At 37.0% G+C, this 130,412-nt stretch overlaps 28 protein-coding genes and 7 pseudogenes across 43 annotated transcripts; 22 read left to right on the forward strand and 13 right to left on the reverse strand.

Moving 5' to 3' along the window:
• The first annotated feature begins 2,191 nt into the window (after positions 1-2,191).
• On the forward strand, positions 2,192-6,180 carry LOC104756231 (isochorismate synthase 2, chloroplastic). Its single transcript, XM_010478787.3, has 15 exons — positions 2,192-2,423; positions 2,544-2,732; positions 3,355-3,590; positions 3,663-3,780; positions 3,867-3,983; positions 4,078-4,224; positions 4,307-4,381; positions 4,464-4,532; positions 4,670-4,788; positions 4,893-4,950; positions 5,047-5,157; positions 5,359-5,443; positions 5,620-5,717; positions 5,832-5,924; positions 6,009-6,180. The coding sequence occupies exons 1-15, from the start codon at positions 2,199-2,201 to the stop codon at positions 6,054-6,056; spliced, it is 1,788 nt and encodes a 595-aa protein (XP_010477089.2). The 5' UTR covers positions 2,192-2,198; the 3' UTR covers positions 6,057-6,180.
• Positions 6,181-6,770: 590 nt separating this feature from the next.
• LOC104756232 (protein NRT1/ PTR FAMILY 2.9) lies at positions 6,771-9,172 on the forward strand. Its single transcript, XM_010478788.3, has 4 exons — positions 6,771-7,120; positions 7,247-7,464; positions 7,576-8,129; positions 8,207-9,172. Exons 1-4 carry the CDS (start codon positions 7,030-7,032, stop codon positions 9,105-9,107), a joined length of 1,764 nt encoding a protein of 587 aa, XP_010477090.2. The 5' UTR covers positions 6,771-7,029; the 3' UTR covers positions 9,108-9,172.
• Positions 9,097-11,954, reverse strand: LOC104756233 (calcium-dependent protein kinase 10). The gene is made up of 7 exons (XM_010478789.3): positions 10,903-11,954; positions 10,662-10,805; positions 10,418-10,570; positions 10,200-10,315; positions 9,941-10,108; positions 9,609-9,839; positions 9,097-9,493 (listed from the first exon to the last, which is right to left on the reverse strand). Exons 1-7 carry the CDS (start codon positions 11,546-11,548, stop codon positions 9,320-9,322), a joined length of 1,632 nt encoding a protein of 543 aa, XP_010477091.1. The 5' UTR covers positions 11,549-11,954; the 3' UTR covers positions 9,097-9,319.
• Positions 11,955-18,012: 6,058 nt separating this feature from the next.
• On the forward strand, positions 18,013-21,718 carry LOC104756236 (pentatricopeptide repeat-containing protein At1g18900 pseudogene; annotated as a pseudogene). Of its 2 annotated transcripts, none has more exons than XR_015586136.1 (2): positions 18,013-18,239; positions 18,876-21,718. The product of XR_015586136.1 is annotated as a pentatricopeptide repeat-containing protein At1g18900 pseudogene, transcript variant X1 (transcript). The 2 variants fall into 2 exon arrangements; XR_015586137.1 differs by having other exon boundaries at positions 18,030-18,730.
• Positions 21,660-27,594, reverse strand: LOC104756235 (zinc finger protein BRUTUS-like At1g18910; annotated as a pseudogene). Its single transcript, XR_015586134.1, has 12 exons — positions 27,093-27,594; positions 26,503-26,724; positions 26,236-26,430; positions 25,806-26,161; positions 25,450-25,675; positions 23,628-25,321; positions 23,193-23,414; positions 22,961-23,095; positions 22,447-22,681; positions 22,298-22,357; positions 21,982-22,053; positions 21,660-21,901 (listed from the first exon to the last, which is right to left on the reverse strand). The product of XR_015586134.1 is annotated as a zinc finger protein BRUTUS-like At1g18910 (transcript).
• A 1,381-nt stretch (positions 27,595-28,975) lies between these two features.
• On the forward strand, positions 28,976-30,854 carry LOC104756237 (protein NUCLEAR FUSION DEFECTIVE 4-like; annotated as a pseudogene).
• An 899-nt stretch (positions 30,855-31,753) lies between these two features.
• LOC104756238 (DDT domain-containing protein DDR4) lies at positions 31,754-37,562 on the forward strand. Of its 6 annotated transcripts, none has more exons than XM_010478792.2 (12): positions 31,754-32,602; positions 32,705-32,815; positions 33,877-33,963; positions 34,055-34,092; positions 34,167-34,248; positions 34,408-34,514; positions 34,598-34,754; positions 35,401-35,493; positions 35,643-35,766; positions 35,884-35,926; positions 36,051-36,254; positions 36,336-37,562. In XM_010478792.2, exons 1-12 carry the CDS (start codon positions 32,135-32,137, stop codon positions 37,117-37,119), a joined length of 2,298 nt encoding a protein of 765 aa, XP_010477094.2. In that variant the 5' UTR covers positions 31,754-32,134; the 3' UTR covers positions 37,120-37,562. The 6 variants fall into 6 exon arrangements, with proteins under 6 accessions (XP_010477094.2, XP_010477095.2, XP_010477096.2 ...); XM_010478793.2 differs by having other exon boundaries at positions 31,774-32,602; positions 36,051-36,242; XM_010478794.2 differs by having other exon boundaries at positions 31,774-32,602; positions 36,051-36,242; positions 36,342-37,562.
• Positions 37,563-38,289: 727 nt separating this feature from the next.
• Positions 38,290-39,556, forward strand: LOC104756239 (uncharacterized). Its single transcript, XM_010478795.2, has 3 exons — positions 38,290-38,512; positions 38,607-38,730; positions 38,812-39,556. Exons 1-3 carry the CDS (start codon positions 38,395-38,397, stop codon positions 39,494-39,496), a joined length of 927 nt encoding a protein of 308 aa, XP_010477097.1. The 5' UTR covers positions 38,290-38,394; the 3' UTR covers positions 39,497-39,556.
• Positions 39,557-40,521: 965 nt separating this feature from the next.
• LOC104759290 (kelch repeat-containing protein At1g19460 pseudogene) lies at positions 40,522-42,092 on the reverse strand (annotated as a pseudogene).
• Positions 42,093-42,577: 485 nt separating this feature from the next.
• LOC104756240 (germin-like protein subfamily T member 1) lies at positions 42,578-43,577 on the reverse strand. Its single transcript, XM_010478798.3, has one exon. It carries the CDS (start codon positions 43,375-43,377, stop codon positions 42,709-42,711), a length of 669 nt encoding a protein of 222 aa, XP_010477100.1. The 5' UTR covers positions 43,378-43,577; the 3' UTR covers positions 42,578-42,708.
• A 2,315-nt stretch (positions 43,578-45,892) lies between these two features.
• LOC104756241 (germin-like protein subfamily T member 2) lies at positions 45,893-46,764 on the reverse strand. The gene has a single exon (XM_010478799.2). It carries the CDS (start codon positions 46,655-46,657, stop codon positions 46,010-46,012), a length of 648 nt encoding a protein of 215 aa, XP_010477101.1. The 5' UTR covers positions 46,658-46,764; the 3' UTR covers positions 45,893-46,009.
• A 506-nt stretch (positions 46,765-47,270) lies between these two features.
• Positions 47,271-49,352, reverse strand: LOC104756242 (putative myosin-binding protein 5). Its single transcript, XM_010478800.3, has 2 exons — positions 47,738-49,352; positions 47,271-47,649 (listed from the first exon to the last, which is right to left on the reverse strand). Exons 1-2 carry the CDS (start codon positions 49,128-49,130, stop codon positions 47,450-47,452), a joined length of 1,593 nt encoding a protein of 530 aa, XP_010477102.1. The 5' UTR covers positions 49,131-49,352; the 3' UTR covers positions 47,271-47,449.
• A 144-nt stretch (positions 49,353-49,496) lies between these two features.
• LOC104756243 (Homeodomain-like superfamily protein) lies at positions 49,497-51,608 on the reverse strand. Of its 2 annotated transcripts, XM_010478801.2 has the most exons (4): positions 51,013-51,567; positions 50,669-50,877; positions 50,010-50,361; positions 49,497-49,841 (listed from the first exon to the last, which is right to left on the reverse strand). In XM_010478801.2, exons 1-3 carry the CDS (start codon positions 51,320-51,322, stop codon positions 50,026-50,028), a joined length of 855 nt encoding a protein of 284 aa, XP_010477103.1. In that variant the 5' UTR covers positions 51,323-51,567; the 3' UTR covers positions 49,497-49,841; positions 50,010-50,025. The 2 variants fall into 2 exon arrangements, with proteins under 2 accessions (XP_010477103.1, XP_087350352.1); XM_087494226.1 differs by having other exon boundaries at positions 49,497-50,361; positions 51,013-51,608.
• A 2,623-nt stretch (positions 51,609-54,231) lies between these two features.
• Positions 54,232-57,776, forward strand: LOC104756244 (uncharacterized). Of its 2 annotated transcripts, none has more exons than XM_010478803.3 (4): positions 54,232-54,424; positions 54,679-54,855; positions 55,562-56,275; positions 56,455-57,776. In XM_010478803.3, exons 1-4 carry the CDS (start codon positions 54,410-54,412, stop codon positions 56,512-56,514), a joined length of 966 nt encoding a protein of 321 aa, XP_010477105.1. In that variant the 5' UTR covers positions 54,232-54,409; the 3' UTR covers positions 56,515-57,776. The 2 variants fall into 2 exon arrangements, with proteins under 2 accessions (XP_010477105.1, XP_010477104.1); XM_010478802.3 differs by having other exon boundaries at positions 54,257-54,424; positions 54,676-54,855.
• LOC109130094 (uncharacterized) lies at positions 57,368-57,776 on the forward strand. The gene has a single exon (XM_019239312.2). The coding sequence runs from the start codon at positions 57,368-57,370 to the stop codon at positions 57,620-57,622; it is 255 nt and encodes an 84-aa protein (XP_019094857.1). The 3' UTR covers positions 57,623-57,776.
• Positions 57,777-57,848: 72 nt separating this feature from the next.
• Positions 57,849-60,159, forward strand: LOC104756245 (uncharacterized; annotated as a pseudogene). Its single transcript, XR_015587148.1, has 4 exons — positions 57,849-58,247; positions 58,348-58,453; positions 58,547-58,767; positions 58,881-60,159. The product of XR_015587148.1 is annotated as an uncharacterized LOC104756245 (transcript).
• A 234-nt stretch (positions 60,160-60,393) lies between these two features.
• LOC104759291 (uncharacterized) lies at positions 60,394-61,085 on the forward strand. The gene has a single exon (XM_010482235.3). The coding sequence runs from the start codon at positions 60,394-60,396 to the stop codon at positions 61,012-61,014; it is 621 nt and encodes a 206-aa protein (XP_010480537.1). The 3' UTR covers positions 61,015-61,085.
• Positions 61,086-61,128: 43 nt separating this feature from the next.
• On the reverse strand, positions 61,129-62,794 carry ARR7 (response regulator 7). The gene is made up of 5 exons (XM_010478804.2): positions 62,261-62,794; positions 62,061-62,137; positions 61,760-61,837; positions 61,601-61,671; positions 61,129-61,514 (listed from the first exon to the last, which is right to left on the reverse strand). Exons 1-5 carry the CDS (start codon positions 62,406-62,408, stop codon positions 61,262-61,264), a joined length of 627 nt encoding a protein of 208 aa, XP_010477106.1. The 5' UTR covers positions 62,409-62,794; the 3' UTR covers positions 61,129-61,261.
• Positions 62,795-65,453: 2,659 nt separating this feature from the next.
• Positions 65,454-67,270, forward strand: LOC104756247 (uncharacterized). 2 transcript variants are annotated; one of them, XR_002036215.2, is made up of 4 exons: positions 65,454-65,701; positions 66,018-66,164; positions 66,257-66,533; positions 66,623-67,270. XR_002036215.2 is itself a non-coding variant. In XM_010478805.3 (3 exons), the coding sequence occupies exons 1-3, from the start codon at positions 65,569-65,571 to the stop codon at positions 66,259-66,261; spliced, it is 285 nt and encodes a 94-aa protein (XP_010477107.1). In that variant the 5' UTR covers positions 65,454-65,568; the 3' UTR covers positions 66,262-67,270. The 2 variants fall into 2 exon arrangements, 1 of the variants encoding a protein (XP_010477107.1); XM_010478805.3 differs by having other exon boundaries at positions 66,257-67,270.
• On the forward strand, positions 66,328-66,847 carry LOC147923410 (chaperonin 60 subunit alpha 1, chloroplastic pseudogene; annotated as a pseudogene).
• Positions 67,271-67,618: 348 nt separating the features above from the next.
• Positions 67,619-69,198, forward strand: LOC104759293 (transcription initiation factor IIF subunit alpha). The gene is made up of 5 exons (XM_010482236.3): positions 67,619-67,825; positions 67,927-68,213; positions 68,337-68,533; positions 68,622-68,719; positions 68,854-69,198. Exons 1-5 carry the CDS (start codon positions 67,667-67,669, stop codon positions 68,998-69,000), a joined length of 888 nt encoding a protein of 295 aa, XP_010480538.3. The 5' UTR covers positions 67,619-67,666; the 3' UTR covers positions 69,001-69,198.
• A 168-nt stretch (positions 69,199-69,366) lies between these two features.
• LOC104756249 (cysteine-rich receptor-like protein kinase 1) lies at positions 69,367-72,181 on the forward strand. The gene is made up of 6 exons (XM_010478807.3): positions 69,367-70,521; positions 70,621-70,767; positions 70,861-71,181; positions 71,268-71,502; positions 71,602-71,746; positions 71,841-72,181. Exons 1-6 carry the CDS (start codon positions 69,771-69,773, stop codon positions 72,093-72,095), a joined length of 1,854 nt encoding a protein of 617 aa, XP_010477109.2. The 5' UTR covers positions 69,367-69,770; the 3' UTR covers positions 72,096-72,181.
• A 508-nt stretch (positions 72,182-72,689) lies between these two features.
• LOC104756250 (protein MICRORCHIDIA 6) lies at positions 72,690-79,432 on the forward strand. 3 transcript variants are annotated; one of them, XM_087495822.1, is made up of 21 exons: positions 72,717-73,213; positions 73,471-73,792; positions 73,973-74,047; positions 74,139-74,173; positions 74,376-74,443; positions 74,534-74,612; positions 74,710-74,799; positions 74,936-75,011; positions 75,127-75,205; positions 75,283-75,411; positions 75,826-75,924; positions 76,022-76,108; positions 76,382-76,528; positions 76,622-76,714; positions 77,012-77,063; positions 77,175-77,286; positions 77,528-77,697; positions 78,130-78,239; positions 78,503-78,582; positions 78,670-78,712; positions 79,088-79,432. In XM_087495822.1, exons 7-21 carry the CDS (start codon positions 74,724-74,726, stop codon positions 79,202-79,204), a joined length of 1,470 nt encoding a protein of 489 aa, XP_087351948.1. In that variant the 5' UTR covers positions 72,717-73,213; positions 73,471-73,792; positions 73,973-74,047; positions 74,139-74,173; positions 74,376-74,443; positions 74,534-74,612; positions 74,710-74,723; the 3' UTR covers positions 79,205-79,432. The 3 variants fall into 3 exon arrangements, with proteins under 3 accessions (XP_087351947.1, XP_087351948.1, XP_087351949.1); XM_087495821.1 differs by lacking the exon at positions 74,376-74,443 and having other exon boundaries at positions 72,690-73,213; XM_087495823.1 differs by lacking the exon at positions 74,376-74,443 and having other exon boundaries at positions 74,565-74,612.
• A 768-nt stretch (positions 79,433-80,200) lies between these two features.
• On the forward strand, positions 80,201-84,089 carry LOC104756252 (uncharacterized). The gene is made up of 13 exons (XM_087495773.1): positions 80,201-80,834; positions 80,999-81,151; positions 81,246-81,461; positions 81,563-81,652; positions 81,786-81,902; positions 81,987-82,256; positions 82,356-82,512; positions 82,595-82,672; positions 82,778-82,878; positions 83,000-83,170; positions 83,267-83,341; positions 83,420-83,527; positions 83,622-84,089. The coding sequence occupies exons 1-13, from the start codon at positions 80,439-80,441 to the stop codon at positions 83,955-83,957; spliced, it is 2,268 nt and encodes a 755-aa protein (XP_087351899.1). The 5' UTR covers positions 80,201-80,438; the 3' UTR covers positions 83,958-84,089.
• A 187-nt stretch (positions 84,090-84,276) lies between these two features.
• Positions 84,277-86,055, forward strand: LOC104756254 (protein LAZY 3). The gene is made up of 6 exons (XM_010478814.3): positions 84,277-84,526; positions 84,624-84,684; positions 84,770-85,065; positions 85,151-85,295; positions 85,547-85,607; positions 85,756-86,055. Exons 1-5 carry the CDS (start codon positions 84,521-84,523, stop codon positions 85,564-85,566), a joined length of 528 nt encoding a protein of 175 aa, XP_010477116.2. The 5' UTR covers positions 84,277-84,520; the 3' UTR covers positions 85,567-85,607; positions 85,756-86,055.
• On the forward strand, positions 86,002-87,585 carry LOC104756256 (sm-like protein LSM1A). The gene is made up of 5 exons (XM_010478817.3): positions 86,002-86,558; positions 86,678-86,746; positions 86,844-86,959; positions 87,064-87,126; positions 87,286-87,585. The coding sequence occupies exons 1-5, from the start codon at positions 86,498-86,500 to the stop codon at positions 87,361-87,363; spliced, it is 387 nt and encodes a 128-aa protein (XP_010477119.1). The 5' UTR covers positions 86,002-86,497; the 3' UTR covers positions 87,364-87,585.
• Positions 87,522-88,977, reverse strand: LOC104756255 (uncharacterized). The gene is made up of 3 exons (XM_010478816.3): positions 88,613-88,977; positions 88,138-88,259; positions 87,522-88,045 (listed from the first exon to the last, which is right to left on the reverse strand). The coding sequence occupies exons 1-3, from the start codon at positions 88,734-88,736 to the stop codon at positions 87,725-87,727; spliced, it is 567 nt and encodes a 188-aa protein (XP_010477118.1). The 5' UTR covers positions 88,737-88,977; the 3' UTR covers positions 87,522-87,724.
• Positions 88,978-89,055: 78 nt separating this feature from the next.
• LOC104756257 (uncharacterized) lies at positions 89,056-90,802 on the reverse strand. The gene is made up of 6 exons (XM_010478818.3): positions 90,286-90,802; positions 90,090-90,197; positions 89,828-89,989; positions 89,581-89,752; positions 89,415-89,488; positions 89,056-89,311 (listed from the first exon to the last, which is right to left on the reverse strand). Exons 1-6 carry the CDS (start codon positions 90,604-90,606, stop codon positions 89,201-89,203), a joined length of 948 nt encoding a protein of 315 aa, XP_010477120.1. The 5' UTR covers positions 90,607-90,802; the 3' UTR covers positions 89,056-89,200.
• A 92-nt stretch (positions 90,803-90,894) lies between these two features.
• On the forward strand, positions 90,895-92,233 carry LOC104756258 (photosystem I chlorophyll a/b-binding protein 6, chloroplastic). Its single transcript, XM_010478819.3, has 4 exons — positions 90,895-91,241; positions 91,319-91,356; positions 91,426-91,943; positions 92,044-92,233. The coding sequence occupies exons 1-4, from the start codon at positions 91,006-91,008 to the stop codon at positions 92,059-92,061; spliced, it is 810 nt and encodes a 269-aa protein (XP_010477121.1). The 5' UTR covers positions 90,895-91,005; the 3' UTR covers positions 92,062-92,233.
• A 1,737-nt stretch (positions 92,234-93,970) lies between these two features.
• On the forward strand, positions 93,971-96,517 carry LOC104759294 (Pectin lyase-like superfamily protein). Its single transcript, XM_019238704.2, has 5 exons — positions 93,971-94,670; positions 95,057-95,177; positions 95,258-95,506; positions 95,602-95,755; positions 95,848-96,517. Exons 1-5 carry the CDS (start codon positions 94,197-94,199, stop codon positions 96,371-96,373), a joined length of 1,524 nt encoding a protein of 507 aa, XP_019094249.2. The 5' UTR covers positions 93,971-94,196; the 3' UTR covers positions 96,374-96,517.
• A 553-nt stretch (positions 96,518-97,070) lies between these two features.
• LOC104759295 (putative flavin-containing monooxygenase 1) lies at positions 97,071-99,736 on the forward strand. Its single transcript, XM_010482238.3, has 5 exons — positions 97,071-97,594; positions 97,969-98,209; positions 98,527-98,705; positions 98,800-99,149; positions 99,273-99,736. The coding sequence occupies exons 1-5, from the start codon at positions 97,142-97,144 to the stop codon at positions 99,634-99,636; spliced, it is 1,587 nt and encodes a 528-aa protein (XP_010480540.1). The 5' UTR covers positions 97,071-97,141; the 3' UTR covers positions 99,637-99,736.
• Positions 99,737-105,166: 5,430 nt separating this feature from the next.
• On the forward strand, positions 105,167-106,875 carry LOC104756259 (protein TIFY 10A). The gene is made up of 3 exons (XM_010478820.3): positions 105,167-105,565; positions 105,761-106,252; positions 106,364-106,875. The coding sequence occupies exons 1-3, from the start codon at positions 105,406-105,408 to the stop codon at positions 106,525-106,527; spliced, it is 816 nt and encodes a 271-aa protein (XP_010477122.1). The 5' UTR covers positions 105,167-105,405; the 3' UTR covers positions 106,528-106,875.
• Positions 106,876-107,602: 727 nt separating this feature from the next.
• LOC104756260 (FCS-Like Zinc finger 12-like) lies at positions 107,603-108,902 on the reverse strand. Its single transcript, XM_010478821.3, has 2 exons — positions 108,095-108,902; positions 107,603-107,882 (listed from the first exon to the last, which is right to left on the reverse strand). The coding sequence occupies exons 1-2, from the start codon at positions 108,595-108,597 to the stop codon at positions 107,744-107,746; spliced, it is 642 nt and encodes a 213-aa protein (XP_010477123.1). The 5' UTR covers positions 108,598-108,902; the 3' UTR covers positions 107,603-107,743.
• Positions 108,903-109,332: 430 nt separating this feature from the next.
• On the reverse strand, positions 109,333-110,302 carry LOC104756262 (ethylene-responsive transcription factor ERF017 pseudogene; annotated as a pseudogene). Its single transcript, XR_015587039.1, has one exon. The product of XR_015587039.1 is annotated as an ethylene-responsive transcription factor ERF017 pseudogene (transcript).
• A 402-nt stretch (positions 110,303-110,704) lies between these two features.
• LOC104756263 (auxin response factor 19) lies at positions 110,705-115,918 on the reverse strand. The gene is made up of 12 exons (XM_087495774.1): positions 115,507-115,918; positions 115,087-115,199; positions 114,899-114,994; positions 114,731-114,787; positions 114,476-114,631; positions 114,300-114,384; positions 114,119-114,209; positions 113,678-114,038; positions 113,452-113,590; positions 111,640-113,366; positions 111,352-111,542; positions 110,705-111,218 (listed from the first exon to the last, which is right to left on the reverse strand). The coding sequence occupies exons 1-12, from the start codon at positions 115,547-115,549 to the stop codon at positions 111,035-111,037; spliced, it is 3,243 nt and encodes a 1,080-aa protein (XP_087351900.1). The 5' UTR covers positions 115,550-115,918; the 3' UTR covers positions 110,705-111,034.
• Positions 115,919-130,412: the final 14,494 nt, after the last annotated feature.

The raw sequence follows: 130,412 nt of genomic DNA on the forward strand, positions 1-130,412 counted from the left end.
TCCAGAAGTTACATGTTTTATGTAAATTATCTGGATTTTTCTGACAATAGTACAAGACTCCAAATTGAAGAAACCAATAAAGAATAGACCCCAATCTTAACGAATTCACACCTAAAATTAGGTAAAGTATTATTATCTCTAATTATGTACGTTCTTTCGTTTGGTTTTATAATTCTCACCGTATCATTATTATTAATATTCATCTTCTTTATTTTAAAATTATGTAAACTATATTATTTTTAATAAGCTTTGGAATATACAACCATTATCATGTATTCTAAAACTTGCTAAAATAGTTTAAACTAACACAAACATTTACTCAGATTACAAAATGATACTAGAACATTTTGTGAACAAAATACACAATTATTTAAAAGCCTGTTTGCCTTTTAAAAAAATATAAAAGGTTGATTTCAAGAAAATATTATATGGTTAAATGATAAGTATGGGTCTGATTACCACAAAGTAGAAATTTAATTTAGTTTTCTGTTAATTCTCTGAACCCACCAGTAAAGAATTATTATTTATTTATTTTTGTTACCAAAGACAACAAATAGTAAAAGGAAACTTTTCTCTATTTTACTAAAATAGATTCCTCAAAAACGAACCTTGAATTTTTTATTTTATTTTTTATTTTTATTTTAAACTTAACGTCAATATGATTGCTTGGTTGTAAAATCATCGAACGTACGTAACATGGGCCTACTACCCATTATATTACCAATAACTCGATATACTCGTGTTTTGGTGTTAGTTGGTACTTGGTACAATATTCTAACATAATCTACTCGTGTTATGAAATTGATAAATGGTATTTAAATTTCATATGTTGCGCAAAAAATCATATACTCCTAATAACAAAATTAGTAAACTAAACCAACGTTCTAAATGATTTAAAAAATTAAAGATTTCAAGTCTCCAAACGTAGCAGCGTCTAGGCAGGCTCTATAATCTAATATGAAATGAAACATCTTACATCTCTATCATTATTATTAATTATTTAAAGAGGGTTCTCTCTATACATCGCTATTTAAGGAGATTTTACTCGGAAACTAAGTTATTAAAATGATAGAACATTGTTGACAAAAAAGTAAGAAAACAATATATTTGTCTCTGTTTAGAATATCGTTTTCACTGTGATAGTTATGATAACGTAAGTATGTAATTAAATAACGTCCAAATTAAACATGCTTACAACTAATTAATGAGGATAACCAAATAATTAAATAGTACTATACTGTAATTCTAGCTGGGTCTAAAAGAGCCCATACTAGGTTTCATAAAACTAATTAATTCGATGCGTATGTTAGAGATGTGTATGTAATATTGAAGATGGTCATATATGATATGAAAACAATGTTTAAATGTTAGGGTTTGAATGGATGATTTCTAGACTAATTCTTCTCACTCTATTTAGCGGTGAGAAGTTTCCCACCTAAGCTATTTCCATATTTTATGTTTTTTTAAAAAAAATCTGTCTGACATTTATGTCATGGCTGTATGAAATCTTTATATATTTATTATTAAAAAAAAGTTTCCCACCAAACAATGTTTTTTTTGCCCCACCAAATTTTTTCTCTGTCTTTCCCTTTTCTCATTCTACCATTCAGATCCGTTATTCTTCTACTATGATTACATGCCAAGTTGCCAACTGCCATGTTATGAAGTGGTGCGTTGTCTTATACTCTAATGGCGCAACTTTATAGGGGGGAAAAATGTCCTCTGAAAATCTAGTATAATCAGTACAACAAATTTGCCTTTTTTATAAAAAAAATACTGAAGTTTTAAGGAGACTGAACTATTCAATTTATATCTACTTTTTTTTTTTTCTTTTGTAACGTCTGCTTTCCATTAAAAATTAACCCGATGGTTGATGATTACAGAGTAAAGCATCAAAATGGTAAAAGGATGAACATAGTAATGAATAAAGGGGTTTTTGTTTTTTGGATAGTATTTGGTAAAGAAAATTCACACAAGTTACTTAATTAAAAAAAAAAAAGAGCAATCGTCATTGTAATTTTCCTAGAAATTTAATACAGAGAGAATGTAACCATCCAAACACTGAATGATCCTTAAGAAATTCAAACAAACATTTAATATTAGTGGCCCCATTTCACCATTACAACTTCTTTTTTTTTCTTACGACAGGATCACATCTCTATATATTCAGCCAAAGATACCAAACAACGTCAAGTCTCATGTGTGTCACATACTTCAAACAAAAAAAACAAAACAAAAAGAAAAAAAACAAAACAAAAAGAAAAAAAATATATAGTACCAACATCGCTTTAATCTGTTTGATGGCGTCGATTCAATTTGCATCTCATTTTCTGGGCAAAAACCCTAAAAAGTACAATCCTAGTCCAATCTTCCAAAGCTACTCTCTAACCTCATCCACCAAATTATCATCCTGTCGTCGCCAGGTTTGTTTTTTTTTTTTTTTTTTACATTTTTTACAACTACCAGTACCAGCCACTCTCCCTTTACTTATTCTTTGTCTTATTACGTGATAACAATTATAATAACCCTCTTTGCGAAAGCAGAGGTTCTTACTCTGTTCACTCTCTATGAACGGATGTGAGGCTGACCATAAAGTGCCACTCGGCACGGTAGAAACAAGAACTCTCCTGATGGTTCCGTCTCCCGCAGCCGCGACGGAGAGGCTGATAAAAGCCGTCTCTGACCTCAAATCTCAACCGCCGTCGTTCTCCTCCGGCATTGTCCGGTTACAGGTACGTCATGATTTCTTGATTTTATATTTGTGCCGATCCGAAAATTTCACAAACAAAGAGGTTAATAAGCTACGTGGAGCTCTTACATTGGTTTGTGTGATTTTGTTTCATTCTCTTGTTTGTCGGTTGCATAATCATTGATTAATAATCTTTTTTTGGTTTTGATCGAACTAATATACTTTTTAAAATATATATATTATTATTAAATATATATATTATTAGATTTATTAAAAATCAGTACCTATGATACGGAAAGGAGTCATGTTTTATTTATTTGCATCATCAGCCTTACATTTGTTTTTTATCTAGGCAAATAAATTATTGTTAGATTTAGAAAAATACCAAAGAAAATATAGTAAATTTGCTATCAATACATATTTATATTCATGGATTTACCTGTTCATAAAAATCATTTTGGCAAATTATCATGTAAGAAAGTAAATTTGGTTTATAAATCTTACATTTTAAACAAAAAACAGAACAAAAAATTTATTTATTTCAGGGGTTTATCTACAAGAATGATATTTGACTTTTAAAGATAAAGGAAAAAAATGACTCTCTCCCGCGCAAAAAAAGAAAAACCCTATTTTTGTTTTTATAGACCTTAATCTTGCGAGTGAAGGTACCAATTGAGGAGCAAATCGGAGCAATCGATTGGCTTCATGCGCAGAACGAGGGTCTTCCTCGCAGTTTCTTTTCCCGCCGTAGCGACGCTGGCCGTCCTGATCTACTTCAAGACTTCTCCAGTGACAATGGATCATCTGATTGTAACCCGGTTAGTGTTGCTGGAATCGGATCTGCTGTATATTTCCGCCATCTTGATCCCTTTACTCATGATGACTGGAGATCGATCCGAAGGTACCAACGCCGAACATTCATGATCTTGATCCCAAGTTTGATTCTTTCTGCTGATTTCCCCTGTTTTTGAAGGTTTTTGTCTTCGAAGTCACCTCTGATTCGTGCTTATGGAGGTCTTCGATTTGATCCCAACGGAAAGATTGCTGTAGAATGGGAACACTTTGGCTCGTTTTACTTTACAGTGCCTCAGGTACTATAGTTTGATTCCTTATAAGAGAAGTTTTGTAACCATGGACTAATAATTGACTTTGTTTGGTTGATGATATACACTAATAGGTCGAGTTTGATGAGTTTGGGGGAAGCTCAATGCTGGCTGCAACTGTTGCTTGGGACAATGAGCTCTCGTGTACGCTTGAAAATGCTATTGAAGCACTTCAAGAAACTATGCTTCAGGTTCACTATTGTTGAAATCTGCTCTGTACATATGATCTACTTGATATAATGAGCTAAATGTTTTTTTTTTTTTTTTTATATTTGGTGTTATCAGGTTTCTTCTATTATTATGAGATTACGGCGAGAATCTCTGGGAGTATCTGTTGTTAGCAAGAACCATGTTCCAAGTGAAGGAGCCTACGACCCTGCTGTTAGTAATGCTTTGGAGATTATAAAGGATAAAAATTCACCACTAAGCAAGGTACTCTAGGAACCATATCGTCCTTTCTTTTCTATACATTTTAGGGGTTTCATTGAGCTGATCTTTTTGGTCATGCGTTCAGGTTGTGCTTGCACGCAGCAGCAGAGTCATTACGGATACCGACATCGATCCTATCGCTTGGTTAGCACGGCTGCAGGTGTTTTTTCTTCCTCTCAAAATTTTAGTTTTAGAAATTCTTTTTAAGTGTTGAAATCTCAGTCTAATTGTTGATATGATAGTGTGAAGGACAAGACGCATACCAATTCTGTCTACAACCACCTGGTGCACCAGCATTCATAGGGAACACGGTAGGTTAACTGTTCTACTTGGTTATATTGCTAGCTAAAGTTGCTGGTACACTCTGTTGTTTAGCTGCTATGCCTATGATAATGTTGATGAGAAAATCAAGTGTTGGTTGGTTCTGACATACATATGAATGGAACAGCCTGAGAGACTCTTCCATAGAAAACATCTAGGTGTCTGCAGCGAGGCTTTGGCTGCCACCAGGCCTAGAGGAGACTCGATGGTTCGTGAAATGGAGATTGAGCGCGACTTACTAACCAGGTCACTTTTAGAAGGAAAAAAATTGCTTTGAATACTTACTGCAAGATGCATGTTTAGAAACTTGCATGTAAAAGTATTTATATTATTTGCAAATACTTTTGCAGTGCAAAAGACGATCTTGAGTTTTCTATTGTGCGAGAAAACATAAGAGAAAAGCTAAAAGTAAGTTCAATCTTATTAGCTTAGTCTTTAGTTTGTAATTGTTAGTGTCTATGATCTACAGAATGCTAAAACATATTCTTCTCTTATTTTTGGCAGACCATATGTGACAGAGTATTTGTTGAACCTCAGAAATCGGTGAGAAAACTTGCAAGAGTACAGCATCTGTATTCTCAACTTGCAGGAGAACTAAGAAAAGAAGATGATGAGGTTTGATGACAGTTTAACGTTGATTTAACATCTCATGATCATCTGAATCACTTGATTTGTTCTGCAAGTTTTTTTTACTTATAAAATTAGTTTCTTTTCACTCAAAAATCTGTTTATTCTCTTACAGTCATCTAGCTATTGGGTGACGAAAGCTACATTTGTTTATTCTCTTACCTCAAAATATTTTCTGTCTATATTCAGTTTGGCATCTTGGCTGCTTTGCATCCAACGCCAGCTGTTTGCGGATGTCCAGTAGAGGAAGCAAGGCTTTTGATTGAACGAATTGGTATACTATGCTTTGATTCTTGTGCCTTTTCAATTTCTTAACTCTAAAGTCTTACCGGAAAAAGAACTTTGTCTGCTGAAGAAGCCATCTCCTAATAAGTGCTTCTATTTGATAGGATTGATACTGAGGTTTCAGAGTTGATACATCTTATTCTTTTTTTTTTTTACGTTTTCTAGAGTCATTTGATAGAGGAATGTATGCTGGACCTATTGGCTTCTTTGGTGGTGGAGAGAGTGAATTTGCTGTAGGCATAAGATCTGCTTTAGTCGAAAAGGCGAGTTTTTTTTTTTTTTTTTTTACTTATAACATTCTTTTTTCCAGTGTAGCAAACTGGTCATTTACTGTTTAAGTCATTGCACCTATATGATCTTTTTTTGTGTGTTCCCAGGGTCTTGGAGCTTTGATCTATGCTGGAACAGGCATAGTTTCAGGAAGCAATCCATCCTCGGAGTGGAACGAGCTTGAGCTTAAAATCTCTCAGGTGAAAAAGTTTTTGTTGTTATAACACAACCGGTGAAAATTTTCCATATCTTTATGAAATCAGATTCTTATGTGTTTCTTGCAGTTCACCAAGTCACTTGAACATGAGCCAGCTTTGCATCCAATCAACTAGAGGAAAGGGAAGTTGAGATTATTTAGTAAACTATATCTCTAATTAAATTTGCTTTTGTGTATGTACGTTGTAAATAGAAGTAACACTAATGGTGCTGCATTAATTAAAATCTTCTTTCAGCTAAGAAGCAAACTTACGTACGTTATGATCCAAAGCTGACGTATATTTTCACCTTGGCACCTTGTTAGAATTATTATAACGACAAAAAAAAAAGATACTAACAATTAAGGCTCCAAAAACTAATCTTTAATTTGTTATTCAGCAACGAACGAACGTTATAAGGTTAATTACCGATAGTGCTAATTAATAAGTTTTCAGAAAAAGTTATTTAATTTTGGGCTAATTCAATCAAAAAGGAATTTGATTCTTATGGCTTTATCAACTAAGAAAAGGTATATATATTTGTGGTTCCCGTGATAATCAAAACTGTAATCGGGAAAGGCATTTTTCCCCACTTTTTCCTATACGAGAAGGTTTTGGGAAGTTGTTCTATTGACACGTGAAGCTTTTGTAACATTGTTTTCTATTTACAGACGAGTTACCGAGCACGACCCATGAACTAATAAATCTGAGCGACTTTTAAAATTTTTGCTCAGTTAATATAAACTAATAACAAAAATAAGTTCGTTTCTTTATAGTTCATATCGTTTTGAGAATGTTACATAACTCATTACTCACTGCAACAGATAATTAATCAGCTATCCGAACTCATATGTAGTGCGTTTGTTGACAAATCAAAATAGAAGGCACACAAATTAACTCTAGTCCTTATTTCGATAAAGTCGAGTCTTTATTGTCAAGTAATAGTATTATTCTAACCGAACACTTGTGTTTTGGTATAATGTCCAATTAACTTTTTTGTCCTCACCAGTGATGGAATCATTCTCATTGCCAACTAAAAATATATACACACATTCACACATACTTAGATCACATTTAGTGTGAGCAAAAGTAGAGCGAGAAAAACATAGCAATGGAGGCTGAGAAGATAGATAAGAACATTACAGAAGGTGATGAGTCTAAGATCATCTACAGAGGGTGGAAAGTCATGCCTTTCATCATTGGTATTACTTCAATTTTTATATACTTAAAATTTGAAACTTGTAACGAACAAGAAACTGATGGAAGAAACAGAGAAGATCATAAACAGAGTAGCTTAATGCTCTGTTTCTTGATTTTTTTTTTTTAAGGAAATGAGACATTTGAGAAGTTGGGGATAGTTGGGAGTTCATCGAATTTGGTTGTATACTTAACAACGGTTTTTAACATGGAGAACATCACGGCGGCGAAGGTCGTCAACATCTATGGCGGCACAAGCAACTTCGGCACCATCATCGCCGCCTTTATCTGTGACTCCTACTTCGGCCGCTACAAAACCCTATCTTTTGCCATGATCGCTTGCTTCCTCGTAACACCAAGACCAATTCATCAAAATTCTCAGTTTAAATATTCACTGACCTTGCTGTCTGTGTCTGAAAAGTAAAGGATCTTTTGTTTTTTTTTTTTTTTGTATTTAAAGGGTTCGGTGGCGATGGATCTAACGGCTGTGATTCATAAGCTGCATCCAGATAAATGCGCTAAGGAAACAGGAAGCGTGTGCAATGGGCCATCCATCGGACAAATCATGTTTCTCGCCGGAGCAATGGTTTTGCTGGTGATCGGAGCCGGTGGGATTAGGCCGTGCAATCTTCCGTTTGGTGCTGATCAGTTCGATCCGAAGACAAAAGAAGGGAAACAAGGGATTGATAGTTTCTTCAATTGGTATTTCTTCACCTTCACGTTTGCTCAAATGGTGTCGTTAACGCTCATCGTCTATGTTCAGTCAAATATGAGCTGGAACATTGGTTTAGCCATCCCAGCTATTCTAATGTTACTTGGTTGCATCATATTCTTCGCCGGTTCTAAGCTCTATGTCAAGGTTAAACCTAGTGGCAGTCCCATTCACAGCATAACGCGTGTCATTGTTGTTGCGTTCAAGAAGAGGCGTTTAAATACCGTTGGGACTAACGAGCTTTACAACTACATCGCAAAGGATTATAAGAACTCGACACTGAGCCATTCAGAGCAGTTCAGGTACTAATTCCCTACCCTTTTCTCTTAGTTCTTTGTGGAACAAATTAGAAACATTTTAGGGTTTTCTTAATTTGCAGGTTTCTTGACAAATCGGCAATCCAAACGCAAGACGACAAGCTAAACAGAGATGGGTCGCCAGCCAATACATGGAAACTATGCAGTATGCAGCAAGTGGAGGAAGTGAAATGTGTGATCCGGGTGCTTCCGGTTTGGCTCTCGGCCGCCTTATTTTACCTAGCTTACATTCAACAAACAACCTATACAGTCTTTCAGTCTCTTCAATCCGATAGACGCCTCGGTTCAGGAAGTTTTAAGATCCCAGGAGCGACTTATACCGTCTTCTTAATGCTTGGAATGACAATATTCATACCTATCTATGACCGTGTCCTTGTACCTTTCCTTAGAAAGTACACAGGCAGAGGCGGTGGTATCACACAACTGCAGAGAGTTGGAGCAGGAATTTTTATATGCATCATAAGTATGATGGTGTCTGCAACTGTAGAACACTACAGAAGAAAGGTAGCTCTCACAAGGCCGACACTAGGGTTTGTCCCGAGAAAAGGCGCAATCTCTTCCATGTCTGGTATGTGGCTGGTTCCTCAGCTAGTGCTAATGGGTATTGGGGACGCCCTTGCTGGAGTTGGACAAATGGAGTTCTACTACAAACAGTTTCCAGAGAACATGAGAAGTTTCGCTGGTTCTCTGTATTATTGTGGAATTGGACTGGCGAGTTACCTCAGCACCTTTTTGTTATCAGCGGTGCATGATACCACAGAAGGGTTTTCGAGAGGAAGTTGGCTTCCGGAAGATCTGAACAAAGGGAGATTAGAGTACTTCTACTTCTTGGTTGCTGGTATCATGACTCCAAACTTTGCCTATTTCTTGTTAGTCTCACATTGGTACCGTTACAAAGATGTTGTGATCAAGGACAAGGACATGGACAAGTCTTCTGATGAGTTTGATAAGGTTTCAGTGTAATAAAGATCTTTACTTTGACTCTTTGTTTAGGGCTTTGAGACAATAAATACACAACCTTTGAACAAGAACATTACATACAAATACAACCCAAAATGTTTATATATGTGAATGACCATAGCTTTGTAAAATCCCCATCCATAGAAGAACAAGCCCGGAAAATTCCCACTTCATAAAAGGGAAAAAACGGAGCATTAACTGATAAACGAATAAAATCAAACAGGAACAGTTTGTCCAGTGAGAGCGTCATGGAGGTGTAATGACCCATCTTTCATCAAGTTAATGCTTAAGCTTTTGAATCTCTCTCTTGAATATTGCCTCGACGCCTTTCTCCAATCAGTTCCAGCTTTCATCATCACCACAAACTCATCATAGTTTATACGCCCGTCCTGTAAAACAAACAACACCAACAGTCCAACTCAGAAACAGAGTGATTTTATCTGTTCACTTCAAAATCTAAACTGTTAGGCCTTAAGGAGGATTTGTTCAGAGATTTCAAAGAACCTTGTCAGTGTCAACTTCACGCATGATGTCGTTTAGAACACTGATGTCTGGTTCACCTAACTCGTCAGCTAAAGCTTCCCGTAGCTCATCAAGTTCAATGTATCCACTTCCATCTTTGTCAAAGAACATAAAAGCTAGTTTGAAAAGTTCATCATTTTCTATCTTCTGCAAGTGAATTATCACAGCTACGAACTCTCCATAATCCAGAACCCCATTCCCATCAACATCCGCCTGCGTCAAGTCAAAGCCATACAAATTTCAGCTATGTTTATCAGAGAAGATCACTGAATTAGTCTTTTATCAGGGAAGGATAATGCTTAAAAATATATTACCACTTCCATCAACATTTTGATCTCTGGTTCACCAAGTTGTGAACCGACCTTCTGAAGTCCAGCTTTGAGTTCCTCGTAAGTTATTTTACCATCCTTATCATCATCCATTAGTGAGAACATGTTCTTAATTACTTCAACCTCTTGAATAGACATGTGCTCCGCGATCACCTGGAAGTATCAAAAGGGACAAATGATGATCAAAACCAAATATAGACTCGAGCTGTCTACAAATTTTAGAAGGAAAAAGGAAAACACTTACGCGAAGTACTTTCTTTTTGAATCTATTCATCATAGAGAACTGCTTTAACCTCGATCTGACTATATCCCCTAATGGAACATTGGGAGCTTTCTTTGCATTCTGTATCCAAGGGTGAGCTGAAAAAGGTGAAGAAAACAAAAAATTCCAGTTAGTAAGGATGTTGAAGAATTAAGATAACTAACCTTAAAAAACAGTGACACAAAACGCAGGAGCTTTACCTAACACTTGCTGAGCAGTTAACCGTTTAGTCGGGTCAGGATCCAACATCTGCCTCACAAGGCTCTTAGCACTCTCTGATATCTGAGGCCAAGGATCTCTCTTAAAATCAAGAACTCCCCGCAAAATCGCAAGAGCAACACCTTGTTCAGTCTCTGTCAACAGAAACCACAATCCCACCACTTCAGTTAACCAACATAGATGACAATCACACAGCTGCTAGAAGAAATAAAAGAAGAAGCTAACCAGCCCAAAAAGGAGGAACACCACAGAGCAAGATGTAGATGATAACTCCCGCACTCCACACATCAACCCCAGGTCCATAATCTCTCTTCAACACTTCTGGAGCCATATAATATGGACTTCCTACAATCTCTGTAAACTTATCTCCTACAATAAAGGAGATAAAACAGGATATTCTAAAATTAGAATCCACCACTGAGTTATAAATACATATCAACGAAACCATTAAAAATTGGATCTTTACCAGGTTTGAAAAACACAGACAAGCCAAAATCAATAGCCTTTAAAGGAGAATTCTCCTTCTTGTTAGCAAACAAGAAATTCTCAGGCTTCAAATCTCGATGCATAACTCCATTAGAGTGACACATCATCACAACCTCAGCGATGGTTCTCGCCACAGCAGCAGCAGCACGCTCCGTGTAATGACCTCTAGCAACGATCCGATCAAAAAGCTCACCTCCTTCACAAAGCTCCATAACGAGATGCACGTTCTCGCTATCCTCATAACTCGCCTTAAGCTTCACCACGTTAGGGTGCTCAGGCAAAGTAGACATAATCGCTACCTCGCGACGAACGTCTTCGATATCAACGGCGGTTCGGAGCTTCCGTTTCGAAATCGATTTGCAAGCTAAAGCTTCGTGGGTTTCGCGATCAGTACAGAGGTAAGTGATTCCGAATTCGCCGCGACCTAATTCTCGACCTAAGATGTATTTGTCGGTGATCTGGTGGGTCATAGGGGTTACGTCTTTGAGAACACGGATTGGAGTTGGGGATCTGACGAAATCTCCGGCGAATGGGTTTAATTTCCGATCTCGGTTTGGTTTTTTGGGCTTTGGAGATGGTTTTGATTCATTTGAGTTAGGCCTTACACAGGCGTTACAGTTACCCATGGCTGAGTTGAAAGAGACTCAGCAACTTTGGGGAGGAAGAGGATTAAGGAAGAAGAAGAAGAAGAAGAAGTTAGATAGAAGAGGGGGAAAGGTTATCTCTTTGGGTTTGTATAGACGTCGGAGGAGACGGTGGAGGTGTTATATTCCGGCGAATTGGATGAGTTAATGTAGGGGGGAAGGAGAGAAAACGCGGGTTCAGGTGAAGAAAAGTCGGACCTTTCGAAATTTGGGATTTTGGTTTGTTTTGATTAAATAAATAAAATCAAAAAAAAAAAGGTATCTTTGATTTTTGTGTATTATAATAAAATGCATTTTAATACTGTATTAATTAGCGTATTACTTGAGGGATTGTTCCCATTATTCTAACCATTTCACCATCTTCTTTATAAACATTTTTTTTGTTTTATTTTTATATTTGTTCTAGATGGAGATTTTGGTCCAAGCTTGTGACTCACAGAAATTAAGAATTGACTATATATCTTCGTTGAGTGTTGAACTCATTGGATATTTTTTAATCTTGCATTTCAATGGCACAAGAAAAACAAGAGAAATAATTATGGGTAATCTATACTATGATCTTTCTCAAGTTAATAGTGACCATATCTATATTGCATATCCTGTGTTGTGATGATTAAAATCTATCAAAATGCAAATGGTAACCGACAACAATAATTTTTAGAAAATTTAAATTTTGGATTTACTACAAAATCAGAAAATCCAAAGCTTTGAATTGCCTCGTTTTAAAGGAGCATTTATTTTAAAAATGTGATAATTTCACATAGAAATAACAGTTTTAAGAAAATAAGTTTCATAATTAAGTCCATATTCCAAACAATGAACAATTTAACAATGAGGTATTATTACCGCATTAGCCGTTCGTTGGTGTGATTCATTGTAATAATGAATGAAGAGATAATACTGAAGTTCAAGGATAGAGTTTTTTTTTTTTTTTTTTGTGAAGTTGTTGACCAGCGTGATGGATACGGTAGTAAAACAACAATAAGTGCGATGTTGATCTCAAACTATTTTTTTATTCCTTTCTTGCTTCTTCTCTAGGCGAAATGATTTTTTTTTTTTTTTCTTTTGGTCCAACAAAAATAATGATAGAGAGAGAGAGAAGTTATATACTATTTTGAGACTTCGAATTCTAGAGCAAATTTTTTTTTTTTTATAGAAGTAAGAACCGTATTATTTCGAAGTCTGGATGTATCCCGCGTAATTATAATCTAGATTCTAGATAGGAAGAAATTGCCGACAACAAAAGAAAATTAGGTGTGTAGACTTCGTCAATTATGAGCAATAGTTATTGTGTTGTAGAAAATAAACTAAAACAGCTACAGAAAAATCGAAAAAGATAAGCAAAATAACAAAAAAGATTCCAATAATGGAAGTCAACAACTAGAAACAATAAAAATCAACGAAAATTATGTGGTTTTTTTTTTTGGCTTAGAAAGTAGAAACCACAAGTCTTGTTATCCTGACTTCGCTACAAGTTCAATTTGTCAATGTCATCATACTCGTTTCCTTTATCTTGGATTTACATTACCTTGTGATACCATTCAATACATATAATACCTAATTAGTATATATGTCTGTGTAGTTTCGACAAGATACCTAATTAGTATCATTACATATATTTTTTTTTTTTTAAATTTGTGAATTTTCATTGAAGAAAAGGATTGTAGGATACTACAATAATTGTTATACATATTAGGCCTTGCCAAAAAAATTTAGAAAAGCAAGGGCTACTTGAAGAAAAACACGAGAGCAAAAATTACTCGTTACAGGTGCTTCAACCATTGTCCCAGAAGATCCTTGAAGTTTTTCTGATGACCCTTTGCGAGAATGGCGTCTCTGACTTGTCTATCCAGAACCTTGAATTGTACATGTGCTGGTGTGGAGTCGTTATTATGCAGCCGGTTATTCCTTTCATTCCACAAGGTGTAAATAACAGCATGTGCAACTAGCCTCCTTAACGTTTGAGTAGAAATAGCATCTGAACAATCCAACCAAGCCGAAAAAAAGTTCCCACGTTTGAAACACAAAGGGTTTGTACCCTAGCCATTTTGTAACCTCAGCCCATAATACCTCACTATATTCACAGTGAAGGAATAGATGATCACTGGTTTCAGGATAGAGCCCGCATATGCAACAAGAAGTATCGATCTGCATTCCCTAGGTCGCCAATCTAGATCTCGTTGGGAGTCGGTCTAGATGAGTGATCCACAGAAGAAACGCATGTTTTGGGATAGCTCCTTTGTACCAGACTTGCTTTGACCAGGTTACGGACCCTTGTCTGTTTCGGAGAACCTCCCAGGTTTTCTGAATATTGAATTTGCTTGAACGTTCACCTTCAATTTGCCAGAGGAAAGAGTCCGATTCAGATGTCGAAGCTGGAAGCAGCACTGTTGTTAAGTGAATGTGAAGTTGCTCTGCTTGTGGCGATCGAGCTGGTCTTATCCTCCATGACCTCGGAGAGCATGCCATGGCGACAGAACAGTGTAAAGGGATCCCAGTTTGACTTGGTCCCGTTGGCCCCAGGAAGTTGATGAGCGGCCCAAACGGCGTCCACCAATCATGCCAAAAGCTTACATGTTTCCCATTTCCCACCTCAGATCGTAAGAACCGACTTGCCAGAGGACGCAGTTGCAGAAGTGTTTTCCACGTCCAGGATGTCTGTTTCTTATCATCTATCAGCCAAAAGACCCCATCTTTGATCTTATTATTTCTTAGCCATTTTGCTCAAAGCGAGTCTTCTGCAGAGAAAAGCCTCCAAATCAACTTGAGACAGAGGACTTTATTCCACAATGAGAAGCATCGAAGACCCAGACCTCCTTCCTCCTTAGGTAGACATATCAATTTCCAGGCTACTTTTGCGTGGGGTTTCTTTGTAATATCCCCAGACCAAAGAAATCTAACGCATAGGCTCTCCACTTGTCTGATGCAGGCTTTTGGTAAAATAAACGCAGAAGCCCAGAAATTTATCGTGCCATATATAACAGTTGAAATCAACTCCCTTCTCCCTGCATATGAGAGTGCTCTAGCGGACCAACTAGTAAATCTCGAAGTAATCTTGTCAATCAGAGGCTCATAGTCTGCTACACGCAGCTTCCTGTGCATAAGCGGCAAGCCTAGATATCTGATAGGTAGTGAACCGAAGCTGAATCCAAGGGAAGCAATCCTATTGGTTTCAGTTTGGTTCACTCCTGCAACGAACAGATCCGTCTTCGACTTATTCATAGAGAGTCCAGAGATATCAGCGAAACCTTGGAGAGCCCGTGTGATGTTATCCAAGGAGTCTTTTTGACCATCAAAGAAGATCATGATGTCATCCGCGAAGGCCAGGTGGGTTACTTGAGGGTTTTCAGCGTTAGGATGATGACCAATGAGACCTCTGTTGTATGAGCTGTTTAGGATTTGCGTGAAAACCTCCATAGCCAGAGTAAACAGGTAGGGAGATATGGCGTCACCTTGTCGAAGACCTTTTGCACCCCTAAAGAAGCCACATGATTCACCATTGATAGAGACTGAGAAACGAGGAGTCGTGATGCATTCAGTGATGAGTCTGACAAAATGTTCAGGGAAGTCCAGTGCCTTCAGCGTATTGATAATGAACTCCCAGTGTACAGAGTCGAAGGCCTTTTTGAGGTCCACTTTAAGCATTCCCCTTGAAGAGATATTTTTCTGATTATATCCTTGGACCAGTTCCGTAGCTAATAGCACATTTTCAACCAAGAGGCGACCCGGGATGAAGGCAGACTGGGTGTTGGCGATGAGCTCAGACAAAACCGTCTTTAGCCTGTTAGCCAGTAGCTTTGATACTACTTTGTATATCGTATTACAACAGGCAATTGGTCTAAAGTCTGTCATCCATGAAGCATTTTGCGATTTCGGGATGAGAGTGAGAATGGTAGAGTTCCATTGCTTGAGGATACATCCGGGGTTGAAGCATTCCAGAACTGCAGAGATTAGATCAGATCCAACAACTTCCCAGTGAGCCGTGAAGAATTCTACAGGGTAGCCATCTGGTCCAGGGGCCTTGTTTTTCGGAAGGGAAAAGACCACTGTTTTAATCTCCTCTGGCGATACGGAAGCAGATAGGACTTGTAAAGCTTGTACAGAGCATCTCTGAGGAAGAAGCTGCTGGAGCTCCTCAACAGAAAGGGGAGTTGCGTTTGATCCTGAACCTAGGGTATTCTGAAAGAACTCAACAGCTAAGTTCTGGATACCAACCTTCGTGTCGACGATACGGTCAGTTTCGTCAGTGAGAAAGAGGATTTGATTCTGAGCTTGTCTAGATAGCACCACCCTGTGAAAAAACTTTGAATTCTTGTCACCCTCTTCAAGCCAACAAATCCTTGATTTCTGTCTTAAATAAGTCTCCTCTGCTTTTGCCAATAGACACCAGGTTTGATGTGCTTGTTTTTCTCTTTGCATTGCTTGGTCCGATGGATCACTTAGCAAGATTTGCTGACAGGCAAGAAGATCCTCATAAGCTTGGAGCACTCTCTTTTCCAAGTCTGAGTAGTTATTTTTCCTGAATTCACTGATAACTGCTTTTAGTTCTTTCAGCTTCTTCGAGAATTTCAGCATTCTTGAGCACTCGAAGTTTAGAGCTGTCCACCATGTCTTGATAAGGGGTGCAAAATCCGGGTGTTGATTCAACATGGTCAGGAATTTGAAAGGCAAGTTGATCTTCGGCTTGTTGATATCTAGGAAGAGACAACAAGGGCTGTGGTCTGAGAAGCCTGGTTCCCCAAAAACTCCCAGAGATTGCGGAAAAGCAGACATCCAGTCGCCATTTACCAAGATTCTTACATTCTTACAAAGGATTAGAGCTATATTGAGCTATATTACCGTGATCAAAATTTAGATTTAACTTTCATTGTTTGTGAGTTCATACATAACAACTAAGAGCTTAAGTGCTTTTGTTATAACTTAATAAGGAACACGTGGTGGATTAAGTATAAAGTATGCATATACGTTGAAATATTTTAAAGCAAAGCCACACTGTTTTCATATTATTATGGATTTCTTATGTGATTTTTTTTTGTTGTTGTCAATGATTCGATCATATTAATATTTGGTAGGTCAGAACAAATCGGTTTCAATTAATTGTCCAACTAGACCTTTCAACCTCCTAATCTATCTATGATGAACCCTACTAAAAATACACCAACGTCGAGAACCCAACACATACTATTCATGCTATTTTTTTTTTCAAAACCTTATCGTGTTTAATTATGTTCATTAAAGTTTCATTATACATACAACAATGTCTCGAAATTTCGATTTTTTTAACTCGTTAATAAATCTTCCGAAGAATTAAGAAATGCTTTTATCGTCGGCAACTTTAAAGCTGGCATATCTTAAAGATTTAAAACAGGAAAAGTGACGAAAATATTGGGATAAAGTGTATATTTTTTTTTCTGTTGAAGAGAATGATTATGTTTGGGCATTGAGATCATGACGGGTTCCAACTATAATGCATGTGATTGCATGTGTAATTTATGTTGTTACGCCAACGTTTCGATTTACTTTAAGTTCAATCACTTTTTTTGCATACAACTTATTTATAGCCCCAAATTTATGGTTATGTAAACTAATTAGATGTATATTAGTTGACATAGTTTGTTATATACTATACAGAAAGTTCAATTATACCACAAATTGTTATAGTCAAATTTTTGTTCTTTTAATCGTGGTTTATGCTGCAACGGTCTTTTCAAGTTACCCTTTTTCTTGACTTTTTTGGGAAATAATAACTCAATACTTTATGCAGTTTTTTTAGTTACAGGTTAAGTGGGCTTCTAACATAACGGGCTTATATGGATATGGGGACTTTGCAGAATAGGATGGATTAGCAAAATCTACAAAATAATTTCACAATTGCTATCTCTATATAATTTTAATAGTTTTTTTTTCTTAATTATTTTTTCAACTTCCCCACCAAGAATCTCTCCCAAATCTTAAATAGTCAAATTACAGCTGAAAACAAAAATTTCTCTGACCGCTAAAGTAACAGGGGCAGTCACGGGCAAGACATGAAAAGCAAACGCCACGTGTTAAAACGAAGACATACGAAACTTGAGGAAGGCAAGGCTTCTACGTTGCAAATAAGAAATAGCCAAAGGGGGGAAGTGGTAAAAGATTATAATTACAAAAAGAAGCTCAACTTCTCCAGCCATTTTTAGCTAAACCCATAGATTCTTCTATAACTCTCATGTTTATATAATATTTTTTAAAGTAAAAGATTTGACACTAATATCTTCGAACAACAAAATGTTCACTGAATCATTGTATTTGGTTAACTTTGAAAAGGAAAATTAAAAAACTTATAAAAGAATGAAGGGGAGTTGTTATAAAAAATAAAAGTACAGTGTGCTATTTGAAAACAAATAGAAGAAGAGGGGTATATTTGAAACTTTAGGTAACAGAAATGTAAGTAAAAATATAAAAAGAGAGAGCAAAAAAAAAAAAAAAAAGTTGAGACCTTTAGAATTTGGCAGCAGCCTCCGTGTGGTGTGACCAATATGCTTGGAGAGTAGAAGAAAGCCTTCTTCTCTCAACTCCGACGGCAACGTGAGCAAGAAGACGAACTCGTTGGCGCCTCTATTTATTTTCAATTTCCACCTGACGAAATCTTGAAACCATAAAACCTAAACACAAGTCAACGCCACCGCTTGTTCAGGTGACTTTTGTATTCTGTTGATCTTGCTTACTTATGATTCAATTGGTTCAAAAAATCTCAGCTTCGACGGGATCTCTACTTAAAGATGATTTATGGGATTCGTTTGTTTTTGAGATTTCTCTCCGATGGGCGATGGGGTTTTCTGTTTTTGTTATGTTTACTGGGTTTAACGTGTTTGCTCGACATTTTTAGCTCAACTTTGAAAAATTGTAAAACTTTTGAGCGTTAGTGGGATTCTAATGTGAATCATATGTCGAAACGAGAGTCTTTTTGTGATGTAATTTGGGCATTTGGTTAGAATTGGATGTTCTCTAACTGGGGGATGCAGGGGAAGTATAGAGTTTTCTGTAATTTTTTCTTGGGAAGTTACTCATTTCGAAGTGTGTTATGGTTCACTTGTGAGTATACAATAAAGTTGGAGATCTTTAAGTTGTTGGGAAGAAGCTAGTTGTTGTAGTAATGTACAAAGTTTGGAGAAAGAGCTAAATTGGGTATGTTTCTAATGCGTTCTTCTACAATTCATGGATTTGTTGTATGCTTGGGAACCGTCTTTGTTGTAGTAATTCTTGATAATCAATCATGTCCTGTGAGTTGATCTGAATCTGTGGTTTTTATTTGCTTTTGTTTTCATTGCAGAGAAATGATACGCGCAAAGCACATTAGTAACCTTTCGAGTACAGCAAGATCCTTTTTTCTTAATGGATCGAGACCAGTAGCTGATGGGAATTCGTGTGCATACACGGACGATGAAACTTGTGTCTCGAGACGTCAGCAACTTAGGAACGATGCTGCACTTACTGAAAAACGACCACCTGGTATTCTCCCTAAGCCTTCAGTAGTGGGATGTATATTACCAGGAGGAGAGGTAACTAAACCGGTGGTTCCAAAGAAGGTTGATGTTTTGGGTCGGCCATCTCTGTTGCCTCAGCATGTTTCTTCTTCCCCTGCTTTGCCTCTTAAATCACATTCCGTTAGTTATGCATCAACCATCGTTGGAAAGGAGGAAGGTGAAGCTTCTTCAGAACCTATAGGGGATCAGATTTTCAAGGCTGGTGTTGTTGCGGTAAACTTTTTGTCAGATTTAGCGAATTGTAAGATTCCTTCCACTGATGGAGGAGGTGAAGTATTTGGTTTCTCGAAAAGCTGTATGGTTGATCCAACTCGGCCTCTTTCAAGTGTTAAGTCGTCGAATGTGAAAGCTATAAGAAGAGAGCACTTTGCCAAAGTTTACCCTAGATCAGCTGCTAAAGAGTCATCAGTGGGTAAAATTAGAAATTCTAGTAGCAACGTCCGAGGGGCTAAGGAAGCTGAAAGACCTGGATTTGTTAAAGGATTCAAACAAGTTTCAAATTCTGGGGCAGGGAAGTCGTTACCCACAACAAATAACACGTATGGCAAGAGAACAAGCGTGCTGCAGAGACCCAGTATTGATGCAAACAGGTTTGTCCCAAATGGTTTCAGTAATTCTTCAATGGAAATGGTGAAAGTGCCTCCAGGGACTGCTCTGACATCAAGGCAGTATTGTAACTCCGGGTACATTGTGGAAAATGTTTCCAGTGTTTTGAGAAGATTCAGGTGGGGTCCTGCTGCTGAAGAGGCCCTTCAAAATCTCGATATGAGGATAGATGCATACCAAGCAAACCAAGTTCTTAAGCAGATGAATGACTACGGAAATGCTCTTGGTTTCTTCTACTGGTTAAAAAGGCAACCTGGGTTTAAGCATGATGGGCATACTTATACCACTATGGTGGGTAATCTTGGTCGTGCTAAGCAATTTGGTGCCATAAACAAGCTCCTCGATGAGATGGTCAGAGATGGATGTCAGCCAAACACAGTTACATATAACCGACTTATCCACAGTTATGGCCGCGCCAATTACCTGAACGAAGCTATGAATGTGTTCAATCAAATGCAAGAGGCTGGATGCAAACCTGACCGGGTAACTTACTGTACGCTGATAGACATTCATGCTAAAGCTGGATTTCTCGACGTTGCCATGGATATGTACCAGAGAATGCAAGCAGGAGGTCTTTCTCCTGATACTTTCACTTACAGTGTCATAATCAATTGTCTTGGAAAAGCTGGACATTTACCCGCTGCACACAGGCTCTTTTGTGAGATGGTTGATCAGGGTTGTACCCCTAACTTGGTCACATATAACATCATGATAGACTTGCATGCCAAAGCGAGAAACTATCAGAGCGCGTTGAAACTTTACCGTGACATGCAAAATGCTGGATTTGAGCCTGACAAAGTGACTTATAGCATTGTGATGGAGGTGCTTGGACACTGTGGATATCTCGAGGAAGCAGAGGCTGTTTTCACCGAGATGCAGCAGAAGAACTGGATTCCGGATGAGCCAGTTTATGGTCTTTTGGTGGATTTGTGGGGAAAAGCTGGTAATGTGGAAAAGGCATGGCAATGGTATCAGGCAATGCTTCATGCTGGTCTGCTACCTAATGTTCCTACATGCAATTCCCTTCTTAGTACTTTCCTTAGGGTTAACAAGATAGCTGAAGCTTATGAGTTATTACAAAACATGCTGGGGCTTGGTCTACGCCCATCTTTGCAGACATACACGTTACTCTTGAGTTCTTGCACAGATGGTCGGTCAAAACTCGACATGGGTTTCTGTGGCCAGCTGATGGCAAACACGGGTCATCCGGCACACATGTTTCTCCTCAAAATGCCAGCTGCAGGTCCGGATGGCCAAAACGTGCGCAACCATGCGAACAACTTCCTGAATCTGATGCACAGCGAGGACAGAGAGAGCAAGCGAGGACTTGTGGACGCGGTGGTTGACTTTCTACACAAATCCGGGCAAAAAGAAGAGGCGGGATCTGTTTGGGAAGTTGCTGCACAAAAGAATGTGTTTCCTGATGCATTAAGAGAGAAAAGCTGCAGCTACTGGCTTATCAATCTCCATGTAATGTCAGAGGGAACTGCAGTCACTGCACTGTCTAGGACGCTTGCTTGGTTCCGTAAGCAGATCTTAGTCTCTGGAACTTGCCCTTCCCGGATTGATATAGTAACTGGTTGGGGAAGACGTAGTAGAGTCACCGGTACCTCGATGGTGAGACAAGCAGTTGAAGAGCTCCTCAACATCTTTGGTTCACCTTTTTTCACGGAGAGTGGAAACTCAGGTTGTTTCGTTGGGTGTGGAGAGTCTCTCAACAAATGGCTGCTTCAGTCTCATGTTGAGAGGATGCATTTGCTGTGAGTTTTTTGTATCACATTTAGGCTTTTTTTTTTTTTTTTTTTTTTTTCTTTTGGTCGATTGCATCTTATGAATTGTTTAGTTTGTAAGTCATAAGTTAAGGTTAGAGGCTTAGAGCTAGACATGGAGTTTCTCTCCATTCTTTTGTCCTCTGCTATTCAGTTGTATCTTCCTCGCAATAATCTGAGATGACTTGGAATCAATTGTGGTAAACAATCATCTAGATTTAATAATATGTCAGAATATTTTTTTCCATACAAAATCAAATGCTTTCAAAAAGAAGAGAAAATTGTTATAGACTTGTAGATTTACAAGAGAAAAAGAAGGAAAATTGAAGAAGGAACTAGAAAAGTCTGGTGTTGTAGGAGGCACAAGAAGAGCACTTGTGATAGAGCCAATGGTAAGGAGCATTTCCTTTTCTCCCACAATCGTTACATAGTATTACCTGCACCCAGTTTTCCATATGCTTAAGTTAAAAATGGAACTGATATTTTGCATATGTATGAGTGTGAGAGAGAGATGAACCTGTGTTTGGTTTAAGTATTCATCTGGCATCTTCTGTTCTGCGAGCAGTGCGTCTAACATTCTAAAGTAAACCTGTGTGTAATGATTCCTTGATTAGTGTGAATCGCCTTAATAATGCTGGGGAATTGTCATTTGTCACTATAAAAGGCTAGAGAAGAACTAAGAGCACACTATGGTGTCACTTTTCTTGTTGGTGGAGAAACACTATGTTTTGAGTTTTTTTCTTTTCAGGAGCATTTGATGCCATTGGCTATCTTTTATGCGACTATTTTTAGTAATTGTTCAACGAGAGAAACAGAATATTGGTGTATCTAACCTGCATATCCCCTAGTGATTTGCTGCAGATAGGGCATGTGTAATGCGAACATGTGTACTCCTACAACCAGAAACAACACACTTTCCTAAGTAATATGTTTCAGGTTTTTCATAATTGCCATATAACATATTGACAGATGAGTTAAGGACCTGAAAGCAGGTCGAATGCATCACGTGCCCGCATGGAAGAGCCTTTACGGGAGAATTTGAGGTAAATATGTATTCATGGCAAATCGGACAGTTATCTTCTAAGCACTTTTCTCTGCATACATGTTCTACTAAGGTTCGAGACATACAAGCATTGCATTTCATGCAATGGAAGTAGTCAATGCTTAGTCCTTTTCCTAGCCTGCAGAGATTGCAGTAGGGACAATGATAGATTTCCCTGCCAAGTAAACCTTTAATTCGTCAGAAACTATTAACCATGTTATCAAGTCTATCAGAAACAAATTGCATTTAGATATGATTTCTACTGAGGTTGGGACCTTTTGGAACCAGACAAGACTTTAGCAAGAAGGAGTTAACTGTCATTTATCAACACTAGTCCTCCAGATTCAGCATTTCATATTCGAAGCTATATATCTACAACATCCACATCCTATATAAAATCATCACAATGCAATTTTAACTTACACTGCACCAAATTAAGCAGTAGAAGCTTTACCTATCATCGTCAAACAGCTTGCAGATTTTGCAGTAATATTTCCCCATTGACGAATTACATGAAGTATTTGAGCAACTCGCACCTACTGGCTGAATTATCAGGCACTTCATGCACATCATCTTTGTAATTTGTTTCCTGCACAGTGCACACAAGTATATTTAAGAAAATTAAAGACAAATGAAGGTGCAACAAGATTACTGATGTTTGGTACATGGAAATAGAAGCAACATACCTATCCAATAAGTGATCAACCTCTTCATCATGGCATCGTATACAGGTGAGGAGCTGGTTGCAACAAGGAGCAAGAAGCTTGCAATTCCTTTTGTAGTGTTTGCAACCAAGAATCAGTTTGTGAGAATCTCGATAAGATGGATGCTGACCAGGAACTGCTTCCCTATTGCTTGCGAGAATGGATGGTTCAAGATTATAAATCCGCTGTGTGGCAATCCAACGACTGAAAAAGTACAGAACCTAGTGTAAGTCACAATAAAGAACATAGAAATGGGTTATTTAAAAATGATTGCATAATTTACTCAACCAAGAGTTATTATAGAGAGTTTTCTTCTTCTTTTTCTAAACACATACTCATACATATGTCTACTTTGGACATACTATAAGATACAAAAATATTTTCTCTTACAAAAAAATTTGGGATTGCAAAGCTTACCTCATTAACAAGTTCTGGATGATATATGATTTCTTCTGAGGATCCAAGGAAGAGTCACGAGATATTCTTCTAATTGTAGCCTCCACATCCTCTTGACTCATTGATAATAGGCACTCATATTTACTGTCTTGACCAGAAGATTTCTGAGACATTTGGAAAGCTTGAGCAGAGTTTCTGAACTCACAGTTGCTTTCAGTTTGTTCTCTGTACTTCGTTTGGTCAGCACCTAAACACACCTTTTTACTTTCTGAGATTTCTCTATGATTCTTCTCTTTGTTGCCAAATTCTACCTTGTTGATGGGAGCAACCTTTCCAAGTGGCTTATTCATGATACCCTTTGAATCTGTCTCTACAAATTCCCGAGGTTTGTTGCAAATGCTCCTATCCTCATCAGCCGCTCCTTCAAAGAGATAGTTCCAGACAACTTCTAGAGGATCTGAATCCTCAGATGGGCTCTTATTTATTACCCCAGTTTCTTCTCCTGTAACATTACAACTATACCATTCCGTTAGCCATTCACCAAACATAGTCTTCCTTGTTGCTTGACGCCACAAGGACATCACAGCATGTTGTTCATCAGGGATCAAAGATTCCATTAACCAGGGAATCATATCTTGCAATATTTCTCCACTTATTCTTCCAAGCATGCATGCTATGATCTTTTCTTGCTCTTCAATAGTGAAACAGCTTCTGAATAGACACCAAAGCTCAGTTTCTTCACGGTGGAGATGCTCAGACAATAGCTTATGAATGGACTTGCATATATCCTGGAGGCTCATACACAACTTCTCATACTTGACATTCCCACGTTCCAGTACAACCATTTTCAATTCTGCCATCTCATTCAAAAGGAATGATACTTTATTGAGGTGTTCAACTTCTAGTTCGTGATCAATACTGTATGACTGACTAATGTTTTGTAGTTTACCCTTGGCCTCCAAGGCTGGGAATGCAATCTCATCCTCTGCATCTGAATGTATCTGATACAAGAACTTTATAAGATGAAACCGCTGATGAAACTCCCCAAGGAAACTGCTGTCTGTTGCCAGTCGAGCTGAGCCACATACAAGATAGTCTAGATCCTTCTTCATTGCCTTGTGAAATAAGAAAATCAGATCGATAGGTTTCAAGTCCATCATAGTTAACTGCTCGCCAATATTCTTGTCGCCAAAAATGTCAGGAAGATGTTGAAGAGGCTTGAGCTTTCCTTGGATAAGTACTTGCTGATTCATTGCACTTGAGTAAGGTGTCTCATTCATGTAACCAGCAGGTGGATCCATTGACTGGAAACAGAATGAAGACTTGTTTTTAAGCAAATAAGGATCGGATCCTTTGCATAGTTGGTGCTGTGATTGCTGGCCGAAAGATCCAGAAGCTTCTTCATTGTGTTCCTCTTCAGATGAACATCTCGGTTTGAACATAAAGGATAACTCATTCCAGAAACTTTCAACTGGTGTTTTGCCTGAATAACCGAAACGAAACCATTGCAACAAGAGCTGCGCAAAAGGTTTATTGGGAAAAGGATCTTCAGAACTTAAGAAGTGAATGATTGACTGACAGTCATCTTCTGGCAACTGAGCAGAAAACCACATTATGACACATTTCAGCAATCCCAGAGGCAGGACGTGTAGGCTTCTGTATAGGAGCTGCCTCTGCATTTCAATGTTGCAGTTCTTGCTGATAATAGGGAATACCTGAGGAGCAATGAGTGAATACTTTGGATATCATATGGAGACAAACAAGGCAATAGGAAGCTAAAGCTAAACAAAGAGATTAATGATAACCAAATATCAAAGTTTGATAAAAATATGAAACAGTTAACCTCTGTTTCCTCTAAAGAGAACTGTTTAGCTACTGTCAATATAAGGGATTCCAGTTTCTCCTAAAGCGTTATCACAAAATTGTCACTCCCTTTTGTAGTTTCAAGGTTTAGAGACTTCTTGAAGTTTTCCACATGACCATCAATGGTGAATTGTTTGGAAGTGGAAGAGTGTTGTTGATCCACCATATCTTGAAACACTGGGTAAAAGAACTTCTTAAATGCATTGCTGCAATGAAGTGTGTCACCAGTTTCTCAGAGAAAAGAGCAGAAAAAAAGGAAACGAAACAAGGTCCAAGAAACTATACACACCATGTCATATAAAATAGAAAAAAACAAGTTCCCCAAATTATTATTACCCATAAAAGATAAGGACATCAGCAAGGAAGTTTAGCCGAACCACTAGCACATTGAGATCCAACGAAAGGCTTGGAAATTTCAAGTAGCTTAATCCTTTTTGAATGTCTACCAAATCTCTTCTAATTGCATTATGCCAAAGCTGAACACCATGAATCAGAGTGTTTCCTGTGTTTGGACTAGAAAAGGACATTTTACTCCACTGCCAGAAACGTTGAAACATCCCACTTGATGAACTTGTGTGAGCTAAGTTATTCATATTTTCAGACACTTCTACAGATTGCACTCCTTTCATGATCTTTGTAAGATCCACCAAAGAAGATTGACTATCATCATCAATCAGCCAAGAGTTTATAACCTTCAGAAATCGTTTAATTCTGTTAGTACAGTTGCAAAAATAGAGTCACACACATCTCAGTACAGAATATATACCAGTTGCAAGGAGACCTCCTTCGGGACAATTTCTTTCATGCAATTCACAACTTCAGATTTCTCCTTGGGAGAGAGTAAAGACGTCATCCATGGGAAAACTTCTTCCAGAACCATCACCGGAACACTACAAATGAATTGCCACACTAGTGATGCCTGTTCTTCAAAGGAGAAGTTCTCAATCAACAAAGGAAACACCTGCATTACAGAGTATGGCTGCTCAGGCACCACAATATGATATAGGTAACAGAGAAAGCTATTACGATATACCTGACGCTCTTCTTTAAGCATATGTTGGCATATGGATGATTGAATGGTGCCAATGCATAATACAACTTCGCGAAGCACATCGGAAGTACTGTCTCCTCTTTCTTCTTCAAGAACATTTAGCCAGTGAAAAATAGAAGTGAAAAGATCCTCTGTGGCATCATGTTCAAGCGAGTAATTAAAAACAATGTTCTTCACACGTGTGTCTAGTGCTGAAAAGATAACCTGCCAGAGAGTAAACAAAAATTACATAACTGTGATGAAATCGGAACCATTCAAGTCTTTGATCATGCAAAAACTCTCTGTTCACTCACTCGTTGACTTTTTAGCTGTAAGATGGTTTAAATTTTTTTTTTCGTTTTGCTAATAATTCTGACTTAAAAAGACAAAACAAGAATCTAGTAAAACCACTATTCCAAAACAGCAAAGGTGATAGCTTAGTGTGTCCTAATATGAATCATTAGTATAGTTTTGCTAAATTTCTCAAAAGATGAACTGTTTAATTTTATTATTCCCTAGAGCATCCAATGTTTTACTAAAACGTACGATTAGAACAAATAAATTGTGACTTTAGGGCTAAGACTAGATCTAACCTCATCTTCAGCTGCGGAGTGATACTTATAAACAAGCTTCAGAAACTCAAACTTAGAACGGAGCTCCACCGCCAGATCGGAACCGGACCGGACCGGACCACCGGCCAGACAATGGAGCTCCGCTAACTCTGCACGGAAAGCCTTGTGGAAGTAAACAAACAGAAGAATCGGAGCATCGGACAAACGAGCATTAATCACCGCCGAAGTGGACGCAATATCCGGCGGTATATCAACCTCCCGACGGTACTTGTCCGGCGGAAGTGGAAAAGGATCTCCGACTCCCATCCACCATGAACAGGTCGAGAGAAAAAAAAGAAGAAGGAGAAAAGAAGAAGGAAACGCGTTGACGAGAAGAGAATGTAATTTAAAGGGTCGATCATCGTCGTCGTCCTCCTCGTCAAGCTCTCTCTCTCTCTGCTGTGTAGATTGAGGATTTGTTAATTAGTTTTTTAGGGGTTTAGAGGTTTTTATTACTATATTACAAGTGATGATTGATTGAGACGTTCTAATACGTAACAACCAAGCAGGCTTTTATCATACATTGGCGGGACTATTTTATTTTTTTACTTGTCCCCATGTGATCCGCCAATTTCTCTTCCTTTTTTTTTTCCTTCACTTTTATTATTTTTTCATTTCTAAATTTTAGTATTAAATTATTTTTATTTGCCGACAAAGAATTTAATAGTTTTGTTCTTACTTCTTAAAACATTAATATTCCAATCTTAAATTTGTCTTCGACGGCATATACTGATACACATTAATTTATTTTTGATATATATATTTTCAATTTTAATCGGGAAAGATATTCAAATTCATTTGGTCAAACATCATATGTTTTGTTTTTGTTTAAATGTTATTTTATCTACCACCATTAGTTATTATATACACTTACAGATTCAGACATGAACTTGAAAGTTAAATAATTGGAGTTTATTTAAATCAACAGTTAAATAAAATAATTGACGTGACCAAAAAATAGAATAATACTTGGGTTCATCTCTAGGGGTGAACCTCTCCATTCACCCTCTTATAAAATAAGGAAATAAAATCTGTATACATTATTATAAAATTAAAAAATTAAACCGCTTTTTAATAAACCCAAACTGATATATATGAAATCTAAACCCTAACCATCTCATTTGTGAATCCAAACCGACATATAATTTCGTTCTACTTGTAAAATCTAAACCCTAACCATCTCATTTGTGAACCCAAACCGACATATAATTTCGTTCTAATTGTGAAATCTAAACCCTAACATCTCATTTGTGAACCCAAACCGACATATAATTTTGTTCTACTTGTAAAATCTAAACCCTAACCATCTCATTTATGAACCCAAACCGACATATAATTTCGTTCTAATTGTAAAATCTAAACCCTAACCACCTCATTTGTAAACCCAAACCGACATATAATTTCGTTTTAATTGTAAAATCTAAACCCTAACCACTTCATTTGTAAACCCAAACCGACATATAATTTTACTCTAGTTTAAAAATCTAAACCAAACCAAATATTTAACTTTCCTTAATTAAAAGTATACAGAATTTGTTTCCTTAATTTGGGTTGCTTTTTAATTTAATTTTTATTTATTTTTTAAATGAAATATTAGATGGAAGATTTTGATTGGCTGAGAGAAGAGGGGGTGAGTCAGCATCTTTTGGTTACTCCGTTAGTTAAAGACCGTTGATTTCCCCGTTCCGTCTTGCTTCTCCACACGTGCCGTCATGTGGCTGTAGCGTGCCTTAACTGTCTCTGTCACGCCCACTTAAATGGGCCTACTTAAAAAATAATTACCAAAGGCCCAATAATGGATTTTAAAAACAAAATAAAATCCTCAACTTCGTGTGCATGTCGTTTGCGCCAAGAGCCTGAAAAGTTTAAAAAAACTTTTATTAATCTTTATATATTCTCCGGTGGAAGATGTCGACGGAGATACTGAGAACGAAATGGATGGCGATGACGGCGAGTATATGGATCCAGTGCACCTTAGGAGGTTCATACACCTTCGGAATCTACTCCTCGACCTTAAAGTCAACTCAATCTTACGACCAGTCAACCCTTGATACGGTCTCTGTTTTCAAAGACATTGGTGGTAACGTCGGAGTTTTAGCAGGACTTGTATACACCGCAGCCACCTTAAATCGCCGTCGTAGTGAAGGCCGAGGAAGAGGAGGAGCGTGGGTGGTTATTTTGATCGGAGCGGTTTTGAACTTCACCGGTTATTTCTTAATGTGGGCTTCTGTTACCGGTTTGATTTTGCGGCCTCCGGTTCCGGTTATGTGTCTTTTTATGTTCATAGGTGCTCAGTCTTTGACGTTTCTTAACACGGCCAATGTTGTGAGCTCTTTAGAGAACTTCGCTGATTATGGTGGCACTGCCGTTGGCATCATGAAGGTAACAAGGCTCAACCTTTAATGCTCTAGTTCTTTGGTTCAAGATTGATATATTAGTTGTATTGAACCTCACAAAACAGGGGAGATATAGTTCGGTAGAAATTGGAAAGCTTATGCCTTGTCCTCGTACTTTGTAGGGTTTTGTTGGTCTAAGTGGAGCAATGTTAATTCAGTTGTATGAAACAATATGCCCTGGAGATCCAAAGACTTTCATTCTTCTACTTGCGATAGTACCTTCACTTCTCTCTGTCTTGGTGATGCCTCTTAGGATATATGACACAAGCACGGTCGATGAGAAGAAGCATTTAGATGGTTTATCAACTTTGTCACTTATCATTGCAGCTTACCTTATGATCTTATTATCCTGAAGAGCACTTTAAGTTTACCATCATGGGCTAATGCCGTCACGTTTGCAATTCTACTCGTTGTGCTTGCCTCGCCTCTACTAATCGCGATAAGAGCACACCAAGACAGTATTGAGAAACCATTATCACCTGTGTATTCTCCTCTGGTGGACAATCTGGAAGCAACGACGATCTCTGAGGAGGTCTTACTGCTAAATGAAGACAAAAGCTTGAATCTTTTGCAAGCTATGCGTAATGTAGACTTCTGGTTGTTGTTCCTTGCAATGGTATGTGGAATGGGATCGGGGATTTCGACGATAAACAACATCAGACAAATAGGTGAGTCTCTTAGGTACTCTAGCATCGAGATAAGCTCATTGTTGGCTTTATGGAGTATATGGAACTTTATTGGTCGGTTTGGAGGCGGTTATGTCTCGGATCTATTGCTACACAGAAAAGGATGGCCACGTCCGTTGCTAATGGCTACAACTCTTGGAACTATGACCATAGGTCACCTAATCATAGCCTCTGGTTTTCGAGGAAATCTTTACCCCGGTTCGATTATCGTAGGCATTTGTTATGGCTCACAATGGTCGTTAATGCCAACAATAACGTCAGAACTATTCGGGGTTAAGCACATGGGCACAATCTACAACACCATTTCGATTGCTAGTCCTATGGGTTCATATATCTTCTCTGTAAGATTGATTGGGTATATCTATGATCATACCATTACGGGAGAAGGTAACACGTGTTACGGTCCTCGTTGTTTCCGATTGTCATTCGTGATCATTGCGTCGGTGGCTTTCCTTGGATTTCTTGTCTCATGTGTGTTGGTTTTTCGCACAAAGACGATATATCAACAGATCTTCGAGAAGAAGTTCCATCGTCAATAAGAGGTGTGACTTGTGAATATTATACTATATACTGTATGGTGCACACACAAAATAAAAAAATACTGTATACTGTATACTATATAGGTTCATAAATGTTGGTTACATTTGTATTGTAAGTAAGCTACTTACCTATATATACGGTGTGTAAAAATACAAGTACGTATATATATATGTGTGAGTGTGAGGTTCTTTGTTTTATTGGAGAAGTTTGTATTGTAACTTGTAAGTAACATTAGTGTGTCTATATTCTTTTCATATGTTTGTAATTTAGGGGATGTATTCAACTTGACATTTTAAGTGATTTGTGTAAAATTCATAAATCTTATGTTATCCAATCATTGATTTTAAAAAGTCTTATGAAATCCAATGTTATTCAATCATGAATTTTAAAAAGTCACTTGAAATTCACTATTATTGAATTAATGATTTAAAAATCTATCTTAAAATCCACTGTTATTCAAAACAGTTTATAGACTTGAATTTTAATAATTTTTTGAGATTCTGGAGGATTTGAGATGATTTCTTTAGTTAAAAATATAGAAATCCAAATCTCATAGTTTTAGGTGGGATTTTAAAGAATTTTACAACAAATCATATCAACTTTCCTAAAATCATCAAAATTATTTAAAATCTCAATGAAAACTAAAATCACTTTGAATATTAGATTGAATACACCCACCTTAGTTCTTGGAATATAGGTGTTGTGTGACATAAATGAAGTATTAAATAATGTAAAAGAACCAATGTGAGATCTTTTTTTTAACTCATTGGACCTATTGAGAAGATCATAAATGATCAACCTTTGCTATTTAGAGATCTAATCCTGTTCTAGTTTTACTGAGTTACTTCAATTGTCCATGTTATTCATAGTTATATTTCCCAAATCAAATTATTTTAATTTATTTTTTGCAAATTATGATAAATTTTTTAAATAAATAGATAGTTATTTTAAAACAATAGTCTTAATTATTTTGATATTTGTAAAAAGTGTTTATTAAAAAAAAAAAAGCCATAAATAAAATAAGTGTCGAGAGCCCTAATTAATACTAAAAACTGTGAGCCCCCATCCTCTTCTCCCTATTTCTCCTCCCATCGTGTTTCACTCTCTCTCGCCTCTGATCAATTAATCTCAGAAGAGAGAGACCCTATTTTGACATTTATTTTACCATCCATTCTCAATCTATCTCTCTCTCTTTTTCTTTCTTTCTTCCTTCGTCTCTCAACCCTCCAAAAAACGACAGCGTTTTCAACACCCAGTCGACGCTTTTTTGGAGAGCTTCCTTCTCTTTTCTTCCGATTTCGATTTCCCCAACAATGCCAAAAGGGTTTTGATTCTCTCTCTCCCTAAAAAATCTCAAATTTAACAAAACCAAAAAAAAAAAACCCTAATTTCAATCTCTTCGATGGGTTCCTCTTCCGATATCGTCCCTGACGGATCTCCCCACTCTCCCCCCGAAGATGCAGCTCCCGTTACGGATACCACCACCACCGTCACAATTCCAAAGGAGGAGCCTTCCACGCTTAGGAGAACGCGTCCTTCGCGTGCCTGTACTGTTAGGGCACAGCAGCGTCTTCAAGAACTGCAAGCGGCGGAGAGAAAGCTCAAGCAGCCTAAGAAGGAGCATAAACGAGAGCAGCATCGACGGAAGGAAGAGGTTGTAGAGGAAGATGAAGATGCGGATGGAGATCAAGAGGAGGATGATGATGAGGATGGAGATGATGAGAATCGTCAGCAGCAATGCGTCGCTGGAGGGAGTTCGAGTTCTGGTAAAATCGTTACTTCTCTTGTTCCTCCGCCTGAACCTTCGCAGATGCCGCGGTGGAATCTTCGTTCTATGTGGGAACTTGCTTCTGTGCTCAATTTCTTGCATGTGAGCTCTCTCTGTTTTTCTTTCAATTCTTTGATTAGTTTCTTCCGATGAGTAAACTCACCATTTCTCCCTTTTTTTTGTTTCTTTTTCTGGATGGTGAAGGTATTTAGACCGCTTTTGAAGATCAATGCTGAGTTCTCAGCCGAGGAGTTTGAGACGGCCTTGCTTTCTCCTAACGATACTTTGAGTGATATACATATTCCTCTGCTAAAGGTTGGTGCTTTGGTCCATCCGTTGCTGTGTTCTTTCTTACTCTTTTAGTGTACTACTCGTGTCTCTTTTTTTTTATTTGTTTCCTAATTCTTGTTGGTTTCCTTTGGTTTCTGTCTGTGTTAAGTTCAATGTAGTACTTGAGGTTTTCTCATTGATTACTTCACCACTTGTTTGTGTGCTCTAAACCGAGTGCTGGCTTTTATTACTACGAAAACTAGTGATAAGACTTCTTTTTTGGGGTATTGAATGGTTCTAGAACAGAAAACTTGCCTTAGTTTTGAGTGAGAAGATTCTATTAAAAGTTTGGATGTTTGTATGTAATCCGGGGTGCTGTGGCCAGTGAGAAATAGAAGGGGCCTGTTAAAGATGTGTCAATATCTCATTGTATTGCAATTTTCTTGCAAAGTGGAATGTTATCTCTACTTCAGATGAAATATCAGCTTCCCGTTGAAACTGTGTTTCATGGATGCTAGAGGTGTATCCTTGACTGTAATTCAAGTTAAAGATTCCGAGAGAAAAAGCAAATATTGTTTGATAGCCACTTTGTAATGAGGTTTGGGTAGACTACAACCAATTTGTTCAACTGTATCATGAACTTACTGAGTTTTTCTCAGTTCGGATTGAAGGGACTCGTTGTTTTCAAATCGTTTTGGCTGAGTAGCTGATTGACCAACAGATAACATCTATGTTTATTGGCTAGCTTCTGTTCTAGGTACCTTATAGGCTTGTATTACCCAGTTCAGATCACTAATATCTTTGAATCGCTTTCTTGAATCATGGTAGAGTTCCTTGATTGAAGTCCTTGGTCATTGTCATAATATCATGGTAGAGTTCCTTGATTGAAGTCCTTGGTCATTGTCATAATATCATGATTTATTTGGTGTACATAGTTATTATTTGCCCTTTTACTCTAAAGTGCTGCAACTTCGTTTGGCTTATGTGGATGCTAATCAAACATGATTTGGAATCAAATAGATTTTTTCACTACTATGAAATGTTAAAATTGCTTTGACTGTTTCTCTCTATGAGCAATATACCATTTACTTATTTTCAATTTGCAGGCCATTCCTCCTGTAACTCGAATGGCCCTCACACGTGATACCTGGGTCACTGTCTTGTGCAGAAAAATAAGAGATTGCTGGCATTGGGTAGTGATTGCTAAACTTCTTTGTCGTGATAAATGAAGTACTTATTTTTCATTATATCATGTTCTGACGTGAACTTCTTATACTCATTTAGGTCGCAGAAGGGGACCTTCCTATTGTTGCCTCGCAAGGGTGAGTTGTTATAATTTTCTGAATATCATGGTAAATATAGTAACACATTTTGAGTTTCTCGGCTTACTCTATAGGAGGGAGATTGAAGTGTACAAGAATCTTGATCCAGCCATTCGTGTGGTGATTTTGAAAGCTTTATGTGATATCCGTGTTGAGGTATTGTTGCTACTGTATGTCGATCTATTATCTAAATATCAATTAATAGTACTTGCATTGGTGTACCACGTCTGTATTACTTGCTGCTCTTGTTTTGTCACTTGAAAATAAGATGGTTTTATCACTTACAGTTTGGATCGGTTTTGTGAATTTGTACAGCAAGAAGATATCAAGAGCTACATTGACAACTCTCTTAAAACTGGCGTTCATCTGTCAGTTTTCCGCAAAGATCGCGTTGGGGGTGATTCACATGGAGTTAATTTTTGGTCTGTAGCAAAGTGAAAAGACCTAAATAGGACTCCCTTGTTTGCATATCTCTGATATAGCACCTGTTTGTTTCTTATGTAAGGTATGAGGATGATCCCTTAATTGGTCACCGCTTATATCGGGAAATAAGGAAAGCAGAAGTGTTGAAGGTCAGAACAAAGGGTTCCAAGATTCTTCCTAACATAACATACCAATGGGAAACTGTTGCCACTAATTTCGATGAATTCCAAGACGTTTCTGTAAGTCTCTTTTTCAATCAATAAGTCAGTCTAGGTAGTCTGTAATTAATTCTTGCTATGGAATCTGGTAGCTTGGTTCTGATGTGATTGTGATGGCTAGACGGCGTGCAGGCTAGTACCACCGTGCATTGAATATTTATCTTCTATACTGATAGAATTTTACAGATGCCAAAAAGGGGATTATACTCTATAGGTTGAGAAAAATGTATGTGGAGAATCAGTTATTTCAGAGGATGGTGCATACCTGTAGATTGCTTGAAAATTATCATTGAAATCTTTGGTGACTGTGAGTGAATAAACTTAAAATGTTAGTAGTGCTAAGAATTGGCTGAAAAGGGCTCATGTGCATGCAAGTCGAGTCTACTTCGATGTAGGTACACAGTTGGATATTTAGTGAGTTAGTAGTATTGTTTTTGTTAACTTGTCCAGTATCTTAATCTTGAGGGATGTCCTTTCTAGGAAAATTTTGTTGCAGTTGATTATATGGGTTAGCAAGGTGAACACAAACAACTTTATATTGTGGATCTGTCTCAATGCTTTAGTACCTTCTTTCGTACTGAAGGACTAAATTAATATAATGAACAATAGGTTATAACTTTCCATGTCTTTACTGCTGATTGAGATGCTGTGTCTCTTTGTTTTGCAGGAAAAACTTCTTCAAAGTACTAGTAGAATTGAAGTTTCTCTAGGGAAGAAGTTAACGAAAGATATGCTTCCTGAGATAGAAAAAGAACACAAGGTTCCAATCTGCTCTAGTTTTTTTTCCCCTGTTTTCCGTCTTGGTAGTAGAATAGAACTCTATTAGACTATTACCAAGCGCATATTCATGGCTGAATAATTCTTATTAACGGCATCTTTATATAATGGTATATCTTTTCCCACTGTCAGAGGAAAGAAAAACTGTTGAAAAAGCAACACAGACAGGCTCTTCTCCTTGATAACTTTTTGGTTGTTGATGGTCTTGGTGGTGGACGTTCTCTCCGTGATAGGAAGCCAGTTAGATACACTTTTGGTAACGTTATAATCTTGTTGGAAATCCACGCTGTGCTTCTTATTTTTTGGCTTTTAAGATTCATCTTGATCAATTCTGGGCTGAGGAGGTTTACTAATTTTGAATATTTTATTGCAGATGATTATGATAAGTCCATAAATGAAGCTATCAAAGTAACAAAGTACGTCTGAGTCTCCCTAGCATTTAATCATCTCTGCTATTGGTTTCCTTTAACGTTGTTTTTGGTGACTATTTTCTATTGTCTTTTTTTACATTCTATTTGTTTTTTCGTGATACTATCTCAGGAAGAAACATCCATCACCAGAACATCCTCTCCACAGAAGAGAATCTGCCAGATTGGACGCTCTTGCGAATGGCAGATCGACCAGTTCAACCCACCATACTGAGCCTGTGAACGATACAGCATCTGCGAGATCTTCTGATTTTGCTGATTATGATGATTTTGATGAGCAGCGAGATGAATCTCTGGACAGAAGGCAAGACGCAGTGTATTTCTCTTCACTCCTTAAATTTCCCCTCCAGAACTTACAAAACTTTAGGTTGAATTAACAAGTATCATTTCATGGCAGTAACAGGCGCAGACAACGGCCCCAACGGTATTCAGCTACAGACTTTGTTGAAACTGTATCAGACAATGAGGTAGAGTTTCAAAGTGACGATGACATTTATGGGGAAGCAGTTTATGATGAAGAATACCTGAAGAAGCGCAAACAGAAGAAGCTCTCTAGTGGTTCTGAGGGAGATGAAGAGTACAAATGGGATGAAGACAATGCCGAGTATGAGGAAGAAGAAGAAGAAGAAGAGGAAGAAGATTCTCTTAGTGCAAGCGAAGAAGATAGTGATGAACCCCGGAGGGTTAAGAAAATGCCACGGAGAGAACCTAAGGTGAGATCAAGGTCAAATGATTTTCGGCCAGGCCTGAGACGTAGTAAAAGAGCCACAAGAATCGATTACCAACAATATGAGTTCTCAGAATCAGACAAAGAAGCAACAGGATTGGCGAAACGTAAGCGGTTGGTTGAGCCAGATGAACATTCTGATGAAACAGGGAATGGGGATTTCACGATGGGAAGTCAGGACTCTGAAGAAAATGCAAATGACCCAGAAACAAAATCTGGTGAAGAAGAAGTAGAAGAAGAAGAGCCGAGAGAGGTCAATGACAATGCAGAGACAGCATATGGTAAAGAGAATAATCAACTTAACAAATCAAACGGCACAACAGACCAAGAAGAAGTTGAGGGTGTAGTAGGCAAAAGACGTTACCTCGACTTAAACGAGCTTGCCCCTGTATCTGGTTTTGATGATGGTCCAAGTACAGTATTGAAGGATGATGATAAGACAGACCTTTCATAAGCAAGACAGGGAGACTCATCTTTGCGTCTTAAAGCTCCCTCTGGTCAATCACCATTGTATGTATGATAAGAAAGATTTTCACGAGTTATTTCCTGGCAAAAAAACCCTTGCAGAGAAAAATTAAAACGGTAAGAGACACTTCATTGGGTTTTTCTTCATTCAAAGCATATCTGCCTTCTTGTTGTTTTAAGTACTTCAGGCAAATTCGGCTGATAACTGAAGAGGTGAATGTTGTTGTGGAGGCCGAAGAGGTATTTGTAGATTAGGTTAGTCATTTTTTTCTTACCATGAAGAAAGAAACAATGAAGAGGGTAAACCAGAAGATATTCCTAAGAGCTGTTTAATGTTTTTATGGAATTATATTATTAGTGTACAAGTAACTTTTCTCTAACTTTTGTATTGACCATAAGAACACGTTTAAGGTCTCTTAGATTTTGGTAAAACGACGCAGCTTTGAGACTTGCTGAATGTGATTATCAGATTATGATGGGTACATAAAGCTTTTTAAAGGCTGTGAAACTACTGTGAGCTTCAAAGCCCATGAAATCACCTAAAAGTTAATAACTTTGATTTTAGATATAATAATATTTATACGATTTGCTATGTCTATGCATATGTATTTGTCTTAAAGAAATATATTAGTTATTAATTAATTGGTTTTGCAAGTAGAAACTTGTTGTGATCATTATCATAGATTATCCAAGTCCTTTCCCTTTTACATTAGTGTTTATTAAAGCAAAAATATTTTATTGTTACCATTTACTACTACTAAAATAAACTTATATATGTTAATCACTCACTAAAAGATGCCTTATTTTTCTTTGAAAAATCAATAAATATTTTTTGTAAACTTCAAGACTTATGCCCTCTTTTAAGCCCTCTTTTAATTTCATTAAAAGTTGTTATGGATTATATTAGGAAACAATTTTATAACCTATAATGAGTTGTGCTAAAGAACTTGGAACCAAATGTTTATTCTTTGATGAATTTAATTTTGGAGACATGGCGAAATAAAGATGAAAATAATAATTTATATATAATTAAAGAATCATGCATATGTAATTTAAGAAAGATGAACAAATATATTCATGCCTTTCTTGCCACACACGCTTCTTATACCTCCAAACCCATTTTGCCTAACCCCTTCCTTCTTCACAACACTCCCTTTGTATTATTATTACATGCCTCATTCTTCATCTTCCTAAAGAAAAGCTTTTAATATAGATCTCCTATACTATTAACTTCATTTATTTATTTTGTTTCTTTTAAAGGAAAATGGTGAGATCTTGCTCTTCAAAATCAAAGAATCCTTGGGCAAACGAAGAAGACACCACCCAAAAGTTTGTGTTTGCGTCTGCGTCTAAAAATGGATCTGCAGCTCCTAAGAAAATAGGTTACAAAAACATTTCTCTTTTTCTTTAACTATATAATATGATGTTAGTATGATACTATGATATATCTATGTATATGTGTTTGAACATTTATAGGACTTAGGAGATGTGGGAAGAGTTGCAGAGTGAGAAAGACTGATCATTCAGGAACAAAGCATGAGAGCTTCACTTCTGAAGAAGAAGATCTGATCATCAAGATGCACGCAGCAATGGGAAGCAGGTTGTGCTTATATCGCAAATTACTTGAATATTCGTTGAGGATTTCACAGATTCTGATTATATCTTGTTTGTGTGGATTTAGATGGCAACTTATTGCACAACATTTACCAGGAAAGACAGAAGAAGAAGTGAAGATGTTTTGGAACACAAAACTAAAGAAGAAACTGTCTGAAATGGGGATAGATCATGTCACTCACCGTCCCTTTTCTCACGTACTTGCTGAATACGGCAACATCAATGGTGGCGGGAACCTAAACCCTAATCCCTCTAACCAAGGCGCACCTCTTGGACGTAATCACTCGCTCAACGAGGATACCCATCAACAACAACCTGATGATTCAGGAGATCTCATGTTTCATTTACAAGCAATCAAGCTTATGACCGAGTCATCGAACCAAGTCAAGCCAGAGTCAACGTTTGTGTACGCCTCTTCGTCTTCTTCTAATTCGTCTCCTCCATTGTTCTCTTCAACCTGTTCAACAATAGCTCAAGAGAATTCAGAGGTTAACTTCACTTGGTCTGACTTTCTTCTTGACCAAGAAAACTTTCATGAAAACCAACAGAATCATAACCCTCAAGAACTAGACAATTTGTTCGGCAACGACTTCTCTGAGGTAGCAGCAGCTACGATGCCTAATACATTAACAATAGCTTCTCAGTTTGAAGAAGAATCTTCGAGCAACGGGTTCGTAGAATCGATTTTAGCTAAAGAAAAAGAGTTGTTCTTGGGATTTCCCAGCTATTTGGAGAACCCTTTCCATTTTTAGTTCTTTCTCTTCCTCTTCTCAACTACTAAATAAAGAAACATTCTAATAACGAGAATTGAAAGTGAGGTTTCATCTTCGATTATTGTTACAAACTTTGATTGAGAATGATTTCATAAACATAAATCAAAGAGCAAATTGAAAATGTATGATTGTGCGGAAGATGTTATGATCATCATTTAATTACCTAAAAAAAAAAACTACTGTATTATAATTAAGAGTTGACTTATGATTTTATTAAGAGTTGACTTATTGCCTAATTCAGTGATCCGTTGAGCGTCGATTGTGGTAGATGAGACGACTGATCCTGAAACTCCGGCTGAATCGACGGTGGATTCCGGCGGAATTAGATTATGAGATTGTGGTCGACTTTGGGGTTGAGTCAATGGTTGAGAAGGGGGAGGGAATCAAATTAGGGTTTTGAAATTCTCACTCCAGAAACAGATCATCGGAGAATGACTACGGTTGAGATTGATCTACTTCTTTTGCTTCTTCTCCGAAGTGAAACTGCGAGAAAAAATGAGTCTGCTCCGTCGCTTTATGTCTTATCCCACGCGCCTTTTACGAGAGTGGCCCTCACGCTCCGACGACCATTATATGGGCTCTTAGGCCGACGACTCTGGACCATTTTTGAAGCCCAAACTCTGGCTACTTCAAGTTAACTAAAAAACTCTGTTTTTTTTTGCTTCATCTAAATTCTAAAATGTATAATAATCATATCTTACCTGAAGCAGATATAGTAGAGAAGCAGACTGATTTTTTTTTTTGTTATAATCTGATTTTAGAAAAAAAAAAAAAAATTGAGAGCATGTTAGTGAAAGTGTTCAATTGCACGAACCCCCCCCCCCCCCCCCCCCCCCCCCCCCAAACATATATCTGTAGTTGTAAATAAAGATGCATCCAACAAGTTTTGGTGAAAATATTGTATAATGCAGCTAGCCTATACTCTTCTTACAGCTTATCTACTCAAGGCTATATAACAATTATGTGTAAGAGTGTTATTAACTTATATATCCTGCACAGAGACGTTAATAGAAGGACGAGTTACTCTTGATATTTGCTCTCCGATCAACAAACTGCTTACACGGTTTAGATGTAATAAAGATCCTTAAATTGCAACAAGATCACCAAAACGACAACTAAGCCTTGAGGCTAAAGAAAAGGCTTGAAAAAAACATTAAGAAAGAAAACGAGAGTCCATACTCAAATCACAGAAACATATAGCTGCAAGAGACCATCCCATGTATGTAGGTATCATCAAATGGTAAGAGTTCGACAAAGCCGAACCGTGAGAGAGTTAATGCCTCCAAGCACACAGTCGAGTGATTCCACATTCCCCCAAATCTCACCTCCTTGACGTTTTTCCAACACGATCATTGCGCACCAAATACAATCACCATGAACATAGCCCCTGTTACTGCCCAAAATCGCCAACTTTCCACCAAAATTCGCCATTTCAGAAGCAGGATAGACGATATAATCAGGCAGCCTCCTCAAAGATTCACCTTTCACAGGTCTCCAAGTCTTCTCCTTTGGATCATATACGACTATTGGATGTCCAAGAGTACACCGACGATCAATTGTATACAGCATATCATCTACCACACATTGCACAGCACATGACTCTTTCCACATATTCTTTATTGGATGATCAGTTGCACCGACGGCAGATGCGTCCCATTCATCACCTCTTCTTCTTTTTGGATCGTAAACCAAACAACCTTTATAATCCAAAATGTAAATCTTGTCTTCCATCACGACATGTGTCCTAAAATGGCCAGAACCATTATATTCAGGGTACGGACCAGGCAAAGATTCCCAAATCTGTTTCTTAAGATCGAACACTTCGATCCATTCCGACTCCAATGGAAGTCGCTTCCTGAAACCTCCGATTACGTAAATCTTTCCGTCAATTACTCCGGCGGCTGCCTTGTAACGACCCCTTCTCATTGGAGGGAGCGAGCGACACCTGTGAGTTCTGCAATCGATGACATTCATAACCTTCAAGCGTGTTAGGTCGATGAGTCCACCGATCACATACATCTCTAAACCGATAGTGACGACAGAGTTTGGTCAGTCGTAAAGAAGAAGCCTTGTTTCGATGCAGAATATGCCAGTTTTGGAGATCATTAGTAGTGTATCCGATGGAGGCATAAAGAAACGTTTCGGAAAGACCGAGGCGCGCACGCGTTTCGTAGAGACTTGACGAAGCGATCAAACTGAAAAAGTAACGGGAGACGGAAGAGAGACTTGGGTAATCACATCTCCGGATGAGTGCGACGAGAGCTTCGGTTACATCGTTTGGAAGTGGGAAAGATACCGAACGTTTCTCTTCTTCTTCTTCTTCTTCTTCTTCTTCTTCTTCTTCTTCTTCTTCTTCTTCTTCTTCTTCTTCTTCTTCTTCTTCTTCTGCGTCTTCTTCTTCTTCTACGTCTTCTTCCTTCGGCTTCTTGTTTCGGTTCTCGTTTCTTGTCGATATTCTTCTTCTTTTTCTTAAAACTGCTTCTTCTTTTTGTTTCTTGTCGAGTTCTTCTTGTTTCTTGTTTGCATCGCCGCCGTCAATAGAGTCGTTGGAAATTTCAGAGATGTTAACCATCGTTGTTTCGTGTGTGTGAAGTCAACGGTGAGAAATAATGGAAACAGAGTCTAGTTCGATTTTTTGGATAGCTCTTCGAGTATTTATAGCCATATATAGTTTCATTTTCATTTTAGTATATCTTTGAAAAGGAGGAATCAAAAATTCATGTGGCCCTTCCAAGCGAATAACACTGGACCCTTTTAAAAGCCCAAATTCTGTTTTTAGGATATGATATTTCAAACAATTTACATGCTACAGTCAAATTCTTCTAAAGAAACGGTTATGGTCAAATTCTTATAAATAGCTCTTCAAGTATTTATAGCCATAGTTTCATTTTCATTTTTAGTACTTCTTTAAGATTGTTAGCGGAGACTTTTCACAAATGATTTAATTAAGAAAAGAACGATTACGACAACTTTGTTAGAGAATGAGTTCTTTGATATCGCAAGTTAACAACCAAATAAAATTTACACAAGAAAGAATATGAAAAAAAAAAAAGAGAGAAAGAGATCAATCTTGATTATTATTATTTAGTTTCCAATTTTCATACCGAGTATATTATTACAGACAGTGTATACGATAGTTGCTACAAAGCGTTATTGCAAAATATCGTTTCAGAAAACATAGATTAAAAGATTCAACCAGCAAACTTGGACTTGAGATTGTGCACAGTTGTATCATCAGTCCTAAACGCTCTGGTCAACACTGCGTTTGGAATCTCAGGGTTAGAACCAAACAGAGTATTAGGCAAAATAACTGCTCCTGGGAGCTGGCTGTTAAAAGCGGTTATCAAACGTGCTTTCACTTGGCCAACGTTCCATTGGAAATGAACCAATCCTCTAGGGATAACAAACGCCTCTCCCGCATTCAAAACCTTTGAGAAAAGAGTGTTGTTCGTAGTCAAGAACCCTACAAAGACCGAGCCTTCTATCACAGTTCCTACTTCGGTTGCACGCGGGTGCAAGTGAGGCGAGTTCACGCCGCCTGGAGCTAGTTCAACGTTGTTCATCGAGATTCCTAAAGTGTTTAGACCTGGAAAGGTAAGGACGTTGGCGGGAGCAACATTTGCGCCGTTAGGGTTCGAGGTGTCTAAGGGACCACCTAAGCCGGAGTAGAAGAAGTCAGAAGCAGAGACGGCTGACTTGCAAGGGAAGCCATTGATGGAGGGAGACGCTTTGAGATCGCCAACGCAAAAGTCTTGCAAAGGATCAGAATCAGATGAGAGAGATGGGATTACAAAGAGACTAAGAGTTAGAAGGAAAGATATGAAAAGAGAAGAAGAAGAGATTTGGAGAGTAGTCATCATAGCTATTGATGAGAATGATGAAACAGAGCATCCTCTGCTTTGTTGATATATAGTGGTTTTACTCTGGTCTTTGGAAAAGTGTAATTTGACCCCTTCTACTTTTCTTTCGTTAAAAATATTATAATTTGGAGAATTTGAGGTATATGAGAAAGAATGGTTCAAGTTTGATGCTCTGTTTTCCTAAACTTTGTGTTGAATTTGTCTTAAGAGAAGCAATGAAAGAGACAAGCAATCACCAGAACATTTCAAACCTGCTGGTTATAAGGTAGGAAGTAACTTGTAATAAATTAAATTAGTTGGTATGAATCTCTAAATAAGAGTTAATTTTCTGAATTTCATGACAACCATTTGTTGATAATGATGTCTCCTAAGGTTTTTTTGACTCAATATAAATGTTGTGAACATCCAAATCAACCGTTGTGAACATACACAATGGGGAGGTACAATCATCCAAAATAGCATGATAAATAGGAAAAGATGAGGCCATTTTGGTTTCTTTAGATTTGAAAGTATATGATGGCAATGGCATGAAATGCCTTCGTTCCATCTTTAAGATCTCCATCTTCAGTGGGGTCAGCTATGAAGGTCTTCTAATACCTTAATCATTTCTTTGGAATGTTCAGTGCCAAGGTTGTCAAGACAAGAAATCTCCCATTAAAGTACCACTACTTCAGCTTCAAGGCAGATTCCAACCGAGGATATGTCTTAGCCACAAACCCCATCTGACAGTGCCTTTGTCATCTCTTAGCACCCATACAACTCCACAAGCTTCTATGTCTTCCTTCCATGATGCATTTGTATTACATTTTAGGCAATGAAGAAGAGGAGGAGACCGCTTCACTTGATGTGAATGTATGGGGTGACTGACTGATAGATCATAGATGCTTGAGATCGCCAACACAGAAGTCTTGTAAAGGATCAGAACCAGATGAGAGTGATGGGATTACGAAGAGGCAGAACGTTAGAAAGAAAGATGTGAAAAGAGAAGAAGAGATTTGGAGAGTAGTAGTCATAGGCTATGACTCATAGCTATTGATGAGTTGATGAGTGATGGTGAAACAGAGCATCCTCTGTTTTGTTGATATATAGTGAAACTTACAAATTATCATTAAGATTACTGAATACAAATGAACCGTTGGTTTTACACAAGAATCATCCAAAATAGCAATGATAAATCGGAAAAGATGAGGCCCTTTTGGCTTATCTAGATTTGAAAGTATGTATATTGTGGCATTGGCATGAGATGCCTTTGTTTTGTTCTCCAATATCTCCATAGTGACACTCTTCAGTGGGTCCAGCTATAAAGGTCTTCTAACGTTACATGTTCAATGCCAAGGTTATCAAGACAAAACTGCCACTACTTCAGCTTCAAGGGCAGATTGCAACCAAGGATATGTGATAAGGTCTATCATGTGTATTTCAGAAAGAGGAAAAAGTAATGAGGTGGCACCAAGTTTTGAAGCTCACACGCGTGAAGGACTGAAGGATTAGGACTCCAAGAGTGTGACTGGGATTATACGTGACGAGGGTTAAGAATATGGGTACAGGAGACTAAGAGAAGGTTATCTATAAATAAGGTGGAGTATGGTTAAGGATGGGCATGTTGATTCAAGTGAGGGATTAGCCATGATGAGGCTTCTATGGGATATGCTGAACTCATTTCTCACTTGTATTTGCAATTTCATTTCTTTCTGTAAACTGTGATTTTGGTTATTTAATTATGAATTCCTCTTTATCTTGGATAAGCTCTCCTTATTATCATTTACATTCAAAAGCTTTCCTTATCACATTGGTGCCTTAGTGACAAATTAATCGACATGGAGCAGAGAGAATCTTTACAAACAAACAAAAGGTTGAGTGGGTGAGAGCGTCCTTCTTCCACACCATAATTGTTTTCCCTAAGGGAGAGTACAATCATCCAAAATAGCACTGATAAATAGGAAAAGATGAGAGGCCCTTTTTGGCTTATCTACATTTGAAAGTATATAATGGCATTGGCATGAGTCATGAGATGCCTTCGTTTTGTCTCTAAGATCTCCATTGTAATGCCTGACTCATACGTCTTAGCTCCAAACCATTTGACAGTGCCTTTATAAGGTCGTGGCACCCATTCAACTCCACAAGCTAGCTTCCATGATGCATCTATATTAAATTTTAGGCAATGAAAAAGAGGAGACCGCTTCACTTGATGTGATTATATTGGGTGACTGAATAAAAGATGCTTCTCATGTCCACTCTCTTCTGTCAATCATATGACAATGAAACCTCTTAGGCTACTTCTCCTCACTGTAGCCTAAGAATATCTCTAAGAGTTTTATGAGAGACTTTTGGCACAAATTATTTAATTAAGAAACACAGATTACTTGGCATCAACATTTATACTTTATAAGAATCAACAAAAGTCCCCAAGAACTGGTAAACATGATAGAGAATGAGTTCTCTTAATCAAATTGTTTACATTGCAACAAAATTTAATCTTCAGAAGAAAAAATCTTATAGAGAGAAGAAAAATAAGTGACAAGAACTGAATCTCTTAATGTTTTAGTTTCAAATTTTTCATACCAATTTGTTGTTACACATAAGTAGTTATTTGCTATAAAATCGAATTGAGAAAGATCATTAATGAAACAATTCAAACAGCAAACTTGGACTTGAGTTTGTTCACAGTAACATCATCAGTCCTAAACGTTTTGGTCAAAACCGGATTTGGAATCGTAGGGTTTGAGCCAAACAGAGAACTAGGCAGAACAGCTGATCCTGGAAGCTGACTGTTAAAAGCGGTTATCAAACGCGCTTTCCCTTTACCAACATTCCATTGGAAATGAACCAATCCTCTTGGGACAACGAACATCTCTCCGGCATGTATAACCTTCGAGAACAGCGTGTTGTTAGTAGTCAAGAACCCGACAAAAACCGAACCTTCGATCACAACTCCAGCTTCGGTTGCACGCGGGTGCGAGTGAGGCGGGTTTACACCTCCTGGAGCGAATTCAACGTTGTTCATCGAGAGTCCTAAAGTGTTTAGACCCGGAAAAGTTAAGACGTTGGCTGGAGTCACGGCTACCCCGTTAGCGTTCGTGGTGTTTAAAGGAGCACCTAAGCCGGAGAAGAAAAAGTCAGAAGCGGAGACGGCTGACTTGCAAGGGAAGCCATTGATGGAAGGAGAAGCTTTGAGATCGCCAACGCAGAAGTCTTGCAAAGGATCAGAATCAGATGAGAGAGATGGGATTACGAAGAGGCATAGCGTTAGAAAGAAAGATCTGAAAAGAGTAGTCGTCATAGCTTATTGATGAGAATGATGAAACAGAGCATCCTCTGTTTTGTAGATATATAGTGGTTTATTTTGGTCTTTGGCATAGTTTCTTTTGACTTCTTCTATTTTTTAGTCTATAGAAAAATAATTGGAGATCGGTTGAGGTATATAAATGGGCATGAAAATATTGTTTGTTTATTACTAATGGTTCAAGTTTGATGCTCTGATCAAAACTAATACTATTTTTTTCTAAAGCATTTTATTGATTTTGTCGTAAGAAGCAATTTGAAGAACATGTCAAAGTTAATGGTTAAACTGTCATTTTGTTAAACAGAGAACATTTCTTACTTAGTCATAAGATACATCTTAACTTCCAAGACTTAATGATGTCTTTTAGAAAAAGAAAATGAGAAGTTCAGAGAATTTTAGTTTGTAACTGAGAGTCATTGGTCGACAATGCACGATTTTTTCCATGATGGCATTAGTGGGTAAGAATCTAATATTGTTTGATAATAATATTTGTCTTGGTCAAGTCTTTATGGGTTTGTTGAAGTGGGATTTTCATAAATAATGTTTTTAATTCCTTGGCGTCAGAGTTTGAGATTCAATGAATCATCAAAGAAAGTATCAACACTAGTTCTGAAACACTAAAACAGGTTCAAGATTGAATCTGAAGTAAGAGACAAGACAAGGCAGCAAACAAATGTTTTTTTTGCTTGTTCTGTTATAAAAAATTTCAGTATTAATTACATACAGATTTTGATACAAGAATGTTGTTTGGATTTCTTCTGATGATAGAAGAAAGTAAGTAAAGCAGAGTCATGATTCTGATGGCATTTCGATGAAACTACGAAGCATATGCAGATTCTGAGATATCTGTAATAGAATTGCTTCTCCTTCACTAACATCTAAAACATCTGAAATTTGCTGCAACAGTTCACCTTTTGATTCAATTGCATTTAGTCTCTCTGTAATCTCTGATATCTCCTTCACTAACATATCTTTTCTGCTTCCATTTGCTGTTACAAATGCAAACAAAAACAAAGATTCAGACAGTTTCTTAAAGAAAGATTCTTAAAGAAACATATAACAGAATGAGAGTCTTACCATTTTCTTCCTCTAAGATCACACCATTGGTAGGTTTAGACTCCTCAACTGAATCTTTCATTTGTTCCAAATCATCTTCATGATTTGAAGAACAAACAGGCAAATCTGAGACCGGTTTAGTTTCATCTTTCTCTTCATCAAGAAACTCTTCTGCTGCTTCTCCTCTTTCTTCGTCTTCCTCTCCCAACAATCCATATCTCAATCTATAAGCTTCGATTTCAGCTTCAAGCTCTTTCATTTCCTCTTCTCTCTTAACCAACAAACCATTCATAGACTGCAAAGCTTCTTGATCATATTCCGCTTGCTCATCCATCATTCTCTGATACTGCAATGCCTCCATTTGAACAGCAGCTTTCTCAGCTTGCAGTCTCGTGATCATAGCCATTGCGTTGTTTGCTGCAACAGCTGAAGCACTCCTCTCTTCGTCTAACTCCATATACAAATCCATCAATGACTTGCGATCCAATCTAACCTGTCTATTTAGATGATGAAGTATCGAGTCTCCATCCAACACTTCGTTCTCCGAACCATTCTGATCAGTCAGTGATTTCTTCATTGATCGAACAGACCATCGTGGACTGTTCTGCACCGAATCAGAAAGTGGAATTCCAAAGAATTTATTGCCACCTTTAACAAAACTTGGAGTTCTATCATCGACTGAATCCACCAATGCGCCTTTTGTGTTAAGAGCATCTTCGTCCTCGGTCAATTCCGTGTATTTGATGTTAGACACATCCAAGGTTCTTTGATTGAATGAAACTCTAGGAGAAGGACTAGGAGCACCAAAGAAAGATTGGTTACCATTCTTTGGTTTCTCAGATTTCACCTTCAGTAGCTCCCCACAACAAGAACAACGTTGGTGTTGCTGAAACCTGTCGTTGCCATTGTTAGTTCTGTAATCAATCTGATAAAAGTTATCATCTCTCTTAGAACCCGTAACTGGAAACGCCAGTTGAAGCTCACGTTCATCATCTATAAGAAGCTCAAGATCCTTATGCAAGATTCCAATAAGAGACTTGTAAGTATCAACGTCTGATTCTTTCTCGGTGGCGAAAGAGAGAAGACAACCTTCACACATTCGTTTGATCTCAGAGAGTTTCTTGTGAACATGACAGTAAGCGAGAGACGAGACATTCTTCTTGTGAGCATCGCATATCGAGTCGTTGTAATAGAAATCAGGGTTTGTTCTGACAAGAACATGGTCGAGCCTAGTGCAGAGAAGACATGGGATTTTGAGATCGAAGAACTTAGCCATTTGGTTGGAGAAGAAAGCTAGGAAGCCATCGATGAAGAGGATAATGATGAGGATCCATTCAAGAAGAGCGTAGATTAGAAAATGTGGGTAGGTTCCAAGTTCTTTTTCTACGAAACTCTTGAAGGAACGGTTAGACATTATTGTGATTGCAAAAAAGCGATCACGAAGCAAACAGAGAAATCAACAGGAATCTAAAAAAGAAGAAGAAATTATCTAAAAAGGTTACATGAAGATTGAAATGGAAGCAGAAGAAGGGGGAAAAAAAACAGAGATTATGACCTTTATTATTTAGTCTGCTATATTTGGATAGGGGAAGAATTGAATTGACCAAAAATTACCTGAAATAACGGCTAATCGCAGATAATGAAACTTAGACAAAATTAGAGTTGTTCTTATGTTCTGTTGTTTTGGATTATCATGTCCCTTAATTACCATGTAGGCATGTACTACTATAAGCAAAAAAAAATAGTGTTTGCTGGGGGAAGAAAACAAAAATCCACCAAATTAAGTCAAAATGGCACATGACATTATTATGAGATTGTAGATAATGATAAAATATTCAACGAACCATACATACAGTTTAGCTTATCTCCAAAAGATAAGAGTATACAAAAGCCTACAAACCCCACAAATCACCAACCATTGATTGAGATGGGCCACATGAGAATCACGACTTGTTTGTTTTAACTTACACATACCACAAAAACAAAACACGCACAGCAGAAAACGACTCATAACAGTGTGTGTGTGACCAAAGAGTTTTTACAAACAAACGAAAATGATGAAGAACCCCTAAACACAGTTCGTCCATCCCTAACAGCCTTCCTCTGTTATTGTTCTTTTTTTTCCCTGATTATTTTTTTCAGACAAAATACATAAAAGTTTGACACAGTAAGGCCTAAAGAAAAGATCAAAAACAAGACTGAAGACGGTTCTTTTTGTTATCTTATACCTAATTTGTACCAACTACTACAACAACAGAGAAACAAAGAAAGAAGCAAGGTCTTGTAGATTCACCTTGGCTTTATTAGGTCTAAGCAACTCTGATGATGCTGCTATTGCTATCTCCATCACTGAAGCTTGGCATCATTGTGAAAGCTGAGTGTCTTGAGTTGGGTTGCTCGTTAAGATTAAATGAAGAGGCCAGAGAAAGGTTGAGAGAAAGCGGTGCAGCATCTGTGCTTAGATTGAATGCAGGATTTGCTTGGAAGGTTACTGGCACCAGATATGAATCGTTGAGATTAAACGTCTGTTGTGGTGAAGTCTCAATTTTTGTCGGCACAGCAACTTCAGCTCTGGACATGATGTTAGTTTCAGGTAGTGGTGAGTTCTCCTGAGCCTGATCTTGCTCCATGGGCATATCTGTAACCTGATAAAAACCAATCAAACCTAACTGTCACACAACTTACCATTATAGTGATAAGTAAAATCTCTACCTATAACCCCCAATCTTGAATTTATCTACTAACTAAGTACAGCTTGAAAGACATATATACCCAATTTGACCAAAATCATTATGATACTTCTTTGTCCTACAATTCTAAAAGAGGGAATACTAAAAACAAATTGACTTCTAAGAAAGGAAAGAGCTTTCAGAAAGCAGAGAACACCTATTCCACTCAAATTATGACAAATAAGGAAACAAAATGAATCAGGCTAAGATTAGAGAGACTTACAGTCTCGGTTGTAATGTCAAAAAGGCTAGATCTTCGGCGACGACGGTTGAGATTGGTTCGTCGGAGGAAGTACTTCTGAGCGTGACTAGCAACTTGAGTAGGAGTCCTGCTCTTGACAAAGTTCCTTGATATGCCTTTCCAATCTCCTTTTCCTACTTTCTGAAGCCCAATCAAGAACCTCTTGTGCTCATTCTCAGTCCATGGAACTCCTTAAATCAAACCCCACAGATATAACAAATCAATCAATCCCCAACATGCACAGATTCAATCACAAAACTTGGATATAAAGATCAAATTTTTACAACGAGATTGATAGATAATACAATCATTCAGAATATGTGTACCTCGTTTCCTCTCGCGGTTACCCCCGGAAGAAGACGAGATGTGAACAGCGTCATTGGCGGAGGCGTAACCGTCGGCGAGAATCACCGTCGTCGCGTCCGCTTCGTTTTTATCTTCTCCGGCGGCGACGAGAAGCTTAGGGATCTGATCATCATCAGGCGAAGACTTTTGTTCGTAATCAGAGAGATTGTTCAAACTCACACACTTTCTCATCGGATCAACAACAACCCTAACTCCGAATAACATGATCTCATCTCTCTTCACGACGGCGCCACTGTCTCCTGTCTCCGACGAGCTGCTAACGGCGGCCATTAAGAAGAAGAAGAAGCAAATTCCGATATTGCCCTTGCGTCGCTTTTTGGATATGTTTACCCTTTCGTAATCTTTTAATTTTGTTGTAGGAACCGAACATACAAATAAGGGAGAGACGAGGTGTGTGTGTGTATGTGGTGAGTGGATCTGAGCTTACTTCTTCTTCCTTCTTGTCTTTTTATTTTTTTTCATAAAAACACGATATAAGCCACGTGGCATTACTTACACTCTTGTGTTGTTGTTACGATAACGTGAGATGTGTCTATTTGTTATTTGTTCGTCACTTGTTTCCTCGGTGACCTTCTTCTTGTCTCTCTATATCTATCTTTTTATTAGTTAGTTTTATTTTTATGTATTAGTAATGTTTGGACATATTCTGATGATCTCTCTTTGTTAATTGTTTTTGTCATTTTAATCGAAATTGAATGTGTCGCGACGTCCTTCTTGTGTGTTTTTTTTTTGTTGTCGTTGAACATTTCAATATAAAAATGAGGAAAAGTTGGTAACGGACTTATGCCTTTGTGCGCATGATGCATGAAACTATGTTTATAGAGATGACTTAGGAATTATAATGGACATGGTGGTTCATAAAAGTTGTTGATTGTAGTATAAATTGTATATTATTATTGTTTTTGATTGGTTGAACTTGTTAAAAGTAAATGACTTCTTAATCTGTATGTTTTAATTAAAATAAGATATATTTAGAAACGGAGGGAATAGTTTGTAACGTAAGTTATTAAGCGAATCTGGTCAACTCCATGAGTGCGATTCCCAATTTACATCCAACCTGTTTACCTTTATAAAAAAAAAAAAACCATTTCTTGCTACGAATCATATAAGCAAATCAAAAGTTACCTTGGAAATTTCAAATCTGCTGGAAGAACACTTCGTCCTCAGCTTTTCAATCTAAATAAACCCCTTTTAAAGATTAAATATTGAATGTGTTTTGACGATGTCACGATAATTTTACTTCTGGTTACAATTAAATGATTGATAAACTAATGAAAAGAATATTCCAAATTGTGGCATCAAAATATTTGATGAAGACATGGGGCCAATGGGAGCACATGATATCCTCATCTTTTTAATACTAATATTTTATGTATATCCATCAATTATTTTTCTTTTTGTGCCCATCAATTAATTGCCTTTTTAAAGTTTAATTTCCCTTACAAGTTGTCCGATCATTTTAAAACAACGTATCCCTTAGAAGAATGATTAAAATATATAAATCTCCTCAAAAGTGTTCAAACGGATCAATTCACATTGCATACCACTATACTCTAAATCCCATCTTAATAAGTATAAAATATTACATTAAGTATTCTAACCGCATTCTTTCAAATAAAAATGAATAAACGATTGTATTCACACAAATTTTGGATAATGCTGATGCTGAATAAGTGTTACTTTTTTGTAAATAGAATACATATGCCTTTCATAAAGAAAAATTATTGTACTCGTATGTATACTCATATATGGTATGACCAATGTACGTTTTGATCAGTCGGTTAGATCTATTTATTAGTAAGTACGTAAGAGATATTAGTGTAGAAGATGTGCAAAAAAAAAATTTAGGGTATCGGTATATGTTCTGATACTACGTAAAAGATGTGTATTTGATATCTTAAACAGTATTGTACATCGTGATATTTATACATGTGAGGTAGAAGATACACTAGGTTAATTTAATTACAGATACTTCCTAAAATGAGATCAATCAAATATTATGTCTTTAATGAGTATCTTGTCATATCTCTAATAATTAGTAAATACGTAAGAGATTATAAGTATAAATATAAACCAAATTTCTATCAAATTCTGATGATCATAAAACTTTAAAAAAATTGGAGTCAAGGTAAGAGCCAACTTCATTGTACTAGGTGTAAAATATTTAAAACAAATTAAGAAACTGAAGAGTATCATGACGAGGTTCGTCCACCATTGGTTAATCACACAAAATTAGCCTTGTATCTGTATTTATATTCTAGCTAGAATTTTTACTTTATATTCTACCTAGTGGTTTTTTTACTTAAAAACGTGGTGTCATGATCATCCCGTTCAAGTTTAAGCATGGGGATTCAAATTCAACAACATGCATGTTACCAAAGATCAAATAAAATAAAATTATCCTAATTATTAATCAAACATTTACCGTGAAAAAAGAAAAAAGAAAAGGAACAGCACAAATATTGGTCAGGAATGAAAGCCACCATTAACTTTTCTTTGGTTGCACACAAAGATGATGAAATTAAAAGGAGTAGTTTATATATAAAGCCATTAGGAAAGCAGCCTTTTCTCCCTTTTAGTTTTCGCTTTATAACCAATTTGGATGAGTATGGGACTTTCCTAAATCAGGATTTTTAGAAGAAGGCATGGATCATGAGAGAGTACATGATTGAGTACTTTAAACAGAAAATATAATAATATTTGTTCAAAGAGGTTTTAAAAGATCGAATGATGTTGTTCTACTTCCCACTTGACAAGCCCAAGCCCTTTATTTATGAAAACCTTTAGAGTTGCTCTACACCCACACGGCAACAACAAGAGAACAACATTGACTCATACCATATATTGTAGAGTTGTGAAGTCATTCTTTATATGTTTGCAACAGATTAAACGGAACGATGTATTACAATTTACAAACAAGGCTAATTTTGTGTAAACTGAACGATGCTGTTCCATTGTGGATTGTTACAACTGAATTATGTAGTAGAATGAATCTAACAATCCACAATGGAACGACACAAGCTGCAGAATCTCACATTATGGACTTTTTTTTGGTATCACGTAATGTAAGAAACGACAACAACGACGGGAAAACCGGGAAACCGCACCGTCGGTTTACTTTTATACTATGTGGTGTTTCCGTAATAAACTGGAAAAGTTGAGGGCAATTAAGTAATTATTTCATTTCCGTTCCTAACTGACAGAATCTTTCAAGGCGAAAGGCAAAACATAAGGGGAAAAAAAAAACAACAAACCACTTTTTTTTTTTTTTTCTTCAACTTCGTTCTTTTCTTCTTCGCGACTTCGGTCGGACAAAAAAAAAAAAATCGCCTCTCCGTAACAGCATTCACAGCCCTAATGACCGACCCAGAGGTAAAAATCCCATTTTTAATCCCTAAATCTCCGTTGCTTCCGACTTCACATTCCCAATCGATGATAAAAGTTTTGCTTTTTCGTTTCTTCTCTGTTTCTGTTTAGGTTTCATTTCTCTTTTTACGAATGATTATTGTCTCTGATTTCGTTTTATGTTACCGTGTATTGATCTGAATCGGTGTTTTTCGGATATGGGTTTTGTATTTTGCATCTTTGCGATGAATTGTTTCGTTTTTTTTTTTTTTTTTCAGCAGAAATTAACCGCCTTGAAGAAGGCTTACGCGGATACGATACTGAACACGGCGAAGGAAGCGGCGGCGCGTGTGATGATATCCGAGAAGAAAGCTCGTGGGTTTCAGCAAGAGCTTGCGGCGGTTAGAGATGAGGCTCTCCGTACTTGTCTTAGGCTTAAACAGATGTATGATTCCAAGGTAACGTTATTTCACAAAAATGTGGATTTTGTTTCTGTCAAGTTGTTTCATTAGCTCATGTTTTTCACTTCAAGTTTCGACATTTCTGAGTTTTGTGTGACGACATTGAGCTTTTAGTTACATCAAGTTCTGTGCGACGACAATGATCTTTTTATTTACATTACATCCTTGGTAAAATCTTACAGCCACATTCAGAATTATATGCTTTGGCTACTGTTTCTTCGTTGTGTGTTTTGCTCCATTGAAAGCGCTGTTGAGAAAGATTTTATTTTTGTGAATTATCTATCTGAGTCAGGTTTATGACCTGGAGACTTACACTTGCTTAATTCTTATGTACCTCAAACTCAATTGGTAATGTAATTTTACATATGATGGATGAGTTAGCCTTGCAAGGATATCATTTCTGATTTCCAAATAGACTCACATTCCCTAGATCTCATAGTACTTTAAATGTTGTTTTGGAAAGAGATTTCATTTCTGTGTATTTTAGGAGTGAATTCTGAATCAACCACAAAATTGAGGAGTTTCTTTTTGTAGGGAGGACCTAGGTAGTGTGAGAACTTGTTCTTTGGTTTACATTTATTACAATAGTAACTCACTGTTTGATCAAAGCTGTTTAACTTGAGACTGTAGCACATCTTTCTTGAGTATCAAAGCTGTTTAACTTGAGACTGTAGCATAATCTTCTAAAAATCTGTGGTTATAGGTCAAGGAGGCAGAAGCTATTTCTTTGAAGAAGCAGCAAAAGATTGAGGAACTTGAAGCTCAACTTGGAGAAGCTGAAGATATAGTAGGAGAGCTAAGGACGGAGTTACGAGAATCACGTTCTCTCCTTGAGAAATTGATTAATGATCGTCAAACAAATCTTAGCAACGAAGGAAAAAACACCAACGAAGCAGTTTCTTTAGAAGTGCGTGAGGATTCTAGCAACCATGAGAGATCAGTAGTGGCTAGTGGAATCAAACCACATATGAGTGACAGAGATTTTAGTATTAACCATTGTTCTTATAAAGAGAACAAAGATCCTTGTCTTCATACTCTTCCTTCCATACTAAGTAGACGCAGAGAAGCTGAGACGGTAGAAAGGAAAACGGCCTGTGGAGATTGTGCTGATGTGGGATCACTGACAGAAGCAAGGAAGGAAGAACAGAAAGAGACTGATACTGAGCTTTGTACTACACCTTTGTCGCCTTCTGAGAAACCGTGTGTCAAATTCTCATATAAGAGGAAGCGTAAAATGGATGGAAGAGACAGCAGCAGCAGCCCTGAAAGAGGAGGTTTGTCATCACAAGATGATGATGACGATGAGATCAGAAACCGGAGACAAAAGACTGGTGAGAAAGACAACATTTACTTGGATTCTTTCACCGGCACAGAACCAGGTCGTGATAGTCGACGTGTAGCTCAGGTCGCTCGTCAGGTTAGTTGTAAATCTAAATAAGTTAATATCAATTGTTTGCTTCTGAAGAATTTTTTTGTTTCTTGTTGATGTGAGAGTTTCTGGTTTCTCTGTAATAAAAATTGTCTTGAAAATTTCCAGAAATATTCAAGATTCTGACCTCTCTTTTTTTGTTTGTTGTTGTTTCTTTGTTGGCATAGCTTTTACCATTCTCGGAGAAGAGCGTGTTGCAGCAGAGTCAGTGTGAGGATGTTCCTTGACTCACAAGTATGCTTCGGAGATCCTTATCATGAATTTCATTTGATCCATCCGGAGGAGAAATTAGTTGTAGTGGTACAAAGATTGGTAGCATAGATACACTCATTCTCAAAAAAGCTTATAAAGCTAATTTTTGGTCGTTAAGTTTTAGATTTTGTTCTCACACTTGCTCGTCCGACGTCGTTTCTCTACACCTTGACTAATCCAAAAAACCACACGATCACGTTGACGTTACTCCGAATCAAAGGGTAGTTTTGGAATTCAACAAGCATACATACACAAGCCCGGCTTCGATTCTCCGAGCCTGGAAAAAAACAGAGCAATTTCGCATTATCCACCTTTTTGTAAATTCATTCTCTAATGAGAACAAAAAAAAAGCAGATTGCATTAGTTTTCTTCGAGAACCTTTTAAAAGAAAGGAAAAAAAAAGTCTTTTAGCTTAGTAGATATCTCGAGATAATATTCATTCAGGGTCTTGCGTCTTGTAACGGCGAATTAGAAGAAGAAGAAGTTTCCTCAATGCGTTTACCTTTATTCTAATAAAACTTTGTTATTTTTTCCACGAGAGATTCTTTTATAGTATTAGAATAGTATCAATCTGTGTGTGTTTTTTTTCTCCAGCGAAGGTTCCAAATGATTATAAAAATAAAGTTAAAAGAAGAAGCAAATCAATAGAAGTCATATTCGTTCACGAATCACGAACACAACGTTTGACCACACACAAAAACACGTCTCTTGAACTATGAATGTGTATGTTATATATAAACACCACATAGAAAACAAGAGAGAATCACAAACACCTTAATACTCATTACTTTTGGTTATATATACTCAGAATCATCAAAGCTTGCTTTAATGGACGGAACATCGTGGGCTGACCAATGGGACAATAGTGCGAAAGGAGGCCGGATAGGAGGCGGGGCCATCGTCAGTAGCGGCGGAGGTGGAACGAAGCCGTCGAACTCAAACACGGCTAAGTACAAGGAGAAGATGGGACAAGGGTTGGAGAAGACGAAAGCTGTAGCTTCTTCTGGTTTCAAGAAGCTCAAGACTGGTTCTGCTATTGGGTTTCGTTGGGTCAAGGACAAGTATCACAAAACCACAAAATAACACTAAAAAATATTTCCAAGCTCCTTGTATAATGATTATGTAGTGTGAATTATTTACTTGGCAATATTATGTCTGATGTTGTGTCGATTTGTATGAGTTTTCGAAGATTTGTATTCATGTGATTAAATTAAATTGATTTTGTTTTTTCGTTAAATAATTAGTAACGTACTAACGTTTTATATTTACCAAAATAAAAATGAAATAATTTGTATAACGGTGTAAATGTAATTAAGATCATCAAATTAAAAATGTTACTTTTAAGAAAAAATCGGAGGGAAAAGTTCCCTCGCCTTTGTGGACAAATCAGCGATTATTTCTTAATCACCGGCGAAGAAGAAACCCTAATTAGTGGCTACCCTTCATCACCGCCGCTGTTAGAGTGAAATTGACGGCGGTCGAGGAGGAAGAGAAGGAGATGGCGATAGAGATGCCAAGAGGTTTACCATTTGCGGTCGACACATTTGGACCGTACACGACGACGACGACGAAGAGAAGAAAGAGACATCATTTCTTAACACACGCTCACAAAGATCACACCGTTGGGATTTCTCCTTCTAACGTCATCGTCTTCCCTATTTACTCTACTTCCCTCACCATCTCTCTTCTTCTCCAACGTCACCCTCAGGTTTTTTAATTTTACTATCTGTTTTCTCCTCTCTTGTCTTCGTGTGTGTGTTCTCGTTCTCTGTTTGTCTCAATATAGTCGTAATTGTGTGTGTGTGTAGCTTGATGAGTCTTGCTTCGTGAGAATTGAAATTGGTCAATCAGTGGTTGTTGATGATCAAGATGGTGATTTCAAAGTCACTGCCTTTGATGCTAATCATTGTCCTGGTATGTTCTTCCTTATTTGATTTGTGAAACTCTTATTTAGCAACTGTTCCAATTTGATGACGATTGTTTTTCATAATTGAAAAAATGCTTCAGGAGCGGTCATGTTCTTGTTCGAAGGGAGTTTTGGTAACATACTACACACTGGTGATTGTAGGCTTACTCTGGATTGCCTACAGAGACTACCTGAGAAATTTGTGGGAAGAAGACATGGCATGGCTCCAAAATGCTCTCTTGATTACATTTTCTTGGATTGTACTTTTGGGAAAGCCTCTCACTCTCAGAGGTTTCCTAGTAAGCATTCTGCTATTAGACAGGTGATTTTGGACTTTTGATCATATCACTTCTCTTTATGAAGTCGTTTCTTCTGTATAGAGAGAGTTTCTCACATTTTTCCATTATTGTTGATTTCTTTGTTCAATGAAATCAGATCATCAATTGCATATGGAACCACCCAAATGCACCAGTTGTATATCTTGCTTGTGATATGTTGGGACAAGAGGATGTTCTGTTGGAAGTTTCTAGAACGTTTGGCTCCAAGATTTATGTCGACAAAGCTACAAACTTGGAGTGTTTCAGATCGTTAATGGTAATAGTTCCTGAAATCGTCTCTGAGGATCCTTCTTCTCGGTTCCACATATTCAGTGGGTTCCCTAAACTGTATGAAAGAACAAGTGCAAAGCTTGCTGAGGCCAGATCGAAACTTCAGAATGAACCTCTTATCATCCGCCCTTCAGCTCAGTGGTATGTTTGTGATGACGAAGATTATTCCGAAAGTGGAAGTCAATATCAAAAGCAGAGGAAAGTTAGGTTTAGTGAAGCTGTCAAGGATGAGTTTGGTCTTTGGCATGTGTGTTACTCTATGCATTCATCCCGTGAAGAATTGAAAACAGCGTTGCATCTTCTTTCTCCGAAATGGGTTGTATCAACTGTTCCTTCTTGTAGAGCAATGGAACTGAACTATGTGAAGAAGAACTGTTTCATCAGTCGGTTCTCGCCTGATGATCCTTTCTGGAAGCTTCGACATCGACATGGAAGTTTCTCCAGTTGCAGCATCTGATACTCATACAGTAGCTCTTAGTTGCTGTCTCATGAGTGAAGAAATTATTCCTGATTCTACAAAATCGAAGCTAGAACCTGTGATCGAAGCACCTAGCACAAAGAAGAAGCTTCTGAGTTTATCCCCTGAAAAAAATTATCCTGTAACTCTGTTTGGGAGAGCAAGGCTAAGTTCTCAAGAATCTAATCAACTACATGAGAGAAAAGTCATACACACTCAATCTGTATACACCAACAAAACCTCGCCGGTATTGGAAAAGCTGAATGTAAAGGAAGTAATTGAGTCGTTACAAGATGATAATAAAGAAGAAGCAATAGAGAAGGAGTCTTGTAAAAACGTTTCTTCTTCTTCTTCAAGGGAGATTTGCAAGGATCTTAGTGGGGATTTAAGAAAGCTATACAGATCAATGAACGCACCTGTGCCTCGGCCTCTACCATCTTTGATGGAGCTTATGAACGCTAGGAAACGCTCTCGGAATCACTTGAGTTTCTAGCGCAGGTTTTTGTTTTTGACATCATAGCCTGATCGCAACCTTACAGTCTCAATCTCTCAAAAAATATTTAATTTTTTTCTGTTTGTAATGATTGTAACATTTATTATTTTTGTAACCATTCATTTCAACTTAATCACAATTTTTTTTATTAATAAATTCTAAGATAAGCATAGCTTTTATCAAAAAATAAATAAATAAATAAAGATAATAATGGTTTGTGTGAAATATTCCAATACATACAAGAGTTGCCTATACGTGATAAGACTACATCTTAGTAAATCTAGACTTTATAGAATATTTACATATCTCCTAGGCTATTATTTTGATATATAATCTTGCACCTCTATAAATATAAGGAAAACCTAAGAAAGTAAGATCACATTATTCGTTATGGTAGGCGGTGAAGTATCTTTCAGCCACGAAATCGACCGTAACCCTGCGGTCTCGGATGCAGGCACAATCAAAGCAAGTGTAACCATGGTCACGTTGGATGAAACTGTACGAACGTTCTCGATTACGTGGCTCGCGGACTACGTCATAGAAGATGAAGGAATTAGTAGTAGAGAAGACCTTAATGATCTTTTGATGGAAGCAGGTTTCCCTCTCGATCCAGAATCCAGTTTGTTTGCGCTGACCGACATAGCCAACGATCGTATCATTGAAGTGACTTCCTCGGATGATTATACCACAGATTGTGCTCTGTTTCTCAAATTGACCTTTCGTGATCATCTTTCCTTTGACGACACTGCCTTTGACGACACTGTTACTTTTATACGCTTTAGACCCGCAACGGAGCTCGCTATGAGGTCTCTTACCAAGAAAATATACTACAAGACTAGCAGCTCTATAGGTGATAAGTGCACAATTTGTTTGGAAGAGTTGAAGGATGGAGCAAGAGTTGTGTCTTTACCATGTGGACATGAGTTTGACGATAAGTGTATTGTAGAATGGTTTGGGACTAGTCACTTATGTCCATTGTGTCGTTTAGAGCTACCTTGCGAAGATCAATGAAGAGATGGAAGGATTCGCTTACCAAATTGTCTAATGTTTGTTGTTGTTAATTTAGTTTCTGTGATTCGTTTTTTTTCTTTTTTCTTAGTTTTGTTTAAGAAAGGAGTAGGATGATGACTCTCTCAAACATTGTCTTTTGTATTAACCCCAAAACAAAAAAACGAATGAGCAAAAAAAAAACTTAGATGAGGAATATTAACAGAAGATGTTAGCTAAGGGTCTTGGCTCTCTCTCTATATATATATATTCAAAGTAGAGAAGAAAGGTTTTCAGATTCTGATTTCATGCGTTTTGAAGTTTGAGTATCCTTGACAGAAGAATCATCATGACTTGATGATGATGTATCAATGTTTTCTTCGACAAGCTTTCTCTTGTTAGAAAGGCTTCTTAAGGTTTTGCATTCCTCAGCTTCGTTTCTCATTATAAGTTGTTTTATTCGCTTTACATCTGCTAGTTTCACCGGTTTCAACAGGAACTCCTCTGCTCCTTCCTTGAGACATCTGTAAACAAGAAGGAGATTATTAGCCTCAATAGTTTAATATATGATCTGATTTGCATGATTATTATACATTAAACGATCACTTACTCTTCTATACGAGGTAAGATGTTCTCAGATGACATAATCACTACTGGTACTTCTCTGAATGCAGAGGACTCCTACAAACATCAAAAAAGGAGTTTTGTATGAGCATCACAGAAGCTTTTAATTCAAGTTTTTACACAGATTAAAAATTATTATTGTTACCTTAATCTTCTTGAGGAGATCATAGCCTGTTAGTCCTGGCATTGAGTAATCCGTCACTATCAAATTCACCTTCAAATCCTGTTATAAAACGAATCACAGAATTGTTAATAAAACCATACATACTTGAACAAGGTCAGATCTTATTACGAAAAGAATAACTAAAAAGGCTGATCTATTTTGAAATATGTATGATCATAAAGACAAGAAGCAAGAGCAAAATTATATCTCTCTTTCTTTCCTTAGTAACAAAACAGATTTGTAGATAACCAAAAATAAAAGGGAAGAAATTTTTATGAATAACCTTGAGATTAGAAGCTCCTTTGTCTCCATCTAAGCCAAGATACTGCAAAGCTCTAGTTCCACTCTCTACAGTCGTCACTGAGATAACAAAAAACAAGAAGACACTCATAAGTAAGGAGAAAAAAAAACAGAGGAAAGTTCAAAGCTTTTTATAACTAACCATAAAAAACAGAGCTGAGTGAGCTAAAGAGAGACTTTTACCTTTACAAGAAGAGATTCGAAGCAACCTCTCGATGACTTTACGATCGACAATACTATCATCAACAGCGAGAACATGTAACTCCGGGGGAGTAACAGTTAAATCTCCACCGGCGGGAATCTCCATCCTCATAACATCACCGACCGCCATTGTCAAACTCAGAAGAAGTAAATAGGTTAGGAGGAGAAAAGAAAGAAAGAAGAGGTATGGATTTGGATTGAAGACAAAGGAAACTAAAGAAATCAATGTGATAAAAAGGAAGAAAGAAAAAAAAGTTAAGGTTAGGTGGACATAAATATGAAAGAGGTGATGGATGGATTGGATGGTGGGGTTTTACTAAGTAAGTACTATAGAGAAGAGATTCGGAAGATCGGATCTTGCGGGTAAGATCTTTGAAGAGGAAACAAAATCTTACAAAAATAAATAAATTGGGTCAAGTGTTTTTGATGTTATGTGTTTGGGAAGTGTCAGAACAAAAATAAAAAAAAACCAAAGGGAATGGTTTGTGTCTTCAAAGGTCAATATCTTTGGGCACCGAATCTTTTTTAAGATTTCAAAGATCTTTGTTTGGTCTGTTTCTTTCAATCCGACAGCGACAACTCCCTCCTTACGTGGGAACTTTCCTTCTTCTTTTAGTAATTTTTTTTACTTCATCTTTTTTTTTTTTTTTTTTTTGGTTCGTTGTCTACTATACTTCTAGTTGTTGTTGCCTTACTCAAATATTTTGCATTGTTTATCAATCTCTAAACCAGTGGATATTGCTAAATCAATCGACTTTTATTGATTCTAATCTAATACTACTACTAAAGAAGTTTAATGATTAACATTGTTATATGTATCTTTTTGTGAGGATAATCATATAGTATTACTTCTTTAGTTAGTGATTCATCAATACTCTACTAAATTTATATATGAACAATGGCATGATGTCGATATCAATATATAACTCTGATTATACTATTCATTTAATAACGTAGTCCACCACTTGTGATCAGGATATTTTTTGGGTTAAATTATTACGAGGTTATCGTAATTTTTTTTTGGCGACAAAAGAGACATTTTTTTTTAATCTATTGTTGACATCGTTTTCAGTTGAGTTTCCTTTATTAAATTGAATTTTATTTGTATGCAATAAAGGCGCTCTGTTTAGTGGACCATTGTGTGATTTTGTGAAATCTCTTTTGCTTTTGGACAAAATCTAGAGAGAAAAATATGGACAAAGTATTTTCGGGTGGATCCTTTTGTCTCAGTTTTAATATTTTGTAGCCAATTGCAAGATGGCTTAAATGCAACAACAGGACATTATATTTGGTTTGAGATTAGTAAAAACAAATGCAATGTCGGTATGTATATGTAAATATTCCGCCTGTAGCACGGATCGGTTCTAGTCTTATATTATATAACTAGATTAGATTAGGATCTATGCTAGAGCACAAGTTGAAATTTCTTTTATATGATTGTTTTTAATATAATTTATATAATTGTTTTTAATAGTTTTTGGATAAAATATTATAGGATCCGTGCTAGAGCACAGATTGAAATTCCTTCCATTGTCATTTTTATTTTTTGTGTTTTCGGTATGAGTATGAGCAATGTATTCTGGTGAAAGGAGATTTGCATGATTTATATAGAAAGTTTGGAAGATTCTCATTAAAATTTTATTTTCAATTGTAGAATAAGATATCGGAAATCCCGATTAAGTGCGATAAATTGCCAAGATTTTATTCTTTTTTTATGGTTCACAGTATATTTTTATTCTCTTTAATAAGTTGGTTAACAATGTGGTCTAGCAATAAAATCTGCCGAAAATAAATTTGAAATATTCTCTTTAAGATCTTTGGAAACAATGTGCTCTAGCAATAAAAGTCTTCCGAAAATAAATTTCAGTTGCATCCACTATTTATCTTGTAACCAATTAGTTTATAAATTTGGAATATTATCTTTAAGATTTTTGGAAACAATTAAGGTTGCATCCACTATTTTAATGATAACCAATTAATCTATCAATTAATCTATAACCTATTTGTAACCAGCTTATTAAAATTATATAGTCTATAAAACAATGTTGTGTATTTCCGTTTTATTATAAAGGGGATATATCAAAATAGATATGAGATGTAATTGATCGAAGGAACAACATTGAATTGAATCGAAACCAATATTAATCGTTAATATTGTTGTTACTTGATTAAAAACAGAAACAAAGTTTGAGTTATTTTTTAGAATGCATCTATGAATGAACACATCAAAGATGAGAGACTCAAGCGAGTTTTCTGCTGTTACTTGATTAAAAATAACAGAAACAGAACCTAAAGATCACCTAGGTGATTAAACACTGAATAAAGACAGTTTCCGTAGATGTAATTGGCTTGACCAGCAAGATTGGGAGCAGCACCATTAGAAGGACTTACCTTTTTTAGATACTCATATTTTGGTTTTTTTATTATTATTATATCTTTTATTTTTTTAAAAGTGCATTTGATCATCTTTGAAAAATGTATTTTAGGAGAAAGTAATGGGGAATGAGTATCCATACTTGAAGAATAAAAAAATGATTGTACAGAAAATGGATGATGAAAAATGGTATATACATTATGAAATAGAGATATTGATTCGTTTTGTAATGAACAAAGAGTGATGGGTAAGTCTTTAGAAAATAGGAACCAAGAGAATTTGCAATTTTTTCTGATTAGATTTTCATAAAAACCATTCTTACAATACTTTGATTTGCTTACCTTAGTAATCTCATGCATTGTATTTTGGTTACAAGTAATGAGTTAGTAATCTAATTGCAAACTATACAAAGAAATTACAAATTTGCTAATATAATATTGTCGGTGAACTACTTTCAAATAGTCTATACCATTCCTTGCAATTTTTCGTTTCCTTAATTCTACTGCAGTGAAATTTTGGTCTCAAAGATTTTGTAATTTTTTTTCTTCTATATCATTAGGCATATGGATCAATGAAGAATGATTTAGGCATGAGTTGTCCACGATTTAAACTTGTGTAAGACTCATTTTTTGTGCTCCATCTAGAGCATGTAGAAAACCTTTTTGCATTAAACCATATATATTTTTGTTCAAGTTTCGATTTTTATTTGGTCATATTAATTGAAATGCAATTGTTCCGGTTTATTTCTGGTTTATTTCAGTAACATAGATACATTGTTCCGGGGGGACACTTATCTGTGACACGTGTCATTAGCTGAATTGATAACTTTTTCTTTCCAGATGGAAGGGACTAAAATTAGAAGAACTCCATTATAGAAAGAAGAGAATCTCTAAATTAAGGCAGACGCAAGCTCAATATGTCTTTCTACATGGCCGCGAAGATCTCTCTGTTTCCCATTGTCGCCGTTGCTTCAATGAAAGCAGAGTGGAGCTCGAGAGAAAAATGCTCCGGTTCGGCTGGTCGAGTCTACAGAGCTGCACTTCAAGCTGGTATTGATCACAAGCTTGCTGATGCTGTTGGTCTCACTCTTGGTCCTAGGGATATTACCAATATCTCTTTCACTTTCAACCTCTACCTCTCAATGTGTCTGTACAAATTTTTGCTCTCTTTTTTGCCGTATCTTGGTGTCTTCATTTGCTATCTTAAGGGAGAAACGTTGTGGTGGATTAATTTGGTAGTCTCAATGCACTGAACGATAGAGTCACCATTACAACACTTATTAAGTGGCCTAATGCCATAGAATATGCTGTGTTTTATATTAAAATCAGTTTCATAGTAGGTGTTTTATTTTTATTTTATTTTCAGTGGTAGCTTCCATCTCTGCTGGAAATGAAGAGCGTAAAGGAACAATGATTGTTGATGCCATTGACAAAGTTGGATGTGATGGTAGTTTGTCCATTGAATCATCCTATCCTCTTTTGAGACCATGGTCGAGTAGAAGCGGTAATGGAGGTCTGTGTTTTTTTCTTTTGTGTTTACTTAATTTACTGCTCCATTCTAATTTGACCCAATGGCTAACTTTGATATCTTTCGTTGACTTACAGAATGACGACAGAAGTTACATCTCACACTCGTTTTGTAAAAACCATGAGTGATTACTAGAGTGAGATTGAAAATGCTAGGGTGCTTATCAAAAGACATCATCCCCATTTTGGAGGAGGCCACTCAGCTTCGAGCTCTTATTGCAGAGGATGTTACAGGTGAGGCCTTACCAACCCTTGTTGTGGAAAATCTCTGTGATTTCCTCAATGTTGGCGCCGTTAAAGCTCCAGGATTTGGAAAAAAAAGGAAGGCTATTATGCTTCAGGATATCGCTATCTTGTATGTGGAATTTGATTCGGTTGAGTTTTCTTTATCTTCTCTTTCTTCTGGTCTGAACTGGCTATCTTTTTTGTATGTTGTTTTCCAAGAGCTGAGTACCAAGCTAGTGACATAGGCTTGCTGGTCAAAACAAAACTACTGATCAAATGGGTATTGCCAAGGTCACAGTTAGCAAAGATTCAACTACGCTTATTGCAGATGCAGCCAGGATTATCCAGCTTAAGGAAAAAGTATTCAAGACGGATTTTGTGTGTATGACTCAGAGAAGCTTGCTAAGAGAGTCGCTAAACTATGGTGGTGTTGCTGTCAGTTAAGTCGAGCAGCAACTGAAACGGAGCTTGGGGACCATGAGCTGAGCTCCCTGTCGGCGATGCGGGAAACATGACTTTAGCGAATGGGAGCTCCGGTTGGGGTGCAACGGGATGAATGATGCATATGAGAATGAGTGAATCTGTTGGAAGCTGGACTATTGATCCGGCAAAAGTGACGAGGTGTGCGCGCTTCAGAATGCTCTGCTTCGGTTGCGGACTTGCGGGAATGGTACTGACCCTCTCAGGCCAGTGTTGCCAGTTGGGGACAAACCGAAACTTAGGCTCCTCTTCAGAGGCTCATGGTGTAATGATTAATGAATGAAACACACAACATTTGATCTTCTTAGCATATAGTGTATGTGGGAAATGAGTAGTTATTTGGTAACGGTGACGAGGAATAATTATCTTAAGAGGAAATTTTACAAATCTCTTTAGAAATATTTATATTCATGTTTGAAAATATTATTCAAAACAATTTACTGTATATAGTTTAATTAGTTCGATATCCCATCCCTTAAATCTTTGAAACTTCTTCGGACGTAAACCATAATTAATGTATATCATTTTAACTACAATTTATATAGTGACATTAAATATTGACTTATAATACATGTTACCGTATGTCTCAAGTTAATAGCAACAGTAGTAATTAGCCGTTTTAATTATTAGTTTTTTTAATAAAAAAATAACTGATAACGAAATCATAAACCCTATATAAACCCGTAGTGGCTGTTAAAGAGAGACTCCTGAATCCTCTGAAAGTGGACGAAGAAGTACTTTCTTGAAATCCAGAAACGAGAACTCTGAGATTCTTCTGTAGCGATGATGGCGACGAACAAGTGTAACCGATGTGGTTCCAACACCAATCTGGGGTTAATCAACTGCAGGCACGAGAGGGTTTGCTTGAAATGTGCCAAATCAATGGCGGAAAGGAAAGAACCGTGTCGCTTTTGTGGAGTTGCATTCACCATTCTGCATAAGGTAATCTTTTGATGACGATCGATTTTGTCGTATCTTTCTTTCTTTCTTCCCAAGCTCGAAACCCTAACAAAAGTCCATGCCATGCCAACGTCGCAAATCAGGAATTTGCTGTTCGTCTTTGCTCGGCCGACGATAAGAAAAAGTACTTCGCTGCTGCATTCAAGAATGGTCCTCCGGATTTCGCAAACGACCATCAATGGTCTCTGGTTAAACAATCGCAATCTTCTGATGCTAATGCTATCGACGCGGAGGTGATGAATAAGGATCCGTGGATCTTGGAGAATCAAGAAGGCATCAAGTACAAAGGGAATCTTGTTGGCACATCGAAACGCTTTTTCTTAGAGGAGGAGGATGATGGTTCTTCTGTGCTTATTCCGTGTGATCATTGGTATGGACGAAGAAGATGATCGATGCTTCTTCTTTCTTTCTTTTCTTGGGACGATGATGATAAAAAAAAGTAAGCTAAGTAGTGTTCTTGGAGTGACATTCTCGCTTTTCTTGGTTTTGATAGGTTTGGGTTTGATCGAGTTCCTCCTCCCGGTACTCAGCTGCGTACGACTGAACAAGCAGAGCAGATAATGGACAAAAAGCGTAACCGAACTGAAGAGACGATTCAGAAACGCATCAATAAGCGCATGAGGAAGACGGGCCAGATCATAAAGCCAACACCATCCACATCCACATCCACCGGTGAAACAGCTGAGAAAGGTACGTAAAACCCTGTTTCAATGAATCTGTTTCGTTCCTCTCTTCAAATTTTCTCTCTACTTTAACGGGAATATATGTCTTGTTGTAGGAGAGCCCTGGGATCACGACGCAAGATTCTCGGATGACGAGGATATGGATGTTGGCACCGATAGCGATGAAAGTATTTCTCGTCCAAGTGCAATCAAGGTAAAATTAAGTACTGTTTCTCTCTCTCTCTCTCTCTCTCTCTCTCCCCTAATGCTAGAAATGATTTAGTTCGTAACGTAATTAGAGGAAATTAAAGAAGGCCTGATGAGCATGCATGGGTGTTGTGAATATAGGAGTTTGAAGAAAAAGACAATGAGGCTTACCTTAGCAATTCTGGAAGAGACCTGAAGAACATAATCCGAAAGTATGATCAGGATGGATCTGATAAAGATGATGGACAAGGAAGCGGGAGTACTGGAGGAGCCAGTGCTAGTACTTGAGAGAGGATATAGAATACATAAATGGAGCCGAGGAGACTACTGGAGAGTAAAATAGTGATAAATAAATTTTCTTTTGGTTTTCTTTTTTTTTTCTTCTCTTCTGGTTTGGTCAATGAGATTATGACACAGCATTGATTCTATCTCAATTGACGATGATGTCTTTGTTCTGCTTTTGGAATTCTTTGTGTGGTACGTACTACATAAACATAGAGCATTGAGTCTCAATAATCCAAAGTATTTTTAGTCTTATTCTCATTCTATTGCATCATTTTAGATAATGCAAATTTTGGATCTCTTAAATGAGACATTACATCATGAAGTACAAATTTGCTTATATCAATTTTGTTTTGGGAGGGGACTAAAATTAGAACTCACATTCGGAAGAAGAGAGTTAGTTCAAAAGATCTCTAAATTAAGGCAAACGGATGCAAAATCTCTCTGTCTTTACTCGGATTCCCAAAACAGAGTTTTTCTTTTCAATCTGTCAAAAAAGCTCACAATGAACTTGAATTACAGAGATATTGACTCCTCTTCCTCAATTCACACGACAAAGTATCTATTTCACCTTTTTTGTCCACCCATCCGCCGTTGTGGGGAGAGAGACACACGGCGGAGTTGGAGTGGCTGGGGAAGAAGAAGAAGAAGAAGAAGAGGAAGCTGAGAATTTGATGAATTTAGCAGTTCATCGATGTTACACTCTATCAGAAACTTCAGAGTTGCATATGGGAATAGTTCTTCACGATTCATGATCACGCGCCGTTCGGTTCCTGATGCAAATTTGTGCGTCGATCGCTCAATTCCTCGCATGGGTTTCATTACTTGTACTATTACCGACGGTGGGCTCTTCTTCTTCTTCGAAACCTCTCCTAAATTGTCAACCTTTATTAGATCATCAACACCTTGTAAACCCTAGTCGCCGCCACGTTGATCTCCTCAGAGTTATGTCTTCCGTCAATGATCTCATTTCCGACGACAAGCTTTGGGTCCTTTCTTCTTCCTCCACCGATGTATCTCCACCCATTTATGTCTTTCTACAGTGCCGCGAAGATCTCTCTGTTTCCCATTGTCGACGTTGCTTCAACGAAAGCAGAGTGGAGCTCGAGAGAAAATGCTCCCGTTCGGCTGGTCGAGTCTACAGTGATGAATGCTTCTTACGGTTTGATGATCGAGATTTCTCTGAGGAATTTGTAGATCCTAGGTTCGATAGAGCCAAGTGTGAGGGGACAGAGTCTGGTTTTGGAACGTTTTGGAAATATCTTGATGATGCTTTGGTTAATGTGACTTTAAAGGCTGTGAAGAATGGAGGGTTTGGTGCTGCTTCCGTGATTAGAGACGTGGCAGTGTATGCCTTGGCTCAGTGTTGGCAGACACTTGATGAGAATTCGTGTCGAGAGTGTTTGGTTAATGCTAGATCGAGCTTGAGAGATTGTGACGGACATGAAGCTACAGCTTTCTTTACAGGGTGTTACTTGAAGTATTCCACACACAAGTTCTTTGATGATGCTGCTGAGCTTAAACCAGGTATGGAACATGATGATTGATGACACATCACTCTTTAAGTTTTGGATAATAGAGATTGATTTTTTCACCCATCGAACTTTTTGTTTCTTTCTTGTGCAGATCATAGAAACTTTATAAGGTCATCGTTTTTTCCAAATTTGAGTGATCATGATGTTACGAAATTAGCAATTGCTGCGGTTTCGTTGTGTATTCTTACTTCTCTTGGTGCCTTTATTAGTTACAGACGGTTTTCAAGGAAAAGAAAAGGTAAAAAAATTGGGACTACAATAATATCTTATAGCACCATAGCTATGTATAAAGGTTCCTTGTTTCGTTGATTCATGATCTTCTTTTGTTTAGCTCAAATTCCATCGTGTTCAAATTTCAAATACGAGATGCTTGAGAAGGCGACAGAGTCTTTCCATGACTCTATGAAACTAGGCCAAGGAAGGGCTGGTTCTGTATACAAAGGGATTCTTCCAGATGGCAGAATCGTTGCAGTCAAAAAGCTCTTCTTCAACACACGTGAATGGGCTGATCAATTCTTTAACGAAGTGAATTTGATCAGCAGAGTTGAACACAAGAACCTTGTGAGACTACTTGGTTGCAGCATTGAAGGTCCCAAAAGTCTTCTTGTCTATGAATATGTTCATAATAGAAGCCTTGATCAAATCCTTTTCAGTAAGTTGTAACATCTTCTTCTATAAACTAACTAACCCACTTATCAAATCCATCATGTTAACTAACTTATGTTATTTGAATTGCAGTGAAGAATACGGTCCATATCTTGAGCTGGAAGCAACGGTTTAACATCATTATGGGAATATCAGAAGGTCTAGAATACCTTCACAGAGGATCTGAAGTAAAAATCATCCATAGAGACATCAAAACCAGCAATATTCTACTTGATCGAAACCTAAGCCCTAAAATAGCCGATTTTGGACTCGTACGTTCCATGGGTACTGACAAAACCCAAACCAATACTGGCATTGCTGGAACACTGTGAGTGTGTGTGTACTTCTTGATCAATTCTTCTTTTTGCGTTTCAGAAAGTAGAGTATAAAAGTTTTGGAATTTGATGTTGTTCTTTGGAACTTGTAGTGGTTATTTGGCACCTGAATATCTTATCAAAGGCCAACTAACTGAGAAAGCTGACGTTTACGCATTCGGAGTTCTCATCATCGAGATAGCAACTGGCAAGAAAAACAACGCATTCACGCAAGGAACTAGCTCGGTTTTATACTCTGTAAGTAAGCCTTGTTTCCATGTTAAGTCGCGGATATAAGAGACACGCTCACAATTTTACATATTAACACTATAATAATGGTTTCGTCAAATAGGTATGGGAACATTTTAAAGCAAACACATTAGAAGGCTCGATTGATCCTCGGTTGAAAGAGAAAGTCACAGAGGAAGAGGCCTTGAAGGTTCTTCAAATCGGATTGTTGTGTGTTCAGTCATCAGTAGAGTTAAGACCTTCGATGTCTGAGATAGTCTATATGTTAAAGAACAAAGATTGTAAATTTGATTGTCCGAAACAGCCTCCGTTCTTGAGTGCCAGTGTTCTAATGCCAGATGAGGAGACTAGAGTCTGATATTATCAATCAGTTTCTTAGGATTTTTTTCATAATTTTGTGTTCACAAATACTATTATGGAATATGATGACACTTTTTTTCTTTAGTACAATTAGTTAAATTAGAAACTGGCTCTCTTGCTTCTCTTATTTGTTTGGCGCGCCTTCTCAACCAGAACAACGTAGGCGTTTTGCTATCGGATCATTCACTTCTAAAGGTCCAACAAAAAGGAGCTTCTCCGAGGAACATAAATTACCACCAACCGCTCGTTCAACAACATTTGACTTCCATAATGCTGTGGACCTGTGGTACAAGTTGATCACCATTTATGTTACACGTGTCGTGTGGACGTCACGCATATTATTTGTCTTGGTTTATTTTTCCAAAAAGAAAAATATGATACCTTTATAAACTAAATTAGTTGCATTATTCATATATATATATATATGTAATATACTCATTTTTTTGGTTATAGTTGTGAGTAATAAACTTTGAAATCTATCGACTTAAATATGTTTTTTTGGTTTTTTAACTGATTTGAATTTTGAATACTACTATTAATTAAATTATACAGACTGTTACAATATTACTGATTAAAATTTATGATATTTATTGGGGTTTAAAAAAAAAAAGCATTAGCTGGGACCCAGATGTTTCATCCCCAACCTCCTTCCCCGAGAAGCTACTACTAACCCTTTCCTTCCCCAATTTTTCCCACTCTCCTCCTCTATTCTCTCAACCTCTCCGCCTTAGATTCCGTTCTATCTCCCTCCACCGCCTCAGATTCGACTTTCTCTGTTTTTTTTTTTTTTCGTTTTAATTTTATTTATTTACTTTCTCTCTCTTCTCGAGGAGTCTTTGATTTGACCGGAACATTGTTCCGGAAGCTTACCCCAAGACCTCAGTCCTTAAATTCTCCGGTTTCATCTCCGTCGTTATCTCAACGACGGCATTAAAAATTTATATTCAACAGTAGAGTGCTAGTTCGAAGTGACACCGGAATTGTAATCGGAGTACCGAGAGAAGCCCTAAAAGTACCGTCCGTCGATCTCTCTGCTCTATCTTCGTCTTCTCTATTTATATCGCGCGCATTGTACAGTAGGAAGTAATAGTCGTTCTGCATGAGCCTAATTTTCAGGTATACCTTCAATTCCTTCGTAGCGGAGGAGATCTTCTCCTCTCTCTCGGGGGTTTGTGATTCTATGATTTGTTATTACCCTAATTTTTACTTTCTAGGTCGTTTTAGCTGAGTTTCGTTACTGCGATTGGTACATATTTGAGAGGTTTTGGATTAATCTCTTAGGGCACATACTCACAAGAACAACGAATTCTGGAATTTATGATTTGTGTTTGTCATTATCTCTGATAATTCGTTTGTTATTTGCTTCCTTCTAGATAAACAAGATGAGCTACGACAATAGAAGTGTAAACGTTTCTCATGATGCTGTGGTTGTTAAACCCGAGCGCGGTAATATGCTTCAGAGCATATCATCACCTAGAAGCCATGGTTCCAAAGAACATCCTCTACCTCAAGATTCTGAAGAAAATAGAGGATCAATCGGTCAGAGTAGCACTAGTGTGGTTGATCAGGTCCGTTCGCCAGCTGATGATGCTGGTGTCACTTCTTCATCCACCATATGTCCAGCTCCTGTTTGTAGGCAATTCTGGAAAGCTGGAAGCTATAATGATGAATTGAGTTCTAAGTCACAGCAGCCAAGTATGTATTTCTAATCATCAGCTATTTATTACTCTTTGCTTGGATGAGTTGGTCTTTGTCTCTGGAGGTTATTTGAGTAATACACGCCAGAGTATATTGTTTCCGTTTGCTTGATCCCAGGGTTTGTTCTCTATATATGTGGAAGCTTTTTGCTTATGGTTCTTGACATATGTTTCGCAGATGGAAAAAATTATCTTCATGTGCACCCTATGTTTCTTCACTCCAATGCTACTTCACATAAATGGGCTTTTGGCGGTATGCTTAAATAATAATCATTTCCCGTTTTTGTATGTGGCTAAGTAAACATTATTCAAGCGTTTTAACTAGACTTCTTTGGTTCTTGCAGCTGTTGCAGAACTGCTTGACAATGCTGTTGATGAGGTGCGTCCTTTCTTTTGATGTGCTTAATGCTTTAATCTTACTACCTGCTTCTTCTTTCCTGCAAATAATTTTTAATAATACTATTCACTCTTTGAACCTTGTTTCTACTTTCTACATATCTTAATGTCTCTGCTTAACCGAAAATGTTTTGACTTTTGAATCTTTAAATTCTTGAATACTTGTATAATTATATTCTTGATAGAGAACCTCTCCCTTCTGGGACCCGAGCGCTTCGCTTTCTGACACCATTCTGTCATTTTTTTAATTAAGGTGGAAGTGTGCCCTAAATATTTGTAGATAATCTCAGTAGTTCTGGATGATAGTTTATTAATATTGCTCTGTATCTTCATCACCCTATAGATCCAAAATGGGGCCACTTTTGTCATTGTAGATAAAACCACAAATCCAAGGGATGGTACAACAGCATTGCTAATTCAAGGTATTTGCATTGAATTTTGTGGATTAAGTTTCGTGCCAATTACAAGAGGGAATATGCAAAAGAAAGACTTTCTAATCTTCTCTCATAAAATTTTTAGATGATGGTGGTGGGATGGATCCTCAGGCAATGCGGAATTGCATGGGTTTTGGCTTCTCAGATAAAAAATCGGATTCAGCCATTGGAAGATGTATGAATCTTTTTCTTTATGCTCTTAACAATTATATCTCTAATTATAATTCTGCATCCCATATCTATAGTTATGATTTTGAAGCTCAGATCGTTAATGATGATTCTACATCTTTTCCTTCGTTATAATTCTTTAGATGGAAATGGCTTCAAGACTAGCACAATGAGACTTGGGGCAGATGTCATTGTTTTCAGCCGCCATTCAAAGAACCAGTGAGTGGTCATTGTTGGTTATCCTATGCGCCAATGTTCTAACAGTTTTCCATCCAAACATTTGCTTTCTGAACAAGAGAATATTGGCTAATTGTTTTCCTTTCCATCTGACTAGAACATTGACACAAAGTATCGGGCTCCTTTCTTATACTTACCTGACACGTACTGGCCATGATAGAATAGTTGTTCCCATTGTGAGTCTCCCTCTCTCACACATATAAAAGTACCTTGTTTTTCTGTAATTTAACCGTGTTGCCTTGTCGATATTCAGTTGGATTATGAGTTTAAGGTATCAGCTGGCGAGTTCAAGCCGTTGCAAGACCGAGAACATTTTATATCCAGCCTCTCCATTCTACTAGAATGGTCTCCATTTTCAACAGAGGCAGAACTTTTGCAGCAGGTAAGTCCAATTTTTTATTTTATTTTATCCACGCAACCCATGTTGTCTACAATCTGTATATTTCCTGGTTACTTGGTTTAAATTTTTTGGGGTCTTTCAATATTCCTTGTCATGGTACAATTGATAAAAGCTTTTGATGAGCTTTAAGTTTTGTATATAATAATTTGATCACAACCGTGAAGCCATGCACGACTGTTCTCCATTTCCATAATTCCGTATTTCTTGGATAGATATGGATGAATGAATGCTTAGATAAGACTAGAGCAGTTCAATGGAGACTTTAGTGTGCGCTTAAATTAGGCTCCTTCATGTTGGTCTATTCTCTATTTGTGTTTGCCTCATTTAATAAAGTTTTTCCTTTTATCTAATATGTTACGAAGTTCCTCTCTTCAGTGACATTTTATTTTGTGTCAGTTTGACGACGTTGGACCACATGGCACAAAGGTTATTATCTATAATATGTGGCTCAACAGTGATGCTAAATTGGAACTAGACTTTGATTCGGTTGCAGAGGTGAATTCTTGATCTTTCCTATTTCTGATATTTTTTCGATCCCAAGTATTATCATTTAATTGAGATCTTGTTTTTTCCGTATTTTTTTCTTTTGTAGGATATTCTCATTGAAGGCAGCATAAAGAAAACTGGATCTAAGATTGTGAATGATCATATTGCTAGCCGGTTTTCTTACTCTCTTCGTGTGAGCTTCTATTTCTTTTGGTCAATAATGTCTAGGGAACTGTTTATGCTTATGTTCATGTGCAGGTGGTAACAGTAACATTGAATCATAACTGCATGTGTGAATGTACTCATGAATAATCTTGGGAAATGCATAATACACATAGACACAGATAATAAAACGCTGCAGACAGCTGTATATTCGAAAAAGTTACTTTTGTAACTGTGTGTATACTAAGACTAGATAAGCTGGCATGCAACTGAAATTCTTTCTGCTGCTGATACCTTTGTGCAGGTTTACCTATCCATATTATACTTGCGGATTCCTGAGACTTTCAAGATCAGTTTGCGTGGTAAGGTAGTCGAACATCATAATGTTGCTGATGATCTCATGCATCCGCAGTACATCTTGTATAAGCCACAAGCTGCTGGTTCTGAAGAGGTGCGTAAAATATCTGCTTTTGTTTGTCTTCTTTTTAAACTTCTTAGTTTTTTTTCCATTATTACGATTTGAATCTCGGCGTTCATTGAGCAGGCTGTAGTTGTAACGACGATTGGATTTCTGAAAGAAGCTCCCAAAGTAAATCTTCATGGGTTTTGCGTTTATCACAAAAACCGCCTTATTATGGTGAGTTTTGAAATGTTAAAGATGTTATCTCACATTCAGTAGAAAACGATTCCGTGGGGTATAGACTGGGATTTTAGTTAAAGTTTTGTTGCTAGACCTCTCTTCATTGATGGTGGCATGCAGATTTAAAGGTTTCTTTTCATGAATATCCTTAACATATTTAAGTTTAAAATTTGTCTCAAAATATTTCTTACCCCAGTTGAACAACTCAGTATCCGTCAAGTTTCTATCACAAATTCTACACATACTCTTGTGTGACACTGACCTTGTCTGGGTTTTTTTTTTTGCTGTTTTCAGCCATTTTGGCAGGTCATAAGCTATTCAAGCAATCGAGGAAGAGGGGTTGTTGGTAAAAAACTGCGAAATGGATCAATCAATAAAACAATAGATTTACACTGATTGTTGTGTTTAGCACAGTTCTTTGATGGCTGAATTTATGTTAAGTTGTATGCTGTTGTAGGTGTTCTAGAAGCTAATTTTGTTGAGCCAACCCATAACAAGCAGGATTTCGAGAAAACTGTTCTTCTTCAGAAGCTTGAAAACCGTTTGAAGGAAATGACAGTGGAGTATTGGTAATTTCCTTAGCCTTGTCTTTTTGTTTGCTGTTGTGTTGCTACATTTATATATTCCTTCGCCAAAGTAGATAGTACAGAGTTTTCCTAGTGTATGGTAGAAGATATATTGTTCTCTTGCTGAACATGGGATTTTCAGTCCTCTGATTTGTCTCTAAACGTTCCCCTATTACCTCTGGACTGGCCTTGTATCAAATTCCAGCGTTTCTTACTATTTCAAGTGATTGAAAATCTTTAACAGGAGCTGCCATTGTGTGTTGATTGGGTATCAAGTAAATAAGAAGCCTCGTCTTCAGATACCTCAAAATGTTCAATCTGCCGGTAGACAAGCAATAAGTCCTCCTCCAGGCTTCAAAGCAGTTTTTCCACAACGAAATTCGACATCTCTTCCTAGAGTTTCAGTTGAGCCAGGTAAATGTTACATTGTTACTAAAACTTGAACCGTGATGTAAGTGGGATCGTAGTCGGGCTTTGACTAGAACAAAACTTGAGTTCTAATATTGGACTGCCCGATCTGACCTGGATTGGTCCAGGATTATGCCCGTTTTAAGAATCATTAATATGATAGTGCTGCGAATGCTCGATATAGCGACTGCAACTTGCAGCTAGTTATAAGTTAATATCCTCACTTAAGATGAGAACAATATAATCAATGTCTTACTGAAAAACTTACACTTTTTCCAAACTGATTACGAGTGCTTCTGGCTATTATTGTGATGATGTGGAAGGCAGAGTTAGTTTCACACAATCATTTTGTTGGACGTCCTTTTGTACTGTATATTTCCCTTTCCAGCGTTCCCGAACTCTCTCTGATGCTGACTTATGGTTTCATTATTATCGCAGTGCTATTGGAGAAGAGGAAAGAACATCCTGATTATGTTGCAAGCGCAGCGTCAAAAAGAAAGGTTGGGAATGATGGCTTTACTGTCCCGGGGCAGGATCGGGTTGAACAGGTACCTCAAGATATGTCTCTTTCATTTCCTGTTGAACATGTTTAACCCCTCCCAATACCTAGATGCTGAATACAAAACTGCGGTCTGTGGATATTGCTGACTAGATTTTCATCTAAGCACTGTTTGAGATATAGATGACATTTCCCTTATGTGATATCTCATGCACATGTGCCCACATAGAAAACATGATAGTAACTTTAGTTTGTAACTGCATCTACCCATTCCGTTTCTCTAACTTCATTGGCTTTTCACATGCTCTGAAGTTTATTCGTGGATCTGGAAGTCAGTCACAAGATAGCGAAACTGTCAAATTGATGGAAAAAAACAAGAAGCTCCGCGCAAAGTAAGATAAATTATGTAATATATATTGCCAATTTCCGCATTTGTTTGTGATTTCTGCCAGAAAATTTATTATAATTCTTATACTCAGATGTTTGGACCACAAGGTGCGAAGTCAGAACCTTGAAATCAAGGTACGTCCGTATGACATTAACAACCCTATTGTAGTACTTGTTTCTTTCATTTGCTTTGGTGGTTTTGACTCACCGTTGTTCCTGCCTAATCCCAACCTCCTCTAAAGACATAAGATATATGGAAGCTAGTTTAGCATATCTCCATGAGTCTTGTCTTCTGAGTCTTTTTATTAAACTATCTATTAATTGGTTCTTAAGTTGCTTATTGCAATTGGTAATTTCCATCAATCACATCATTTGATTAGAAATACTAGATTGGCCTATGTCGCCATAAGTTCCTCAATATACTGGTTCGACAATGATTTAGAGTCAAATGATTGCAAAAAAACGATCTTCATTTTGTGGTGATACAGTTCGGGGTTTTTGTCTGTGCAGGCCATGAATCTAAAGAGTGAGATCGAGAACGCAAAAAGTGAGTATGAAAGGTTAATGGGAGAGCTACAAGCTTTGGGTATGGTGAAAGGGGAGCACAGAAGAAATGTAAATGCCTAGAAATATTCTCTGCACTTAACAACACTCTTTTTGCCTTTGTCATATCCATCTTCTAGGTTTGAAAACTAGGGATCCTTATTGGTTTATCTATCTAGTCTCTACTAATGAGTTTGCCTAGGGTAAGGCAACAAAATGTGAAGTAACAGGGTCCATGTTTATGAAATCAAAAGATCCTTTTTGTTCAGGAAAATCACCAAAAGTCAATGGGAAAATATTTAAATTTCTAAATATTTTAGGTTTTACTTTGCAAAAGAGCCTCTTTAAACAAATGACCATGTCTTGTCGTTGCGTGTCTGTGTCACCCAACCGAGAATAATAAAAATAGATATTTGGTATTTAATTTCCAAACGGTTACAATATAGTGACAATCATCACTGATTATTATTTATTTAATAATTAGATTGCAAATTCGTAATCCAACCATTGATTATTAAAAACTCCACGTTAACTATTTCTACAATTGTATAACAACAATCCCAGCATTTATTTAATGTATCATACCTCCACAGACATATAATCCGATTATAAAGTCTTTGATTTTGTTTAGAACATACAACCAGGAATACTAAATCAGGAAATAATACAGCCAATTAAAAACATCAAACGAAGACTAATCCAGCCAAGAAAGTATAAGTGTAAGTGATACGTCACCGCTGATGCCAACAACCACAATACATTACACACATGAGTCATAAGTGCATGAAAAGGCCATGAGCCAACGGCTAAGTCACGTGAGAGCGCACAAACATCCATGAAGAGATTTTACCGTTGAAGGCTAGGTAGGAATCAGATGCTTTCATCCCACATTCACAATTCCGCGGGTCCAACACGTTCTCTTCTACCACGTGGAGAGAACTGATTCGTTGACACGGATATCAGCAACAATGAATGAGAAATGTAGCTGATTCGCGCCACTTTGTCGGTATGCTTAAGTGACTCTCAACCGTCGGATCAAGATCGCGACAGAGAAAAAGGGAAGGGTCAACTTGGTCAATTAACACAAATTAAATTATAAATATAAAATTTTTTATTTAGTGAGAAAAATAAATGCGCTGGAAAATACTCAAAAAGACTCTCTCTGATTTGTCTGAACTCTGAAGAACTAAGAAAGAAACCGAATCGCTTCATTTTGTTTTCCCGAGAAAATTTCGAGAAAAAGAGAGAGAGAGAGAGAGACAGACCAAAAACAAAAAGAAAATAAAAAAAAGTTTTCTTCGCCGTCTGAGTGGGAAAGATGGCGGAGGATTTCGCTAGAGCGGTGGACGATGGGCTCAAACTCGCGAAACGGATTTATTTCGGGAAAGACCGGGCCGTCGCGGCTCCGAGACCACCTGCGCCGATGGAGAGATCGGCTACGACGCAGCCTTACCTTCCTACGGCTCCCATGGTTTACGCCGTTATACCCGACCCGGGAATTGTGGATAACCCGGATTTACCTAGCTATCAGCCTCACGTGCACGGCAGGTGCGACCCACCTGCTTTGATTCCTTTGCAGATGAATTCGATTGAGCTCGATGTTGATTGTTACCTCGATACCGCTCTTGTCACCGTCACCGGATCGTGGCGTGTTCACTGCGTTATGGGAAGCAAGAGATGTGATTGCCGAATCGCTATTCCCATGGGAGAACAGGTCTGTCTTTTTTTTCTTTTTCCGGGAAAATTTGAGATTGTTCTTTTGTAATTTATCAGATTAGTTCACTATTAGCCTATTAGGGTTACGTCTCTCAATTTGAAGAAGGGTTTGGTATCTTTTATTCTCTGATGGTTCTCATACTAATAGTGTATGGCTAACAGGGTTCAATTCTAGGTGTTGAGGTTGAGATTCCTAGAAAATCTTACACAACTCAGTTGATCACAGCCGACGATGAAAATGAATTTGAGAAAACGGCACATCCTGAAACTGGAGGCTTCTTGAAACCAAATATATTCACTATTACAATACCACAGGTGATGTGCAAGTTTCCATTTGGAACTTTTATGGTATTTTGTGTGTGTGTGTGGTTTGGTCTCTTTTCTGATTATATCTGCCATCTAATTCCAGGTTGATGGAGGTACAAACCTCTCTATCAAGATGTCTTGGTCTCAGAAGTTGACGTATAATGAAGGGCAGTTTTTTCTTGATATTCCTTTCAGCTTTCCTGAGTATGTGACTCCTGCGGTTAAGAAAATCTCCAAGAGAGAAAAGATTTATTTGAGTGTTAATGCTGGTACTGGAACTGAAGTTCTCTGCAAAGGATGCAGTCATCAACTTAAGCAGGTCTGCTTTTTTAAGACTTTTTCTCAACGCGATCCATAATATTTCAGTTTTTATTTCTTTTGGTATCATTCTGTAACTCTTATTCCTTTCATCTATTACAGGAAAAATTGCGGAGTGCAGGGAATTTGAGGTTTGCATATGAAGCTGATGTTTTAAAGTGGTCCAACACAGACTTTAGCTTTTCTTATACGGTATGAGTTCTCTCACTAGTGCTTTTAAATCTCTGTTGCTGCTTCAACGTCTCGTAGGCCATCTAGACAACTGGGCTTGCATTGAATGTTGTAAAGAGTGCTTATGCTTTTATTTTTCTTCGACCAATCGTAGGCCTCTTCAAGTAATATAGTTGGTGGACTTTTCCTTCAATCTGCTCCGGTTCACGATGTTGATCAGAGAGACATATTTTCTTTCTATCTTTTTCCAGGAAAGCAACAAAAAACAAAGGTTTGATTTTGAACTCTTTTTTTATTTTCTGTGCAATAAATGCCAACTGCATTATAATCGTAAGTTTCTTTCTGTCAACTTCAGGCATTCAAGCGGGAGGTAGTATTTGTTGTTGACATAAGTAAAAGCATGACTGGAAAACCTCTCGAGGATGTACACAATGCGATATCCACAGCTCTATCTAAGCTTAATCCTGGAGATTCCTTCAATATTATCACTTTCAGCGATGATACTTCTCTGTTTTCGACTTCGATGGAGTTGGTCACTCCAGATGCTGTTGAAAGAGGCATTGAGTGGATGAACAAGAACTTTGTCATCGCAGATGGTACAAACATGCTCCCTCCCCTAGAGATGGTATTTCCACAACTCCCTTGTAACTTAACACTTTGGTGATTATATCCCCTCATATTGAGTCCTGACAATAATTTGGCCAACTTTGTTCAATACTTTCAGGCTGTCGAAATGCTTTCGAATACTCGTGGCTCTATTCCTATGATCTTTTTCGTAACAGATGGGTCTGTTGAAGATGAGAGACACATTTGTGATGTAATGAAGAAACATCTTGCTAGTGCTGGATCAGTGTGTCCACGAATACACACTTTTGGATTAGGTAAACTTGTCTACATGTAAAATAACCGGGATTATCTTTTGATTTACCTTTTCATATGTGGACTCTTTTGATATATTTTCAGGAGTGTTCTGTAACCACTACTTCCTGCAAATGCTTGCAAATCTATCCAGGGGCCAGCACGAATCAGTTTATAATACAGGTGAAACTTTGACTGCGTTTGGTGAATTGAAGGATAAAGTTGTCATTATCTGTGCTATATAACCTATGTAATATAGTTTTCTAAACAAAATTTGCCTTTGTCCAGATCACATTGAAGAACGACTGGACAAACTGTTTACAAAGGCTTTATCCACAGCTCTTGTTAATATAACAATTGAGCCTCTGCAGAGTCTAGATGAAGTTGAGGTGTGCCTCTATGTTAAGATTGTTTGCTTGACTTTTTTGGAATTTTTTTTTTTGTTTCCTCGGATTCTATCAAGTTGATGTCTGTAATACTGAAATTGTTTACTTGTGGCTACAATAATAGGTATACCCCTCAAATATTCCGGATCTGACGTCTGCAAATCCATTGATGATATATGGAAGATACCGAGGAAAGTTCCCTGATAATGTGATAGCAAAAGGTCTGCTAGGAGATTTGAGCAGCTTTTCTGTAAACTTGACTGTACAAAGTGCAAAAGACATGCCTCTTGATAAAGTAAGATCACCTTCCTTTCATAATCATCCCCAAAGGAATTTTCTTTGATAAAGATATCCAGGTTTACATAAAGTGCCAATCCCTAAATATTTTCAGGTATTTGCAAAGAATGTGATCGACTTACTTACTGCTGAGGCATGGTTCTCTGAAGACAAACAGCTAAAAGAGAAGGTTTGTCTACATTTCACACATCCTCATTGTCCTTTTCAGGATTTGCTTCTTCAATTTGGTTTCTCTTTTTCTTCTCAGATTGCTAAACTAAGCATCGAAACCAGCGTACCATCCGAGTATACTAGAATGATCCAATTAGAGCACACAGAAGAATTGAAACCCAGCGACACTGCCGGAAAGAAAAAGGTATTGTATTGATTAGAAGTTATGAACTACGTGCAATCGCCACATTCAACGAAAACCTAGTGATCAGACTCATTTTTTACTCATATATTAACAGACAGCAAGCAATGGCGAGAAACAGAAGATGATATCAAGAACGATCCCGCTACAAAGCCTCGGGATAGGCTTTGGTGATAAAACAGCCACCAGAGAGAATGTTCCACCAGGATTTGGCGAACAGAGAGCACCTGATGCTGCAGAGAAGTTTGTCAAGGCTGCTTCGAGCTGTTGTGTGTCATTGTGCAACAAATGTTGCTGCATGTGTTGTGTCCAATGCTGCACTAAGCTCAATGATCAATGTGTCCTTGTCTTCACACAGCTCTTCACAGCGATTGCTTGCCTTGCCTGCTTTGAATGTTGCTCAGCTATTTGCTGCTCTGGAGACGACGGGTAGTTATAATGTTAAACAAAAAAACCGGTTTTGAATTCAAGTGTAACGCTTTTTAAGTTTCAAAGTAAGTTTGTACATTTACATACACGTTGCATGTACGGCCTCATCAAATATAAAAGCTATGTTTTTTTTCTTTTTTTTTTTTGTAAAGTTGCTTCAGGGGAGTAAAGTGTAAAAAGAAGAGACAAATCCATGTGTTTCTTTCACAATTTACTCGATTTCGTTCTCTTTAAACGATACATATATTGTAATATAATGCAAATTTGGTGAACCGTCATTCAACAAAGTCCACAAAGATGGGATCAAGTGCTAGAAAAATGGTGACTCGAAGTCATAAGAAACTGATATCGAGGGGGTTTATAGGAACTTGAACCCCAACTTTTGAATCGCTGGCTTTTTGCTGGCTTCAGGGATTTGTGTTTACTGTGTCTTTAAAAACATGGGACCACTATGATCATCTTTTATCTTCTAAAGTTATCCAAGGAGATAAAAATAGATCATTGACAGAAAAAGAAAATTTCTTGGAGAAACACACATACATGTGCTCCTATTTATGTCTCTGAAATATGAAGGTTTGTTTTCATATTTTGTTTAATTTGACTCAACTTTGTGTAGTGTTTGATCCCTCTTTGATTGTGTAAAACATCTTGATCTTGTTGTTCTTCACAGATTTTTAGTTGGGTTCAAAGAAAGCTTAGCGGAAAGAAGCATGAGTCTACTTCAGATTCTTGTGAGTAAAATATTCGTAGACTACATGAACAATATTTGCATAGATCATTGAGCTATGTATTCATATTTGTTTGATGTCTACATAGCTCAAGAATCATTAGGACCTCCTTTGAGTAAAGAAGTCCAAGGTTGGCCTCAAGACGAAGAAACCTTCCTAGCCATTGGAACACTTGGAAACAATATCTGCCCCAAGGAAGAAGAAGAAGAAACAGAATCTAGCAAAGATCTAACTGCGGTTAATACAGATGTTACTATCGGGAAGAAGAAATCGCTTTCTTTTCTTCTCAAGAAGATGTTTGTTTGCACGAGTGGCTTCAAAACTCCACCTCATCTTCTTGATTTATCTAGAGGAGATTCTATGCCTAACACTCGAATGGAAAAGGTACTTTTATCTACCTACATATATGTGACCAAATTATCCGATTACGAGCAATGATGAAATGTATATATTGTTTGCTTGTGTGCAGATGCTTAGGACAATACTCAACAAGAAGATACATCCACAACGTTCAAATTCCATTGCAAAAAAGTACTTGGAGAATAATCATAAGATTATAGATGAAGCTCGTTCAAGTGTAGAGGCCAACAAATGGGTCAAGACTGACTCTGAATGTGAGATTTTCTAAATACATAACTTTGGCAGGTCACAAAAAAATAATTTCATCATAATTAACCAACTGTCTATATCATTGTTGGCTTTATTGCAGTATTTAGTTAGTCAAAAGCATATCATAATGAACATCATGAGGACAGATTAGAGTGTAAGAATTTAAAAATAGATGAATAAACTAACGATTAGAAAAAGATGTAAAGCAAGAATAATGGGATAGGGAAGCTTAATTCAATTTCTTTGATGATTACAGATATTGTCTTGGAGATGTAGATATCAACCAATAAGCTAAATGGACCTGATTGATAGTCATGGTAATAATTAATAGAATCTAATTAGAACAAGTTTTTTTTTTTTTTTTCTTTTTACTAACAGTTGAATTATTTACTGATATATGAAAAAAGTAACATTTATGATTTACTGATTTAAAGACAAATAATCATAATCTCTTCTATGTTTCAGGTATCAGATGAGTGATGGTGAGTATGTTCAAAGTGTTCAAGAATATGATGAAGAATAACATGGAGATGGGTCATGAAAATATCTCTCTGATAATCATCGTTTACAGATGTATATTTTTACTTGTCAAATTCCAATTTTACCTTCTTTTTTTTTTGTTGTTACTCATCTTTTCATTATCTGGATTTGTTTTTTTTTTCTTTTCTTTTTTCAGATTTTTATGTTGTGAAGAAATCTGTTTGCTCATATGTACTGCTGTAACTACAAATATATTCATCTTATCAAACAAAAAAAATTTCAGTTTTTCTTTGTATTCATCATACTATCTAAAATAAGTGATCTTTTATGACTGTGATTTGGAGTCCATTAAAATGATGTAAAGGAACTCAAATGTAAAATAAAATAAAATAAAATGATGTAAAGGAACTCAAATGTAAAATAAAATAAAAATGGGGATGAATTTGTAACATTAACAAAGTTTGAGGGGTTTAAAGTAATTTTGTTTTTCGGGTCGGATCTCGTCTGAGAAAACTTGACAGAACAGAGTCGTCCAACTTAACGAAAACGATCCGATAGATCTCAAAGTCTCTCTCTTTCTCGGTGGAAATTAGGGTTCTTTAGATTCTCCTCCATTCGTAGCGGTCAATTACATCGAGGAGAAGAAAAGGGGGAGGGAGAGTTGGGGAATTGGGAAACTGAGAGAAGTCAAAAAGGCAAATGCGAGTTGTAGAGTTGTAGAGTTCCAATGTCTTGGGCTGCTCCTGATGATATCTTCTTCTCCACTTCTCTTGCTGCTTACTTAGATAGTAATCTCTCTTTCTCTCGAATCTTTAGAAAAAAGGATAGACCTTTACCAAATGAATGGTTGATAAAGATGTTAGCTTTGTCTTCTACTGATTCAATAGTCTCTTTTATGTCTTTGCAGAGAAACTTCTTGTGTTGCTTCGTGATGGTAGGAAACTGATGGGTCTACTTCGGTCCTTTGATCAATTTGGTACCTTTCTTTCTCTCTTTTGCAAATGAAAGTCCAAAATCTCTGAAGTCGATTTGATCTCTCAAGTGGTTTTTTTTTGTTTTCATTTTGGTTGAAGCAAATGCTGTGTTAGAAGAAGCTTATGAAAGAGTCATCGTGGGTAATCTCTACTGTGATATTCCCTTAGGTCTTTACATTATCCGTGGCGAAAATGTTGTCTTGATTGGTGAACTGGTAATATAGCTTTTTACTATTTACAAACCAATTCCTTTTTAGCATTCTGAAATGAAAGAAAGATTTGGACTATTGAATCGGGTCTTTTTTTTTTGTGATCTTAGGATGTTGATAAAGAAGAGCTTCCTGCTCAAATGGTTCAGGTTCCAGAAGCAGAAATCAAAAGGGTTAGTAGTGCAATATCTCTTTACTTCTCTGAGTCCCTTGTTGATTGCTTTAGCTTTGATTTGGGAGCTTCTTGCAGGAATAGATTCTTAGCTGAGTTGCTTTTCTTTGGTGTTTTCGGATTTTCTGACTCCCTCACTCTTCTGTATATATATAATCAGGCTCAGAAAGCAGAGAAAGAAGAAATGCTTCTAAAGGGTACAATGCGAAAAAGAATGGAGTTCCTTGATCTCGATTAGGGAATTTACATGTGTTGCAGCATTGTAGAAACTAGAAAAGCTGAAGATGGGGAATACAGAAGATCCTTTAAATTACTAGTCAAATGTTAGTTGCTATGTGCGTGTGTGTGTGTGTGGACATTTGATGAATCCTCAGAAGCTCTGTGTATGGAATAAAATTATTGCGGAACTTGACCCTGTTCTTTACTGACCATTATTTTTATCAATCACAATTCAGAGAAACCAAAGGTACAGAGATCAAAGGTGAACTCAAAGTACAACTACAACCTTGTATGGTTCTTATACATGAAAGGAACTGAAAGTAACAAAACAACATAGTAAAACCACTGAGCCAATTTGAAAGGCATCTCTCTAGGACCTTTCACTCTGGGTAAGATAGCATTGTGATAAGTGACTCGTGTTGAGGAAACTGCGACACGAGCTCAGACCGTTTCGCGAGCTCAAAGTCCTCGAACTGGAAACCCGGAGCGCATGTGCAGCCAACAAGAGAGAAATGTTTCTCAGAGTCTCTAGGCTCGGCTTTAACCAGAGTCCCGTCTTGAGAAAAACGAACATCCTTTGTGGGAAACGAACCAAACCAGATGTTTGGAGGGACCGTGTACTGAGGCTTCTGACCACCTTCTATCAAGTCAGGACCAAGACTTGTGAATTTCAAATTCCCATCATCGTGGAGTTCCACTACCTAATCAAGACATGAAGAAGTAGAACACAAATTATATTCGTCTACTCATTTTATGGTTTTGTTCAGTGTTAATGGCAAGAGATTCAACTTACAGTAAGGGGTTCACCCAAATAGAAGTGCCAGGTTTCAGCCATTGGTATGCGATGAAGACGAGAAACGTTCCCAGATGGAAGCATGAAGTAGATACATGTGCTCACAGCTCTGTCAACCTTAACTGCAGAGACTCATAAAAGACCAAAAAGGATCAAACTTGTTAGACGATCTGCAGACAAATAATTAAGCATTGTTGATTAGATCGTTGAATAGAGAATCCAAGCAAATTCACAAACCAACATACTATCATCTATGTCCCTAAAACTAATCATCTTCAGCCAACCCAAACAGTGATGATAACACAACAAAATCTATGTCAGATCAGATTTCGGAGGATCTTACCGCTGAAATCTCAAAAAAATGCAAACTCGGAAACTAATGACTACACAGTACACACTATGACTATATCAATAAGATCCCAAATCAATGGAAGCGATGGATACAAATAAACGAGAAAGAGAGAGAGAGAATTACAGGTTGGAGGGAGCTGAGAGGTGGTGAGGAGAACAGAAGTATCTCTTAAAGTTTGAGAGAAAAAGCCTCCTTCTGGGTGAGGGCTGAGGTTGAGCTTTCCGACGATTTCTGAAGACTTCACCATCTCCGACAATACCCAATCACTCACTAACCGATCTCTCTCAAAGTCTCAAGCTTTGTCCACCAAACTCCAAATCAGTTCTTCTAACTTCGTTTTAAGGTTACGGTATGTTAATTTTCTCTTTTTGTTATAGACTTTATAGTACTACTCACTCGCCATCCAAAATTGACTTTTCTCAACACAGGACCACAGCTTTCATATATCTCTACAATAAACACCCTACCAAATTGATTACTTCGTGTACAACTTACTTTTCTGTTCAGTGTTTCACTTACAGAACAACCAAACACAGCACACGTTTCATCCGCAATTACAAAATCAAGATTCCAAACTCAATGGTTTATTCAAACGTAGAAGATAATATATATAGTTCATATCCCTTTTACTTCAAGTCATACATGTTCATATCATTATTATTAGCATATTGTGAAGAAATGAAGCTGAATCATGTCTAAACGTGTGATCTTTCAAAACGTAGAGCCACCACTTCTTCTGGACATCGTCTGCATAACTCCATTCATTAGTCCTTGAACTGATTTCCCAACTCCAGCTCCTATGTCTTGTGCAAAATACTTGGCCTGCCACAAAATGTGAAATTGAGCATGAGAATTTTTCATTCCAATGTTGTAGGTTAGTCGTAGCAACAAGTATGAAGCATACTGAAAAAGGTTTTTACTATACCTCTTGTATGCTCTTCTTCAGATCAAAAGCATCTTTGACTCTGTCATCCAAGAATGCCCATGTATCCCGATGTTCTGCTCAAAACAAAATAATGATATCAAACTTTGAATAGTTTCTTTGATTAGCATAGCAATGTATCCAAAGGGAGGAGGACTAAGAACCAAACCTAAGGAGTCATCAGTGAGCATGTAAATCTCAGTGGTTGAGTAAACACCTCCAAGAATAGTGCGCTTCACATACCAATCTAAATCCGAGGCTCCATCTCCAACAGCATGCCATATCTCATCAACTAACATTGCCCGTTGCTTAAAACTCGCTGCAACATTCAGAGGATGCGCCTATTTCACCAAAAGAGGATATCAGAACTAGCTATTTGTCTATCATGAAACAGAGAGAATTCGAAAAAAACTCACTTGGATGCTCAGAGCTTGAGGCCATTTTGACATGTAAGGGACTTGCATTTCTAAGCGAATTCTAATGAGCTTGGCAATGCGTGCACTTGGAATCAGGTTTTGCAAATCCAATCCAGAGTCTATTTTATCCATAAGCAACTGAAGGCATTCATCCATGAAGAACTGAAACACAAACATGAAACTCAACAATAGAACCACCAAAATCCAATCTTTTAAGCTCAAAAATCTACAAAATTTTTAATGATTCTAGAGACGCCATTACCTCAACAAGTGCAGCTTCTTTCCTGGAGAAAGAGCCAACAATGGAAGGAGACACACCAACATCCCTTGAACCAGCCATCATTGCTTCCTCAGTCCAACCTAATCTCGGCTACACAAAATTCCCAAACATACAAAAACTTATTAACCTCCACAAAAAATGAAACCTTTGAGGCAAATCTATGAAAATTTATACCCACCACATGACGGAGAGACGCAGAGAGAACACGAGCCTGCTCTTCCTGGAACTCAGCTCTCGGCTTCCTGTTCTCATCTCGACGTGGTCCTTCCTCTGTACTCGTTGAAGAAGAAGACGACGCCGTGTGATCCGATTGATTAGGGTTCACAGACTGATTACCACCCATCGGCGATTCAGCATTACCACCAATCGACGAAGTGCAGAGACCGGAACTGTAAGAGGAAGGGATGATCGTGGACCTGAGCTTGGGAAATCGGAGGAGACGGGTGGCTGTAAAAGCACCACCACCGCCGAGAAGACGCTTCGCCGCCGTACGGTACATCGTTCGCCGGAGTGTGAGGGATTGTGACACGTAGATGAGATCGTTGCCACGAGAAAATTAAAAGGGTTTACTCTGTTTTCCCCAAGTGAACTGATTTGATGAACAAATCAATTTGGGCGTTTTCTTAATTTATAATTTATTTATTTTGCCTCCTATTTATGATTATTTGCTTATATGATAACAAAATTATTTATTTGTCTAAAACATACCTAATTTTAACGTTGTTAGTAAAATCGTCAATGGTTGATGTGTTAAGTCACATCGAACCGTACACGTGTCGCGTAACACTGGCTTCACAAAATTCATCTGGATAACAAAGCCCATAACATTCGAAGTTCATATACAATCACATAAACAAAAGAAAAAAAATGTTTATTATCATCTCCGCACGAATCAAAGATGGCTCTTGCCATTGCTTCTGCGCTCACATTATCCACGACGAGCAGAGTCGAAATCCCGACCGAGAGAAGACGACAAGTACCGTGGTGTGCAACACTGGCTGGTGGAAAAATAAATAGCGACCGCGTGGTGGTGGTTCGTGCTGGCAAAGAAGTGTCTAGTGTCTGTGAACCACTTCCTCCAGACCGTCCTTTGTGGTTCCCTGGTAGCTCTCCACCTGAATGGCTTGATGGCAGGTTCGTTACTTAACCAATCATTATTTCTTGATACTCTTTTTCGTCCATTAAACTTTCAATATTGTTGTTTCTTGCAGCCTACCTGGTGATTTCGGTTTTGATCCTCTCGGTTTAGGTACGGAAATTAAAAAAGAAAAGCAGGTATAAACCGAGTTTTAGACTAACTAGTGTTTGTTTTTCATAGGGTCTGACCCGGACACCCTCAAATGGTTTGCACAAGCTGAGCTTATTCATAGCCGGTGGGCAATGCTGGCAGTGACCGGTATCCTAATACCGGAATGTCTCGAGCGGTTAGGTTTTCTCGAGAACTTTTCATGGTACGATGCAGGGTCACGTGAGTACTTTGCGGATTCCACTACGTTGTTCGTGGCTCAATTGGTTTTAATGGGATGGGCAGAAGGTAGAAGATGGGCCGATATGATTAAACCGGGGTCCGTCGACATAGAACCAAAGTACCCACACAAAGTGAATCCTAAACCGGATGTTGGTTACCCGGGAGGTATATGGTTCGATTTTATGATGTGGGGGAGAGGTTCTCCTGAACCGGTTATGGTTTTAAGGACTAAAGAGATTAAAAACGGACGGCTGGCTATGCTTGCTTTCGTTGGATTCTGTTTCCAAGCTACCTACACTACTAGTCAAGATCCAATTGAGAATCTCATGGCTCATCTTGCTGATCCTGGTCACTGCAACGTCTTCTCGGTAAGCTATAATTTATCATGAAGATCATTATCAATTTATCATGATGATAATAATGTGTGTATTGATCAGCCTTCATGGGTGCGTACTACTTCTTTTGCAGGCATTTACATCACATTGATCAGGATTAGCTTCCAATAAATTCTTTTTTAAAATATATAATATGAGCAATTATGGATGTCGAACTTTTGTATATATTTTTCACTCGCCCTTTGTTAGAACTTCTGCTTAATTAATTAATTAATTAAGATGTAAAATGAAGAAATAACAAGACAACAAGATGAGCTTTATTACTTTAAAATCCTTACAAACGATCCACTTGGATGAGACTTCCTACATAAACTTGAAAAATTAAATCCAAAAACATATATATAGATGAGAAAGTTATGGAATATGCATGTATGTGATTCCAAGGATTCATGAATTATTTATGCATATCATACCGGCAGCATATGTGTAAATGACGTTTAATTAGTTAAAAATACAAAAAGAAAACTATACCTTGGATCGTATAATATGCTCCTGTTCGAGATAGGAATTTCATATAACAACATAATAATAATAATAATAATAATAATAATAATAATAATAATAATAATAATAATAATAATAATAATAATAATAATACTGAGAAAGAAAAGAAATTGAACTATTTTGACACCATATAATATATATTTTATTATACTTAAATGACTAAGACCATCATCATCCGAGAACTGCCTTCTCGTTATTAAAATAGTATATTTTAATTATTTTATTTTAATATTATTATATATTTAAATAATAAATTTGAAAAAGAAAAATTAGCCTATATTAAACTGACATATGGTAAGCAACGATTCTCATAATGCTTTAGGAAGTAACGTTACTCTTCCTTTACCTTCCTTTATTATTATTTTATTATTACTTTTTAATTTTTAATTAAGAATACTCCTAAGAGAACTACCAATAATCATGCTCTAGTTGTATTGTTACAAAACTATACTATATACTGAAGAAGTTGCCGAAAAAAACAACGTTGAGTTCTACATCAACATGTTACAAGTGGTAAAAAATTAGTAACAGTTATCTGAACGCCATTGACAGTGGTTCTGCTTCAGAAATCTCATTTCTGGTTGCTACGGCCTGTGAGAAGAAAGACGACAACTCACCACCATCGGCCAAGGCAAAGCAATATAACATAGTATTTAAAGGTTCTTCTAATCTGGTATTTTTTTATGCTTGAAACTTAAAAATTATCACTTGTTTTTTTTGTATTGTCAAGTGACCTTGATTTAATATTTGATGGTATTTAAACAGTCTTCCAATCTGGGTACACTTTTTGTGCTTGAAACTTAAACTGAAAAGTGATTACTTGTTCTAATCTTCTTCTATATTTTTGTTCATAATTTTGTTCTTAAAATGTTGAGTTTAAAATTTTACATGTATGAAGACTAGGAAACTATTTATATAACTAAGAAGATTAGTAGTTTGTGGATAATTCATTCACTCATAGAGGAAAGCTATAGAAGGTTATTGGATGTATGATTTTGATGGATTTGGAAATCCAAACAAAAATCATGTGTTATTCAATCATTGATTTTAAAATACTTATCAAAATCATGTGTTATTGGTTCTGTCATTTACAAATACTTTTTAAAATCTCTTGTTATTCATTTAATGATTTGTTTTTGGATTTCAAATTCCACATTATGTTTTATATGGATTTGAATGGATTTGATAGTGTAAAATAGAATGATTGAAATCCAATGTTAAAACATGTTATTTCAAAATCCATCTGTTTTGATTTCTAAAATTTACAATTCCATATGGATTTAGAAATCACCTCTCCAATAACAGACTACACATATATTTTAATCATCCTTAATTAAAAATTTTGGTTCAATAATAAATTTATTATATCCAACGACTTCAAATCGTTTTGAAGTTATTAAATAAAAAAGGTTTTTCATCTTTGTGTGGGCTTGTCTGTTTCCGCAATAGAATCTCGAAGCTGTTAAAATTGAGCACGGAAAGAATCAAAACATACCAGAATAAACCGGTACGCTAAATATACCGGTTTGGTTCAATTCAGTTTTGCCGATTTCTCTCGCACACCAAACTCCTTGTGTCTCTCACCAGCTTCTGACACAGACTTGGCACCTCTCAGTGACGGATCTTTGCGTCTAATTCACTTTTTCTCTCGGGGGCTAAATCTGAGGAAACCCAACAACAAGAACCCCTCCCCCATGTTTCTAATTCCCAGTAAATCGAATCATGGTAGAGAATTTACTTCCGACTCGGTTCCAATTCCATCTCCAGAGACTTGAACCGAAGCGTCGTCTTACTTCTTTACTTGCTTCTCACAAGACAACACTCTTCACATTTCTCTGGATCGCCGCCTTTGGTTCCGTCTTCCTATGGCAACGAACGGCTTACGTCTCCTCCGGCTCCAGAGCTGGTCCCGTCGGAGGAAAGTTCACTATTTTCGGTAAGATCAAACCGGTTCGGCCACTGCCTCGATTGAGACCTGTGGTGTTCGATTTGAAAGATTTCGGAGGTGTTGGAGATGGGTTTACGCTTAACACTGAGGCGTTTGAGAGAGCCGTGGTTTCAATCTCGAAGCTTGGGAGTAATAGCGGTGGTGGTCAGCTGAATGTGCCTCCTGGACGGTGGCTCACTGCTCCGTTTAATCTCACTAGTCATATGACTCTTTTTCTTGCTGAGGATTCTGAGATTCTTGGTGTTGAGGTTAGTGGAATTATTTGATTTCTCTTTGTCTCGATACAGCGGCATAAACACCAAAGGTTTATCCTTTTGGTTCATTGATTTTCATGATTAAGATGCTTTAAGCTCTGTTTAGCTCAAAATTGTAGAACTTTTAGCCACCACTAAGCTTAGAACTTGAGATATTTAGGTTACATGTAACTTTACTTTAGCTAAGTTAAAGTATATTGACTGTGTTTGCTTGGTTCAGAGGTACATAACTTAAGAGATCTAATTTGTTTGAGGATAACAAATGCTAGATTTGGTATGCAACTGAGAGTATAGGTTTACAAAGCAGAGGTTCTCTCAATGAGATAATGAGACTTTACGTGATTGCTGTGTGAATCTTATTGTGTCACTTTAATTATCAGGATGAGAAGTATTGGCCTTTGATGCCGCCATTGCCTTCATATGGTTATGGTAGAGAGCGTCCGGGACCTCGTTATGGGAGCTTGATCCATGGTCAAAACCTCAAAGACATTGTGATAACCGGTTTGTGATTTCCTCCTTGGAGTGTTCATGTTTGTGAAATTATGAGAAATGAGTTAGTGAGTAATGGATATAACAAACAGGTCACAACGGAACAATAAATGGACAAGGACAGTCGTGGTGGAAGAAGCATCAGAGAAGACTTCTCAACAATACGAGGGGACCTTTAGTTCAAATCATGTGGTCCAGTGACATTGTTATCACCGACATAACAATGCGTGACTCACCCTTCTGGACTCTTCATCCATATGACTGCAAAAACGTAACAATAAGGAATGTCACCATCTTAGCTCCTGTAACCGGAGCACCAAATACTGATGGAATTGATCCCGGTATTGTTCTCTTACCGCCTACTGTTGTTCTCCGGTTATCCTGCGTTTGATAGATTTGTAACTTCTTTTGCACCGTTGTATCTTTCTGTAAACAGATTCGTGTGAGGATATGGTAATTGAGGACTGCTACATTAGCACCGGGGATGATGCCATCGCGATAAAGAGTGGATGGGATCAGTTTGGTATTGCATATGGACGACCTTCAACAAACATTCTTATCCGTAATCTCATTGTTCGCTCTGTTATAAGGTAAAAGAGTTTTCTCATATATCATGTTTCACCTCACAAGTTCAATCTCATAAAACAAAATAAGCAAAAGGTTTCTATATATATTTTGACAGTGCTGGTGTATCAATCGGGAGCGAGATGTCCGGTGGAATATCTAACGTGACGATCGAGAATCTTCTGATCTGGAACTCGAGACGCGGAATCAGAATCAAAACGGCTCCAGGACGAGGCGGTTACATCAAAAACATAACCTACAAAAACCTAACACTAGATAACGTCCGGGTTGGTATCGTGATCAAAACGGATTACAACGAGCATGCAGATGATAACTACGATCGGAAAGCGTATCCGACACTTTCAGGATTCAGTTTCACGGGAATCCACGGACAAGGAGTGCGAGTGCCGGTCCGAATCCATGGGAGCGAGCAGATTCCGGTAAGGAATGTGACGTTTCGGGATATGTCCGTTGGGTTAACGTACAAGAAGAAGCATATATTTCAATGTTCGTTCGTGAAAGGACGAGTCTATGGTTTTATATCTCCACGACCTTGCGAGAATTTTGATTTGTACGACGAGGAAGGTCGTCTTGTTAAGCCTGCTGCTGAGTCTAATGTGACGGACATTGACTACGACATTTGAATGTTTTTTTCAATTCACTGTCATCTGCGGATCATTTGTGTGTACATATAAACGTAATTTTTGGGACACAAAATGAAATGTTTTTTTTTTTTTTTTTGGACAGTTTCTCATTCTGATAAATAATTTGTAGTTTTTAGTTAAAAATCATATAGAAATATCTAAACTGAAGGAATAATATAATTAAAGAATACGAAATTGTAATGAATGGATGAGTTATGAATACAAGACTCAAAAATGTAGAGGCTTACAGTTGAGGCTCAACTGTTGAGCGGTAGAATGCTTAGAAAAATCAGAATTGTCCATGTTGATGTTTATGTATGCGATACCAGAATTGTCATTGTCCTTGTATAGGTTGTTTTGTCTAAAAGTGGGGGTGTTTAAGATAGGAAGTTTTAAAAATATATGTTTGAAAGTATTGTAACAAACTTTCTTCTTTAATATATACCAAAAAAAGCATATTAGACTTCACATTTTTTTAATTATGGTTTATCATTTAACAAGGACTTGAAGACTAGACTATAGAATACAGATAAATTAAGAGCCGTAAATTAAAGGTAAACTGAAATCGTGCATGAATATATAGCTAGAGATATAAAGATATAAATATACGTTTGGACAACCACAACCACTACATGCTCGCGACAGGCAAACGAACAAGGCCTTATTATAAATTAAACATGTCCCATGCAAACTCACCAACAACTCAAAGCACTCTTCATCAAAACCATTTCTCTCTCTCTCTCTCTCTATCTTGCATAATCTCTCCAAATGGCTTCTACCTACAATAAGCTTACTTCTTCGAGAGTAGCGATCATCGGTGCCGGTGTGAGCGGTTTAGCTGCTGCTAAGAACTTAGCTCATCACAACCCGACCGTATTCGAAGCCTCGGATTTAGTCGGAGGTGTTTGGAGGAGCTGCACTTACGAGACGACCAAGTTACAATCGGCTCGAGTCGGTTACGAGTTCTCTGACTTTCCATGGCCCAATAGAGATGACCCTACTTTCCCATCTTACGTTGAGATACTAGATTACTTGGAATCTTATGCTAAGCATTTTGATCTTCTCAAGTTCATGAAGTTTGGCTCTAAGGTCATCGAAGTTAGGTTCATCGGTGACGGCGAAACTCCTCAGATGGTTGACCTCGGTGCGTACGGCAACTTGTTGCCCGGCAAACCAGTGTGGGAAGTTGCCGTTCAAACCGGAGATTCTGGAGATATTCAGGTTTGTTTGATAATTAACTCTCTTTACATGTTTCGGTCTCATATATTTGCTACCGCATGCATTCGCAATGGTGCATATATTCAAAATAGTTTCTTTAACGATTGTATTTCGGTAAATTTGAAGCTGATGCATGGTCTCAAACTGTCATGCAGATCACACTGCTTTTTTTTAATATATACATCATACATGAATTAAAATATGTGTTAGTTACTATTTACTAATATTAATACATTTTTTATGTAAAAACTGCATAGAACTTCCAAATAGTTTTTGAAAACTACTACATGCATGCATCATTAACTCGATTGAAAACTTACGTCTATTAGTGAGTTTTTTGTATAACGTTTTTGTTATTAATGTGTGCGAGCGCGCAGTGGCATGCATTTGAGTTCGTAGTAGTGTGTACCGGAAAATACGGCGACGTTCCAAGAATACCGGCTTTTCCGGCAATGAAAGGGCCGGAGATATTCAAAGGAAAAGTGATGCATTCGATGGATTACTGCAATTTAGAGAAAGAAGAAGCTTCTAGTCTCCTCCATGGCAAAAAAGTTGCTGTCATCGGCTCTAAGAAATCCGCCATCGATTTGGCTTTTGAGTCTGCTTTAGCTAATCAAGGTACGTACATATATATGATATATATTTTGTTTAAGTTCTCTTTGATCCACAAAATTCTTTGTTAAGTAATACTTAATTAGCTTCACTCTAACAATTGGCACAAGTCAAAATAAAATTAAAAATAATAGCAATATAATAATCGTCTTTGTTAAGTATATGTATAAATAATTCTTCTCGGTTGGACAATGGACCTGACCAGACCGTTAATATACTACTTGGCACAACAATAAAACAATGGTGGTGAGAACAACGCATTAGTTATCACCATATAATATGATTCCAATACTAATTTTTTTATTTTTAAAAAAAAATTGCAGGAGAAGGAGGAAAAGCATGCACAATGGTGATGAGAACAACACATTGGGTGTTTCCACATCATTGGGTGTGGGGACTACCATTCTTCTTGTTCTACTCAACAAGAGCTTCTCAGTTCTTCCATGATAGGCCTAACCAAAGTTTCCTTAGAACTCTCTTTTGCTTCATCTTCTCTCTTCTGGTTAGTGATCTTAAAACCCCTTCTTACTTCTCTATGTCTATATAAATTGTGCAATGAAACTATATTAAGTTTTAAAAACAATTATGTGAAACAGCGTGCCGCGGTCTCCAAATTCGTTGAATCATATGTTATGTGGAAGCTACCTCTAGCGAAATATGGTCTTACACCGGACCATTCTTTCGAGGAAGACTATGCTTCTTGTCAAATGGCGATCGTACCGGAGAATTTCTTTGAGGAAGCGGATAAAGGGATGATCCGGTTTAAGAAATCATCAAAGTGGTGCTTTTATGATGAGGGGATTGAGTTTGAGGATGGGACTACGTTAGAAGCTGATGTTGTGATACTTGCGACTGGTTATGATGGCAAGAAGAAGCTCAAAGCCATTGTTCCTGAACCTTATCGAACTTGGCTCGAGTTTCCATGCGGTCTCATGCCTTTATACAGGTACGTACGTATATTTTATAATAACATCGTTACAGTACTTGAATGAAAAGTCGAGATTATATAATACTCATATGAAATTTGGACCATATTATATGAGTAACAAAAACTAAAAATATCTTTCAGGGGAACAATCCATCCATTGATACCGAACATGGGTTTCGTGGGATACGTCCAGAGCATGTCGAACTTACACACATCAGAGCTACGTTCAATGTGGCTAAGCCGGCTCGTGGATGAGAAATTCAAATTACCAAGCAAAGAGAAGATGTTCGATCAATTCTTGAAGGAAATGGAAGTGACTAGAAGATTAAGCAGATTCTACAAACTTCATTGCATTTCCACTTTCAGCATCCAACATGCCGATGATTTGTGCAACGACATGGGACTCAACCCTTGGCGTAAATCCAATTTGCTCCTTGAAGCTTTTAGTCCTTATGGTTCAAAAGATTACCGCCTCGATCAAGAAGAAGAAGATGGCTCAAACTAAATTGAATGTATTATGAAATGAAATTGTTACAAATAATTGTGTGATGGTGTATAATACTTCATCTGTCCTTTAAAGATTGATGTTCTGTGGTTTTTTCAAAGATTGATATTCTTCCATTTTTAGTTAATTAATACTGTATTAAACTTTTGTGAATTTCAAGAAATAATCAATAAGAAAATTTGAAAATTTGAATAGCTATTGGTCTATAAATATATAATATTATTTTTTAGTAAATAAAAAATATTATATTTAAACTTAATAATCATTGTTTCTTAATTTGTATAAAAAACCCTCAAACATCAATCTTTACGAGACAGATGGAGTATTAATTATGTCAATTGATAAAGGAATAAATATGTATTTTTAAGTTTCATAAGGTTTTATTGATATAAACAAATGTTGTAATATTTATATCATTTATTTAGGCCATGTTCGGTACGTAAAATGCTGCGACACATTTAAGTGACTCAAAATTATCCATCAAATCAAGCAAAAGAAACGATGGAGGATAATAAAAGGTGTCGCAACGACTATTTTTTCCGGTGTTTTCGGTGTTATCGGTGTTGCTGAAAACAGAGCGACCGTAAAACTAATAAAAAAAAAGTCGCTGAGACTATTTTATGAAATTACCGTTGTTAATCTCCACATACTTGGATATCAAGTTAGGTGTGTTTTTGTGTCACTGATCACTAAAACAGCGACCATGAAAAGAACAGAGCCTTACTCTTTCCAGTGGCATTTTGTTCTAACATTATTTTCATTGCTTTTTTTTAACTCTTTCTGTATTACTAAGAAATCATTTTCTAAAATAAAACACTATTTCTTATCTACCTAAACACTATATATAGCCAATGGAAAAAAAACTGCAAAATACAAATGAATTGATTGAAAATGTAAATATCACTTAAAATAAAATAATTTTTGGGGCTAAATATCAATTATTATCATCACTTCACTTACTATGAGTCTACTACGATGATAAATTAAATTTCAAAAAAAAATGAATACTATTGAAAACATCAATTATTATAATTATTTTTTATGTTTGGATTAATTAGAATATAGGGTGAATTGTTTTTTTTTTTGGTTAATTTTTTCTCTTTTTTTTTGGCACTCTCTGACTGTAAAAATGCCAATTACGTATCCAAACTCTATTGTTTAAAATCAGTCGCTACTAAGAGTCGCAGCGATAGCCTCCCGAACAGGGCTGATAATTACATATCGTGATCAAAACGGATTACAACGAGCATGAAGATGATAATTACGATTGGAAAGCGTATCCAACATTCTCAGGATTCAGTTTCACGGGAATCCACGGACAAGAAGTGCGAGTGCCGGTCCGAATCCATGGGAGCGAGCAGATTCCGGTAAGGAATGTGACGTTTCGGGATATGTCCGTTGGGATAACGTACAAGAAGAAGCATATATTTCAATGTTCGTTCGTGAAATGACGAGTCTATGGTTCTATATCCCCACGACCTTGCGAGAATTTTGATTTGTGCGACGAGGAAGGTCGTCTTGTTAAGCCTGCTGCTGAGTCCAATGTGACGGACATTGACTACGACATTTGAATGTTTCTCAATTCACTGTCATCTCGGATCATTTGTGTGTACATAAACGTATATTTGGACACAAAATGAATGTTTTATTTGTTATTTGGACAGTTTTAGTTAAAAATCATATAGAAATATCTAAAGTGAAGGAGTAATATATATTTGTAAATGATTTTCTATCCCACTATTCTTTTCTTTGACTGAACAACATTGCATTATGGGGATATCTTATGAATAACAAATCAATGAAATATGTCCTAGTTTGATACGTAATTTGTTAGCAATAATTTATCAAGAATAGGTAGTAATAATAAACTGCTGTATCTATAATAATTCTTCGATGATGACCAAAGAATAAATTAGAACGAACGGGATTGACTTGCTTTATTGATCGAATTAAAGAATACAAAATATTGTAATGAATGGATGAATACAAGACTCAAAACTCATAAATGTTGAGGCTTACAGTTGAGCGGTAGAATGCTTACAGAAATCAGAATTGTCCATGTTGATGTTTATATATGCGATTACCGGAAGCACATGTTGCCGTATTCAACTCCATGACTATGCTCGCATATCTACGCACGAGTCCATGACACAGGCATGGTATCAGCATATTCGATGAAACGGGCTCATGATCCTCCCTTACAAGAGCGGATTCATCACACCTTAGACTCGGAGACTAGGCCGTACCGCTCTTAACTAGGTTTTGATCGCCAAACTCGGACCCAAAACCAATAGCGCGAATTGGGTTTTCGTAGACCAAACCGAACTAAAAAATTTGACCCAGCCAACAAATAATATAAATTTCCTGAAATATCTAATATATACTAGTAAAATATAAATTTAATGTCACGAGAAGCATGTTCCACTAATAAAGTAAATTAGCACAGTTTCAATTTTCAAACATTTATATATTTGTATATTATGCAGAACACCGACGACTTCAATAATGGTCGCGACCCATGTGGCGCTTCATCAACTGTATTCTTCTGACTCTATTATAAAATATCATGATATTAATTTATACTTGATAAGTCTAACAAACGCATGCGTACCTTTAAAAGTATAATATAAAGAAATGCAGAACAATTGTTTGATCATTTCTAGAAATTTCATATGCACATTATATTTCAAAACTTGTATTTATATCATTGCTAATTACACAAGTATTTGGTGAAGAAATTAAAACTAGACGACGTGGCGACGTATGAATCTATACATGGCAAAGTCAACCATGTAAGTTTCGAAAGTATTACCTTACTGGCTTACTCTACAAAAATAAAACGCTAAACGAAAAGATAAGCAAGCATTTGTATATATAACTACATATAGTATATTAGAAGTTACATTTTTTAAAATTATGGTTTATCATTTAACAAGGACTAGAAGACTATACTATAGAATACACATAAATTAAGAGCCGTAAATTAAAAGGCAAACTCAAATTGTGCATGAATATATAGCTAGAGATATAAAAATATAAATATTTGTTTGGACACGTTACTCAACTTGCATCGCGGATCTGTATTCCTTCCCCAACCACAACCACTACACGCATTTCCCACGAGTTTAACGATCTTTTCCGTTTAATCTAATCCTATCTACTTGCGCAGGTTCCATAGCCCACACATTTCATATCTTATAGTATGTTCTAACTCCTATCTAAGTCCTAACCAATAAACTCAAACCTAGTTGAGTTTTTTTTAATTAGTGAAAAAACATCTAGAATATTATATCTAATCTTCTTCTAATAAAGTTTTTTGTATCAAATTATGTAAAAGAAAGACTAGCTCGTTTGTATTGGACGACTTTTTCTTACTCTTTAATTAATAGACATATTATAATTATACCATAGTCTCTGTCGCGTAGTCTGCAAATTAACTTCATCTAATGGTCCGAATTGTGTCGAGTTCATATTGTATTATAACATTTTGGACGTATTTTGTTTATTGATTAATGTAGTACGAAGGAAATTGTGTTGAACAATCCAAATTTAAATATTATAAATGTGTTAAGACCTTCTCAGCTAATTTTGGTAGGATGATAGGACGATGATCCATTATCAATGAAGAAAGGGGCAACACTTACACCAATGATATCTCTATAACACAAATTTTATTTGTTCTACTTAATTAGGGATAGGAGCTCTAGAGAGCACCAATTTAGCCATTTATGTGAAAGAAATGGCACGGTACGTACTACTTGATTTTACAAAAAAGAAGAAAAATTGTAACCTAAATTTGCAATATAAAGAGTCTAGCACAAATCACACACACACACACACACACCTACGGGTCGAAGAAGAGAATGGCTTATCGCGAAGCAGCGTATAACAACAGCCCAGGGCCAGGGGTACTTAAATCTCCCACGCGTAGATAACCGAACCAACCATAGTTGGACACGTGCTGTATAAAATAGGTGCAGACAACGTGCACTTGCCTTCTTGTAGTTTCCTCCTTTGGTTTTTTTTTATTTTATAATTATTTATTTGCTTTTCCTTTTTTTTATAAAAAAAGATATTATTATTAAAAGAAAGAAAAAGAAAGAAAACGCATAACAACAAAAACGTGGGTCGACGGAACATGTGGATGGTGGAGTTGTCTTCTCTCGGGGACCACTCCCCACAGTTTTTAAATTAACGCCGTGAGTCTTTTTGCTCCGTTTACGTTTCTCAGTTTATACGATTGTACCCTCCTCTCTTGCTTTAACTTAATCGACAACATATGGATTAATATAATAAGAATAAATAGGGGGGATTAGGTTCCAATTTCTTTTAGACGACAGTTTTGATTAATTTAGGTCTTACATGTCATTCGTATTCTTTTCCCTTAAGTAATACTCACTCCGTTTTAATTTAGTTGTCGTTTTAGGATTTAATTTTTGTTTCATATTAGTTGTCGTTTTAGATTTTCAATGCAGATGTTTGATGAATATTCCAATTTTATCCCTGCTGCTTTAAAGTTTCAACCAATGAAAAAATTATAAAATATATCAATAAAAGGCAAAACATAAAATATAATAGTTTTCTTAATTTGTGTGCAAAAACCTTAAACGACAGTTAAATTAGATAGAACGGAGGGTGTACCATGCAAACATCAATTTCGTTTATCATACATATATGGTTCATGGCATTTGTTATCAATTGTGACAGTCGACATGTGTGTTGACTTTTATCTTGTGCTCTTCATTTAATTCCAAATCGACAACTAAGCTATGCTTTTTTAATTTTTTAATTTATTTCTTATTTTATGCAATAGAGTCTTCAATAGACAAACTTTAATCTGTAATCTCTGCATGAATCACGCGTTTTATAAGCTTTCTAAAATAGTAATATCTTTTCAAGTTTAATTATTATATAGATTTTGATTATAAAACAATATTAGTCTGAATGAAGCGCAATTAAAAATGCTAATTATGTTGAGCCTTGACTGTTGACTGCTTATAACGCGTTTTTCTTGGTTTTTTTTTGTTTTTTAATAATATGGTTTCTCTTATTCGATGAAAGTAAAAAATTAATTATTTTAGACGTCTTTGGTTGATTTCTTGTTTTGTTTTTCTCTTGTTAATATATCACATACTAAAAATTATTATCACTAAAACCATGACGAGATCGAGGATTATGCCTCTTAATCAAATTTTACATTAATAATAAGGATAAAATCTAACAATCTTCTTCTTACATGCATCTTGAGTTTTTAGTATTTTGACTTCGTCTCACCAACAAACAAACAACCCAATGGATTAAAAAATTAAAGTAGGTTCGTGTGTGTTGCGTTGCGTAGGGATATTATCGTCAATTTAAAAAAAGAAACGGAAAGCGTCGAACGTGGAGAACAGTGAACCAAGACACATTTGCCTATTTCATTAAAAGAAACAAAAATAAAACACGTGTTTTTTATAACGCACTCTGATTAGCTAACTTTAAAGTAATTAAGTATTAATTTTTATAATATATATATATATATATGCTTTGTTATATTTAGGAGGTAGGAAGCAACTCAGTACCCAACCAAACCAAACTCCAATACCAAAAAGAAGTTTTAAAGGAGACGCCTCTCATTTCTCCCTCGTGACACAAACGCAATTTGCAAAGAGCAACCAAAACAAGAAAGAAGAAACAAAGATACCATCAGTTTTTGATTCGAAGAAGAAGAAGAATTTGGATTCGAATTTATAGCTATTCAAGAAACTCTTGTTTGTTAAGAAAAAAAAGATGTCGAGTTCTATGGAGTGTTCTGAGTTCGTCGCTAGTCGGAGATTTACTGGGAAGCCTAGCTTCTCTCTAACCTGTAGTCGTTTGAGTCAGTATCTTAAAGAGAACGGTAGCTTTGGAGATCTGAGCTTAGGCATGGCATGCAAGTCTGACGTCAATGGTAAGCAACCTTCTAGATCCGTGTTTTCTTTTTTCGTTTCTCTGATTTTGAATTCTTGAATCTTGAATCTTGAAATCTTTTGCAAGAATTTCGAATTGGAACGTTGTTGATCGGAAAAGAAAGATTTAGTTTACTTAATTTGTCATAGAAAATTATGGAACAGAGGTCTTACTTTTTGGATCATTACATTTGCAGGAACTTTAGGCAACTCACGTCAGCCGACAGCAACTATGAGTTTATTCCCTTGTGAAGCATCAAACATGGATTCCATGGCGGCAGCTGCAGCTCAAGATGTTAAACCTAAGAACTTGTTTCATAGGCAATCAAGTTTCTCTTCCTCATCTTCCTCTGTTCTCAAGGAGGATGTCCTGAAAATGACACAGACTACCAGATCTGTGAAACCAGAGTCTCATACTGCCCCATTGACTATATTCTACGCCGGGCAAGTAATTGTATTCAATGACTTTTCTGCTGAGAAAGCCAAAGAAGTGATGAACTTGGCATGCAAAGGAACCGCTAATAGCTTCACCGGTTTCACATCTAATCTCAACAACAACAACATCCAAAGTGTAGCCAAGACTACTCAAACAAGCAACGTCGTCGCTACTACCCCAAACCAAGTTCCTCATCCCAAGAAAACCGCAACACAAGAGCCAATCCTGTCCTCCTCAACTCCAATGACATGTGGTAATAATTTTTTTACTCAACCTTCCTTTTGTTTACATCTATTTGTAGCTTTGTTAGCCCGTAATCATCATAAACAGCTTCTAACAGAGAACTCTCTCTCTCTTTTTACAGAGCTTCCTATTGCTAGAAGAGCTTCACTCCATCGGTTCCTAGAGAAGAGAAAGGACAGAGTTACCTCAAAGGCACCATACCAATTATGCGATCCAGCCAAGGCGTCTTCAAAGCCTCAAACCTCAGACAACATGTCTTGGCTTGGTTTGTCAGCTGAAATTTGAACGCTAACCGCTGCACCATCCTTAAACCGTACCGAGAAATTCTTTTGACGTTGCTTTCAATACCAAGATATAAAAGCTCCTCCTACCTTCATACCTTCCTGCTTCAAGCTTGTTATATTCTTACAACTATTAGGAAACTTCATATATTTGTATGTATTGATTAGTGATCCATTCTTGTTAGTATTTTCGTTTTTAGTTTGTTGTTTTACTAGGTGTTGTGTAACATGTCTTACCCCTTTCTCTGCGCCATCTCAAAATTAGTTTCGTATGCGACTGATTTTGTTTTTGTATGAAACAATAATTTTTGTTGACGAACCATACTATCAATATAAAGATCTTATTATAGTTCTTTCTAATCTCATATTTATTTAATCGTATCTTTATGGTTTTAATCGATGAATCATGTATCTGTATAGTCCTAGAGAGCAGAGATCATTCATATATACATACACCAAGTCAACTCAACTCAACTCTCCATCTTTTAGCAAAATCTCTTCCCAATCGAAGCCTCTTGGTAAATCAAAGTTTTGTAGACAGGCCAAAACAAGCATCTCATCTTCCTTTGGGCCCATAGTGAAGCAGTCGAAGCCCATACCGTCCCTAAAACTTATTCCAACCATTTCAGTTAAATACGGATGATGATCAGTTTTGTTATCCCAATCAATCATTAGCACCAACACAGGAAAAGAAAAGGTCTGTAGCATGATTAAAACTACACAGTTCCATACAGTTTCAGATTTTATGTGAAGCAATCAATCTCTTTATATTTTACATTAGCTATTACAGGAATTATATTTTAGCAAAACCTCTCTCAGATGATGTATATATATAATTGTAAGTTGTAACACAAACTTTGAATATCAGACTAACACGGATGATAGGAATAGGACGATAGTAAGTCAACAACAGACCAACAGACACAAAAACAGGTTTTAGGGCCAAAACTAGTTTATCAGGTTTTAGGGTACTTATGGACTTTAATATAAGAACTAGTATTGTCTGTTTCATTAAACTGAATTTAAAAAAAAAAGTTTAACACTGGTTTAAATTGTTAATTATGATTGTCTGTTTCATGGACAGTAATAAATCTCCTTTTTCTATTTATGAAAAACTCATATTCCATACAACACAAAAGAATTGAAAGAAGAAAAAAAAAAAACTGGTGTGGATTATATATCGGTGAAATCATCCGACCAATCACAGCTTGTCTAGATGATTATATTAGGAATATTCCGGCGACGTACGGAGAGCTCAGAACCTCAACCCTTGTCAACAACTTATGTTCTTCATACTTTAAACTATCATCCATTATCTTCACGGACCTACACTCTTTACTACAAAATCCTTCATCTCCTCTGTAATTACATTCATTCATATAGATAATAGATCATCAGTGAAAAGAAAAACAAAAAAAAAAATAATAAATTTTCAGAGACCTCATTGATCTAATTCATATATATATATATATATATTTTTTCTATAAATAGAGTTGTAATATATATAAAAAATCTTTTATCATGATTTTTTTTTGTTTAAAATGGGACATTAATTAATTAGAGGAGCTTACTTGTACATGTAAATGTCTTGGCCATCAAGTTTCTTCTTGCACAAGCAACATGTAGTCAGAAAACCTGGAGAACCTCTGATTACGTTCCTCTTCTTCGCCGGAGATTCCTCGGAGATTTGGATAGATTCTTCTTTCCACATCCGATCACGGCTCTTACAAAACTCAAATTCGCGGTCGTTGTAATAGACTTTGGTGAGGCCATCACGAGTCGTGACGCAAGTGTATTCCTCAGAGGGTTCTATCTCCGCCGCGAATTGGAGTCTTCTTGTACACCGAACCGGGTCGGAACCTTTCGAACCGGTTCCGGAATAGCATACCGGATAGATCCCGTTGCCGGAGTTCTCAAGCGCAGCGACAATACCCAAACCAATTCCACCGTCAACATACTTGTTTGGATTTGTTCGGTTAACCGCCGTGGAATATTCCGGCGAAAAGATGGAGTTATTACGTGCAGGAACCACCATGTGGGATAGTTTCCAGGTCATTGGATTGCTTAATAACATAATCAAGAACTGAAAAGAAGCTTCGAAAGGTATATATATTTGACGATGAGAAAGAGAGCCATGGAAATGGAAGAAGCAAATTCTTATAGGAAAGAAATATATATATATATATATATATGTCTGTGAATTATATGGGGAGAGAGATAAAGATAATAACAAGAGACAGAAGAAGAAATGGAGAAGCTAGCTAACGTAGCTCCATCGGATATCCGCATTTCTTTACGGGTCGGATATTCGCATTTTTTTTCTTTCTGATTTGCTCTGTTACGTTATCTCCCTTTATTACAACTCTTTTCTTTTTTAATAATTTCCAGATTCCAGATCCTATTTTTTTAATTATATGCAGATTTTATTAATAAATTTTTTTTTGTCACTGATAAATATAATAATAAAACAGTCAGTAAATTTGAGACAATTACGTAACTAGATTCTTTAGTATTCTTCTTCTTTTTTGGTTAAACTTTTTAAGTTTTATAAATAATAAAGTACTATTTATTTATTAATTTTTGTGTTTTTATCCTACTTTTTTTATATAAAATACTGTATTCATTTTGATTTAGATACTTTGGTTGTATGAAGAAAAAAAAAAAAATGGAATTAAACTGCATAATCTTTTTCTTCTACGACTCTTCCCCATATTATTTTTGTCTGCTGATATTGGACTTTAATATGATTTAGTAATGGGCCTGAAATAATATTATTGGGCTGAATCGTGTAAAATACAAGCAAGATTGGTTTATCCAAATATATACTATATACGTATTTTTATTATTAATTAGGTTTGGCAGGCCTTGTTTAATCTGATAACTCTAACACGTGGGGAAAAAAATAAAAAATGAATCCCTAAACCCCAAAAATCCAAAAACATTTGGGGAAAAAAATACAATAAGGAACAAAATAAATTTTTTAAAAAACCACAAATCAAAATTTTCAGATTCTGTAGTCTGATGATGATATGGAGTCATGAAAAATTCAAAAATTCCAAAGGATCATGGAACTATCGTAAGCGTCTTCTCCGTGATAATAATAATCGTGTTGTTGTGTAGGTGAAAGCTGTTCCCTGAAACGATCACCGGAGTATTCGTCGGAGTAATCATCAAACCCAGGGAACAACCCAAACTCCGATGCGAAATTACCCGAACCAACCGTCGGGAGCATGCTCAAGAACTCCGAATCAATAATGTCCATCGAGTTTGAAGTAGACTCTTCATGAAGTTGCCGTGTCTCGTATCCTGCTTGAACGCTCGAGTCTTCGTCCTGTGAATTAGCGAACCTCGCAGCCGCTTCTCGTATCTCCGACCGAGATAGGTTTCGTCCGCCGGAGATTACCGGAGGGTTGTCAGGGAAATTGAACTTTGCATTGTTGCCTCGGAGGCAGTAAAGAGCCGCGTCGAAGGCTCGCGCCGCCTTCTCAGGAGTGTCGTAAGAGCCAAGCCAGATACGTTCTCTGCTGTTGGGAAGTCTGATCTCTGAAACCCATTTGCCCCATTTCCTCTTCCTCACTCCTTTGTATTTCGACTGCATCGAAGAAGAAGAAGAAGATCCCTCCATCACGATTTCTTTGTTTCCGGTTTAGCTCTGTTTCTTTAGTTAGCTCTCTGTGTGTTTCTTCAATTCAGTGTGTGTCAGTGGTGTTGATTTGAATTGGATTGATAGAGTTTGGCGGCTTTAGAAATGTATATATACGAGTAAATAAGAGTGAAGAAAGAGTGAGTTTTTGACTTTTTATGGCGCGTAAAGAAACCCAAAAAAAGAAAGTCAAAAACTCAAAAAGGTCAATGGGAGCGCGTATGTACTACTTTCTTTCTAAAGTGGGGGAGGATCAAATAAAACGCCGCAAAGTGTCAGGTGCGAATGGACACGTGGCGGAGGGCTTAGTCTTATTGTGTGGTGGTCAGTAGTCACGCGGGGTTACTCTCGGAGACTGTTTGTGTTTGGTTTTCTTCTACTTGTCCTTGTCTTGTCCTTGTTTTTCACGTGATTCAACTTTATTATCTCCTCTTTCGTTGTCAACGTTGAATATTCTCGGGCCTGAGTCTAGAAGATGTATATTGAAGAGAAGAAGAAGAAGAAAGGAACAAAGACTAATGATTACTGAAGATGATTGTTTAGTAAGTTACATTACAATATTACTACATTCACATTACATTGTTTTTTAGTTGACTTGTTCTCTTTTGCTTTTTGTCAAGCATATATATATATATAAATATGGAAACAAGAAAGTACAACAACATCTCAAGTTAGAATGAAAAAAATCAAATCACTGTCCTATAAAAATGTATATATACCTTGCAGTATCTTTCGTCTTCTTCTTCTTCTCAGTTTGTTGTTTGCACTTTGCAGTACACATTAAAAAAAAAGCTGTACTTTGCGACGGCCTGGAATGATCTGTAAGTTGATTTGGTCTATATTTGGTCTATTTGCATCTTTTTTTTTTCTATCTGTTGAATGAAGCTGCAGCAGAAGTGTCTTCATAATGTACTTTCCAAGCATTTCCGCTGTCTGTTTCACTGCAGGCTTGGTTTGTGGCCGGGATAGCTGCAAGATCTCCATCTAAGCTCATTTGCTGCACTTCAGCTGATGATAGTATCTTTATGTTTTGCACGCAGTTCACAAACTCCCTGAGAAAACAAACACAAGCATCATCAGGAATTGTGGATTCTTGTTTTATTCTGAGATTTCTTTTTTTCTTTTTCTAAGAGCTGTTGCTGAATCTTTGATTGATATAGAGGGTTTTTAAGGTGTGGAACTTACTCCCAAGGATCATCACCAACGAGTAATATATCGTTTTCATGATCAGTGTAGACAAGTTTCCAATCAGAAGTTAGCGGATCTTCGAGCTGTCCTTCGATTCCAAACATTCTTGCTAAGTCATGCCTAAGTTCATCATAGCCGCTATAACGGGTAACATCTATTGATCTTCCTACTGACCCTCGTTTTTGAACCTTCAAGCATTGAGATTAACAATTTTCAGCATTTGACATTCAAAAGCTTTAGAGGCAAAAGATTATAGCTTTCAAAAGGGAGACAAAGATCTCTAACCTTTGTATATGTTCGCATTCGTTGAGTCTGATTGGGCCAGAGTCCACCACCATTCATGATGCCTGAATCATTAATGCCACCGACCTCATTTGAACATCCTGACTTAAAAGGGATGCTGGGAATACCAAATGACTGAGAACTGATTGCAGCACTGGATAGCTCTGTCTCAATGTCTCTTGGTGCGTTGCCATAGTTGGGAACCAAGTTTTGAAAGTCCTTTTGAGAATACAGAGCATCAGGAGTTACAGCTTCGAGATTACTAGCAAAAGCTAAGTTGTTTCTTGGATGATGAGATTGGCAATCTCCATCGAAACCAAATGATGGTAGTGGGAAAGTCTGTTGCTGCTGTGCAGAGCCAACAACATCAGGACAATACGTTGTTCCCGCTGTGGATACATCGATTTGATCTGTTACCGCGCCTTTAAATTTGAACTGTTCACCAGCACTCTTCAAATTCACCATGCCTTGATTCATCCGGCTGTCGGTTTTTGCATAAAGCTCTTGAACCGGATTGCTTGCACGCTCAAAGACAGAATCAGATGCAGATACAGATACAGCTTGTCCTTGTTGTTGATTTCTGCTGAGGAAATTCGTTGGTGAAACATTATCATGCCCGGTGTTATTGGCGGAAGGTGAGGTTGAACAAGAAGGAGCTTCTCCATCTGTGTGACCAGAATGTGATCTTCCGGGGGCTACAAGAGGTTTATTATTCATTTGTCCCTGTTGCTGATGGTTCACCTGAATCTGTGGAGGCTGCATGAAAGTTGAAGCTGAGAAGTTGTTATTACCATGCGCCAAGGGCTGCTGATTCTGAGACGACAGAAGTTGTTGCAATTGATGGCTTTGTGTCTGCTGCATCGCCGATAACTGTGGCTGTAAGGATGAACTTACTGGAGGAATTGACTGCTGCTGTTGCTGCTGCTGCTGTAGCTTCTGGAGTAGATGCAACTGAAGCTGTTGTGAAGGACTTTGTTTTGGCGATTGTTGTTGCATTTGGAGCTGCTGTGGATTTTGAGACAGAGATTGTTGGAGTGAATGCAGAGAGGACTGTTCTTGCTGGTTTCTTAATAATTGGCTACTGTTATGCAATTCCAATTGCTGCTGAAACTGCAATTCTTGTGCAAATGATGTCATTTGAGACGAGCCTTTATTCCCCGCTGAGTTTATGTTCTGGTGTGTCATTTTAGCACCATTAGGGAGCATTGACTGCTGCTGAAGCTGCGACTGAGAGAATCCAGTAGATTGGTGTGGATTTTGACAAGATACTTGGTTAGCAACAGCATTCACACCATTGTTTATTGAACCTGTGTTATAAATCCCTTGTTGCTGCAGCTGTTGGTGTGACATCTGCAGTTGTTGCAGCTGTTGTTGTTGTTGTTGCTGTTGAGATTTCGCCATTGCTGGTTGTGTTTGCATCTGTTGGCTGATATGGTTACCCGTATTTGGTTTGTTGAATTGGGAATTTGCGGAAGAGAGGTTTGGGGATTGGAAGTTCAACAGCTTGGAAGGGTCGTTGGAAGCAAAATTGTTTGGTAGGTTATAAGATGAGAGCGCGGCCGGGAGCTGAGGAGTAGCAGAACCTGACAATGGATTGTTTTGCTGCATACTCATCCATTGAACCAGACTTAAACCAGGGAACATCGAACTCTGTGCGTCTTTCATCCCAAATTCTTCTCCCATCCAAGGCATTGCTCTTTTAAAAGCGTTTTCCATGTCCAACTCATCATCTGCAACAGACTTCCACGGTTAGTCTCCGGAAACTAGACAAAGATCTATGGGGAAAAGAAGAAGATGGTAAGCAAAAAAACTCACCTGGCATTCCCGGTTGCCTCGGGTACTTAGGTCTAAAAAATGGAGGAGGGCATATGTAAAAAGGAGTTATGACAGGTTCGATTTCCCATATGGATACTCGGCTTGGCCTGTCTCCAGCTGTTGATTCATCCCATCCTACCTGTTTAAACCATGAAGAAGGATTCAGGAAAAGATTCAGAAGAAATGAGCATCATTAAGAGTTTAGCAGAACTCTAATATACATTACCTGAAGATTACGCCATTGTGAGCCTTTCCATCTTACAGGGTCAAGATCACTGATACCAGTGACCGTTCCCATATATCTGCGAACTCCACAATCCTCAGTCTCAAACATCATCCGAAATCGCATCCCCAGAGATACTTGAGCGTACAAAGCTTTGTTGTATTTGGCTAAAGGAACTACAAACTCTGAAGGACTTGCCCTTGGATTGAAGAAGATGGTAAAAGGGCTACTGTTGGCATTAGCATGAGCTGCAGCTGCAAGAATCCCAATGTGCATACTGTCACTGGATATGACCGATGAGGAAAGAGTCGGAGTTTGCCTATTTGCACGTCGTATACCCAACATCAGCTGTGATTTCTCATCTCTGCAATTAAACCAAAGTGCCCTTATGAGAAGAGAAAAGTCCATTTCTGCTTAGTGTTTTGATCTAAGTATGACTCATACCTTACAAACAAAACTGAATCACCCGCAAATAGTCTCTTTGTGCTAACAAAAACGCTCCAACCTGTGGTAAGCAAGTGCCTTTTTGGTTGGCCTGAAAACAGATCACAGCAAAGAAAACAAATCAGGTTGAAGTTTTCAATCTTTTGGACTAATAAACCACCAATCTTGAGATGATTCAAACCTCGATAGATATGTCTGAAAGTCCAAGTAGTATCATGTAAATCTTTGGCTACAATCTCTTGTGCAGGCGGTTGCATTGAGAAATCCTATATCCAAGCATCCTCAGAACGTTTAGCAAAACGGATTCAAAAGATGAATACAGAACAGTTTGAGAGTAGCTTTGATCAAGAGACATACAAGAGGAGGGAATATTTTCTCAGCTGCACGACGCGGTACAGAGAATCCACCGTGAGTGCTTGTGTCACTCGCTGTAAGAGTCTTGCAGAAAAACTCAGTAGGTTGTCTGTTTAGTTTCAGACCCATATCAGAAGCTAGCAATGCTTCTCTGTCATACTGTACACATTTGATAATCAAGATCAGCTTCTAAAGGTAACAACTTTAAAACCAAGACACCACCACAAGCTAAACTCATGGAGATTGAAAGATTCATACCTTATTCACAGGTTGAAGAGTCATCTGTGCATAGACTTCATCAGTTTCGGTATCAGCCTGATTCAGATTTCACAAGTTAATCATGATTAGTGCTTCTTCTTCTTCTTCTTCTTCTCTCTCTGATATTGATTACACAAGATGGAGGCAAAAAAAAAAAAAGAGGCTTACATGTAATGTAACACTGTGAAGCAAGCAAATCAGCTTAGAAGGAAGATTTGGGTAATTTGGTATAAAATCAGTTTGCTTCTGCATCGATGCTGCAACCTGAAAAAGGGGTTTCATCGAACATAACTACTCGGATTGCTATCAAAAAGGTTTCAATTCTCTAATAAGCTTGTTGGGGGTTAGGAACCTACTTGCTCGCTATGTCCTTGAGGGAAGTAAACAACAAGACTTCCCACAGGAGGTAATGAAACCAAAGGCCCTGCACAAGCGTGCCATAGTTGAGAATTGATTGGCTTCTTCTCTCCTGTTCATCACAACATACACAAAAAAAAAAAAAAAAAACATATTCAAATCTTTGCATATTTTGCTCATGAAAAAGTTATGGCATTTATGATGTTTCAACCACTTCCATTAAATACAGTGATAGAAAAGCAGAACTAGATTTGTGGCTTTTCTGCTGACTCCAAGTTTTGAAGAAAATAGAATAAATCAAAACTCAAAATTTTCAATCTAAGAGAAAAAAAAAAAAAAAGTGAAATGCAGAAACTGTAATTGAACTCCAAACCCAGAAAAAAGGTTGAGAAAGAAATTGAATTCAAAACTTGTTGTACCTTCGTTGGAATTGGGAAGAAACCCATTTGATGGAGCCTTCATAGTTTATAGAAAAAACAAAACTTTGGTTTGGTGCAGGAGGAAACAGAGTTCTTCTTCAGCCAAAAATAAACAACGAATCTGTTGTTATTTAGCTCTGCTACTCTAAAAGGGCAAGAAGAAGAAAAAGAGAGAAGAGAGCATGAGAGAAACTAAAACAATTGATTTTGAATACAAAAATCATTCCAGTAAGAAAAACTTTTTTTTTTTTTTAACTCATAACAAATATTTTGAAGCTTCAGAGCAAATTTTTAAGCTCTTATTAAAAAGCTTTAAAACTTTTATTTCGTGTTTCTGCAGATTCTCTCAAGTGTTTCTTTTTTAATACTAATTTTGGGGTTTTATTATTATTATTAAGGATTGGGATCGGATACATGCGAGAGAGAGAAGATGAAATCTTTTCTTATGCCCTCTGACGTGGCACCCCCCACTTGATGTCTTCTTCTTGTCCGTCCCCACCCCTTTTTATTACTCTTACTCTTTTTTACTTTTTCTATTATTACAAATTTTAATCTTTATTGTAATTTTATGTTGTTGGAAAGAAAAAAAAAAAATAGTCCATGGTTGTTTTTAAAAAAAATCTGTTAACTTTCCCTCGTTTTTATAACCATGTTTTTATTTTATGTTTTACTTCACCTATATGAAAAATTTCTTATCAAAGGTTCAAATACATTAGAAAAACAAAAATTCATGTAATTAGAGAAATATTGTTTAGTGTTGTCATATTAATTAGTAGAATAACCGGATTTGTTGAGAATACTTGGATTAGGTTCGGCTGGATCGACAAGTGCAAAGCCAAATGAAGTAAAGTTTTAATACTATTTAATTAACTAAATCCAAAATTATAAAACTCCATTTAAAGATGTCCCACTTTTTTCTTTATGTTAGGATTCTTTGTTATTATTTAGATTATTAAAATTCTTTTTTAAAATTATTATTTTAATATATTCGTATAAACCAACAAGATCATAAAAGCTCACGCATATTTTTTGTTGATATTATCATGAATAGATATCGATATAAACTCATTTCTTTATGGATTGGTCCAAATTGAGACATGTATGTCCGTTTAATGCATGAAAAAGAACAAAAAAAATAACCAAACAAACATTGGAAATATATTATTATTTTAAAATGCATTACGAAAATAATAGTATTTTAATTACTTGATTATGATTAGAATAATATTCCTTTTGATACGCAATGGAGCACCCACTAGCCGCAAAAGGAGGAGAACTCCACATGTTTACAGAGCTACGGACATCATTATACTCCAATTAAAGCTTAGCTTCATGTGTAATAATTATATTTTTCAGGATTTATAGTAATTATTAATCTTCTGAACTTTTTTAATCAAATACTACTACAATAAAGTGTTCTTTTCTACTAAAATTAATGTATAAAGTGCTTTACAATTAATCTGGACGGGGGGAGTAGAGTAGTTCCTTACTTTCAGCTCTCTACGTATAAATAGAAAAATGTTATAGAGCCTTTCCATTTCAACGCCATCTTTCTTATTGATTTTAAAATTTTATATAGTATGATTTCACTTTTGTTTCTGGAAAACAGGTAATTTTATTTAAATTTTCAGAATTATTCAGTATATATATATATGCATTTAGCGGGGATGTTTTGACCTAATTATCACCTTTGTGTTTTATTAATGTTGTAGGCTAGTCTATGTTAAGAAAACCGGAATTTGATTTGGAACATTTAAAATATGTTTCGTGAACAACTCTGACTCTTTCCAAAGTAGATATTCTTTACTGAATTTGTCAATACTAGCTACTTTCAGAAGATGATTGTTCGATGTATAGTTGTATACAATTAACTGATATTCTGATTTACTTTCCCTTTTAATATATATTGCTCAAATACCAGAATTTGTGTTGATAAAAATGATATTTGAATATGTTAACTAATATTTGAATTTCTTATTTTTTTGAAGAAAAAAAAAAACTAGAGTAGTATTTTGATCAAAACAGAAGAAAATAAATACGTTAAACCATTTCCACACATTGAATATAAAGAACTCAAGTTTACGTACAAGTAGTCAAATACAACATATGAGATATCAGTATGTCAGTCACACCATTGAATAAAAACCAAAATCATAATTCATAAGAGCAAACTAATATACATCGGATAGTCTATTAATTGATTATTGATATCTGTTTTTCTCTATGTATATAGTTCATATTTTACAACATGTAAATATTAGTACAAGAGATGTGTTGTAGATATATTACTTCCTGAATTCGAGGTGAAGCTATTTCAAGAATCTTTAACTCCAAATGACAGAAAACTTCCAAAAAAACGGAATGTAAAGTTTGATAAGTTAGGTTTAAACATATACAGTAGGATCAAAATTTCAAAAGATATGTGGACGACAAAGTAAATCTCAAGAAGAATAAAAGTAGGCATGCTTTATTTTTATTTTTTGCCTTTTTGAGTCAATATTTGCTGCGCGTGGAGGGTATACGTACGTACAACAATTGATGTGTTTAGAAACCACTCCTCATCAAAACGAATTAAGTCATTAACCATCCTAATAAGTAATAACACTCAATCATTGTTAATACTTTTTTTTTTCACCTCTCACTATTGACATTTGTTTCTATATAATATAAGATTATAGTTCGATATTATTAAATTGCATTCTGCAAAGTTTTTCTTTCATCAAATCGAGATTGATATGTATCTTACGTACTCATGCACCATAACTATATGAAAAAAAACCTAGTTTTATGAATCCCTCAATTTTTCCCACCGTGAATGTACAATTACAGAGATGGTCAATATATATAGGGAGAATATTGTTTTATTTTTGGTTTCTTGAAAGAAAAAGAAAAAAAACAGTTAAAAACATATGTGCACGTGAGTGTGGGTGCAGCATGCACGTGAGGTGTGGCAGACAATGTCGGGAGAGACAGGCTATAGACTCCGACCGAGTCTTTCGGTTAAGCCAATATGGTTTTGCTGTTGAGTGAGTGTGTGCCTCTGTGTCTCTTCTCCTCATCGTAACCACACACACACTCTCTTGTTTGTTCTAATTTTTCCCAACCAACAATATTTTATTTTTCTGTTAACCAGATTTCAGACTATCTTAAAATCTTATTTGCAAACTACTGTAGTTTATGTTTCAGTAGTACAAAGGTACATATGTTCTAAGAACGTTGCAAACCTTTTTTTATATATCTATAACCAAGGAATACCGAACCTAAAATCAATGAAAGGTATTTTCATCATAGCTGTGTATTTTCATCGATAAAAATATATATATCGACTAACTAAATTGTAATGAAAGGAATTGAAATTATTAATACTATTGGTCATATAAGTTGAATATATAATAAAATACGAATCTTGACTATCATCTACTGGTTCAAGATTGATGTTTCTCTCAACATTTTTAGTTTTTTACAGTAAGAAAAAAAAACTGTTATATTATGTTGTGTCAAATATTTTTAGTTCTATTTTGCATTGTTTTTAAGCCATGTCGACAACCGAATTCATTGTCTAGTCAGAAGAAGAAGAAAAATAACTCTTTAATTATCACTCTGTCACCACAACTTGGTTTTGTATTTGTTTATTTTGTTCGATCCAATAATTAACTCAAATACGGATGAATCTAACCCAAACCGACTCATACGTACATTAGATTAGCTACGCAAATTAGTATTTTCTTAGTCCGAGCATACATGTACATGAAGGTTCCTAAAGTTGTAACTTGCAATTAGACAATTTTTTTTCAATCAGCTATTAAATGCATAAGTTTCTTTTAATAATTAACATGCATATATTTACAGTTCTTCTTTTTTTTTTCGATTTTTTTTTTTTTGGCGAGTCTGGTATGGTAGATCCACTTCAAACGAAATTATATATGTATATAGATGTTTTTTTTTTGATAAAATGAAATTATATACTATTAGTGAGTATAAGTCGTTATAATTACTTACATCTTTTTAAACGTGAGACATATCATATTAAGAACACTGTTTATTACGCAGGCAACAAGATCAACATCAATACACATTTCCCATTCAACTGTTGCCAAGTGAAATTATTTTTGTCGACAAAGACTATACAAACATATAAATATATATAGTCATATTCCAGATATGTATGCATGGATGTGTAGGCTATCACTGTTAAATTATTTGAGCAATTAATTTGTGTAAATATTGACGAATATTGTTCGTAATATTTAAAGAAAACAACATGTGGCTGCTGGTAATGAGTATTAGATGATGAGGGATAAAAATTATAGGGAGATTGGTCAAACCTCGACAGCTTCTACATATCTAGAGACAGCTGCACATGTATGTCACTGATTGATGCATACGCATACGCATACACATACACATACACATTCATATTCACTCGTATATGTATGTAATAAACTACACTCTTGTTTGTAAATTACAAAAAGCTATTAACAGTTCCATTTGCTTCGTTTTTTACCACACCATGATCACGTTCTAACTACTAGATTTTTTGTGTAAAATATGTTTACATTTCACCGTGATCTACCGACGTAAGGAAAATATTGCATATAAATCTTTTTATTTACGTTATTTTATGGGTTGATATATTTTAATTATTTGGTTACCACGAGTCCACGATGACACAAAGTCTCAAAATCATATACATATGAATATTTTAATTTGGACCTACGCATCTTTTTTTTTTTTTAAAGACTAATGTCCAATAGCCTGACCAAGGCTAATAGCTTGCTATGATATTTTTGCCGCGACATCATATATATATAGTTATCATTTACTGTCTGTAGAATGTTATATTTAACCACGGTAGATGATATCGTGGTGGTGGTAAAAGTGTTAAGTTTGATATTAAATTCAGATATGTTGACATTTGGATGTCTGTTTCACTTTCACTTATATTTGATGACAATTGCAACACAAAGGTTAAGACTTATTATACTCTCTGTTTGGGCTTCGTTGAAAAGATCATGACGGCGTATTTCGAGATTAACTTGGTTTCATCTCAAGAAATCTGATTAGATACGCATGCATAATATCATGTAAATTCACACTGATTGATATTAGTTATAATGATCTTTATAAGAATGACACGTATTCACAAACAGCAACCAACACTGAGGACAAACATAACCAATGGAAAGTTAGAATATATATGTGGAAACCAACGTTAATAAAAGCGAAGATTATGCGACAAGACCCAACTACTTCTCCCTTGTTCTCAGTCATCAATCAACAGAGAGAATCTTACTATCAACGTTACACGTTTTTCCTTTTTTCCATTTCTTTTTCTTACTTTCAAAAGCCTCTCTTGTCATTGTACCCCATTTATATAATGGACAAAAGTACAATGAATAATAAAAAGAAAAAAATATATATACTCGAGAGATTTCATGCCTATTAGTTGAACTTGAACTTGAAACTACAGTAAAACCTCTATAAATTAATAAGGTCGGGACCATGAAATTTTATTAATTTATAGAGGTTTTAATTTATCGATAAATTAATTAATATTTTATTAATTCATGAAGAGATTTTTAATTTTCATAATTTTACAAAAATTATATTATAAAATAAGATACTTTTGTTATCATTCATAATATTAAAAAATTTTCTTAATTTATAATTATGGCTATCGTAATTGTTAAGTTTAGAGTTAAGGTAAAAATGATAAATGTTAAAAGTTGAAACGACCGACCTTTTTTTTTTTCTTTTTAATAATAAATACAACATATAATTAAGCATCCCATACTACTTAATTAAACCACCCAAACCACAATTCCTCATTAACCCAATAACAACCAATATGCACAGCGGAAACATACCAATAATACAGAAACGATACATCATCAATACAATAACATTCCTATCCAATCTATCCAGCAACCTAACATAACTCTAACCAAGGTTCCAACATAAATAATATAACCAACATCACACAAATGAGACCCTAGATCATCCTCCTCCTCATCGCCATGATTCCACGCTACACATTTTGCCTTTACCTGCACCACAAACACAAATTGAGATGCATGAGTATTTGATAAACACTCAGTGAGGCAATCCTCCCATCTACTGGGCTATACACACAAGCAATAAGATCTCTACATGCCACAAACAACAATCAATAAAACAAACCAGGCAATATACATAGCATGCAACATCCATCGTAACTGAACAAGGGGTGTCGACCGACACCAGATGGTGTCGATCGACACTGACTATCTGGTGTCGACCGACACCAAACTGGTGTCGACCGACACCCTGCCCGACACTCCCGAAAACCCTAGTTTGTGTCGACCGACACCTCCACATGGCATCGATCGACACTCGCCAAAGTCCCGAGCCGTCCTCGCGTTGGTGTCGACCGACACCCCAACTGGTGTCGACCGACACCGATGCCGAGCAGCGATTTCCCTCGATCAGAAACTCCGAATCTCGCCTCCAATCTTCTCCAATCCGCTCCTTGCACTCCCAGAAGCCAAACCCAGCCACAACAGCGACGAAAATACCATAGGGAACTCAAAGAAACAACCACATAAGCACCAAATCACATAGAATCTAGAGATCTTAGCTTAGATAAGCCATGGTCATGCACTCACCTCTTTCAAGAAGATTCTGACCAACAAGGACGAATTCCCTCACTCCTAGCAAGCTTCTAACACCTTCCCAGCCTTAGATCTCCCAAGAACAGCAAGGAATCTCTCAATCTCTTCCCAAAAGCTCAAGAACACTCTCTCTTTGTGTTTTCTCTCAAAAACGGCGAATAAGACAAAACAACACGACCCTAGGTCGTTTTCTTCCTTTAAAACTCGATTTAGGGATTCCCTAAATCAACCACGCAAACCGGACAATTAAAATTGAACCGACCAAACCGACCACAATTGGTGTCGATCGATGCCTCACTAGGAGGTGTCGATCGACACCCTTACCAAAATATCAAAATTTGGTTTGCGGGTGTTACAATTCTCCCCCTCTAACAGAAGATTCTTCCTCGAATCTGAACACACCGCCACTCATCCGCAAACTCACCAAAACACCATCGCAACGGTTCCTACCATCCACCCATTTGGTCTGCCACCACAAGGACACCACTGGTCCAAACCACCTGAACCCACTGGTCATCACCACTCTGGTCCCCCCGACCAGCATACACCTGACCCTCCCGGTCAACACATAGAAAACCCCGAGACTGAACCCCCATCAATCCCGAGATCCGCTTCCGATCTCAACCGTAACCCTGAGATTGAACCCCCATCAGTCTCATAATTCCACATCCGGTTACCATTCTTATTTCCACGCCCTTGACACTTTTGCCACCAACTCATCTGCTCTTAGGTCGCAACCTTCAAGCCATACCGATCACACTCTCAGACCCCCCGTCTTTGAGCCATACCGTCTCACCCTCGGGTCGTCACCCTTAAGATCACGGTACCAGGAGAACCCCCATCTCCTCAGGAGAACCCCCATCTCCTCTGCCACCCTCGGGACCACAGTCCCTCGAGCTATCGGTATCTAGGGGACCCCCCGTCCCCTCAGGAGAACCCCCATCTCCTCATGAGTTGTTCAGGACCCCCCGTCCCTCTAGCAAACGGTCATAATGTCTATAAGCATTTCCCCAACCTGGACCACCCCCGTGATCCACGTAGAACATCTCAATGTCCTACCAACCCCATATCCTCTCTGAGAATATCACCACAGCCATGGCCACCCCCAGGTCTCACTACTAACATCTGAACTCCTCTGTGTTTACAAACACCCTTCCCACTAACACAAGTTCTAACTACTCCTAGAACTTTATGTTTTTAGAAACTTCCTACGCATGGAAACTTTCCATTTATAGAATTCCCGAGCGATTTTCTTTTCCACAAGATCCACAAATTCCAAAAACCAAAAAAAAGAAAAACTGCATTTTATTAAAAACCTCAAGTGCAATAAACGTTTACAACTCCAAACAAAAATACGTAGCTGAAATAAAAAGAATCAGAAGCCAAACTAATCTCTGAGTTGAGCACCCGGTCCTCCCTTCGGTTGTGCCGCACCCCCCATCATCTGTCTCAACTTAGGATAGAAAGGCCTGATGTGCCCCTCCTCTCCACAATGGTAACACGATCGACGATATTCTTGTGAATCACCTTTCTTGGGACAGTCTGACAACCTGTGGTTCTTGCTCCCACATCCGAAGCACCCTCGCCCACCTTGCTGCATACCTGACGTGTCTTCCCGCTTCCTCTTATGCCTTTGCTCCGACTTGTTACCCTTGTTTGGATTGTTCTGCTCCGAAGTCTCCTCTGTCTGAACCGCTGGACTGACCACCACTGACTGTGCCCGGATATCCTCCTCAATCTCTGCTGCAGTCTCAACCAGCTCTGCACGCGTAGCATAACTCCTCCCTCGACAGTGAACTCTCAAGTCATCACGTAGAGCCCTCAAGAACCTCCTGATCTGAGCCTCCTCAGGCTCCATAGCCCGACCCCCATAACAAAGAAGTCGACTGAACTCCAAGTCCAGCTCCCGCACTGACCGTGTCCCCTGAGACAACTGAAGGAACTGCACCTCCAAACGATCCAATGCCTCTCTAGGAAAATACTTGCGGTTGAACTCCAAAACGAAGTCAGCCCAAGTCATCTCCCGCTGCACTCTCCTAGCAGCCACCGATCTCCACCACACCTCAGCATCACCACTCAAATGATGGACCCCTATGTCCACCCAAAACTCCTCAGGACATCTCAGAGTATGGAAGTTACGTTCCACACTCGTCCTCCACGCATCCGCAACAGTAGGGTCTGTACCACCCGAAAACCTCTCAGTATAAAGTTTATGCATCTCCTTCAGCATAGACAAATAATGAGCATGAGCTCTCACATCCGCAGCCACTGGCTGATGCTCCTCCACGACCACTGGTGGCACTACCTGAGCCTGAGCCGGGCCCAAACCTGGTACCCGTTCCAACAGCTGTGTCAACAAGCCCGCCAGGTCCACACCTCCCACAGGAGCCCCACCTGCTGGGATTCCCACACTCGGAACCCTAGCACCACCGGCCACTCGAGCACCGACACCGCCCGCACCGACCCCCTCAGCGCCTACGGTCCTATCAGTACCACCACCGGCCACACTCATGGACCCCTCCTGGAAATCCTGCGACTCGCCGACACCCTCAGCTGTCACACTCTGCTCAACAGACTCACTCACTGTTGGGACTCTGCCCCTACCACGACCACGACCACGACCACGACCACGACCACGACCGCGACCCCCACCACGTCCGCGTCCACGACCAGCAACAGCTCCACCCTTAACCATCTGCACTACCCAGGACAGAAAGCTAAGTACACAAATCAAAACCGCACACAAACACACATCTTACCGTGGAATCTCATTGAAGGCTCGAAGAAGATGATACTAGGACTCCATACCACATGCAAATTGACTAACTACTCATAATCAATTCCATCACACAACATCATGCATCAAGCAAAAAGAAAATAATTCACCCAATTAAATTCCTAACCGCTCTAACCATCCACTTAACCATCCTAGAACCGTAAAGGCTCTGATACCAAAATGAAACGACCGACCCTTTTTTTTTTCTTTTTAATAATAAATACAACATATAATTAAGCATCCCATACTACTTAATTAAACCACCCAAACCACAATTCCTCATTAACCCAATAACAACCAATATGCACAGCGGAAACATACCAATAATACAGAAACGATACATCATCAATACAATAACATTCCTATCCAATCTATCCAGCAACCTAACATAACTCTAACCAAGGTTCCAACATAAATAATATAACCAACATCACACAAACGAGACCCTAGATCATCCTCCTCCTCATCGCCATGATTCCACGCTACACATTTTGCCTTTACCTGCACCACAAACACAAATTGAGATGCATGAGTATTTGATAAACACTCAGTGAGGCAATCCTCCCATCTACTGGGCTATACACACAAGCAATAAGATCTCTACATGCCACAAACAACAATCAATAAAACAAACCAGGTAATATACATAGCATGCAACATCCATCGTAACTGAACAAGGGGTGTCGACCGACACCAGATGGTGTCGATCGACACTGACTATCTGGTGTCGACCGACACCAAACTGGTGTCGACCGACACCCTGCCCGACACTCCCGAAAACCCTAGTTTGTGTCGACCGACACCTCCACATGGCATCGATCGACACTCGCCAAAGTCCCGAGCCGTCCTCGCGTTGGTGTCGACCGACACCCCAACTGGTGTCGACCGACACCGATGCCGAGCAGCGATTTCCCTCGATCAGAAACTCCGAATCTCGCCTCCAATCTTCTCCAATCCGCTCCTTGCACTCCCAGAAGCCAAACCCAGCCACAACAGCGACGAAAATACCATAGGGAACTCAAAGAAACAACCACATAAGCACCAAATCACATAGAATCTAGAGATCTTAGCTTAGATAAGCCATGGTCATGCACTCACCTCTTTCAAGAAGATTCTGACCAACAAGGACGAATTCCCTCACTCCTAGCAAGCTTCTAACACCTTCCCAGCCTTAGATCTCCCAAGAACAGCAAGGAATCTCTCAATCTCTTCCCAAAAGCTCAAGAACACTCTCTCTTTGTGTTTTCTCTCAAAAACGGCGAATAAGACAAAACAACACGACCCTAGGTCGTTTTCTTCCTTTAAAACTCGATTTAGGGATTCCCTAAACCAACCACGCAAACCGGACAATTAAAATTGAACCGACCAAACCGACCACAATTGGTGTCGATCGATGCCTCACTAGGAGGTGTCGATCGACACCCTTACCAAAATACCAAAATTTGGTTTGCGGGTATTACAAAAGTTTAGAGTTTAGAAGAAATTGCTACTATCATTTATGGTAATGATGAAGTCAAAGAAGATATTGCGGTAATTTTAGAAACAAATACATGTACGGAAGCAATTATCGCATTTAGGATTCTCTATAATTTTTGGATACGATTTGAGAAGATGGCAATGCAAAAGATTAGAGATGAGCTCCAATAAATTCAAGAATATGGAAATAAAAATAGAGTCATATTTCACTATATTTTTTTAGATATATATATATATATATATTAATATATATATATATTAATATTACCTTGATTATTAATTTATGATATTGATGAGACCATATTTTTACATAGTATTTCTCAAAAAATTATTATCTTATTAATTTATCCAAATGTGTCATTTTTTACACCGGCCCAACTCGGGACCGGAAGAATTTATTAATTTATAGTGAGTATTAATTTAAAAAGTATTAATTTATAGAGGTTCTACTGTATTCATTCAACTTTTTATATAACGGAAAAATCAACAATTTATAGAGACAAAAAAAATCAGATGGTTATAGGCTTATAGCTGAGCAGCATCACAACTGAAATTACAAATTGGTTTCTACTAGCTAGGTACATCAGTACATGCATGTATATATACATGTTTACTCCATAGTTCACATGGCATGATTCGGTGCAGTGCACTTCAATATATAAGACATGACTACACAAACTAAAAGAATTTACCTTTTGATGTATTTTTCTAGAAATGAAGTGACGCTGAAAACATTTAGATTATAAACCATATTGCCTAAAAAAAAGATTCCAACTTTAATTTTGATAAGAAATTATAAGAATTAAGAAAGAGAAATCATGGAAATTGTACGACCGAGGAAATGATTCAACAGATGAAAAAAAAAAATCATATCAAATGCACTGAAACACACAAATATATATATATATACATATATGTTGGATCGTGTGTGTATATAGAGATGGTGGTAGAGGACATAAGAGCAAACAGAATGATTTGGTGTAATGAAATTCCACAGCTGGTGGCGTTGGAAATGCAATTGGAATGATCCCATGTTAGGTTTTTACATGCCATCACTCGACATGCCTCTCTTTCCGCTTCCCCTCCTTTATTTATTTTTTATTTCATTGTTTTCATTATTACTCTCTCCTCTAATCTCTCGCTAAATCGTATCGTACCCGTCATTAATAATTAATCAGCTGTAATTATGCTTGTTAATTAATCTTTATGTCTCTTTTAATAATTGATATAACTCGAGAACCTGTCTCCTTCCTTCCCTTCTCTGGTAATTGCCAAACAAAATTTAAATCTTTACAGCTGCATGTTTTTAATATATATAGTGTTTATTTTAATTTTATTAATGAAACAATGTGTTTGTCTTTAAATCTCACTCTGAAGTGATGATCTTAGAACTATTCATAAACTTACAATTGTATGAAGATTAGGGGTGAGACAAGGATATGGCAGTTCCTCGGTCTTAAATTTTATGTTGATAGATAGAGAGATTCACCGACCAAAGTGTCGTCGTTTCGACGGTCCCCACAACATTTGCTTAGAGTTTCATCTATCTTCTTGAACGATAAATTAGATGCTACATTTATTGTTCTTGTATTCTTGTCTGTTTTATGCTCTAATCCCAAAACTTTTAATAATCTACGTACACATAAAATGTGATGATCTACGAACATACAGTATTTGGAATTAAACTATACAAACAATTCTTGACAATGAATATTTAACTTGTTTGAAAACCCCACACAAAAACTTACGCGCGTTCGATTTAACTGTAGTCTTAGATGCAGTACTATAAATCCAAAATTAAGTAGATAAAGAAAGTAGACAAAATTGTAAATATAATAATAGAGATTATAAGTTCAGCAAATTATAAATAAGAGGGTATATTAACTTGACATTTTAATTGATTTGTGTAAAATTTATAAATACTATGATATTCAGTCATAGATTCTAAATAGATTTTTAAAAAAGTTTGTTAAAATCCACTGTTATTGAACTGATGATTTAAAATTTTACTTTAAAATTCAGTGTAATTCAAAACAGTTCGTGGATTTGGATTTTAATGATTTTTAGAGATTCTGAAAGATTTGAGAGGATTTATTTAGTTAAAAATACAGAAATCAAAATCTTATGGTTTTAAGTGAAATTTAAAAGAATTTTACAATAAATCATATCAATTTCCCTAAAATCATCTTGAAATATAATGAAAGTCAAATCACTTAGAATATTAGATTGAATACACCCCCTAAATAAAGCTGGTTCGGTATATAAGTAAAAGAAATGAATGATACTAAACTGATAATAATAAATTTTGAGCTGATAGATGTATTTTTTTTTTGCCCCCTTCAAATGTTGTTTATTTCGGATGATAACAACGAAAGCTCGAAACTTGTCTTGGTGAGATTAAATCATGTCTAGGGACCAGTGTTTCATGTCTACTCTCTCGGGTTTGTTTTGAGAAATTTCTAAAATCAGTGGGTCTTCTTTTTTGTGCCTAGCCAGAGTTGTCATCGGATAACTCGATCAGCTTGCTGGTTTAAATATGGTCTTGTTATCATCAACCTTATTAAAGTCGGTAGAGAACTAAATGGATTAGATCATAGGTGTTGAGTTTTGAATACGGACCACTAAGGTCCCAGTCACCAGGTATCTTGTCTTTCCTATTTTTGTGGGACTCTCATTTCTATTTTTCTTATGTATACTTATTAATAAGAAAAGGATATAAATTCTCGCCAAGTGTAAGACATTTCAATGCAGAAACATTAAACCGTGATACATCATTTAGTCAAATTTAGTTATGAAACTGATCTTAACCTTATCGAGAATCGAGTGCAAAATCAATCAAGGATGGAACTACACGAACTAAAACCAACGTTGTTACTATTCAAGTGTTATAAAACGTTGTTACTGATCTTCGTTATATACATACTAATTTTAATTCTTATTTCATATACTTAACTTTTGTTTCCTCATTTCATTTTTTTACATACAGTATACATGAATTGAAAGAAATTAGCATATTAAGATACCAGAGTTGGAAAGAAATGAAGAGGTCGAGTGATATATGATAGATTACGGACGGCAGTATATGTAAAAAGAAAGAAACAAACACGTGTCAACAACATCCAGCACTGATGACAATAACGAGACCCACCTGTTAGCGTGCGGGAAGCAAAGTTTTTTTTAATAAAAACTCACTTTTTTATCCCCTCCCCACTCATGTTCAATCAAGAACAAAATAGTCACTTTTTTTTTTTTTTTTTTTTTTGAACAACGAACAAAATAGTCACTATTCACCATTTCAACCAGAATTTTATTTATTTGATTTGATTTTGTAACCAGAATTTTACTTTACTACCAAAAACCCTCCGCCTTATTCAAAAACACACACACATTGACACATAATTGTCATTTCCAAACTAGCCCACCCAATATAAGATTACAGCCCATTAGTGTCGTCGTTTGAGTCTTAAGTGCACTTAATTTTAGGTCTATGATGATTGATGGTAATAGTAATAGATCACTGATCATCAGGCCCGCCCGCCTGATGATTGTTTTCGATATTTTGATTCTTTCTTCTTTCAGATTCTTCATTCTTCTAGTCTTCTAGATTGTGTACATATTTTGTTTAAGATTTCATCATATATACATTAAAGTATTCAGGTTATGATACAGAGTTTGCAACTACCAGAAAAGCATTTGAAGTATTTTAAAACTTTTATAAATGAAACGATCACATCTATCTATATTCATTTGTCATACTAAATATATATATCAGTTGTTTTTAGAAATTGATTTTGTCAGCCAAATAACTTAAATTATAAATGGAAGAAAAGGTACACTCAAAGAAGAAACGTGGGCTGCTAGCTAGTCTAACATGGATTTCAATATGAGTGGAACGCACGTTGCTCCTCCATTGCTACGAATTCTATTTTTTTTCCTATCATTCTAAACTGTTGAATTATTTTAACTTCAATGTTTTCCTCCATACATACATATGCATTTTTCTC

Source organism: Camelina sativa, chromosome 17 (assembly GCF_030686135.1).
Source record: "Camelina sativa cultivar CO46 ecotype springtype chromosome 17, ASM3068613v1".
NCBI lineage: Eukaryota > Viridiplantae > Streptophyta > Magnoliopsida > Brassicales > Brassicaceae > Camelina > Camelina sativa.

Coding starts and splice junctions, on each gene's coding strand:
- LOC104756231 (XM_010478787.3), top strand. CDS start 2,199: ATGTGTGTCACATACTTCAAACAAAAAAAACAAAACAAAAAGAAAAAA. Junction 2,733..3,354: donor CCGGCATTGTCCGGTTACAG/GTACGTCATGAT, acceptor TTGCGAGTGAAG/GTACCAATTGAGGAGCAAAT. Junction 5,158..5,358: donor TAAGAAAAGAAGATGATGAG/GTTTGATGACAG, acceptor GTCTATATTCAG/TTTGGCATCTTGGCTGCTTT.
- LOC104756232 (XM_010478788.3), top strand. CDS start 7,030: ATGGAGGCTGAGAAGATAGATAAGAACATTACAGAAGGTGATGAGTCT. Junction 7,121..7,246: donor AGTCATGCCTTTCATCATTG/GTATTACTTCAA, acceptor TTTTTTTTTAAG/GAAATGAGACATTTGAGAAG. Junction 7,465..7,575: donor CCATGATCGCTTGCTTCCTC/GTAACACCAAGA, acceptor TTGTATTTAAAG/GGTTCGGTGGCGATGGATCT.
- LOC104756233 (XM_010478789.3), bottom strand. CDS start 11,548: ATGGGTAACTGTAACGCCTGTGTAAGGCCTAACTCAAATGAATCAAAA. Junction 10,316..10,417: donor AACTGCTCAGCAAGTGTTAG/GTAAAGCTCCTG, acceptor CACCTTTTTCAG/CTCACCCTTGGATACAGAAT. Junction 9,494..9,608: donor GTGAAGTTGACACTGACAAG/GTTCTTTGAAAT, acceptor TTTGTTTTACAG/GACGGGCGTATAAACTATGA.
- LOC104756238 (XM_087494220.1), top strand. CDS start 32,135: ATGGGTTCCTCTTCCGATATCGTCCCTGACGGATCTCCCCACTCTCCC. Junction 32,816..33,876: donor TACATATTCCTCTGCTAAAG/GTTGGTGCTTTG, acceptor TTCAATTTGCAG/GCCATTCCTCCTGTAACTCG. Junction 35,927..36,050: donor GAAGCTATCAAAGTAACAAA/GTACGTCTGAGT, acceptor ATACTATCTCAG/GAAGAAACATCCATCACCAG.
- LOC104756239 (XM_010478795.2), top strand. CDS start 38,395: ATGGTGAGATCTTGCTCTTCAAAATCAAAGAATCCTTGGGCAAACGAA. Junction 38,513..38,606: donor TGCAGCTCCTAAGAAAATAG/GTTACAAAAACA, acceptor GAACATTTATAG/GACTTAGGAGATGTGGGAAG. Junction 38,731..38,811: donor CACGCAGCAATGGGAAGCAG/GTTGTGCTTATA, acceptor GTGTGGATTTAG/ATGGCAACTTATTGCACAAC.
- LOC104756240 (XM_010478798.3), bottom strand. CDS start 43,377: ATGATGACTACTCTCCAAATCTCTTCTTCTTCTCTTTTCATATCTTTC.
- LOC104756241 (XM_010478799.2), bottom strand. CDS start 46,657: ATGACGACTACTCTTTTCAGATCTTTCTTTCTAACGCTATGCCTCTTC.
- LOC104756242 (XM_010478800.3), bottom strand. CDS start 49,130: ATGTCTAACCGTTCCTTCAAGAGTTTCGTAGAAAAAGAACTTGGAACC. Junction 47,650..47,737: donor GATCTTAGAGGAAGAAAATG/GTAAGACTCTCA, acceptor CATTTGTAACAG/CAAATGGAAGCAGAAAAGAT.
- LOC104756243 (XM_087494226.1), bottom strand. CDS start 51,322: ATGGCCGCCGTTAGCAGCTCGTCGGAGACAGGAGACAGTGGCGCCGTC. Junction 50,878..51,012: donor TAACCGCGAGAGGAAACGAG/GTACACATATTC, acceptor GTTTGATTTAAG/GAGTTCCATGGACTGAGAAT. Junction 50,362..50,668: donor TTGACATTACAACCGAGACT/GTAAGTCTCTCT, acceptor GGTTTTTATCAG/GTTACAGATATGCCCATGGA.
- LOC104756244 (XM_010478802.3), top strand. Junction 54,856..55,561: donor AACAGATGTATGATTCCAAG/GTAACGTTATTT, acceptor CTGTGGTTATAG/GTCAAGGAGGCAGAAGCTAT. Junction 56,276..56,454: donor TAGCTCAGGTCGCTCGTCAG/GTTAGTTGTAAA, acceptor TTGTTGGCATAG/CTTTTACCATTCTCGGAGAA.
- LOC109130094 (XM_019239312.2), top strand. CDS start 57,368: ATGGACGGAACATCGTGGGCTGACCAATGGGACAATAGTGCGAAAGGA.
- LOC104759291 (XM_010482235.3), top strand. CDS start 60,394: ATGGTAGGCGGTGAAGTATCTTTCAGCCACGAAATCGACCGTAACCCT.
- ARR7 (XM_010478804.2), bottom strand. CDS start 62,408: ATGGCGGTCGGTGATGTTATGAGGATGGAGATTCCCGCCGGTGGAGAT. Junction 61,672..61,759: donor ATCTCCTCAAGAAGATTAAG/GTAACAATAATA, acceptor TGATGTTTGTAG/GAGTCCTCTGCATTCAGAGA. Junction 61,515..61,600: donor ATCTTACCTCGTATAGAAGA/GTAAGTGATCGT, acceptor TCTTGTTTACAG/ATGTCTCAAGGAAGGAGCAG.
- LOC104756247 (XM_010478805.3), top strand. CDS start 65,569: ATGTCTTTCTACATGGCCGCGAAGATCTCTCTGTTTCCCATTGTCGCC. Junction 65,702..66,017: donor CAGAGCTGCACTTCAAGCTG/GTATTGATCACA, acceptor TTTTATTTTCAG/TGGTAGCTTCCATCTCTGCT.
- LOC104759293 (XM_010482236.3), top strand. CDS start 67,667: ATGATGGCGACGAACAAGTGTAACCGATGTGGTTCCAACACCAATCTG. Junction 68,534..68,621: donor CGGTGAAACAGCTGAGAAAG/GTACGTAAAACC, acceptor GTCTTGTTGTAG/GAGAGCCCTGGGATCACGAC. Junction 68,720..68,853: donor CTCGTCCAAGTGCAATCAAG/GTAAAATTAAGT, acceptor TTGTGAATATAG/GAGTTTGAAGAAAAAGACAA.
- LOC104756249 (XM_010478807.3), top strand. CDS start 69,771: ATGCAAATTTGTGCGTCGATCGCTCAATTCCTCGCATGGGTTTCATTA. Junction 70,768..70,860: donor GTTTTCAAGGAAAAGAAAAG/GTAAAAAAATTG, acceptor TCTTTTGTTTAG/CTCAAATTCCATCGTGTTCA. Junction 71,182..71,267: donor CCTTGATCAAATCCTTTTCA/GTAAGTTGTAAC, acceptor TTTGAATTGCAG/TGAAGAATACGGTCCATATC.
- LOC104756250 (XM_087495821.1), top strand. CDS start 73,480: ATGAGCTACGACAATAGAAGTGTAAACGTTTCTCATGATGCTGTGGTT. Junction 75,925..76,021: donor ACTTTGATTCGGTTGCAGAG/GTGAATTCTTGA, acceptor TTTCTTTTGTAG/GATATTCTCATTGAAGGCAG. Junction 78,713..79,087: donor GTCAGAACCTTGAAATCAAG/GTACGTCCGTAT, acceptor TTGTCTGTGCAG/GCCATGAATCTAAAGAGTGA.
- LOC104756252 (XM_087495773.1), top strand. CDS start 80,439: ATGGCGGAGGATTTCGCTAGAGCGGTGGACGATGGGCTCAAACTCGCG. Junction 81,653..81,785: donor ACTTTAGCTTTTCTTATACG/GTATGAGTTCTC, acceptor GACCAATCGTAG/GCCTCTTCAAGTAATATAGT. Junction 83,528..83,621: donor ACACTGCCGGAAAGAAAAAG/GTATTGTATTGA, acceptor ATATATTAACAG/ACAGCAAGCAATGGCGAGAA.
- LOC104756254 (XM_010478814.3), top strand. Junction 84,685..84,769: donor TGAGTCTACTTCAGATTCTT/GTGAGTAAAATA, acceptor ATGTCTACATAG/CTCAAGAATCATTAGGACCT. Junction 85,066..85,150: donor CTAACACTCGAATGGAAAAG/GTACTTTTATCT, acceptor GCTTGTGTGCAG/ATGCTTAGGACAATACTCAA.
- LOC104756256 (XM_010478817.3), top strand. CDS start 86,498: ATGTCTTGGGCTGCTCCTGATGATATCTTCTTCTCCACTTCTCTTGCT. Junction 86,747..86,843: donor TCGGTCCTTTGATCAATTTG/GTACCTTTCTTT, acceptor TTTTGGTTGAAG/CAAATGCTGTGTTAGAAGAA. Junction 87,127..87,285: donor CAGAAGCAGAAATCAAAAGG/GTTAGTAGTGCA, acceptor ATATATAATCAG/GCTCAGAAAGCAGAGAAAGA.
- LOC104756255 (XM_010478816.3), bottom strand. CDS start 88,736: ATGGTGAAGTCTTCAGAAATCGTCGGAAAGCTCAACCTCAGCCCTCAC. Junction 88,260..88,612: donor CTCTCAGCTCCCTCCAACCT/GTAATTCTCTCT, acceptor GAGTCTCTGCAG/TTAAGGTTGACAGAGCTGTG. Junction 88,046..88,137: donor ATTTGGGTGAACCCCTTACT/GTAAGTTGAATC, acceptor TGTCTTGATTAG/GTAGTGGAACTCCACGATGA.
- LOC104756257 (XM_010478818.3), bottom strand. CDS start 90,606: ATGTACCGTACGGCGGCGAAGCGTCTTCTCGGCGGTGGTGGTGCTTTT. Junction 90,198..90,285: donor CTGCGTCTCTCCGTCATGTG/GTGGGTATAAAT, acceptor AATTTTGTGTAG/CCGAGATTAGGTTGGACTGA. Junction 89,489..89,580: donor GCTCACTGATGACTCCTTAG/GTTTGGTTCTTA, acceptor TGTTTTGAGCAG/AACATCGGGATACATGGGCA.
- LOC104756258 (XM_010478819.3), top strand. CDS start 91,006: ATGGCTCTTGCCATTGCTTCTGCGCTCACATTATCCACGACGAGCAGA. Junction 91,242..91,318: donor CCTGAATGGCTTGATGGCAG/GTTCGTTACTTA, acceptor TGTTTCTTGCAG/CCTACCTGGTGATTTCGGTT. Junction 91,357..91,425: donor TTTTGATCCTCTCGGTTTAG/GTACGGAAATTA, acceptor TGTTTTTCATAG/GGTCTGACCCGGACACCCTC.
- LOC104759294 (XM_019238704.2), top strand. CDS start 94,197: ATGGTAGAGAATTTACTTCCGACTCGGTTCCAATTCCATCTCCAGAGA. Junction 94,671..95,056: donor CTGAGATTCTTGGTGTTGAG/GTTAGTGGAATT, acceptor TTTAATTATCAG/GATGAGAAGTATTGGCCTTT. Junction 95,507..95,601: donor TACTGATGGAATTGATCCCG/GTATTGTTCTCT, acceptor TTCTGTAAACAG/ATTCGTGTGAGGATATGGTA.
- LOC104759295 (XM_010482238.3), top strand. CDS start 97,142: ATGGCTTCTACCTACAATAAGCTTACTTCTTCGAGAGTAGCGATCATC. Junction 97,595..97,968: donor GAGATTCTGGAGATATTCAG/GTTTGTTTGATA, acceptor GCGAGCGCGCAG/TGGCATGCATTTGAGTTCGT. Junction 98,210..98,526: donor GTCTGCTTTAGCTAATCAAG/GTACGTACATAT, acceptor AAAAAATTGCAG/GAGAAGGAGGAAAAGCATGC.
- LOC104756259 (XM_010478820.3), top strand. CDS start 105,406: ATGTCGAGTTCTATGGAGTGTTCTGAGTTCGTCGCTAGTCGGAGATTT. Junction 105,566..105,760: donor ATGCAAGTCTGACGTCAATG/GTAAGCAACCTT, acceptor TTACATTTGCAG/GAACTTTAGGCAACTCACGT. Junction 106,253..106,363: donor CTCAACTCCAATGACATGTG/GTAATAATTTTT, acceptor CTCTTTTTACAG/AGCTTCCTATTGCTAGAAGA.
- LOC104756260 (XM_010478821.3), bottom strand. CDS start 108,597: ATGTTATTAAGCAATCCAATGACCTGGAAACTATCCCACATGGTGGTT. Junction 107,883..108,094: donor CAAGACATTTACATGTACAA/GTAAGCTCCTCT, acceptor ATGTAATTACAG/AGGAGATGAAGGATTTTGTA.
- LOC104756263 (XM_087495774.1), bottom strand. CDS start 115,549: ATGAAGGCTCCATCAAATGGGTTTCTTCCCAATTCCAACGAAG. Junction 114,995..115,086: donor CTCAAGGACATAGCGAGCAA/GTAGGTTCCTAA, acceptor CCCCTTTTTCAG/GTTGCAGCATCGATGCAGAA. Junction 114,632..114,730: donor CTCTTCAACCTGTGAATAAG/GTATGAATCTTT, acceptor AAATGTGTACAG/TATGACAGAGAAGCATTGCT.